This window comes from Lates calcarifer, linkage group LG2, assembly GCF_001640805.2.
Source record: "Lates calcarifer isolate ASB-BC8 linkage group LG2, TLL_Latcal_v3, whole genome shotgun sequence".
Lineage (NCBI taxonomy): Eukaryota > Metazoa > Chordata > Actinopteri > Centropomidae > Lates > Lates calcarifer.
Genome location: NC_066834.1, coordinates 1239579 through 1383722, shown reverse-complemented (window position 1 = coordinate 1383722; position 144144 = coordinate 1239579). Strand labels below are relative to the sequence as shown.

Sequence of the window (144144 nt, the reverse complement as noted above, 5' to 3'; positions counted from 1 at the left end):
ATTTAAGTGTGTCTATTTTTTCTTTGATGGTTTAAGATGAATATCTCAACAGCTATTCTTTGGACTGCAGTGAGATCGGTGCATTACGATGCTGTGAAGACAGTGGAGATGGTTACAGACTGCAGGAGGAACACAGCCCCACCCACACCTATCATCCTGTGGGAACCATCATCAGCCAGGACCTCAAGTGGAAGCTGAACATCAGCTCCCTCCCCATGAAGGCCCAGCAGAGGATGGACTTCCAGTGATGGTGCATTTCTACACCTCCATCACCATCTGGTTCACTGCTGCCACTGCCAAGGACAAAGGCAGACTGCAGCATGTTTTTTACTCTTATCTTTAGTTTAGTTTATTATCACTGTTACTGAGACAAACTCCTGGTATGTGTGCTCTGATTTCCCAGAGAGCCGGTGTCAGAGCTCCTGAGAGTCCAGGTCGTGCTGAGTAGGATGGACACCAGCTGTCATGTGCACTCTCCCTGTGACCTTGTTTGGGACCGTGTCCTCACCCATCGAGACATCTTGCAGCCAGAAGGTGGCCGAGTGCTCGTTCCCAAAATAACCTAGCCGACTAATCCAGGTGACAATGCACTGTATAAAAGCCCAGAGGCATCATTGTGAGACAGACAATTTCCTAGAAAAATAGAGGAGGTGCTTCTTCTCCTGTATGGACCCAGTCAGTGTAATGTACTGTCTGCCTTGGGTGAAGTCTGCTGGCATCATTCTGTAAGGACAAAGAGCTAATGCACTGGGCAGCAGAAAAACATCTTCCCTCAACATCCAAACAAGTAATAAAGTCATTTATCAACATCAGTCTGTGGCAGCAGCACTGGAGCTCAATGCTGTGGTCTGAGTGGAGAGAAAAGGCAGCCAATAGAGGTTTATTAGCTTCTCAATGAGAGCTTATTGCTGCTTTCATATCAGAGGAATGACACAGCTATTAACAGTCTTAAAATACAATATGTTTTTATGGCACTATTTAATGTGGCCAGCTGCTTTTAGTCACAAGTAATTACACAGGACAAAATGTTGTTTAATAGAAATGTGATTGTAGTCAGCCTTCGGGTCTGCACAAACATATTTAGCAGCTGGATGACTTATTGTGGCACATAACATCCTAAATATCAGGTATCATGTCTCAAAGTTTAACACTCAAAAAGAGACAGAGGCTTTCTCATGTCATGTCTGTTGCTGCTCTGTGCGCCGCATGTCAGGAATCATTACTGTTTTTAAATGAACTGGTTCCATAGGAGTCCAGTGAATAACATATTGTGCATTCAGAGCATGAAATAGTAATAAGAGTGAATAAATTTTACAATATCACGGAATAACATGCAGAAAAAAATTCACACGTCTGAAAATTTTCTATGAACTCTTAATGAAAAAAAAAAATAGCTCGGAGCTGAGTCATTTCATCACTTACATCCTTGAAAAGCCCGAGCTTAACTCTGCTGAATAAATAAATGAATGAATGAATCAAAATACTTACAGCGTTTTATTCAGATGTTACCTTGAGGGGAGTAAATATGGAGAACATGTAGAAGCATATAGACTTTGGTGATTCATATTTCTGCCCTCTGTGACTTTCTGTTGAGTTTCTGTTCATCAGCAGATTTTAAAATGCTGGAAATAAGCAGCTAAACTCAGAGTATGAGCAGGAACTGTTCCCACTTTTATCCTCTGGGTGGAGACGTGGTGCACAACAGGTGACGCAGCTGGATACAATAGCTGCTTTAATCATATAAATATTGATTAGATGCATTGGCATTCCTTCTGTCTTGCTTGGACCGACCACTCAGCATTAACTAATAAACTGGAACCAGGCAGAAGTTTCAGAGAAAGCGCTGAGACCATCACTCAATCACCCCCTCCCCCTTTCCTCCGCTGGACGGCGTTTTCACCAAATTGCTGAATATTCATTGTCCATACAGTGTGTACACTGGAGTCATCAATATTGCTGAAGTCCTGGATTTTGACTACATTTCGCACCATTTCTCTTTCAGACCACGTACTGTTAAAACTGTACCAGTAGCTGCTTCATAATGCTGCTAATTGTACATCACGTCAACATGTATTTATGTTAATCTGCATCAAATTATGGAAATTATGTTCATCCTCTAAGAACTATAGGCACATATAATCATATAATGTATTAAATATCTCAAAGGATTTTCACTGAGATTCTGATTATGGGATTTATTATAGTTTAAAGGAGTTTTTCCTGTGAATTAAAGGAGGACTAGATTAGTTAAAGAACTTCTCTTTCCTCCCATCACCCATCCAGCTTCTCTGTGCAGGTTGAGGTGTATTGGCACTGATAGCTAACTCCCACATGGTACAGGCTTTAGTTTTGTTCCTGGAGCGCGTTACACGTGTTGACAGATGTCTCCCAGCATAGGCTCAGTCAGGGATAGATCCCAGCAGAGTGGAGTGACAAGGTGAGGACTCAGCTGAGCAGCTGGGAGACAAACTCCATTCAGGCTGAGGTAATATGACCAGGCCTGAGACCGTCTGCTCAGCACGGGGAGAGCTGAGCCGTGCTCCTGTCTGCCTGCCTATCTCTTTATCTGTCTGTCTGTCAGTCTGTCCGTCCTGGTACTCACATCTGCTCTGGGAGGCACCAGAGTCCTGTCTGCAGTTTCAGTCTGTCAGCATGGATCAGAGTCATTGGAGCCCAGGCCTGAAATCTACCTGCAGCCTCAGTGATTTACGCAGCCCACCTTCAGAGTCAGAAACATAGGAGAGCCCTGCCTCCCAGTCTGCCATACTGCCACAGCCCTGGAGCAAGTAATACCCCTTCACTGACGGCAACCATCAGGTCCCACATACGTTCTGTGAATTGAAAACCAAATATTCTTTAATCGCGATGCACAGACACATCATCGACTGTAGTTGATTTTCTGGCCTCGGCTGGACAGTAAAGTTCAACATGAGCTCCTGTTAGCGACCATAGATGTTAGCGATAACATGTGATCTCTGAACTTTGGTCACGGCGGAGTCTTACAGAACAATAATGGTTCATTACATTAGGACTTTCAGATCGTGATCGAATCAAATCGTGAGCACAGCACTAGTAACAATATACCTACTGCAGCTGTCAGTGTTTATCCATTACTTTTATTTAACTAGTATTTCAACTTTTATCGATTTCAGAAGTTATTTATATTATCCTATATATATATATATATATGTTGTCTCCATGCTTTTAGCTAATGGTTTAGTTTATTACTTTTAGCCAGATGTTTCAGCAGCTCATTCACCAACTACAGCTAAATATTCCTATTTACCTTTACTTTTAGTTAACGACAACTATTTATTCGTTATGTTACGTTGTTATTTCATCCATCACCTTTACTGTTAGTTAGCTAAATTAGCTAAGTGTTGAGTGGCCCTTTGGAGCGAACAACACTCCACCATTGACCCAAATCAGCCACAGAAAACACCTTAAAACCAGCCAAACCCATGGCATTTATTAACAAAAACATATCAAAACAACCAAGACTAAATCAAGACGAGAAAAGACAAAGTCAGAGGAACAAACAAGCTGAGAGGCAGCATGTCCAGCAGTCCCACAGCAGAAGCATCTGCCCTCTGAAGGACTTCACTGACGCCAGGTGCAGCTCATTGACAGCTCATCAGGAACCAAAGGTGGGAGCACCATGAAACATGCAGCCGTAACACCTGCAGAGGTCAAGGGTAAAAGTATATGTAGGAAACATATCAAAACATACATAAAACATGTAGGACCTTCCAGCTTCATATGAAATGATTTTCTGTCATCACTAAGTGCACAATCAAGGCCCGGCTCGTTAGGTTGGCACATAGGCAATAATCAATATCAGAGATTCAAGGAGACTCCGGCAATCAATTCCTTCTGAAGCTCAGAAGATCAGGGGCTCCTTTAGTCTCCTCATGCTCAGTCAGTATCATGCAAAGAGGCTGAAACTTAATCATGCAGAGTGTAGAGTCGACATGAGTCAACATCAAACGCTATTTAGATTCAAGAAACAGACGTCAGGGAGACAAGTGAGTTTAGGATTTATGTTGGACTGGACAGTTTTGATTGATCACAGTTAATTTCAGCAGCTATTGTACATCTGAGGAGAATTACACTCATTGTAATCTCAGAACCTGAAGGTAATGGATGGCCATTATTACCTGGAAGAAATTGCATTTTAGACAATCTGCCTGTGTCTAACAGGAGTCAGTGATGGAATTATGAGTGAAAGAAATAAAGAAATAAAGCTCTGTGTTGCCAGTGAATGACTATGACTATAAAAACACTGTGGAATATTTTGCACAAAATATTTACTGTTAAACTTATTTTTCTCTCCAGATATGATGTGATCTTCTGCTCTCTGACATCTCACATCATTAAATCTCACTGTTAATGTATTTAATAATTCAAGGGATGAGCCGTTACATTAAAAACATCTCATTTAGTGAGATATAATCTAAGAGCACCTGATAAAACAGCTGCAGTTATAGTGAGTAAGAAATGAATGCAGGAAGACGGATGCCATGATGGTGTCACACAACACGCAGCATCCTTTAGATCACTGCCATTACTGCACATTGTCCTCACAATGACACTATTGTGTCGGCAAGATTCTGTGTCACTTTCAATAGCTATCAAGTAAATGCTGTGGACTCTGCCTTACTCATCCCTTTGAGTTCAGTTAGCACAACACACAGTTTGACAGCATGTGAAGCTGTTCCCGGGCGCTGTGTTACGCTGTCGGTGTGGTATGGCACTGACTTGTCATATCACTTGTGGTCTGATTTTGTGGATGTTCTATGCCTGCAGATATCCAAGCAAATGTGGCAGGGAGAAAAAGAAAGGCTGCTGTCTGTACTTTTATTTATTAATTTATTTATTTATTTTTGGAAGGAAGCCCTGTAATGTAACAGCAAGTTGTGAGCAATAAAAACTAAATGTTACGTGACGAGTACAGACCATTGCCTGTAGCTCTTGATAAATACCCAAAGTACATGAGTGCCATAACCAGAACTCCATGGGCCTCCGTCATGCTGCTGTGGTGAAAGAGAAAAGGACAAAATGCTCCTCTGGCTTTGACACCACACTGAAACAAGACAAAATGTACTTGAATTTCATCTGAACTTTTTTAAAAATCCCATGAAAAGACTAAAACCGACAATAAACAGAGCCAGAACCTGATGCAGCTCTGTGCCTTAAACCATCAGACTCATCAGTGATCCTCACCAAACTACATACATTATGTATTCAGTTGTTCCCAATAGTCTGTTCTCTTCATCTCATAGCTTTCCTCTTGGTTCCACTGCTTCCTGTTTATATTAGAGCTTTTATCCAATCAGATTTCAGCCCTGTGTTGCCATGGTAACAGAAATCTGCCTCGAGGCCTTCAGAATCAACAGTTCAGGCTCCGGTGATTTAAAATAAACAGCGATGAAACTGCTTGGATTCTTTAACCAATCAGATTTGGAGTCGGTGAGACCATCTAACAGGCCTACCATGACGTCGATATTTTCATGTCATCTGATTGGACGGTCAGAGATCGTAGTTGTCAGAGCTAGCTAACCGCAGCTATAGCTGCTAGCGCAAGCTAAAAGACGTTAGTATAGATTTAATAGCTGTTTTTTCAACCCACACTGACTAAAGGAGGAGGAAGAGTTCAGAGACTCTGTTGTAGAAGTTTATCTGTGAGTCTCAGCTCAACAATAAATCCTTTTCTATCGCTGTGGAAGCTAACGCTGAAAGTCGAGTCTGTTTGAATTCACTTTAGAGCTGAGAATGGCCGCTCCACAGAAGCAGGTTTTTTGTCTTCAAATAATCAACAGTTCCGGTGAGTAAAATGCATTTTACCTTTATTTTATTGCTTAAGTTTTTGTCATTTAATGACAAAATAATATATAATAATATATACTATTGAATTGTGTTCATTGGGCATTTATTCTGGCTACATGACCTGTCTGTGATGCAGAGTTCAGTTATACTGTGTTTCTGTATATTGTTGATGGTTTCTATAGCTGTGACTTCATAATGACGGTTTGAGGAGGTGGGTTCATTCAGGTAGAACACCTGTGAACTGGCCAGGAGCTGGGTGCTGTAGACCAGAAAGGAAAGACTTGTCCTTTACTAACTTGGTCACAATGGGGACAAAGTGAAATGTAGGTTATGTTTAAACTGGACAGGGTAATGGATAAATGGGAATCTATACAGTGGCTTCATTGTTCATCATATTTATTCCCTCAAGCACCACCTACCCTGACTTATAACTTCATTTTGTAACCTGTCTTGCTTTTCAATATTGGTGCAGCTTCTAAAGCTTCTTTTGAATCTAAGAATAGATAAATTACCGTAGAATGTACAATAAAAGGATTTGTGACATGCAGGCAGCAAATCATGTTGCCGCTGCCGAGAGACTAAATGCATCCTTTTAGGAAAATCTTGTTCCTGGTGATATTAAAAATAAACTCACATCACACTAATCCCTCTGCCCTCTGTTGGTGCTGAAGCTTGTTTATCAGGAGGGGGTAAATCTACTGGGACATTTTGGCGCATGGATAATCAAAACGGTTTTTTACAGCGCTGTGAAACTAATGTAACTGAAACAATGGAATGCAAACATTTTGGTACAGAAAAGTGGCTCACATTTGCACACTACACCCACCTCTGTTAGTGAGGAATTGTGTGAATAAATGTCTTCTTTGTTCTTGTTCATTTCCTTCCCCTGTTTTACTAAACATAACTGCGAGGCATGATGATAACACTCCTGTCAGTTTTATTTCTTCTTAACACCCTCTGTGATTTTCTGTTCTTGTTGTGATGTGATATCTTCTCCTGAGCTCTCAGGTCGTTTAAACACCGGCAGGCGCTTCAATCAGCCAGTTTTCAACAAAACAGGGGTCCAGGTGTGGACATTTTGTTGATGACAGTTTGTACAATGTACCTGACAAGAAAGATAGTTGAGTGGTATGTTATTATCTGGATGTTTCATTCATTTTAAATCGTCCTAAAATTTGATCTCTGCAGCTTCATCAGGCCAGGCAGAAATGTCCTCTGAAAAGTGCTGTTTCTAATTATAATCGAACAGCTATTCCATATTTTGTTTGTGGACACAGCTTCATTATGACAACATAATACGTTCCAGAAAAAAAATGAAACAAAATATAGAGCATAAAATAGCTGGCCTGAGGACATATTCCATCATTTCCATTTATTTTGCAGCAAACTACTGAACACAGTGCAGTTTTTGGAGTTGCCAAAAAACAAAAAGCTGTCTGATCAGAGTAATTAAAGTGGTAACTTGTGCTAATTGCTCACCTCCCTGTAACCTTTTAGCTGAACTCCATGTTTACTCTATCCTGTCCCATAAGAAATCCTAATTACTCGCTCAATTTACTTATGAATATTCAGTGAAATGTCAATGCCAAACATTTTCAGAAGAAAAGGTCCACAAGTGTTTTCATCATTGTAACAAAAGCATAATTACAAGGGAAGCTATAAATTTCTAGCATACAGCCAGAAGCATTTAAAAACACAACATAAACATGGTTTTGTCCTTCTGGAGAGATTTAGAGTTCATATGAGCTCGAACCTCGAGGCTCCAGTGGCAGCAGAGAGTAAACAATCTTGGAACATGACAGACCGGTTTGAAGGCAACCTTGGCAAAGTGAGGAACATTACTGCCCCTTCAAAACTTAATGATACCTTGCTTTTTTCTTTTAAACTGCTGAAAGTTGTACTCTCCTCCTCCACAGGCCTAATGTGCGATTTGTGTGGTGTTAGGTCAGGAGCTGCGACATAATCTCAAACTGGTTCAGCACCTCCCACTCATTTTACTGTTGTGACTGAATCAGCCTCCTTCGATTTGGAGCTCATGAGCCTCCTCGAGTCCGCCGTGCTCCATTAAATCTCTAATGATCCTCTGCAGCTTGAATTAAGAATCCAATATAACTGTCAAAAACAGATGTTTATCAGGATACAAAATCTAATAATGTCATATATAATAATAATAATATAGCAGAATGAGCACTTTTATATTGAGCTGAAAAAACGTCTGTGTAGGACTTTAAGTAATAAGGGAGTTAGTGTAACATGCTAATTATTGTGCTGTGGACAGGTTTATCTTCTTCTGCACTCAGAAAAAAAAAAACCTTTAACTCACATGATCCTCAGGGACAGATTACAGATCACACAAACTGTGACTTTGCACCATGAACACTGACTACAGGATCATTTCACCACCTTCTCTTGTGCGTTACATGTATTTACTACTAATTTTCTATTTTTTTCAGATACGTCCTGAGGAAGTCCCACAGCACAGGACTGAAGTTCCTCCCAGCAGCCAGTGGAGCTGTAGGCAGTGGAGATGTAAGTAGAGGAATTAGCATTTTAGTGTTGTAGATGGTTGAGGTGGAGCAAATATTTGGAGCTACTTAACATAGTTCATTCAAAACCCAGAAAACAGTCAAGAAGTGCTACTGTCTTCAAATGTCTTGTTTTTGTCCCAAACCGGACATATTCAGCTGATCTTAATGTTAAAACAAAGGTGGAAAATTCTCTTGTGATATCATCAGATGTTTGATCATATTTTTGCCTGAAAAGCAGTCAGTTAATTTGCTGTCATGCAACCAGTTGACGAATCTACTAATCACTGCAGCTCTGCTAGTTTGACCTGTTGTATGTACTGTTAGATAGCATCATATTTTATAAACTCTTAATATGTCTTGAGTGGAAAATTTTAATCTGGTAAAAATGAGTAACTAAAGCTGTCAGATTAATGTACTGGAGTAGAAAAATATTGCCTTCTCAACAGTAATAAGATCAGATAATCCTTTATTAGTCCCACAATGGGGAAATTTACATTGTTGCAGCAGCATAAGTGATTGAAAAAGTTAGAAAGACATAAATACAAGTAAGGGCAAAAGTAAAAACAAGATAAGGCTATAAAAAATATACACAACAGTATAAACATGACAATGTAATAAAAAATATTAATAGAAGAGCAATATACAACTTTATACATAGACAAAAAATGAACTAAATACAGATATTGCACATTTTGAAATGGAATTTCACACAGTGAGTAACTGGTAGCAGCTGTTTGGGTTAATTAAAGTGCAGAAAAAAAACCTAGTGAAAATGGTCCATTGAGTATGTGGTGAAACTAGGAGCAGTGCTGGTTGTAGAGTCTAACAGCAGCAGGAAGGAAGGACCTGCGATACCTCTCCTTCACACACTTTGGGTAAAGCAGCCTATCACTGGCTGTCAGACTGTCCTGCATGGGGTGGAGCTCATTGTCCATCAGGGATGATAGTTTTGCTATCATCCTCCTCTCACACACCACCTCCACAGGGTCAAGAGGGCACCCCAGGACAGAGCTGGTTTTCTTGATCAGCTTGTCCAGTCTCTTCCTGTCTGCTGTGGAGATGCTGCTGCCCCAGCAGACCGCTCCATAGAAGATGGCTGCATCCCTGCACTCCAAAGGACCTGAGTCTCCTCAGCAGATAGAGTCTGCTCTGAGCCTTCTTGTAAAGTGCAGATTAATTTTAATTTAATGAAGTAAAAGCATGAAATGGAAATACTCCATTCTCCAGATTTGTACTTACCTACAGTGAAGCCTCAGTAATACTGGATGTTGTTGGGCCTTTCCTGCAGAAGATTCTTCCCAGAGGTGAATCTGTCTGTTTTCCAGTCGTGTTTCCAGGTCAGGGCGACAGCAAACTGTCAGATTCTGTCCCCTCAGCATGTCCTGACTGATTCTGCCCCGTTGTTTCCCTCCACCATTTTATTTTGGAGCTCAAACCACTTCAGCTGGCTTATCTCAGTGTGGAGCAGCACTGGCTGGATGCCAAGGTCTCCTGAAATGGCAAATTCCTCATCCTGTCGCTCAGAGTATGACCAGCTCCCTCTCTCTCGGCCGTTTCATTTCAGGTGCTTTTATAGGTGATGGTCATAACGAGGAGCGCTCAGTAAATCAACAGCTTTGATTTGTAGTTTCGCTCTTTCTCCACGACCAAGGTCTGATACTGCGGTGCGTGGTGCTTGAGTTGCAAAGCAGTCATAAAGCACGGCTATCAATCACACAACTCCTCTTTCCACTCGTCTGTGACCCTGAGTGACCCCTGTAGCTGTGCAGATACAGCCCAAATCTGCCTGTGTAAGTCAGAGACTACAGGGCTCAGCTGCAGTGTTTATGGTGCAGGAGACGGTAGCACATCTCTGCTCTCTGGAGTCACACCATCATGTGACAGATCCCACACCTGTCTGCGAGTTAGCATCCATACTGTACGTACGCTCGTGTGTGTTCCCTCCTCGCGGTTATTTTTATTACTGACCGAGTTCATTAGCATTTCAAACAGTTTCTGCATCTAAAAATCTGTCACATCTCTTCTTTTGGGAAAACAAGATCAGAGTTGTTCACCCCTGTGTCTCACGCCACTCAGGTCATTTGTTTTGATTGAGGATGGCAGAGTGAGAGGCATATTAAAGAGGCGGTTGTTAACCGACTGTTCTGCCTTCTCCCAAATGACTCTCTGCCCCGATTTATAAATGGGACCACAGAGTCATCTGGAGTGTCCAGATTTGTTTTCTGGGTAATGATCAATCTGTGCACACCTCTCACTACTGCACCTACTATTCTCTGCATTTTGCATTCCTGCTTTGTAATTAGATTTTGTTTCCTCCATTCTATGTGCAATCACCCAGATTGATAACTGGACTGGCTGAATTAAGGAATACTACTTATATTTCTCTTTTTAATGTAACAATACACCAACACGTTCAATACAGTGTAAATAACCAGCCTGTAGAAGAAGGAAAGATTCTCAGTACTTTGGACTTTTAATGAGAATTCAGAGAACCATGTAAAGCAGTAATACTAATGTTATTCAGTCACACCACAGAAAAATGTTCTTTTAACCACTCAGCTAATATATAAAATTAGGTCTCAATATCATGATAGAATGAGCTCTCTGCTCTGAGACGCTGGGGGTGTGTCCACTGAAGGCACTGAAACCACACCCACTCTAACACTGCAGCACAGTGTCAGTTAGCATCCTGTTAGCTCCCTGTTAGCATCCTATTCCATTCATATTTGAGGCACCAGAAACTTGCAGTCAAGTGGGAGAAGCACTGATGCTAACGCAGCGCTAATATTTATAACAGCTGTAGTTTAAGGGGCGGGGCTACGTTGAGTGGTAGGCGGGGCTATGCTGGATGATGGGCGGGGTCATTTTGAGTAGTGGGTGGAGTTATGTGAAGTGGTGGGCGGGGTTATTCTGAGTGTAGCTCCAGTGTGTCATCAAGCCACCGTTTCAGACCTGCCTATAAAATCCTGAGAATGAAACTGATGGAAAACTGAGAGACGGTCTGACTCCACAGTGATACAGAGTTTACAGACTTGTGTTCAGGAACTATTTTCTAACATGAATAATGTGTTTAGAGACAAAGCTCTGAATTTGCTGTACACTGATTTTAAGAGAGTTTAACTAGTGATTGTTTTAATGTGAAATCTGAGGAGCTTTGGTGAAACCCTGAAACCTGTCATTTAACATAACAGCTTGGTGCGTCAACTTGAGTTTAAAGAGCAAAAACATTAACATTGCAGAGACGGTGATTGGCAAGTGGAAAAAACAACTTTGCAATATATTTGACAGTGCTGACCGCAGGAAGGCAAGACACATCATTTCAGATCCCTCACACCCACCACACTGAGCCCGAGCTGCTCCCGTCTGGATGTTGATTCAGGGCCCAAAGGACCAGATGGAAAACTGAGTGACTGTATCAGGGAAACGTGTTATAAGATTTATTTATATAATCTGTCTGCTGCTACCTGCTCATTTGCACTGTTGTATGTTTTTAACGGTGTGTTGTGTTACGTGTAGTGTATTTTAACTGTTTGGGAGAAGCTAATCGATCGATTGATCAGTCAAATCTGATGATACTTGAAGCATTTTGTGACTTTAAAGCTACAGTACCACAGCAGCTCCCTGCTACCTCCTCTTATCTCATGAAAGCTACTGTAGATGTGTGTGTTTCTACATTAGAAATACAATTTATTTTCAGTTTGGTCGGCAAAAATGAAAACTAAAGGCCGGATTTGGAGACATGAAAGCCTCCTGTTCAGTTTCTGGCTGCTGTTTGCAATTGTGTAGCGTCCGCTTCATGAAGCAGCAGCTATAATTACACAATTAGTGCCTGGTACTATTCTCTGCAGATGAAGAAGAGCTCAAAGGCGTATTTCACTGGTGGATTTGTGTGAGTTCAGCAACTTCAGAGAAGAAATTAAAACGTAGGCGACCGATTATGGAACAGAAATAAGTATCAACATTCAGAAACATTTACTAAGGCAACAATTAATTAATTTGAGCATCTTTTCCTTATAAAATTCTAACAATAACCTGCAGTTGAAAAACTTAACGCAGTGCTTACCAGAGTTCAGCAGGGATGAAAATCTGATTAGTAACAATTAAAGGGCAGATTTCTTCACACATTTGGTGGAAAGAGCTGATCCCTCTCTGAACCCTGAGGCTGTACATGCTACACTGTCGTCTCTCAGAAACGTGTCCCATCACAGTGATGTGCTGACAAACGTGTTCTTGACATATCTCCATTCACTTTCCAATTAGCACAAACCTTAGCTCAGCTGTATGAAAACATCGACCGACCTGAACTGACTGCCCTCACTGGGAAACCTGTCACACTCTCACCTCCTCTGAGCTCTGCTGACTTTAACTAATGATCCTAACTTCTTCTTGCTGTTACAGTCACATTTCTGTTCATAAATTAGCTGCTTGCTGATCCTAATTCTGGGAAATGCACTCATTTGCTTTAGAGAGTAAGATAAGACGACTGATTCCACTCTCACATCTATCAGTAAAATATGAAGCTACAGCCAGCAGAGCTAACATAAAGACAGGCGAGGGGGAAACAGCTGCAGCCAAAGGTAAACTAACTGCCTCTAAAGCTCACTAATTAACAAAATACGCAGCCTGTGATTTACAGGGTAGTTTCATTGTATGAATAAGGTATTAATAAAATACTGACTGGTTCCAGCTGATACTTATAAGTAGGTACGGTGAGAGAAAACATGAATTTTATTATTTCTGTAAATACAAGGCAACAGAACTGAAGGTTTGTCTGTTGTTAACAACCTTCTTCTTGTGCAGTTAAAGAGGAAAAGGGGAGAACAGCCACAGCCAGCCAGTCTTACTCTGATTATTCCCAAGTTTTAATGTATTCCCTCTATCCTCTAAAATGCTCAGCTGCTACTCTATTGTTCCCTGTAGTCTTGTTTTCTTCCACTGTATCTACACTTAAGTATAATTTTGATACTTGACTCTGGTCAGTGTTTTATCTTACCACTTGATTCACAAAACAAAATTACAGGCTCACACCACATCTCCAATAAATATGTTCTCTGTGGCTTTGCATGATTTTACCTGGAGTGACTGCATCTGTAGCATAAGAGCATTCTTACTTTTTCCATCTCTCAAAACAAACGCGACCTCTGTTTTGTGAGACAGGAAATGGATTTTTAAAAGTCTGTTCAATCCATACGACAGCTGGTCGGGGGGTTGTTGTTTCGTGATTGCATCGTGGAATGAAGTGAGAAGAGGTTCAAAAGTAAATATCACTAAATTGTTAGAATTCTATTTCTGAGTTTCAATATGGCAAGCAATCTGTTTTTCTGCGGCTCATCTAATTGAGTTCTGTAAGGACATTCAGGAATAGACTATTGATGGATTCTCCCCTGCAATATATGGAGGATTATAGCTTATTGTGTTGTGTGTGCCCTTCATAAGTTCAGAGTCAGGTGACCATAGAAATGAATTGCTCTTCGTCTAAAGCACATACCATTAGATCACCGCTCTCCATCTGCCTGACAGATGCCGTTTGCCAGAAATGATTAATTTTGGATCTAGGTCAGCGCGTTTGTTCAGAGCTTCAAACATCAAACAAACGATGACATGAAAATGACATTCAAAAGGGATTCGAATGAAAGATAGGAATGCTTTATTCCGCTTTCATTGGGCTAATGTTTCACATCAAATGTATTGCTCTTTATCACAAGCCACAAGACCAATGTATTTATGTGTTATAATGAACCCATCAGGCATAGCACACACAACATGTTGCACTTCCACTTCAACATTAATGCACCAGATACCTAATACACAGGTGAGAAGACTCTTAGCTGCAACTCCTGATTATTTTCATCATCTCTTCAGTTCATCGGTTCAGTCTTTGGCCCATAACATGTCAGAAAATACTAAAATAAAAATAAAAGCATCTTCAGTCTAACACCCAAACATGTTTAATTAATGATGATATAAAGCAGAGAGAAGCAGCAAATCCTGATATTTAGAAACTGGAATCAGATAATTGGCATTTATGATTAAGACTTGATACATGTCTGTATTATGTATTATATTCTGAGGTATAAGCAGCATTTTACTGCAGTGATTCATGGGAGAGGAAAAAAGAAAAAACTAAGTTATGTTCCACAAATTTGTGTTTTCTCTCAAATTTTCTTTTGCTTTTTTGTGAAATATATAATTTCACAACCACATCCATTATCCACTGACAATCTCAACCATTCATTCAAATGACAACCAGTGTTCCCTTTGAAATGTAGCAGAATAGAAGTATAAAGTAGTAAAAAGTACCTGAGTAAATATAGTTACACACACAGTGAACAAGGTCGACCAGGACAAACAGATTGACAGATTGTGGGAGACTGGTGCAGAGATGTTTTCTGTCTTATCAGTACAGTTTCAGAACTGCTTCAAGCAGACGGTAGTCACATGTCTCTGGGATTCATGTGAATCCAAAAACCAGATGACACAGCAACTGTGATGTCTATAATCTGCATTAAACCACAGATCTTTGATGCATATGCTATGCAGAGCTCTTTGTGTTTACTTAGACAAAATGAAATCTCTCAGAGAAATCTAAATCCAGCGGAAGGGAAGAACAGAACCGGGATAATTTGTAGCTGTGGAAGCCTTCATGATCAATTCGTCTGTTCTGGAGGATCTGGTATCAAATGCAGCTCTGGAGGACGAGAATAGAAACAAGAGTTTTGCTCCAATGCACACAAGATATCTTACTCAAGACAAGAGCAGTGGGTAAGAGTCTAAATTCAGGCTGCAGTGATTAGACATTGCAGGAGTGTATGTCATGTGAGTTCATGGTCTTCAGCCTTTTCTTCTTTTTTAGATTAAAGTGTTCTGAAATTTATCAGGTCAGCGGTGTCAAGGGTGGGTACTGTCAGTGAGCAGTGAGAAAGCAGAGGATTGTTGTCAGAGTCAAGTGAACCATAAATATGTGTCTGGTCTAACCTAATGTGCCATATGTACCATATGTGTGACACAGATGGAATCAGAGGTGTGATTAAATTTTGATTAACACATGCTGCCCCAGACTGTGCCATGTGACTTCACTGGGCCTGACAATGTTTCCATAACTTCTGTTTTCAGAGCCGGTTTACAGACGTCATAAAAAGGGGACAAGAACGGTCCAAACAGAAGAGATCCAGCTAATTAATCCTTTATGTAGATATAAATATATTTCATGCACACTGGTTGAATGTGTTTTATTTCCTGGTTCTTCAACCAGCTACATGAGAGCAGTGAAAACTCACAAATCCCTCATTAACAGTGAAGCTTCACGAGCCTGTGATTGAACTCTAATTACATCAGAGCTGGCAGTTACATTGCTTCTATTTATGAGTTAATTCATTTAAATGTCCAGCTCATGTAAGCACAACTACTATTACAGGTGTGAAACTATGGTCCATCTCAGGCGTCGCACAGCCGTTGATGAACATACTTCTTTGTAAAGTGACTTAAATCCAGTTATCAAACAGGTGACACAGCCAAAGTGAAACTGCATTATAACAGACAAATGTTCATTTAGATCAGAAGTGTAACCCTATTTTGACTTTTTGTTTCTCTTTTACTCTTTATCTTTATGCAGTGTCAATGTGACAGAAAGCAAAACAAAGGTGACAAATAATGATAATAACTTTATTATATTAAAATTTACAATCTTATTATTCATATATCTTATGACAGTTGTGTTTGTGTGTGCTTCTTCCAATATCTGCCAAAAACAAAGTGCAGGGCACCCACATCCAAAAAACTTTAACGAGCGCTGGATCAAAAAACTGAACTAAAATCAGACAAAAGATCTACACACTGTGCTGATAGTTCCCAGGTGATTGTAATCTACATGATTGGGAGTCAATCCACCATCAGGCAGGACCAATCAGGGCGGGGCTGAACAACACCACCTGATTTGTAAGCCAAGCATTCTCTAATACTCCCACATAGGTTGACAAGGCCTGATTTTTGTCTCTTCCTCCAATATGTGCCATGCAACTTTTGTCTCATCCCTTCCAAATTCACCATTAATACTGTTTCAACATCTGCTGTTTGCACAATATATGTATTTATTTATGTATTTATTTATTAGTAGGACAAGAAGTTCAAGAGAAATCAGAGAAACTGGAGGTAAAAGCAATAAAAATAGTAAAAGTACAGGTTCAAAAATCTTACAACCCTGGTATGGTCAAAGACGCATGTTCTGCACTACCTTCAGTCTATTAGCAAGTAGTTTTCACATGAAAAAACAATGTAAAAAGAAACACCTCTTATTGTAATGAGCAAAACAGAAACAACAGAATTATTTTTTGTTTTTATTTTTTTGTTTTTTTTGTTTTTGTTTGTTTTTTTGTGTGTGTGTGTGTGTGTGTGTGTGTGTGTGTGTATTTTTTATTTTTTTTTAATGTGGGGAAACCGGAGCACCCGGAGTAAACCCTTGCCTCTAAAGCAGATAACACTCATGGACATGAAGGTTCAGGACCCAGAATGGAACCTTGGCCTTCTAGCTGTGAGGTTATACCACGGAGGTGGCTCTGAGAGCTTGAGTCCTGCATTAAGTCTGGGTAGCCTCCTGGATGTTGAGGAGGTAACCTGGATGTCAGGCAGGACTGGAGCTCTTTATTATGTGTCAGCTAAATGACACTGACCCAGCTTCTACGTCTGAAGGATTTGCTTATGGAGAAGAAAAATCTGGAGATGGCGCTTCTTGGTGTCAGGTAATCTCTGAAAGAGCGGGCAATGAATTTGTCAAGAAAGAGTACCCCTAAATTTAAGGAAATCAGCAACTCTTCTGCACAGCCCCACATTTTACACAGGTCCTTGAAGATGGCCTTGTCAAGGTTTTTAAAGGTTTTTGAGGTGATATCAAAATCAATGTCTTTAACTTCGGCCCATGTTTTCTCCACCAGGCGTTGAATGATGTCCTCTGGGTTTCCAATGGTCCAGTTGACTTTGGCCTTTCTGAATATTCGTGAGACGAGCTTCTCCACGAGCACCCTCACAGTCATTTCCTGTCTTGCTGTCGGTGATTCTTCCTGCACAGGTTCAGAGGATGCTGTGTGTACTGAGGTGGACACTGCACCGGTTGTCAGAGGTGCTGTCTCCACCGTGCCCACGACCTCTTGGAGCTGTGCTGTTGCCAGTGGCTCAGTGTCCATCAAAGCCAGTGTGACCCTTTCACTGTGGCTGCTGACCTGGGTGTTCAGCCACCAGCACATCAGTGCCAGGAAACTCTGCACTTTGTTTTGAATGTCAGCATACATGGAAGCATGTGACGTAGGAAGACACACTGCCTTGCAACTTTTCTTCTTTCTAACTGGTTCTGGAACAGTCTCCGGTGTTCTTCCATTGGTGATGTGACTGTAAAGCAGTGCACTAAGTTGTTGTGAGAACACCAGGAGTTCAGCAGGTGAAATGTTTCTGAACCTCTGAAACACGCAGACCTCATTTCCCTCACTTTGTTTTTTACTGTCCTCTGTCTCAAGCAGAGTCTCGACACTAGCCATGAATGACTGGATCGACTCTGTGCTTTTAACTTTGGACACCTTGGGGAATTTGGTCTTTAGCTGTGCCACTATGCGCTGTATTGACGCCTTAGCAAAGCCCTTTGCAAAAAAGTTATTTATCTTTTGCCCCACTCCCCTCAAGGACAGTTTGTACTTCTGTTGGGGTTTGGGGCTTGGACCTGCCATTTCTGCCTCTTTCAGACTCTTGATTTCTTCAATGATTGACTGAGAAATTTCATCTGACACAATTTTAATCTCCAGAGAAGATTCCGACTGCATCAGATCATACTCAGAGTCTGAAAGATCGTCTAAAAGAGGTTGGATGATTGCGTTGACCTCCTTGCTAATTATTTTTTGGACGGCCTTACTTGTCTCAATCACAGCGCTTTTCTTTGACGAGACCTTCTCTGAGGTTTCTGGTTCCACAGCTCTGACCGGTGACTCATCATCCTCCGTGTCTGTGGACTCATGTTCCTGCTCGAGTTGGTCCTTGTTGTCAAATGTCTGCATGGGGGTAGTGGAGTGTGATGTCTGTATGGGGGTAGTCTTGCCTCTTCTTTGTCTTGGCCTTGGTTTGCACACAATTTTTATCTTGGCCATGAATGCTTTTAACATTTTGCAAGCGTGACTAACCATTGCGTTGAGTGTGCGGGCACGAGTGACATGATTTAGCACTGGCTCCGCAGAAGGCTCATTAGTTGAGAGGGCAGAGTTGATACTTTCTGCGACCTCTGTTGCGATAAACTCAGAGAGAATTTGGGAGCTGACGCATTGGACTTTGTCCTCAATGTCCAGCACCTCAGCAAAAGTCTGGGAGACTGTGTCGCCCAAACTGTGCTGAACGTTCTCCTGAGACACTAATATATTTTGGCTTGTTATAGCCGTTAGCATAGATCTTGCAACGGCAGATAGAATGTCCAAAATCAGGTCTGCCAACATAACTTTTGTGGCCTCATCAGGCGTGCCGATTTGTAACAGGCCACACTGTTCTGGACTCAACCTTGTAAAAAAGGATTCGATGAGTGGACGAACAGTGTCGATTCTGATCTCGGGTATCTCCATTGTTTGTGATTTCTTCATGGTGATTGTTGGTAAATGTAAAATGTGTTGTGTTCTGCAAGGTCAGAAGTTTAATCCTCACGTACGCGTCTCTTGGTTACACTGGTGAAAATGAAGACAAGTTGAACCTGTATGCAGGCTAGATTAAACTGTATTGGTGACATCATCGATGACATCATACGATACATTAAAGAAATTTAGAATGTGATGTCACATATAAAGGCAATGTAGTGGCTGTAACTTAGCAACCGTTGCTAGGCGCCCTGCAGCTCATTTCAGCTGTAAACTCTATTGAATATGAAATGCCTGTGTTTGGCTTGTGTCTGAATAAACAGTCACAAAAACTTGTTTTTTTGTCTGATATAATTAATGACTTCATCCTATGTAGCTCATGCAAGCACTAGCACTAGTTGTGAGTAGATATCATTGTTCATTAATGTATTTATCAACAAGCCACAAGTGGAGGCTGTCGTATAAACAGCTAACAAATGACAATTTAATAAAACACAGTTGTAGTCATATAAAATATGCTGTCTAGAACTTAATTATCAATAAACCCTTAAAATGCCCTTATAGCTGCTTACAACTAAATTATAGTGTTAAGTATTAACAAATCACTTATACAAAAATATATTTTCCAGAATGTCTTCCTTGTAAACAACCCTGAAAATGTAATTATAGATGTTAAATATGTCTCCACAGTTTACACCAGAACATAAAGTTCCAGGAAAAATCCTTTAAGTGGCTAAAACTGATATCAAATGACAATGAGGAAACAATATGACAGTGTAAGTGGAGTCAGTTGTATTTATGGAGCTTTATAGCTCATTGTTTAACTGTCTGAAATACAACTTCACTGTTTCAGTTCACTCTCACTGCTCTTACAGTGTTGTTTTCAGCTACATTAGCCAGCTGTTTTCCTTTTTTTCCATCAGATCCCAGAAAATAAAAGAAGGAAATATCCTGTGTAACATAACCAAAACTGCTCCGACTTTGGCAGAAAAAATTGTCTTCATGTAGCATCTTTAACCCATAATATAAAGCTTATTCAAAACATTAAAGTCAGTATGGGAGTGATTGTATAATGAGGCAAACATTCAGATTAGCTGAATTCATTTTCAACATCCAAAACAGGTGCTTAAATTAGGAGGAATGATTATGAGAACGAGTGTAAGGGGAACATCAAGTCATGAATTACAGTCTTCCTCTGAGGACTGAGTAACATGAGTTGTTGCAGAGGTTTCCATTCAGGATAATTTATTCAGCATGTTCATTTAAACTAAGTAAATCAAGATTACGACCAGTGACTGATTCAGTGGCAGCTGATAATACTCACACTTCCAACAGAGGAAGACAGATTTAACTTCAGTAAGAAGTTACTAAAAGCTAAAAGCAAACAGACTCCAGATAATACAGTCAATACCCATTTTCACAGTTTAATCTGATTTATAGGCTTCCTCATGGAGCCTCATCCATCACTGTCAAAAGGCAGTTAAATTGTAATGGATAAAATGCCACAATATCTACAGCGGCTCTCTTGTTAACACTTACTGAACATAACAGGAGTAACACAAGTGTAGTGGGATCCCAGCTGCTCAGGCAATGAGCCTCATATTCAGACTCATTGTTGTATCTGTTGAAAGCAAAATGACGACCTGAAGTATTAAACTGGCTAATAGAAGAAAACAGCATGTCTAACAAATTTGTGCAAGTAAAGATGTTAGAGCTGCACTAATCAACGTTTTAGTTCAGTCTCCTGCAGCTGGTAAACATGGTGGAGCATTTAGCAGCTTAGAGCCAGATATTTCCCTGAGGAGGTGGAGGAGACCAAAAACAGAGCGAAAAGAGAGCAAATACTGGACTTCACAACTCTAAATGAAGGCTAATGTTGCTCCATAACTACTGTCTGCGATCAGAAAGTGTTAATCTAGTCTGCCGATGATATGTTTAAAACTTCTTGTGCCCCCAAATGGTAATAAATGCAGCTGTATAAGTTAAAGTAGTAACTGATTTATTGTTGATCTTATTGATTAATGGAGCAACGTGACAAACTGCAAGATGTCATTTTTCATTATGAATCACCTTATGATTATTTAGCACTTTTGTTTTTATGCAGGATTTGGGAACATCTGGGAATGTTTATCAGAAATACCAGGACCCTGTTTAAAAGTAAAAAATGTCCTGTACTGAAACGTGTGCCTGACTGATTATTATTGATCGTCCTCTTGCTTTCAGCCTTTTCATCATGACCTCAGGCCTCCACTTCATTTTTCTGCTTGTCGAGAATTTTATTTCCGCTGTAACAAATCCCTTATTCGCTCTTTTACTTCACGCACACACCGCGCAGACAGATATGCACAAAAACAAATAGATTTGTCAGCTGCTTCATTTGCATAGGTCAAAGCATTCAAGCGTGACATGAAAAGGGCAAAGATTAAAGTTACATCTGCATCTGCGGGCAATTACATCCTGTCAGGTCTTCTCAGTTAATATGCCCACCTATGGTCCGATGCTTGGGAATATATGCGAATATGCGGCGTAGGACTTGTAGCCATAGCAACACAGCTACAGCTGAGATTCACTCTCACAGAAAACAATTAACAGTGACATTTATCCACATGTGAAGCGTTTCGGCTGCGCGGCGAACACAGATTTCACTCCCACATTGCATTGTTCTGGTAAATCTCTTTTTCTGCTTAAACACTGTTGACTGGCTTTACGTGGTAAGTGAAGTCATTACACCTTTAGCAGGGTTTCTGTTTATCTTTACCTGCTCAGGCTTTTACCTGCTTCACTGTGCGTCGTCCCGCACGCCATGCAGCGCTCACAGCTTCCCCTCAGCTACCTGAGGCAGGAGAGAGAACAGAGGAAGAGGCCTCTCTGGATCCTGGAGGGGGGCGTTCAGATACTCCCACTTCTGACAAGCTGCTTCCTTTTGCCATATGGTTTTCAAAACTCAGCTGATTCCCCTGATCACACTGCGACTTCTGCCAGGAATATATTCCACAGTGTTTTATGTCTCGGGATCGGGGGCAGAAAATAATGACAATACATGATAGGTTGCCTCTCAGAGCCTTCTCCAGCAAGATGAAGTACAGAGGTAGAGAGAGATACAGAGGAAGACAGAGAGAGGGAGTGGTGGGGGTGACATTTTTTACATTTTGAGAAATAAACTTATTTGCTTTTTTCGTCAAGAGTTAGATGAGAATATTATACCTTTAATTGTACAGTAAATATGAATCTACCGACACACACTGGTCACACTCCTGGAGTATTCACAGAAAAAAAAACAAAACACAAATGTATGTACGTTTGACACAAAACCCAATGTAAACCCACATGTTGTCATGTTTACGCTGTGGGTTTTGTACAGAATAAACAAAAAGAATAAAACACATTCATGGTGATAGATGAATTTTGTTACCTTTGCCAGAGCCAGGCTAACAGTTTGTATCTGTTTCCAGTCTTTATGCTAAGCTAAGCTAACTGACAGCTGCTCATCAGGAAGAAGAAGGAAAAAAGTTTATTTCCCAAAATGTTGAACTATTATTTAAAATCCTCACAAACTGGACATTAACACAAACAACACAAATAACACAAATAACAGTTACAGGGTACACACCAAAAGAATCCAAAAAGCATCTTCCTTTTGTCCTTTTACAAAACCTAAAATCACAGGTAGCACCAGGTTCAGTTGTGATTGTCAGCTGGATCTTAAAATTGCTCCCAAAACTCCCAAATCATTTTTCCAAAACTGGCACATACAGCCAAATGTTTTTGAAGCAAAGCACAAAGAATTAAAACAATTTAACAAGGACAGCCACAACAACACAACTGCTGAGAATCAAGGAGTGTTATTTTTTCATGGTCACATTTTCAATCAGAGGGATTGCAGTAAACACAGCACACAGCGGCCTTTTGGTCCACGTAGTTATTACACATCTCTGTCATATACACGGCTAAACCAGATCGGCAAGTTTAAATAGAAGCACTAAAGCCTCCTGTGAGGAACTGCTCATATGAACACACTCTTCATAGCAGTTGGTCCAGGAGGAGATGTACCTGTTAAAAGTCAGCATTTAATTCTCAGAGCAAGAAAATGATTGTAATTTAACAAATGCCAGATCTCAATGGGAAGACAGAACAGACATATTATCAGCCTCGGCTTCATGGAAATCAGCACAGCTCTTTTCTGAGATATTGCATGTGACTCATGCTCAGGCAGAGACAGCTTCACAGCTCCATCACTGTGGGATACAGTTGGATGTATCTTTTACTCCAGATTTACAGGGAATTGAAGCCTCTGCAGTGTACTCTGTGCCAACCCACAAAGACATAAAAACCTTTCTCGAGTCATTTTGTGGCTGCTAAAATCAACAAGGGTGATAAATGTATGTATGATAATACAATATTAAGCAAATGTACATACACAGATTCCCTCTGCAGTCATTTTAAAGCTGAGAGTGCTGTTTGGAGAGTGCAGCAGCAGGCAGTCAGGACGAGGGGTCAACTAGAAGAGGATGTAAGTAATCTGCATGGGAATACTGCTTTGTTGAATTCCTTTCATTCAAAAGTTTGAGCATGCAGCGGCGCTCTTATTGCATATATTAAGACGTGTTAGCGAGGGAGGTCCTTTTGATGAAAGTGGGTTTCCATGTATATTTAATGCCATGGTTTGCCGAGCTCTGCTTGAATGTGGATGGTAATGAGGACTGGCATGTTGAAAACAGGCTGCGCCACTCGTCTCCTCCCCAGGTGCACACAACAGTCAGAGCGCAGAGCCACGCTGTTTCTCAGCTTCTGCCCCTGCGTTTGTCATTTTAAACCGACGACACCACTTCCATGACTCGTTGGAAACGGCGTCTAAATGATGTGCACATGCATGTACATTAGTGTGTGTACAGTATTCAATAAAAGGCTGAGAACACATGCAGATAAACAGCAAATGAAGAAAACAGCAAAACAAAATGCACTGCAGAAATCAGTGTGTATGTATGTGTGTGTGTGTGTGTGTGTGTTGTACAAGCTAACGTAACGACACAAACCTGCATGTGTTCATCAGTTTTCTGTTTTTATAAATCAGTTGTGTTTTGTTCTGTGTATCCTGCAGCATTTCTATATCTGCTTCTGGTTTGTGTATTTGTTAGCGCTGTCTGAATTCGAGATGCATTTTATTTTGGTGCATATAGACTGTCAGGATGGTGAAGAGGTTCTCCTTATTTGTTTGTATTTTCCTATTGTGCGGTGTATTGAACTCTCGGTGCGAAAAAGTCAGAGAGTGTTGACAATGAAGAATCTATTTGGGATCCAGTCCCTGACAGGACGGCCGTTATGTTGAGATTTAAATAACAATGAAAGGAAAAAGTCACTTGCACTCAGTCGTTTACATCAGGTATTTTACTGTTATATATTACAAATATTTGAAATATTTACATTTAGAAAATTACGCATTGTTTTCAGATTTATTCCAACATTTTCCCACAACTTTACAGCTGAGTCGCATAATAAACCTACAAACCTGAGACACTAAAATAAAATACTTACAGCAGGGACAGGTTCAGAAAGCTTGCTACACGGTAGCAAATATGAATAAAGTACAAAACCATATTGGACCCATAACATCTTTAAAGTCAACGAAAATCTGACTGAACTGTATTTACCACAAAATATACTAAAGAACTACCTTGTCAAATCTGCAAAATATCCGCCAACTATGGCTGATCCTGTAGGCAAAATAAAATGTTTAACATTTATGAAGTGATGTCGACCGCTCATCAGAATGAAGTGCCATCTTCTTACCCTTTCACACACGCAGACACGCGTGCACACAAAAGAAAACAGCTCGGTCCAGTCCGGTGTTCGCTCAGGTCTTCTTTCAGCCGTCCATCATAACGAGCTGCTAAACAGCACGTTTGTGATGAACCACTTCTGCCCGGTGCATTTCTGCAGAGCCAGTTGGTAGCCGAACTCATTGTCACTGCTCGCTACAAGCTCTAGGCATCTCTTTGATTTCCTGTTCTGAATGGATCCTCCCTGAAAAGATAAAAGCAGGCTGGTTAAAACTGTGCCGAGCTCCAGAAGAACAATTTGTGCTCACGATATAATGTGCCTCTCTTTAAACCCACACTGCTGTGAATGGATGTGAGTGAGAGCCCTGAGCTCTGTGCGTTTTGGCTGATTCACTCCACCATCCTCATCGGGCCTCGCCAGATAGCATCAACATGGTTTCGAGGCAAAAACAACAAACAAGCAATTGCCAGCATAGTCATTAGCTTACTTCTGGGCAAGGCCAAGATTGTGAGAGAACACACTGGATGAACAGACAGAAGCACAAGATGAAGAAAACACAAAAGAGACACAAAAACATCTGGTGCTGAGGTGAAGAAAACTGAAACAAAGCACGGCTCGTATCATGTTTCCAAACCGTAACTGTATTGTGTAAATTCAATTATTCAAGAAACAGGAAGTCTTTGATTTATGGGAACATGAGAAATACAGTCCAGGCTGTGATTCTTTGTTCTTCAGGCTCCATGCTTCAGCACATTCAGGTTGAAATAAAATGACGGATTCTGCCTTTTCCACCCTTTTCTTTAAGTAACACAAAAAGACCTGTGTGCGAGAAACAGCCCTTTTTCATCAAAGTGCCCAAAGTTTATGGCTTCAGAGGAAATCGGACAGATGCACATGAAGTCAATTTAAATCATATTTGACTTTTTGTGAAGTCTGAAACCCACAGACATCAGACGCTTTGTACTTTCCCTGGTTATGTTTTCTCAGGTCTGTGCTGCAGCTTTTCAATCCAGCTGTATATGTTATCATGATCCCGTTAGCGCCCCTTTAGCTCCCTGGTACCACCCCGTTAGCATTCCGTTAGCACCTCGTTAGCATCCTGTTACCACCCCATTAGCATACCGTTAGCACCTCGTTAGCATCCTGTTACCGCCCCATTAGCATTCAGTTAGCACCTCGTTAGCATCCTGTTACCACGCCATTAGCATTCCGTTAGCACCTCGTTAGCATCCTGTTACCACCCCATTAGCATTCAGCTAGCACCTCGTTAGCTCCCTGTTAGCATCCCGTTAGTACCCTGATACCACCCCGTTAGATCTCTGTTAGCACCTCGTTAGCTCCCTGTTAGCACCCCGTTAGTACTCTGTTAGCACCCTCTTAGCTCCCTGTTAGCACCTCGTTAGCTCCCTGTTAGCATCCCGTTAGTACCCCATTATCTCCCTGTTAGAATCCCATTAGCATCCCGTTACCACCCCGTTAGCTCCCTGTGAGGCACCAGAGCCAGAGTCAAGTTTGGAGCCTGAGGACAATTTCTTATTGATATGAATGTGTAGAAATTACAGTTTTGGCGCTTCTGTCCTCAACTACTCATGAAACAAGTCCTGATGATTATTACTGATGTTTATTAATATAGAAAAACAAAATATAATGTGAGCAGTGTTGGTGTGACAGGAGGGAGACACCGATTATCGGTGAATTCCCGTTGTCTCTGATTAAAGTTTATAAAACCAACCGGAGTGAAACAGTCTCTGCAGAGACGGTGTTGGTGGAGTTCCTCAGCTCTCCATCAGTGTGGCTCTTCACTAAATTAATCCTGTGAAACTGAGCTGTTCTGTAAACTCTGGAATCCAGAGAAGATGCATTTGTGGGAGGACGGCATAGCTAGCTAGCAAAACTTCTTAGAAGTTGCAGTCGAGCAGGAGAAGCACTGATGCTAACACGGTGCTAATATTGAGAACAGCTGTAGTTTTATGGATGGGGTTATGCTGAGTGGATGATAAGAGACGGTCTGACTCCACAGTGACTTAACATGTGTTCAGGAACTATTTTCTAACATGAATAATGTGTTTAGAGACAAAGCTCTGAATTTGCTGTACACTGACTTTAAAAGACTTTCCAGAGTGAGGCAGAGACCTTATGTGGCACAGAGCAGCTGAATACACAGTTGTATGTAAGCACTGACAAACCGGTTGTTAGAATGAGAATAGTAAGTATACCCAGAGGTGTGATGGCCTTGGCCTTGTTGTGGGGTCTCTGCCTTTAGTCTGATCAATTCACCTCTTCACCCTGAGCAGCTCTTTGGCTGAATGATGAGCTGCAGTCCACCTGCTGACTTTATGTTTTTCTGTAAAATTACTTCTGACCCTCCTAAACCCTGTGTGTTAGAAATACTTGAATGTAGTATCCACTGTTTTATTTCAGACTGAATGCGTAACTATCTGGGGTTCTTTGGCTCTGGACTGTATGGAGTCTGGAGGAAGAGGAAAAACCTTTAGCTCCAACAATTTACAAACTTTAATATGACAGCTGTTTCCACAGTGTGAACAGAGCGAGCACATCAGCAAAAATATTCCAGCATGTCTTGATGAAACGAGGCAGGATTTTCTCATTACAGTGCCGAGGCTGACAAAGGGCAAGTGGCTGAAGAGGAGACCATCACCATTCAATACAGAGTGGAGAGAGTTGTGAGGAAAAGGCTCTTTGCAGTTCTGCTCGAGGAATGTAGAGAGACGTGGGAGAAAAAAAAAGACCTAAGGATTGGACAGGTTGTACAGACTGTGAGTTAAATTATTCTTTCTGTATCTCCACAAGAGTTTGGCCTGTCTCTGAGGTCCAAGAGACATTTTTTATAGTAATAACTGCTGGAAGTAGGCGTTTATGGACCAATATGTAGAGATGCTCTGAGGCAGCACAGGAGTGCAATCAAGACGTTAAACTAAAGCGTATCATCTGTACAACTCCTGTCCTTTGTGTACTGAATCTCCATTCTGGGCACAGCGGTTCTCGGCTGAGCTGTGCATGAGTGAGGCGATATTAGATTATAATGTTTTATGATGTGATACACCGTCTCCACTGACAACTCAGCATCTTTGAAGACCACACGACGTGGTCGAAAGCTTCACAATCAACCAGTCAGATATTCTTTTCTGAAGCTGCTGTTTGTGAAGCCAACAGAGAAGCTTCGAGTTAAGTTAAGGAGCTGGTGTTTGACGTAGACGTGGGTCTCCAGAGGACTTGTTTCCAAACACTGGATCAGTGAAGTGCAGAGTCTACCTGCATGTTAAACCACCTGTTTAAACCCTGTTCAGACATGGCCTCATGGTCTGAGTTTCAGGCAACACACCTGTGTAAAAAACACAGTAGTCCGTGTATTGTTTGCTAATAAAGTACCAGACAACATCTCGTAGATGCTGCAGTACATTTTAAATACAGGACAGTCAGTGTTGACTGCATCTGTTAAAGCACACAGTGAGTCTTCATCCTGTGAACACTTTCTCTCCCAAAACCTCATCTTTGTGTCTCTTAGTCAAGTAGATGTTTCTCTGCCTCATCGTGGTGTGGTTGTAGTGGATGTTATTTATCCCCCAACAACAAGAGGTGACAATGAGCTCATTCAACACTTGAAAACAAACTTTGACAGGCGACACAAAGGTGAGATGTGTTCTTTACCGGAGCCTTTTCAATAAATATTTCTGGGTTTTTACGAGAGAACAGACTCAAAGGACGAGGATAAAGCTGTACTATGCTCTGTGAGCTCAGCCTCACTCCACAGATAGAACTATTTTTCTGGCTCCCACTCAGAGAGACGACATCCTTATTCCTAATCCTGCCCACAAAGCTCTGATTGGCCGACTGTTTCTCAAACCTGAACATGTGTTTGTTTTTCTAATCAGCACCTACAAACTCATGACTAATCTGCAAGCACACAATTCATCCCTTTCACAAACCAAGGCTGATCAAAACCACTTAGAGGCTTTTACAGTGGATGAAAGAAGTGAAGCATTTTGCACATTTTATTTTTGTTACTGCTCAGAGATTAAGAAGATCTCCAGCTAATCAGGTTTTGTGCAGAATGGTGCAACATTTAAATTAACGGGGAAGAAACTTTCTCTAATTTGTCGACGGCTCTGTTCAATAATTGATGCCGTATTCCAGAGACATGATGTGCTGCAGCCTTGCTAATACATCCCACTTACTGAATTACACAAAGTCAACTTAAATAACCACTTAAAGTTCAGCGTGAGGAGATGTGACACATGACTTCAAGCATATAAAACCTTTTCACACCTGTAGCGGCGGCACAGAGGAGTCAAAAGAACATTGTACTCAATATAACAAGCTTCTAATATGAAGCACATTTGGGATTTTATAGACATTTGGCTAAAAAAGAACAAAAATCTATAATTAACTGCACTGACAGCTTAGCAGACAACAATATGAGGTCTTTTGAGCCCAAATCAAAGCATGCTGCAAATCCAATTCACTCTGTGTCACGGGCATTTTGTGAGGTGGCTGCTTGTTCTGTTAAAACAGTTTGCGAGCACAGAGCCGCTAATGAAGACAGACAGTCATTAAGTTTCGATGACTCTTCATGTCTAAATGAGTTGCAGAATTGGGGGGAACTCCGGTCAAACAGTAAATTAAACCACTTGCATGATTAAACGCCGCCTCCACAGTTGGTTCTGCTGTCGCACTCAGCCTCAGTTAAATTACCTTGATTATTAACAGGAAACTGAGCGTTCACCTTGTGTTTTCTGACCATGTGTCGTGTGTTGTCACCTGAGTGAAGAGCCAGTGGAGCTTCATGCGTTTGGCTGCAGCGTAGCTGCATTCGATGAGCCGAGGTCTGCTGTTCACATCCACCAGGCACTTGTTGTCGTCGTCATCAACGGTGGGACTGAGGAGCCCGATGTGCAGCTGCTGAGCACTGGTGTAGTACACGTTCTGCAGGAAACACCACATCCTGCTATGAACAAACTGCACGCAGCTATACAAGCACACAGACGGCTGAGGCTGACATTTAGATAATGGCCCTTCCAGAGCTGTATATGACCATTCAGGTAATAAATTATGCAGCAAATGAGGCTTGCTCTCGGGTTGTCTTGACTATGAAAAAGACATCTATGAGGTTGATTTACATACACTAAATATGCGTATTTATACAGCCATTCTGACTGAATGGAGGATAAGGAAAGACAAGGCAAGGCACACAAAAGAAGCTCATGATTAATTCAGGAACAGGCAGAAAACCTGAATAATTGTCCTCTCTCTGATGGAGTCCTTCCCAACTTTTCATTTTTTATTTTTGAAGGGCAGTTGTTTGCTCACATTAAGCTGAAAGAAACTGAAACTCATTTGCTGGAATGAAGCAGGAGAAGCATGTTGTGTATTCAAAAAGAGAGGGAGGGAGAGACTGTGTTGATTATATTTACAGATAGGATGGCTCAGTTTATTGGTGTAACACTGACTTTAGTTTGGTTAGGGTTGCACAGAGGAATAAGCAGGAGATTGTTGACAAAACAAGGACGTTCTGTACATGATTAAATCACTAAATGGTGCATCTTACAGACAGGGCCTGATGTTTATCATGATATAAATCCAATCACTGTTTCTGTCATTTCCTCTTGTGTCTCGCTCCCTCTCCTGATGTTCGGCTGTTCACGGCTGCAGGAGCCCAAGCATCAGCTCGTACGCTCTGTGCTGTGAGAGTCAACCTAACCTGCTGAACTCTGGTCCAGCCACGTGATTGGTTCAGGTGAAATCGACGTTGTATCACCTTACATTTCTATCGAGGAAAAGTTATTTTGCGATAATTATCGTCATTGTTTTATCACCCCGCTCTGCTCACAGAGGTGGAAAAGATTTGTTTACAGATTTTACATAAAAATATATGAAGAGGAGTTCTGAGTGAGTTACTTTGTTTTACTGATACACAGTTTGAACAGTTCGATCCATATCAGAGTAAAACTTGAGTAGAAAGCAGAAAGTTAAACACAGTCCCTGTCTGAAAACATTTCATGAGTGGGACCAGGTTTCTCTCTGAATCAGAACCCTGATATATTTTCTCTTACTAAAAATAAAAACATCAGAGCCATGTTCACCACCTCTGCTGCCTGTCTCACTTTTATGCTGATCCTTCTTTTACTCTAATCTTATTTGTCTGATAACGCCCAGGCAGCCTCCTGCCTCCTTCACACCAGACGTTTAACAGTCTGACGAGTGTGATTCTTTTGTTTGCGCTGCTCTCTTTTGGAGCGGTGCAGGCTGCCAGGCCGTATGTGTCTGAGGTTTTTCCATTGTTGCTGCTCTTAAGTCGGTATGTTTTATTACTGCTCGAGCTGAAGTACGTTTGCTGACAACACGCTCTTGTAAAAGTCGGCCACGTGCCGGATTGTAAGCTTTGTAATACTCTTCCTTTCCCGTGTGCTTGTGCAGTTTTCTTTCAGCACGTCGATGTACAAAGTCTGGCTCTCCCAAAGCACCGTGGATGAAAAGTAGCCGGCACTGACAATGACACATTTTGACTGACTACAGCAAACATGTGCAGCAGCTTATGTATCTGTATCACTACAGAGGCAATCCAGGAGCTAATTCCTCTCCGTGATGTAACACTGAAACATAAAAATAGAGCAGACTAGATTTGTCTTGCAGAGGAGATCCCTAATCTCATTAGGAATGCTGGTCCTCCTCCAATCCTTTGTTTGATATGCCTGGATTTATGAGAGATTTATAGCACATAACATATTTATAATCTGCAAGTTTTAAAGTTATCGAGGCTCAGAAGGGCTGCAGAAGTTGACTTATGAGTGTTTTAAGGACAAAGTCTTAATAAGATTCCATGAGATTATACGGATTTCTCACTAAAGATTTCTCCTGAATCACTTTTAATTTGCGCTGCGGTGTAAATGTCAATATGGGCGTAACGCGTCCGAAACGGCCGATAGATTAATTTGAATTGAGAGGAATAATGTGAGATCAAGCCTCGCTCTATAAGACGAGTTTACAACTGTCACAGCAAGGTTAAACAATCTGTGAAAACAATCTGCTCAGACATAATGGATGGAGGGATCGATAGGAGCTGGAGAAGGCTGGAGAAAGTAAATGATAATCAGCTGTGCTAACATTTGAAAACACTTAAACTCCCTGTTGTTTGGGCTGACATGTATCCTGGACAAGAAGTCCAGGGATTCACTTTTGAAGACGCTAATGAAAGACACATAATAACCAGGCAGCGGAAATAAGAGACAAATGTTGGGGTTCGATCGAACTTCTAAAACTGTCTAAAACAGGATTTCACATTGTGTTTTCTCAGTAAGATGGTATTTTCTTCTGAGCTGGATTCAGTTAGAACATGTCACCTCTAAATGTAGGTGTATGAAAAATGGGAAGGAGTTTAATATGTATTTGAAAACATCGAGGAGTGTTTCTGTGAGGGGCAAAGTAGAAAAGTTGATCCTGTTTTATGAGGTAAAGCTACTGAGTTTGATCCAATCTAAAAGCAGAGGAGAGACGAGCCATTTTTCTTCGGGACGGGACAGGTTTTATTGAGGAAGAAAAACCCGAGATGGAAATAAAATCTGGAGGTGATATATTAAATCTGGCTATATGCTACACGCTGCATGAAACCGTGGTGCAGAGAGAGGGAGGGAGGTTTCTAACCTGAGGTGTCATCCCGTGACAGAGATACAGGATGGGGACGTTGTCGTTGTCGGGCCCCTGGTCCAGACACAGGTCGTTCTTCAGAGAGTTTTTCAGCTGACAGAGAAGACGACACAAGAAACAAAGGTGTGATCTGTCAGGAGGTAGAATCAGAAATATCTCAGTGTTTAAGTGTAACTCAGATATTAACCATCAAGCTGCTGTTCCAGCTCACCCTGCCCTGATGTTTTCCTGACTTCATCTAATTCCTGACTAAACACAGAGCGAGAACGAAACATCGACCACCTGCTCGCTTTAACTCTGCTCTGCATTATTTCTACTGCCGGGGAAAGAAATGATTATCCAGGCGTTAGGAGCTGCTCACTGCAGTGTTTACTGTGAGAGTTACAAGAGAGATGTTTACATCCAACAGTAACAATCTAATGCCAGCATCAGACATCTTCACCAGGATTCACATAAACAGAATATAAATATAAAAGGATACAGAAAACACAGAAGGAGCTGTAGCAAACTGAATCATGCTCTGAATCCTCTTCAATGCGTTTTTGCTTTATAAAAATGTAAATCAGAAGCGTTCTGCTTGATGAACGTGGGGCAGACGCTGAGGCCCTCAGGGTTATTCATGCGTGTCGTGACAAAGGTCCGCCTGATTGTGAGATACAAACTGCACCGTAGGGAGTTCCAGGGACGGTGGTTTGTGTGAGGAGTGAATTAGGTAAAGACGTGGGATCAAAAGAACTCAGCCGGCGATGATTCAGCTCCCCGTTGGTTCGGGAGACTTCTACTTGTATCTGATAATCATTAAATCCGCAGGCAGCACATGGTCCCATGCAGCAGCTCAGGTGTAAACATTTCTGCTGCGTGAGTGAGAAAACAGTGAATATTCAACACTAAGTGACACCTGTGGGGACGGCATTAGCTTAAAGTCACAGGGAAACAGCAGGTGGAGGTTCTTTAGCCTCCACCCAGAACTTCCTCACCCACATTTTTAGATCAGGAGGAGGAGAGAGAAATGAACATCACAAACACAGTGTGTGGAAATGTGAACAACGTTTTAGCCAATGAAAACACTGTAGCTCTGGGATCGTCGGTGTCGGTGGATCCACCATTTTAATCCAGACTGAATCTCAACAGCCACTGGATGGATTTGTCCAGTACTTTGGTTTATGACCATTCAGCCTCAGTTGTATTGTCTTTAATGCTGATTAGCACTGTTGTCTTATTGAGTCTGTTCTTCACTAAAGTGCAGTAAGATCGCAGAGACAAATCTTAATGACCTTCCTCGCCTTTTTAAGGTCCGGGCTCTGAATAAGGCCCAGGAAATTCTGGCAGATTCGAGCCGCCTTCTGTTCAGGGAGCTTGTTCTGCTTCTGTCTGCTCGCAGGTTCAATCTGCCGAGATGCAGAACAAACAGATTTAAGAACTCCTTCGTTCCTGCTGCTGTCAGATTTTTAAATGACTCACTGTGGGTTTATACTAATGCGTTGTTTTTACCAGTTTATGTTCATTTAAGTATTTGTAGCAGCCTGTTTATTGGATGTCTATTTATTTATTGTTAGACTTTTTGGTGCAGTGTGATTTATCGTTCTACAGAGGTCGAATGATTTATTCTGCAGGCTGCACAACAGTTTGCCCTTTGGGGGTAATAAAGATAAAACCTAATGGGAATGTTAGCACCTTAGCATGCTAAACTGGGATGGTGAACATGGTAAACATTACAGTATAACCTGCTGAACACACACTTCCTGCCATGACACTGCACTCACAGCTAATTATGCTTTACAGGACGAGAAAAGAGATTTTAATAAAAACACACATAAAAAGATTTTTGTCATATTTAGCACATATCAAAAGATAACTGAACAATTAGAGCTCACTGTCTTTAAATGATTTAGTTATAAGGCGCCTTTTTTTTTAATCACTGTGTTGAACGAGGATGACGCTCTGCTCTCATGCAGTGACTCCTCAAACTACCACGACTGGCTAACCCATCAAATGCATGTCACAGATGTAGAATAATGAGGTCAGCTAACTTGGAGAAATGAATGTAATGAGGCCGGCCTATTTCCTCGCCATTTGTCAGTTAGTCCAAGAAAGAAGAAAAGAAATCACCCATATAAGAGAAAGCAGAGCCGTAACACTGCGGTGTGTGTGTCAGTGTGTGTTAGGCTGCATCACAGTGATGTGAGGTGGGAGGACCGTGGAAATAAAACCCTGCTGGCTGTCGATGTTTCTGGCTTCCCTGACTAATAACATTCTGCTGGCGACATCTATATTTAAAATAAGCTTTAATTAATTGTTGTATCTGTGAATCTACTTCCATGACAACAAACCAAGAGGAAATTCTTCCTCAGAAAGAAAGAAAGAGTCAAAGTTGCTGCAGAAAACCTTGTCTTTGTGAAGTGTTTGTGTTCCTGACTGCAGCCATCCGGATCCCAACACAAGGGATTAGAATGATTTGCCCAGGCGCGGTTTAGCCTTGTTTTGGCTTTTGCAAGCACTGAATTGAATCTGGGATGAAGAGCGAGGCGGCGGCGGCGGCGGCACTGGCTTACCACTCCATATGCGATGGTGTCGCTGTACATCCTCATCTCGGGGTAGATGTTGACCAGGTACCATCGGAAAGTTTTACACTGCAGCCTCTTCCTCAGAGCCTTCCTCTCAGAGATATCACCGATATCAATCCCTGAGTCCTGGATTCATTCAGCAGCCACACACACACACACACAGATGCACACCAAGCATAAAATTGATTAGCCGTGGTTTGTGAAGGAGTGAATCAGATAATGGGCCATTGAGGAGCATTGTGGAGCCATTTGTTATGTATCTGAATAGCCTCTATAGGGTTTAGATTTTTTTTTTGGAAACCGTCGACTGTATAAGTCCAGCTGCTCCTTCACACAGCCAGGACTCAGGGTTCTTCTTTGTTCTTGGACCTATTCTATGTTGTCATTGGGCGTTGGTGCACTGTCACCTAACAGCAGGTTCTGGGTTCGAACCCTGCTTCAGCCTTCGTGGGTTTCCTGCAGGGAGTCATAAGTGCATGTCAGCATGTCTCCACAAGACGAGCAGATTGGGTTAATTGGTGACTCCACCTGTCTCGACCTGTTCAGGGTGTTTTAATTCACCATTTTAATTTATCTCATTGTTTTTATGCAGATGACACTCAGCTCTACTCGTCAGTAATTTAACCAACCTCAGATGACTGCCTAAAAGCCACGAGTTACTGGATGTCTCAAAGTTTTTGAAAACTTAATGAGGATAAAGCTGATAAAGCTCAAACAACAGACAAAATTAGGCCGAACGTTTCCCTGCATTTGAAAAATCGTGCTTTTTGCAGTTAATATCTCTAAGATCAGACATATTCTATCTTTTCAATGAGCTGAAAAACTAACATAAGCTTTCATGTCCTCCTTGAAGACTGTAATTCTGAAGTCTATCAGTGGAATTTACAATTAAATATAAAATCTTAGTTATTCCTCATCACTCTGAGAACATCACTGAATTTCTGTCAGATGTTTCTCTGCTCACGAGGTTTCAGTTCCTATCTGAGGCACAAAGAGGGAAAATTATTCGACATTTCAAAACCAAATATTAAAAAAAAAGTAGCACAGATCATTGAATCAGTGATTTCTTTTCTCATTAATCATCTAACGACCGCTCAGGCTGGAAACCACTGAACTAAACAACCTGTTTCTTGCACCTCGAGCAGCTAAAACAGTAAAATGTTAATGGTGTGTAATGATATACACCGTCGGTCAGAATGAGTACTTTTACTGTTGATACTTGATTACATTCTGCACTTTTACTAAATGCAGTATTTACTGCTGTTTTATTGGTGCTTTCACTTTGACTTCCACCATCACTGTCACCATCTTCCCCGTGTTGTTCACTGTATCTAATCCAATGTCACTGATTCCTCTCTTTAATAACTCAGACGCTGCAGTGGGTGCACATTTTGCTGACGTGGCTCTCTGGTGCTCAAAAACATCACAAAGTGAAGTCAGATGGGCGCGAACTCTGGCACCGTGTTGATTTTTACACTCTCAGAGGTAAATTAACACTGACAATTCTGCTGTGTAGTTAATTCATGGGGCTAAAGCTGGGGCTAAATTTCATGCTTCTTGAGTACAGACTCTGTTAAACGCCTCATTATTGACTGAATGAATTGCCTGCAGATGTTCATCTATTCATAACGTGGATTTACATATTCAAACAGATTATGCAGGAGAAGAGAGGAAAAAAAAAAAAGCTTCCGTGAACAAACATTTGACTTAGCCTTTGAGGGATGCTACATTTAACAGAAGACGACATGGCACGATTATTTATTTTAATTTACCGAATCCAGTTCAAGATCAAATAAAAATCTGTATCTTCTGAAGACCCTGAAAATAAAACACTAATCAACTGTGAAAAACACAAGACAGCGTGAAGCACATGTATTTTATATCAGATAGATTCATGCTGACTTTTCAAACTATGAGATATTTTGTTCTATACAAGCTGTTGACACTGCAGATGTCTTTATTCAGCATCTCAAATAATACAATAAAGCCTCAGATTAAGACAGAAAAGAATAAATTGACTGCATTTCTGCTGAAAAATACATAACATCTTCTTCTCTCTGTGTTTCATTTCTTCTTTCTGGATTATTCATTATTTTGCTCCCAAGTCACAGCTGTAATCCACTTAGTGTCTTTAATTAATCTTTTAAAACTTTATTGTCGTTCTTTGCATTGAATTTTCTGCCTGTTAATGTCTCAGTTTAAACTGTTTTATTGAATCATATCAAGTATTTATTTATTCTGTGGCACGTATTTAATTCAGGCCTCTCTCTAAGTGACAAGAAATCATTTCATTCCAGCCTTGTGGAGGTGTCAGGGGCATGAGTCAAACTAAACATCTGCGATGGGAGGAGTGCAGCTGATAACAGATGACATTCAACCCGCTAACATTTAGATTAGGTGGCTGGAGAATGGAGCTGCCTGTAGATTTATGATGGTATCAGTTTATATCATCTGTATTCATATTTGTGGGTTTGTGCATCATTTTTTCACATCTGAATTGGACCTCTGCTCCCCTCAGACCACGACACAAAAAAACAACAGGAAGAAGCTGAAAAAAGAGAAAACTCTTGATAAAGCTTTGGCACGCTGACTGAAGGCTGAGGCTCCTTGTGTTCTCATGCTCTCTCCATTAGAAATGGACAAACATCCTGATGTGATGGCAGCTACAGCAGACGGTGATACTGACGCTGTCTTCCTGCTCTGCTCATACGAAGTCTCAGCGGCTCTGCCATCTGTCAGTTAAGCCTGTGGCAGGTTCAGAGCTGACATCTGACATTTGAAAAATAGGACACATGTATATACTGACGAGGTTTAGAAGCCGTGCAGTATGGCACACACTGTTTCATCTTAGGTGTGTGTGAAGCTGATAATGAAGCTTCTGCTTTAAGAGAAACTATTTTCCGGTGCTCTCTCACCTCCAGGGGAATATTCCAGGCCATGTAGACGTGGCTTTTAAACTCGTCCATCCAAACCTCTGCGACTCTGAGGGCGTTTCGCCGCACGTGGGACGTCAGGTCCTCGGTGTAGGGTTTATGAGCGCGCTCGATGTGCGCGATGCGAGCGCAAGGCAGGACCTCGACGCTGCCGCCACACTGCCACACCTGGAGTTAAGCATCACAAACACAAAGAAAACACAAAACTGAACAAAGTTCAGCTGAAAGTGTTCAGCTGTGGCCTCACACACATTAAAAGTCACAGTACACACACAGAACCTCTGGGACTTGAAACCACAGCTGGCTGCACAGATGTTGCTGTGACCCTGATGTTCGTGCTAGCTAGGTTTCTGTGGAGCAGTGTAGAAATGTCTGAAGTTTACTTTAGGAAGTGAAAAGTTTGAGTAAAGTTCAATCCCTCATGCAGCCGAGGAAAACAGACAACACATTTTTACTCCTGAGTTGTTTCATTAACGTGATGGAAAAACGCTGTGAACTCTCGTTCTCCTCCACTGTTCTGTTCTTCAGCAGTGAGTGTTCTGAATATCTGTTTTAATGCTAACAACAGACTCAGGCTGGAGGATCTCCACAGTCGGTGCAGCGCTCCATGATGGCAGCACTTCCAGGCTCCTCAGAGCGCTGGCCGACGGGCAGAGGCCCCTCATCATCATATCCTTATCTGTGACAAAGGAGTCCCAGGTGGTGGGAGACGTTAACGTCCCGGCCTCCAGGAGGAGAAGCCCGAGTCCTTGATGACTAAAAGCCAGTGGCACTAACTCCTCACATAATGAAGACCTCTGGGAGGCTCAGGACCCGGTGCAACTGTGACTCAGCAAACGATGATTCCTTCATGAAGACTAGAAGGAAATGTATGTTGGACAGTATCATCACCATCAGCTCTCAGACTACTCAAATCTTTGCTGCAGGAAAGAACAAAGCACATTACAGCATAATTACTCTTCCATATTACCCTCCATGCATTTCTAATTAAGATCAGTTTCTTTATGTTAACCCTCTTGATTCCTGTTTCTATTTCCATTCTTCCCTGTGTTCATTTACAGCCATAATCTCTGTGTGAGTTATTAATGTTTCAATTTATTCTGTCAGTTTTCTGATCAACATTAACACATCAACGAGGATTCTGAGTTTAAAAAGAGCTAAATGAGAATTAAAGCTTGGAGGGAAATGAATTAGTCCACACAAGGCTGCTGATTAGTATCTGAAGAATCTGAATGGTATCTCAGAGCGATTCAAAGACTCTGCAGAGGGAACGAGGATGTGCTCTGCTGCTATTTACTGTCTCGTGTGTGGTGTCACCAAAGGAGTCTGTGGAGGACGCTCAGAAATCACTTCAATCTGCTGAGCTCGACGTTTAGTCCAGGACAGTTTGTGTCTGCTCCCTCTGCTGCAGCTCCCTGTTTAACCTTTTATCTGGACGTACAGACGTTTAGGTCAGGTTTCACGTGAAGGACGTAACGTTCGGCAGGTCGCCGGTGTTTAGAGATCCTGCCAGAGAGCAATCCAGCCAATCACAGGCAGCGGACATGACAGACAGGCTTCACTAACACAACGTATAACATCACAGTCTGTCACGATATAATCATTTGCACATCTCAGCTCAAAGCTCAGTTCATCAGCCTGTGGCTTTTTACAGTGAACAGGATTTATCTGTTTTTATTAAAAGATTGTTCTTTATTTAAATGTCTGGAATAAAAAGGTCAGATGATATTTTAGATGTTTTATGTGATCTGATATAAATGGAGGTGACTGTGTTAAATCAGCAGATGATATCGTCTCATATCGATCGCTGGCTCCTGAATCGAATCGTCGTCCATCGTATCGTGATGAAACCGTATCGTGGTTCTGGAGTCTGCTGGACTGCTGCATCACTCACAGATTAATTATCATCTCTACACATGACATCCTCTGCTAACTGATAAACAAAATAATCCATCGCAGTCGTTTTCCAAACTCGACTAAACACACAACAACTCTTTAGGTTTGTTCAGGCTGAAAACTCTGCAGTCAAACATTCAGTGAGTGTTCTCCCTCCATTCTTCAGCGTCAACTTTCTCCTCTGATAATGAAACAAATGCTGCAGAGTTTCTGCCCGTGCGACGCCCCTGCACTTAACCACTAATTGTCTGCTGCCTTTTCCAAATTAATTACAAGAAATGGGTCATTACTGTCAAGATAGAAGTCTTCCATTACTGTGAAGAACATTCAGAACACAGCAGATTTCTACAGATGGATATTTCTAACAGCACACTCCTCTTCAATGATCAAACCCACACTCTAATTTGCGTTTGCAGCTACACCACACTTTGGTCCAAGATGGTGGCGAGATGTTGGATCGGTGGCTAACTCCGCCTCCACGCTGCCAGGAAGTTGTAACACAGCAGTTAGATTCACAAAACGTCCGACGCTCGGTCCTTGTCGTTTAGAGCGGCTGCTTTCATACTTCATCCAAACAAATCACCGCTCCACACTCGATCTACTCTGCGTTATTAAAAGTCAGGTCCTCACCCCACAGCAGTGGAACAATCTCAGTCAGGACAGCACGACCACTCCTCGCCCTTGTAAACTTAAAACTCATCTCCTCAAGAAATAGCTCACGTCCGCCCGCTCTCCCTCTTGTATCACATCCCTCTCTGCCACATCCTCCTGCAAATACGCTCCTGTCTAAATCCGATCTTCCTCCGCTCTCTGGCCTCTTAATTTCTTTTTGTAGAACTCACATTACAGCACTATTTGCTGAGATCTATCATCAGGGCTCCATCAGCCTGAGCCTCAGCTAATTTTACTGCTGCCCTCATAATAATTTGCTTTGGATAAGAGCAAGAGCTAAATACTTTTAATGTAAATGTAATGTGAGTGGAAGTGTTTTATTCATTTCTCTTTCTGCCAAGCTGAGCGTCTCGTGGCTTTAAGTGGATTTTGATGGGGGGTGTTCACGAGGTTATTTCACAAAATCTTCGCAGGGACGAGGTGTGATAATGATGCAGCGACACATCAAATCAAATTACAGAAAACACGAGCTTCAGCTTAACGTCTGGCTCGTCAATCTACGTAATGATTTCATGAACCTTCTGCAACCTCTGGTTTGTGTTTGGTTCGCTGACTGAACGTCCTCCACCCAAAATCTATCTTTGGAGTGTGGAGCGCTCACCCCCTGCAGGCTTGAAAGGCAGCTCTACCATGTTTGTGTTTTTCTTCTTCACTGAAGAACAGCAGCAGCTTCAAGTCACATCAGTAACAACGGATTCCAAAAACTTCCACAGCCGAAAAGAAAAAAAAAGGATCAAGACGTACAAAAAATGTCTCAAACCGCCTCAAACAGCATGAAACATTTCTCTGCTGCTCATTGTTCTGCTGGATAAATACAACTCCTCAGAGCTCAAAAGACAGTTTTCAATAGAATATTAATCCTCCTTTATCCCTGTTTTTAATTGGTCATTGAACACATTTGACTTGACTGTTTAACAAAGGGCACAAACTGCATGTGTGCAGCATCGTGTGCCTTTTTAAAGCAGCAGAAAACTTCAAAAAAAAAGTAGAAGCAACCCACAGAGATGGTGTTAATTAGCTGATTAATATAAACGATGAAATCTACATCTGACAAGTTGTGATTTCAGGTGACAAATCTGTCGGCAGCAGCTTCTGTGTAAAATCAAAGACTTTCATCACTGTAGACCACGTTAAACCTGACAGGTGCAGCAGGTTTCACACATTTATTAATTAACTTCATTCAGTCATGAAATAAAAACATATTTTACAGCCTCTGCACTCGATGAACTGTAACAGAGGAATACATCCAGTCCTTCAGTGACAGAGCAGCAAAGATGGCGAACGTAAGAACTAAAAAAAAGATGATGGTCTCGTTTCAGGCCCGGTGGTCTGAGATCTTCCTGCATCAGTCGTGCCGTGAGGATACGATGAGGTGGAATCCATTTTCATCACAAACATTATAGCCCTTAATAAAAGCTGACAGATGTTTGAACACCGCTGGATGTTAAGGACAGAGGAAGGTTTAAAAATCTTCTCTGTCACCACCTTGTGATGTCTGCAGGTTGTTTCCATTTGTGCTCAAAACAAAACAGAAACCGGATAAAAATGGCTTGAAACCCTCCTTGGTTGAACCATGTGCAGCAGCGGCGTTACATGGATCCTGATAGTTTCTGATGTGCGAACGCGGTGACACCTCTTCGATGATAACTGTCAAACTTGGAAAGAAATGCAGCAGCAAAAGAAACATATGCTTCTACAGGCTCCTGACAAGACGAGCAGAACCTCAGGAACTTTTAGCTCCATATCTTCCTGTGATTTACTATGCTGCTTCTTTTTTTCTGTCTGTGTATCTGAAGCTATCTGCTTTCATCACCCTGCACCTCCTCTCCTGTCCCCCACAGAAACCCTAACTGGCTTTAAAAAACAGCCTAATATTTCCTGCTGCATTCATTTCCCATTTCCTTTGTATTTTGTGGTAATAAAGCCCTTCACATCAAAGCACAGACTTACTTCTAAGGTGAAGCTTAGCCTCGTCTTTCTGCTGCCCAGAGCGCAGAGTTGAGGCAGTGTAGACAATAGTTTCCAGTGTGTGTGCAGCAGCTCGCTCTGTCTGCTGTCTGAAAACTGCAGAAAAGAAAAGCTGAACCATTTCCAGACCATCCTTCATCAGCTCTCCATCACTGTCCGCCAGCCTCCACAAACTCACAGCAGAGTTACACAACTGATGTATTTCCAGTGTGAAGGTTGTGTTTGTCAGACTCCTGTTGATCTGAACAACTCCTGATGATGTGTTTGTACATTTCACAACGTGAAACTGGTTTTATGACTTAATTACATAAATGTTCTGGCAAATAAAATCTCAGCTTCGTGTCTGAATAAAGGTCAGAGCAGAAAACAGTTGAAGACAGAAACCCACAGGAATCATCAGAGCGTTTCTCTGCCTAAATGCCACAAACTCAACAGGTTCTGACACAGATCTGGATCCAAGAACAATTTAAGGGTCAAAGCGACTTGACTCAGATCAGTAACACGAGACGCATCTCTATCACACACGGTTGGCAGGAAGGTTATCAGAGTTGGAAGAACCAGAACCATGAACCAGAACCGAGTGTGATGCACGAAGCTCCTGACCCCAGCGCTCATCCCTGTGGGTGGTGGACCCACGAGCGTCTGGAGGCTCAGAGTAGAGCTGCTGCTCCACGTTGCCACTTGAGGTGGTTTGGGAATCTGGATCCTCTGGGAAGTGATGCTGTGGAGACGGACGTCTGGAATATTCTGCTCAGTCTGCTGCCGCCGCGACCCGACCCCGGATGAGTGGAAGAAAATGGATGGACGGATGAATGAACCAATACACGAAGCAACAAAAATCTGGCTCGACTACCTCTGCCATTATATTCAACTTTCACCCATAAAAACCGTCTACAGTGTGAATAACGTGAGCTAATAGGAATTAATAATAAATATTCTGCGATAAAATCAGCAGCAGAACTCTGTATCTTATTGATGAGAACATTATTCAGAGCTCTTCACACTTGATTAGAGTGAGAGGACGTCCCTCACGCTCTCAGCAGTCATCAGTGAAACCAGTGAGAAACTCCAGTCCTGACCCTGTCATGTCCGCAACAAACATGCTGTTGTTTTCAGGTTGAGTGGAAAGATCAGCTGCTTTTCTTTGTGTCTGTGATGATGAAAGTTTTAAACTGATGTTTGACCTTTCATCTGAAGCTGCCACAGACAAACTAATCCTCATGAAGACTGTGGACAGTGAAGGTCTGTGGACATCGTGTCTCTCTGCAGTGAGAAATCCCAGTCACCTCCCTCTCTGCTGTTGATGTGACGGAGCAGAAATCATTGAGCCAAAACTATTTGCGTACCACTGAGAAGAAAAACTGTGTGTATATATATTTTGATAATTTGGGAGAAGTAAGGGTTTAAACAGTGAAAATCCCTGCAGTGGTTTTTATTAGAAATGAAAACAGGCTGTCGGTGCTGCGGGTTAATGTTTTACACGTCCATCCTCTTTTTGTTTTCGCTGACCCTCACTCGGTTATGAACGTTGCTCTTGAACATAAATCTCTAATGAAGAATAAATGCATGTAAATGTAATTTGTAGGAGACCGGGCTGCATCCAGACAGCCCAGTGAAGATTCATAGCTCTGAATTATTAATGCACCACTTACCATCACATCCTGTCTGACTGAAAACATGGAGTTTTCTAGAAGGGTGGAGATGTTGGTGAGTTTCTTGACTGGTTGTTTGTGTTCGTCTAACTCGCCCTCTTCTTCTTCTTCTTACCACGTCTTTGGAAATCTAATCCTTACTACCACTGCTTCACACAGGAGCCATTGGCCATGTTCATTTGTGTTGTGTTATTTACAGAGACTGTATTTCAGTCTTATAAAGCCTCTGGAATCCAAATAAAAACAAGAAACGCTGATAGCTGTGATGCTGCGGACTGATTCTACCTCCAGAAGCAGCAGCAGGAAGAATTTAATTCAGCAGTCTTAATGACAAGAATCTCTTGGCACGTCTGTACATGGGAAATCCCACCAGTTGCAGCCACTTGAGAGGTGCTTATTACCAAATAAAAGCCTGCAGCCTGAACAGAGACGAGCGGAGTTTTGCTGCGTGGATGTGAAACTGAACCCACCGAGAACTAAACTCTCTGTGACGAGGGACTCTGCTCGTTTTCAACAGTTTCCTTCCTCCTCAGAATTTTATCATCAGCACAAAAAAAAGTGTGAATCTGAGAGGAGATCAACACTCAGACATGTTGGCGCGTTACACACACAACAACACCTTCTGGGGTGAAACATTTCACACAGTGATCAAGTTTTCTATCTGCACAGTCGTCTTTATTCAGACTTTCTACTCGAAGCTCAGAATTTACTGAAATATGTTGTGTGTAGCTTCACCTGTGTGCATGTGTGTCCTTGTGAGATAAACAAAATGGCGACCCACTCATGGAAAAAGAGCTGTGGTTCAAAAACTCCACTGTTACATTTCAAAAAGCCTCAAACTCAGATTTTAGAATCTTTCAGCTCCAGGTTGAAGTTGGAGCTTCGCGAGTGTTTGAGGTGATGAACATGTAAATCGAGGCATATCCACATTCATCTCACAGTACACACTACAGCAAATATAACTTTCAGCTGAGTAGAATGAAACCATGAATAATAAGTTATTGGTGGGAGAGGACGTGAGACAGGTCGTCCACTGATAAATGGTCTCATGGATTCAGAAATACAGGACAGACACTCAGGAGGAATGTGTGAAAAATGAAAGAAGGATTAGTGATACACAAAGCCAGACTCAACCAGGACCGGTGCTGGTCTCAGAGCGTTCGCCCTCCCCTCGTCCTCCTGCCGTACGTCACCCTCCCTCCCTGGATGACGCTTGTTGTTGCTCCAGACACTCGTCATCTTTCTCTGTGAAATGATTTCCTGAAACATCTCCTGCTTTGACTTCAGGGTCATTTGGTTTTAAACATTTGGTTAAAGAAGAAAAAGCAGATTTGTTGGACAGCACTAAAAGAAGATAGTTTCCATTTGACGATTTATTTTTATGTCACTTTTTCAGACACCAGAGGTTAACGACAGGTTTAAAGATGATTTAAACTAATTAAAGCTGAACGGCTCAAAGTTCAGAGTTGGACATTTTCTGTGAGAATTAACAGGAATAAACTTGACTGTCACTGGGAATATGTTGATTTTATTGTTTTCTATGTTTTGTTTATTCAGTCTGATTAAATTTCTACTGACAAATAAATTAAAGTCATTTTTACATTTCTATTCATTTTGCAGCATGTGTTTACATTTATGTTTGTCCATGATTTTCTTTAAATTTTCTGTACTACTACTACACTACATTACTTTTCACATTACCTCTGTCAGACAAAAGACTTTCCCATTGATTGTCCTGTTGGTTGGAGATTACTCAGTGGGGTTCAATAGATTTTCGGCAGCACCGGGGGTCATGAAACTCAATCAGTGCTGTTCTACAATTACAGACTGAGTCATTACGGTGCGACGTTTTGTTATTCATCCCACATGATTACACAGAACTCGAAATCTTTTGTGCCTTTCAAACGATGGAGACAGAACGAGGAGGAGGAGGAGGAGGAGGAGGAGGAGAGTGAAAAGCTGACACACATTTTAAAAACAGCTTTATGGTTTTTTCCTGATGCTCGTGCAGCACCCATCAGATCAATAACAAACAGCTGAGTCATGTTTATGGTTAATGCTGAGTGAAATGTGCTTCAGGAGGAAACAGAGAAGTTGAGTGAACCTGTTTTAAAATGGATTTTGTTTGCATGCTGTGCTGCTGCTGTGATATGTTGAATCATAAATATACAGTATATATTTTATATTCATGCCTTCACTCCTGCTTATCTGCCTGTTTCATACATGTAAATAACACTTTCTATAAGAAGTGTTGTATTTAACTACACAAGCTGCCAGGCTCTGATCAATGACCGTACGCTGTCTCTTTAAATATCACAGTAGAATCTCATGTTGCTGTTTAAAATGCTCATACAGATGATGCTACACGCTGCTGAATATCTAACGTGTAAATCATTATTTTGACAGTAATGGTGTTTTATCGCCACTTCCATAAATACTGTGCACAAAGCCCGTCTCATAATTGTTTTTCATGGCCCTCAATGATCCTCATTCCTCAGCACAACCTTCCTGGCATCAGCTGAGAGTGATGATGCCTGCTCTGCTCCTGTAGTGATGCATTGTTGCAGGCTGGCTTCTCTGGCACATTACCCACCGTTCACAGGTGTTTTAGGAAATTATTTGTATTATGCTTCAGTTTCAGGACCGGGTCCAGTCTGCACTGTGTTCTGCTGCAGTCTGACTCGTAAAAGAACGATATCTCAGGTTTGTTCAGAAACAAATCAACACACAGAGCTGCGACAGGCCAAAGGTTGTTCGGTGGCTCTAACGCTGTCACACTTTCTATGAATATCTTTGAGCAGTTTACTGCAAGACGCCACAGATGGTATCGCCATAACTTCCCCCGCACCGACAGGATCTCTTCTGTATCAATGCTCAAGATTAAAAACAAGAATTAAAACTAGTGGGAGCACAGTTTGTAACTCAGACCTTCTCCTCTACAGAGACACGATCAAACAAGCTCTGAGCTGATCAGTTTCCCTCGTCCACAGATGTACAACCTCCTTCAGTCTCAAATGGATATACTGTATATGTGGTGACTGTAATCATTTCATAAACATCTGACATTGTTAAAGTGGCTTTTCAGACAAGAGACGCAGCTGGTGAGAGATCACTGGAACCTCGACCACAGACCGCCTGGTCTTCAATCGGCCTTTTGTTGTTGTTTGTTGTTTTTTTTAGAGCTGTTTAAATGACTGCATGTGACTGTTAATTACTCCTGTAAACATATATATCAACAACTCTTCATGAGGCCTGAAGGAAAAATAGAAAAAGCAAGTGCTAACCTGTACCCTTCAAAATAAAAGTCTTCTACATAATGCAAACACACACACGCCCACAGCTGCACCGAGAGATGAAACTCAGATGAACTAAAGGTTCATTAACGTCACTGCGCCATGATAGAAAAATCCAGCTTCCACAGCAGAGAGCGGCGCCCCCCCCCCACCGCCCAGGACAGCCCTTTCAAGCCTCAGCCAAAGCCTGTAGCTGCTGGCCTGGTTTGAGTGTTTGTCTCTGAGGATCCGTCAGCAGCCAGTCTGAGCTGGCAGGTGGTCTGGAGGCATGACCAATGCGCTGCACACAGACAGACAGACAGACAGACATAGGCGGACCCTGCTGGGGCTCTCCAGCGCTGCTAATCTGGGGCCAAGCCAGGGTCCTCCCCCCCCCCCCCAATCCCTCTGCTTCAAAAGCATTACTGAACTCTAAACTCCATCGACCTCCAGGCAAGGGCGAGTTCCTTCAGTCCAACAGAGCCTGAGCAAGTAAACAACATGGAGGGCGACTCGATACTGAGAAACAGAGCAATGAACCGACGTGATTCATCAAACTGTTTATACGGGGGGGGGGGGGGCAGGACCAGGCTTTATAATATATGAGATAAAATCATCAATGTGTCCAGCAATAAAGCAGCCAGAGAGGCTATTATCAGGCCCAGGAATTCTAAAAGCATGTCATTTCTGGAGGAAAATGACTTAGGGGACTAATCTCTCTTCTTTACTGATGATTGCATCTCTGTCATTAGTGAGGATGGATATTTCCACATTCGGCGTCCTGACGTCAGCTCGTCTCCATTTCCTCCTCACAGTGCAATCTAGTGAGAGTGCAGCTGAGGAGGAGTTGTCCCTCGCTCCTCGCTGCTATTGAACAGGCTGATAGCTGCATTAATGATCTTTGTACAGTAGATATGAGCTATCATTAGCTATCCCTGCGGAGCGCTGTTCTTTCTCTGGCCCATCTGCTTCGTTGTTCTGCTGAATGTGAACGCACACCGAGCGTGTGTTCGGGGGACTCTTCCTAAAGGATCATTTGCATTAGTTTTAAAGCGTTCTGTGTCTGTGTCTCAGTCTGTGTCATTTCAGGTCCTTTAATTATTGGAGAAGGTTCTGAGAACATATCATTCAAATATGAGTTAAAGAAATGAATGATGAAAAATCAGAATAATTAAAATAAATAAATAGGTGGGTGAAACTTGGACTCATAAATTCCTGGCTGTGGTTACTGTGGTTTCCTCTCAGTCAATCCCAAATACACCATCCTCCTGCTTTATATATATATATATATATATATATATACTCACTAACTACGACTTCACACAGAGCTGAAAACAGTCGGCAAACAGCTGCACTTTGACTCCTGCTTCAGAAACATTTGGCAAAAAAGTCACAGTCCCAGTTATCTTAAGAAATAATTCATTAAAATAAATATATATATATTTATGAGGTTACATCACATGATTGAAAGCTCCAGATTAAACTACGACTGTAAATATATATAAGTTGGAGACTGAGGTGAATGACCTTTGACCCCTCAATGTTCAAACCAACATGGACGAGACGTCCTTCGAGCTTTTAGAAGAAACTGGACATTTTAATTTTGGGAGATTAAACAGAGGGAGGTCAGATTATTTTGCACAGTTACACATCTGTGACTGGTTTTTAATGATTTGTCTTCATTAGGAACGAATCAGTTTCTGTGCCACTGTTTAATTCTTTAATGCAAATCGTCAGAATGACGACGACTCAGCTTCATTTACTGCCACTCCATCTCTACACAGTCTTTAAAAGCACAGAGCACACTGCTTAAAGCCAAATGACCTTAGTGTTTTACATACATGGCAGAGAGCGGGGGCCGCCGTGACCTTGCTTCTAACACCCATTAAGTGTCATTATCATGGTTAATTTTCCAGACGTCACCTGGATGAACAATGGCAATATCACTCACCCTGATGCCCAGCTCCACGTTCTCTCCCCCGTACACCTCCATCCCCTCGTCCAGCAGACCGATCTCCTCAAAGTACAGCCTGTCCACCACGAAGCAGCCAATCAGGGCCGGGCTCCTGGGGGGGGGGGGGGTTTAAGATGATGGAGACCAGTTTTATTTGTCTGCTGCTGCTCTCTGTGCAGGTGATGTTAGCTTGGCACAGTTGCTATGGCGACAGCAGCAAGAGAAACGTGACCTTGCACGACATGTAATTTCTGCATTAATGCTGCACAACTTAGCCTCTTACTGAATTCTACATTTTAGAACATCACGTCACATGAGGTCCAGGCTGTGTAGATAAAGCTGTGTTCACTCACTGGATCGGAGCGCTCTTGTTGCCCTTGTGCCACCAGGACTTGGGCGGGTTGAGGTAGCGACACCACAGCTCCCAGTCGAAAGCCCTGGGCAGACAGCGGATACTCCTCGATCTCAAACGTGTCGTACTTGATGTTGTCAAATGACGGAGAGATTATCCGAGTTCTGTCTTCTTGGATTCTCTGCAGGATGGGTTCAGCCCTTCAAATACAGAGAGAGGAGATTTACTGAGAGTTTGTTTTGAAAGATTTCTTCCATTACCTTGGTGATCACAGCTGTCAACTACAGGAACCTTTTCTCAATTCAATTTATTAGTCTGACAAGAATATTTATTCAAAAGAATGTTCTGTGAAGATTTGCAACAATAATTTTAGATTTTGGGAAATAAGGTTATTTTCTTTCTTCTTCAGAGTGAGATGAAAGAATGAGAATAACCGTACTGAAACAAATCTGCAGCTTATTTACTAAAGCTTACTGATATCTTGTTTTGTTAAGCTGTAAAAAACAAAGTGGAAGCAGATTTTGTTCCCTTCAGACTGGGGCTGGGTGCTGCAGAAAAAAATTTATTACAATGATTTTCAGTTGATTTATGTCATCAAATAAATCAAACCAGTGTTTGTGTCGAGCTCTACACTTCTGTCTGTCGGGGCGTCTTCTTCAGGAACTCGAGTTTTCTTTAACATTTTCTGAAGTCATTTTCTCCTCTACCTCGCTCCCTCTCCTGACGTTCGGCTGCAGCTCTAGCCTCTTTGCTAAGCTACGCTAACTGGCTGCTGTAGCTGTATATTTCACAGTGAGTCTTTAAGTAGTAAAATGTAGATCTTCTGCTTTAATAGGTGCCTGTCTGGATCTTTGAAGTATCTCACACACACAGTAAAGATTTAAAAGCACATTAGCTTGATGATGGTAAAATGTTGTTCAGATTCTAATGACAGATTTGGGGCAGTGTGCAGTTACCTGGTGTGAGTGCCATGGCAGATTAGTGGGATCTGTCAGTCTCCAGAAAAAGAGCCAGTCTTTGTTTTTAAATCATTTTCAGAAATCCCACACACAGCGATATGACTCAAGAACCAGCGCGCTTGTGCTGAGCTGTTCTAACCTCATGCTGCACACGTTGCCAGTGACTCACCAGCCGACGTTGAACTCGACGTGGGCATCAAACAGGGCAACGACTGGAGCGGTGGCAGCCCTCCACCCGCTCACTCTGGACCGGATCAAACCCTCCTGCTTGGCGTGCCGCACCATCTTAATGAATCCTGGACGCTGGCTGTTGGTCTCAGACACGAAATCCTGCAGCTTCTCCTTCAGCTCATCTACAAAGCACACGGACGCACATGAATTTTACATTCATATCTGAGGAGTCTTTGAAGATCTCATTTGAGATAGGTGAGTAAGAGCGGAGAGTTGCTTATGAACAAACTTCCACCCACAAGACGTTGTCATGTCCTCCTTCACTGGGCAGTATTTTATTGGGCCAAAAGTCCTCATGCTTCACTGCTTTGATCACTGGACCAAAGAGGCAGCAGCCTGAGCCAGCGCTGCAGACCTCCATGGGGCTTACCAGTCATAACGGGATATTGCAATATTGAGGACTCAGCCTGCAATGCTTTTCAAAACATGGAGGGAGGAGATGAAGGAAGTCCGTCTGGTTTAATGTTGGGCTTCAAAGTTTACCTGCATTATTACCTGAGCTGTATGATGAGATGCCCTGCAGGATAAAAGAGTCGCTGCTACCTATATGAAAAAAAAAAAAATCAAAGTTCTCCCAACAGGTTATAAGTGGGAGCAATATTTCTGAAACATTTCTCAAAAATACAATAAATTACAGCAGCGCATTAGAGGTTCCCTGTGTGGTTCAGCTAGAAAAATTCCAAGGCAAGTGAAATATTTTCCACTTTTTTCTTTAAAAATAGACCATGCTTTCAGCAGCAGCCAGTGAGTAAGCAAAAGCAACCATTATATCATAACTCCATACTGTACAACAGAGTGAAGCTGGTGAGAAAAATAAAGCTTTCATCAGCGCCGCGTTTCATCAGTCCCTGTTTAAATTACCTGAGGCTGTGTTCTCACCATTTCACTTTTAACCATCGGTGCCTTTAGAGTTTAAAGGGAATGTGGAGCAGTTGCAGGCAGACAGAAAGCGGCTGCCATGAAATCATGCTGCGCCTGGCTTCTTTAGAGGCAGGTTGAGATGTTTTATCAAGTCAAAAAAAAAAAAAAAAAAAACTCAAAAAAGTTGATTTTCCAACCCAACAACGCTGGAGAAAGTAGTTAATCTGATGGTTTCTGTTATTCAAAAACAACTGTCATCACAAGACCCAGCCTTCATCCAGTCTACAGAATATGATTAAAGCAGGATGTTTTCCCCAAACATAAAGATTCTGTACAGTCCCATGATGCACAGAAACACAGGACCCTGCTTCAGAACTCATTCATTTAGATGGAAATTATAATTTATACAGTGAATATTTTTATTTTCTCCTGCTGTTCCAAAGATAAATATAGACTCTTTGGCATGATCGCTGATGTTGGCACCTGTTCGTGAACACATCTCACAGCATATGAATCAGAGCCTCCACAACAGCAACTTATCTAGAATAAGAAATATTAGACCTCTCATCCTTTCATCAGCAGTCCCTTCAGAGGTTAACTATCCTGGAATTTTAGCTTGTTGGTGTCCACACTTTTTACGGACAGTGTGTGGTGTTTTATGGAATAAGAGAAGGTAATAATGAACCAGTGTAATTAAAAATCTCTATATATATTTGATGAATGAGTCATGAGTCAACACATTATTGAATGATGGAGGTTATGACCTGTGTCCTGTGGATCCTGGACGCCTAACAAAGGCCTTTGTTGGTGCATTGCTGCCACCTACATGTGTGTTCAGTGTGACAGTGTCCTGCTCAGGTGAGGCAGCGGTGATCGGTTTTCTATTCTCCCTGGTTAATTGCAATTGGCTAAAATCCCAGGTGTAAATCTGCCCTTGATCAGAATCAGAAGCTAAAGCAGAGGGAATCACAGAGCTGAGAAACACTCTGTTGTTAAAAAGTATTTGTTTACTCATGCGAGCAGCTGCTGATGACGTTCCACCAGATTACTGTATCTGTAATGATTCCTAATCCATTGATAATTGAGCGAATTGAAAACAGGAGAGATGACGTGTTATGCCTCATAACAAATCATAATAAAGCTCAGTTCATTACACCAGGAATGGCTGATGGCCAGCAGCCATCAATCTCTCAGGACTGACATCCTGCTGAAGCTCAGCTGGAGAGCGATGGGCTCTTGGATGGAGTCGGACTGGAACAACAGGTTTCCAACGGCGCTGTGCAGTCAGGCAGCAAATCCAGTAACATACTCTAAATGTAACGAGACGACGCCCAGAGGTTTGTCTCAGATGATGAAGAGGAAAGCTAATGGTGAGCGGTAACAGCCTGTGTCCCACCCTCAGTGTGACATGACAAAACAACACTGAGTGAAACTGCTCCTCCGACTCCACAACAACACACAAAACCTTTCAAAACAAAACCCTCAGCGACTTTAAATCCTGATCTGCGTTCCTCTGAGCGTGCAGAGGATTTAATTGTGACAGTGTCATCAATCTGTAGTTCTGTGTGTAACCTGATATCAGATTGATGAATGGGATTTTAGAAACCGTGTCCTTTCATCTGTGACCTGTTGCTGCTTCACCACCGTGCGTCTGAACTGAACTTGTTTGTGTCTTCTCCTCGTGCATGTTCAAACTAAACACCATTCATCACCACACAGGCGTTATTGCTGGCACAGCAGATGGCAAATCGGCATGGATACAGGTCTCACAGCTGCTGTGTGGTTTGCACTACACAACTTGGCAATATCTCACTACACAACTCTGCGGTTGTGAAAATCTGTGTTTAAAATATCCAACTGACACTCGCTCTTCCTCCACCATTCCACCAGTCTCTCTACCAAATACTCTGAGTCCACTTTGTTAAAAACATTTCAAACACATGTTGCTGAAGTTCCAGTGCAAATGTGCACTGCTTGTATTTTATAGTTGTGAGCCGTAAACACAGATTTGCTGTTTTTTTGCAGATATGGTCCCAGCCTGTGTGTGCCCTTCAGCTTTCATTAGCTGGACCTGCAGAGAGCGCTCGATGGATATCCAGCTGCTTTGCTGGAAGTTATCTGCTCACCTGAGGTGCTGAATGAATCCACATTATGAAATGCAGAGTGGAGACAAACCTCAGGGTCTGATCAGCAACAAACTGTCACCTGCAGTGAATATTAAACCTGGATATACATAAGTTGATTCATTGATTATTTGATTGATATTTGCTGTTTTTCACGGCGCTGTGTGAAAAACAGGCACATGGAGGAGACTAATACGACAAGAAGAGATGATTCTTTAAAGGACAAAACACATTTTGCACAAAATCACTCACCTTCCACCTGCACAGGACTCCTTGGTATTAGTATTTAAGTTAAAGTATAGAATCAGAAGTCCTCCGACAGTCTGTCTAATAGATGAGCCCTCCTCAGAACCTGGCTCTTACACAGACGAGCCTTTCTCGGGCCACAGTTTGGGACATTATCCAATTAAGGCAGAATCAGCTAGGTCAATTTGCCCTTCTCTCCCTTGATGGCTACACGTTCCCCTGCATGCTAATGCCTCTCGGAGGTGAGCTGTGACAGTGGTGGATGACTAATGTAAAGCTGCGGATGCCTGGGAGGTTAGCGGTGGACGATGACCCCCCTTCAACAATCTCAGCAGCATCACGGGTCAACAGGCTAATGACATTTAACACAGATAAGATTCACAGTCATGGCGATAATGATAACACCAGGCCTATCAGACACAGTGTGACAGAGTGCTCAAGCAAACAGGGTGAAATGCCATCAGCAAAATGTCAGGGCATGATTTGGGTGTCTGAAGGAGCTAAAGGCGTCTGCTCCCAGCTCTCAATTACGTGATGAAATATGAATGTTTATGGGATGTGATGTGATAATCCTCCTGTGCACGGAGGAGTGGGCAGGTGCTGTCACGTTTACATCTCTTAATGAACAGATAACTTTGGATATTCAACCTCCTGGTTAATAACAGCCTGACGAACAGAGATCATTCTTTTTCCACAGCGTTGAGATAAGTTACGAGGACGCACCACAGTGATCTATATTCTGTTCCAGCAAAGCTACAGGCCATGCTACATGCTTTGCATTATTGACTCTGGTAAACATATTCTTCCCAGTGCCAGTATTTCCCATGTTGATCGGCCCTAATGGCTGTCTCAGTCCTTGTTACAAGCGCACAGCCCATTTGAAAGTGTATTGCCTATAAATGACCTTGGCACAGTATCATTAGCTTTTTATAGCCTGCTCTCTGCCTTTGGAATGTATTTGAGTCTTAACTGTAAATTACCAGGTCCACTTTTCACAGGTGACTTCAAACCTAATTCATGGCAGACTAAAGTCACCGATCAGTATTCTAACACATCCGTCATCTCAGTAATAACGAGTGATCAGAGCTCAGCAGTCGCACATTATCAGCATGTACTGGATATCTTTTCGACCTGATACTGTTACTTTACATCCAGTGCATGCAGATGTAAAGAATTAGCTGCAAATGCAGACAAGATATTTACAAACACTTCCTCACCTTGCTGGATTGTTTTCTGCCTCAGGCAAATATCCAGGCTTTGCAGCTAATTAGTGTTATTAATCTATCGGTTAAATCCAGTGAACTCAGCCACTAATTAAAAACAGTAAAGGAGTCTGGAAGCCGTCAGCGGAGCAGTAAATATCACGGGTATAGATTTCTCCACATGAGGCAATGGTATGTAAACTATAGGGCACAAAGCTGCTGGAAACTACTTTATAAAATGGCTGTCAGAGTCCCAACAGTTTCATTAACAAGTGTGGGCGGGGTGGTCTCCACAGGCAGTTTTTATAAGGACTATTTTCACTGTAGGAAGTAGCTCCACCGTGTCGTGTGGATGTGGACTGTCCACAGTAACAATGGCACCGTTTCTGGAGAGAGACGTTAATGCAGCACCAGCTAAATTCCATTCACCTCCATTGTACTGGTGAAATTTTAGAGACAGATATCTCAAATTAAATCTAACTGTGTAAGTGTCCAGACGCCACGAGAGAAAACAACATTTTCATTTCTGTTTTATCGTATTTGTTTATTTATTTATTGGTAATTTGGATGAAGCAACCTGACTGTTGTGTGTGTATCCAGATACACTATAGTACAATAACTTTTTCATTATTAGGCCTATTATCTGTTGCATTATTTTGTTTTATTTAGTTCCATGTTTGCAGGAATGCCACTACACACTGCAGCACCTGTAACCCACCTGACGCCAGACAAAGGTCATTCTGATTCTCTAGAGGAAAAATATTTGGACTTTTGCTGAAAATAAAAAATTTGTGAGCAACAGCTCACCTGTTTTTTCAGGAGGAGCTGATATTCTACATTTGTTTGTCAGTGTGAGTGTCTGAAAGCTAAAAGTGTGAGAGGTGTCAGTGCTGTGTTACTGGACATGGACTCTGGTTCGATTTAACAATGTCTTGTAAAATGGGTCTTAATCATCCTAACAGACTGAGGTTATAGTTCATGTATTAGGTTACATTCAGATCACGGCAGTGACCCTCAGATTCTCTATCAAATGTTTAACTCTAATCATCTGGATAAAAAATATTCAGTCTGCTGCACCATAAAAACAGTTTTCAATCCATTTCCCATGTTGCACCGGAGCCCCTCAGGGTTCAGTGCAGAAAAACAAAGAGCCGTGTGTAATCTGTGTGCTCACATTAGAAACCGTGTTCCTGGATTCCTGATCCGAAAGCAAAGTTGTGGACACGGATTAAGAATCCATGTGCATAGATTACAAATCATGTACATGGATTTACTGGTGTCATTTTTCTGCAGCTGTCTCCTGGGGGCGCTCTGTACGCTTCTGTTTCCAGATGAAAACAAAGATGGCAGCCCACAGGCCACCAGGACAGGAAACAGTCACAGCGTGGCAAACAGATAATCACACTGTTTAATCTATTCTTATACTTTACCCCCCAAACTCTTTCCATGCAGAGTGTCTTCAGGTTGCTACACCTGGACACCGTTTAGGGGATTTAAGCTGCTGCTTACTGTTATTGCTGTTGTCGTCGACCAGGATTATCTCCTTGAGGAGGTGGGACGGCGTCCTGTTGATGGCAGAGTGAATGGACCGCAGGATGACGGACAAGGCTTCGTTCACAAAAATGAACACGATGCTCACTTGAGGAAGGTTTAAAGGATAAGTGATGTTTCTGCACCTGTGGAAGACAAATAACAAATCCTTTGTGAGGCAATGTTTGTATCTTGTCTAAAGGATTAACAGATAAATTTGACATTGATTCCTAAAGAGCTACTTGGCAGACGATATCAGGTATGAATGTAGGCACTGGCACCAGATCATGGCCAGCTATTTTCTTTTTTTCCTTCTTTTTTAAAAATGGAAATATAATGATCAGCGGGTTGCTGCAATAGTGGTGCACCTGCAATGCAGTTTTAAAAAGGATTGGGAGGAATAAATGAATGGTTGTGTGTGAGGGTCTAACATCAGTCAAGCTCCTCTTTCCCTTTTTAAAACATTGTTTCCTGCCACCACATGCTGACATTTTCATTGTGAATGAGCAGCCCAGCCTCTTCTCCCAGGAGAGAATCTGATGCCAGTTTCCAAGAAATGCAGAGAGAGGAAGCTGTAAAAATATGACCATAAAGCTGCAGGTAATGTTTGAATTAAGGTTTTTGAAATTGAAATCTTGGATGATGATAATCTTTTTTGCGTGCAATGACACAAATCTGTTGGAAGACAATTATTTCCTCAGTAACAGTTTGTGGATTGTGGAAGCAAAATCTGCTGCAGACTCCTCATAATAATCTTCTTGACATGACCATTTAATTTAAGAGTGAGTTGTTCTGGGGTTGTGATATTACCTGCCTGCCAAATATAACCAAACCACACAACTGTTACCAAATCACACGGTTCATTACTGACCAGGGCATGTTGTATTTACAGAAAAGCACAGTTAAGGCACCACGAGGGGATGTGTTGGAAAAACACGGATGCAAAATGTGTGTGATTAATGTATCCCCTGGAACAGTTTTGCATGAGTGTACAGAGCCAGTATTGGTGGGGATGGATGGTCTGAAGGGAGTTTAGTGACGTACAGTGGAGAAAATGCCCCGAAGATCTGTGAGCTGTGTAAACTTTCACACCGGGATGTCACTCTGTGTTCTGCCGCTGTAACCTTGGTGATGTGAACATGAAAGCTGGGTTTGAAAATGTGAGTCACAGACGACCAACATGGTGTGAACAATCTCCAGTAAAAGGACTCAGGACTATGACTTAATCAAAGTGCCCACAGTGCATGAATAACAGCATAAGGCTTCATAAACGGCACATGCCCGTTAATTTATAGGCTGAGGACAGGAAGCATGTGCTGTGTCCTGCCGACTTCAGATAGCCATGGGGATGTGTGACATATTGGTACAATTAGAATGACCCCTTAATCAAGCCTACTATCTAAAAGAGTTTTCATCTGTTTGGATAATATGATTAACTCTACAGCAGGTAGCTGCGCTCAGTGCTGTAGGCAGAAATAAAGTCTTTAGTGGTTTTCAATTAGAAGCACTCAGTGTTTGAGAGAGTGTTTTGTACAGTAGCTGCCTCATGAGTTCATTTGTTATTACAGAAAAGTGAAAAAACAAAGTGAATTGATTCTGTTTATTTTCATTAAGTGATTAATGGGGTTAATGCTTAAAGAAAAATCGGATTAATTAATGTCATCGATGTCAATCAGTCCAATGAGTACGAGGATCTTCAAAACAGTGACGCTGATCAGGTGAGCTACTGCGCATGCTCCAATTCCAGCGTATCCGGAAATACTTCGTAGTTGGGTAGAGGCGGGAGCGGACGTTAATGTCGGCGTTGCTCGTTCACCGCATCTTTTAGGTAAGTAATTAAAATATATCTACATGAGTGTGTTTAGTTCTACATGAAACGTGATAAATAGCAGCTGTTAGACGTTTCTGAGACATTTTCAGTCCGATAGTTTTCTCTGGAACATGAACTTTGTTAGGCACGTTTGTCTCAGTTAAGTTAATGCTAGCTAAACGTTGCTACAGCTAGCTGTTATTTACCTACACCCTGGATACGTCTCTTAAAATAGCCACTCCACCGCGGCCCAGAACAGTAATCCTGCAAGCAGCACTGACAGTGTAGTGCTCATATCAGTGAGAGTAACAGCCCTTTAACAGACTGGCTGGGGGTGGAGTCTGCACCTGTGTTGTAGTTAAGCTAGCGGCTCTGTTTCCCTCAACAACCTTCAATCGCTGTAATCTAACGTCAAACTGGAGGAGACGAACGACACAGAGAGCTACAGAGTGTTTTAAATAAAAGCTGGAAACAGAAGCAGTTGTGTTGAAGAGCAGTCTTGGTCATTTGAGCTAATGTTTAGCTAATGTTTTAGCTGCAGTGTGCAGGCTAACAGCTAATTAAGCTAGCGGAGTGAGGGAGCGTCACGTCGGGACAAACAGCTGATCAGTGCAGAGCGAGGGGAGAAGTATTCTATACACGCAGCAGTGTTGGTCCTTACTAATGTACTGCAGACTGATGTGCACTGTATAACAAAGAAGCAAGATAAAACTGCAGCAAGTACTCTTCCCTGACTCTGTTAGCACATTAGCACCTTTGTAGTATTTCAGTATTTGGCCTCAATCGGTCAGTGACTGAAATCATATTTGGCTCTTTAATTTTGAAACCACAATCACTCATTAAGTGTAATATTGTGTTTTATATATATATATTATATTGTGTTGTGTTTCTGCTCTTGGATTCTCTACATTAGAGTTGAGCAACAGTCATGTAATTTGTGAACATAATAATAGGTCCTGTACTTATTAACAAGATAAATATTACTTTCACTGGACCGTTCTAAAACATTTTTCCTTCTTGCCATAGTTCTTAATGAATCACAAAATAAAGGAATGTCCCTGAGCTGAAATAATTTGCCAATTGTTTGACATGAAAGTAAAACTAACATTTGGACGGCAGATGAACGGTTAGTTGCAGCACAGACTCTAGGCTGTTTGATAACTGATAATTTTCCAGGTTGTTTACATCAGTGAGCAGAGCTGATTCGTGTCAATATTGGATTTTTAGGGACGGTAGAAATCTGTCAGTCAGCTGCTTGGTCCACCATGTTGGTCCAGACTGTTACCAGTGTTAAAGGATGAATTCTAATGACTTGGTGACTTTCATCTAGTGCCAGGTCAAAGATTTTCACTTCATCTAAACATCTACTTGAGGGATTGGTACAGACAGTCGTGGTTCCCAGGTGTTGAATCCTAAAGACTTTGGTGATACTCTCACTTTTCTTGTAGCACTGCCATGAATTACAACTGTTGTATGGATTGTCATTAAATTTGTGACATATATTCAGTCTCCCTATGGATGAAATGTAATAATGTAGGCGATTCCCTGACTTTTTATCTAGTGGCACCAACAGGTCAAATACATTAGTTAATGACCAAATACTTAAAATAATAATTACATTCCCACAGGCCTCCACTGCCCTTTGATTTTATTGCTCATTATCACTGGATTATCTTCATCAAATCATAATATAATATTGCATGTACCTTCAGAAAACAGCAGTGAAATAATGAATTTACTCAAACATAGGTTACTGTACCAACAGCTAACATCTAGCATAGGGTGCTAGCATGTAAAGGTGACAGTGTTTGAGCACCATTCTTCCTGCGCTCTTACCCATCAGGCCTCAGGTCTGGTATTGGCCTGTCTAAAGAGAGACGATCACTGAGGTAGCCGTTATAGCCGTAGTACTGGAACATCTTCAGCGCCACCCGCCGGTTGTCCGGGCTGAGCTCCTGGCCCCAGTGAGTGAACAGCGACGAATCAGAGAATGACGTGTCCGTCTGACCATCCTCTCCCCTCCCTGGAGTCTCTAGGAGGCACAGGAAGACAAATAGTGTGAGTGTTTGTCTAGGTCACAGCTTCTCAACCTACCTGTGAGGTTGTGCGTAAGGTGACATTTGAGGAATGTGGACAAATGATAGTGCTAATATAATCACTGTGATAAATGCTGTTTTCCTTGTGCTGTAATGTATGTTAGCAGGTGAAGGGTGGCCTGTTATTTAAAGAGACTGACTGGCTGTCCTTCAGCAGAAGCACCGGCAGTTCATATGCATTACGAGAAGCTATAGTGCCCTTGAACAAAAGATTCAATCTGTACAAGCAGCTGGTGGGCTGCTTGGTAGCTGACTTTGCTCTTTGACCCAACAGATAGGGGAAAGTGAAGCTAATTTCCCTAAAGGTATCACTAGAGTAAGCCACACAGACTTCCTTTAATAATTAATCAAGTGGTAATGTGTGATAATTTTTAGAGAAAGTGTAGCTTCCTCTGTGTGTGCTCTCGCACCACATACAAACTCCTTTTATATTAAAAAAGGCTCAGTGAGCGTAGTCCTGCTTTGTTTTACAGCTGAGCAGCGCTGACAGCACTGAGAGCAGAAAGACATTTAACAAACACACCCTCAGAGTGACAAACAGTACGTTACTGCTTGTGGTCCTTATTGATAGACTCAGCTCATGTCCAGACTCCATAAAAAACCGGTGGCATCTGTTAAAAATTCTGTCCTGCTTCCAGGAGGTTTTAATGCACTTTAGAGGCAAACTTCTGAGTGTGCTTAACAGTCAGGGAGCTTTACCCACAGGCTTGTGGTTTAAATGCCAAAAAAGCAGTAGATGGAGTAGATAAAAATGAAGTGATATCATCTTGAAGAGTGTTTATAAAAGTTTTCCAACTGCACTTTCATGATTACAGTGTCTAGCTCTGAAATTTAAGTGCAGCCATATTTTTTTGCAACATAAATGGAAAAACATGCAAACAGCACAAATGCTTTCCAAGGTTTTTCATTTCATACAGCAGTTTTGTTGAGTCATAATACCTGTTGGGACATTATGCAATGTGCCACAGTCAGATGTGAATATTGCAGAGCTTTTCTGTTATTGGACAGCACGGTTTTATTTATGTCTGTGGAGACACGGGGGTGAGGAGGAAACGTTGCTGAAAACTGGGAACAGAGAATGTCATTTCATGTGCTCTGACATTAGTGACTGCAGGGTGTGCAATGATTTGCCTCAGTATACGATACAGAGACAAGTTTAACTTTATTAAACTTCTACTACTGAAAGAAGAAATGGTCAGGAAATAATTAATTTCATCATAATTTACCTCATTGAGAAGGTCTGTGAAAAGTGAATTTCATGTCCTGGATAATAATGGCACACCATTAATTAAAAAATACTAATCAGCAGGAAATGAAATCAAATGGAAACTGGATTCTGGTATCATGTTTTAATAATTTTATTAAAAGCAAAGGCATCAGTCCCCTGCAGCATATTGAGGCTATACAACAACAACAGAAGAGACCAGATTCATTATAAAGCTTCAGGATTTCAGGTTGCTGCTAACAGACGGAGGTTATCAGGAATAATTCACAACCAACCAGACGTAATAAACACTTTGTTGTTCAGAGTGAAATTAAATGCAAACTAGAAGAAGGGTGATAAGAATAATTTCCTCTTTAATTAATATTATTTGTCATCTAGTGTTGTTTTCTGCTGTGTTTGTTGAGGATGATTTAAATCATTATGTGTTTTTAATGTGTTTAAAGTTTAAGAACAAGAGCGAGATAAAGATGAATGAACACTTTTGGGTAATAAATGAAGACTAAATCTTTTCAGACATAAAATTAAATAGTGAGAAATTAACATGAACCCAGAACATTCAAACACCCACGACATTATTGTGAGGAGAGGAGGAAAAAAGCTCTGAGCCCTTGGTGAAACTGTGCAGAGGACAAGGTTAAATGTGTGTTTGTGTTTGTGTGAGAGTGAGTGTGTTTTAAGCAGATTGGGAAAGGTTAATATTCATGAGCAGATTGTTTTAACATACGAGTGACAAACCGTGTCAGCCAAGTAAGAACTAAGACAACAGTATGGAGGCAGGTGTGAAGGGATTACATTATGAACCAGAACAAAAAAGAACTGCTTCTGAAAAGGAAGGAGCTTACAGGAAATTTCTTCAGAAGGTGAACAAAACTACAGTTCTAGTACCAGAGTTTGTCTCCTGTTAAAACATGCAACACTTTTCTTTACACGTCTGGTTAAAGAGGGGGTGTTTATATTTACTTCAGCTCTGACTCTGACCTTTACATAGGCATAGGAAGAAGCTCTCAGCATGCCTGTAGACACCTGGTGATACCAGCTTTCATTAAATATTTAAAAACCAACTCAACACTAACACTATCTGTTCAACAACAAAGCAGGTGGAGACCAAAGACAGAGTGAATATTTACCAGGCGTCTAGAAATATGACTCTAAATGAAATTTTATTTTAGCTGTAATAAAAGCTAATCACTGTGGCTCATCAAGAAATACCTGCACTCCACGATACATAGCTGTAATTTATTGAAATATTTAGTGAAACATTAACAAATCAAAAAGTCCACCAACATCCAAGTCGAGAGAGGAGTGCAGAGTGAACGTTACGAGCCCGAGGCAGAATAACTCCGCTCCTCACATTCAACACTCGGCTGTGAAAACTCTCAGAGCTGTGAAGCAGAGGGGAAGTGTCTCAGCTCTTGATAACACAACAGTGTGATTAGACTAAGGACAGGATAAAAGTTCTCAAAGTCTTTCAGTCCTGGCAAATACGCCTGAGGGCCCATTCGTCTAACTGCCCGTGGTGGTGATTAATTAAGCCAACAGAGACAGGTTCCTCAGCAGTGAGTCCCTGAAGCAGTGGTTAGGTCAGGTTAGTGTTGTTTGGACAGGGTAACCTTGGCAGCTTGCTCTGTTTAGCATGTTGTTTGAGTGGCGTTCATAATAGATGTCAGTCAAATGTGTTAGCAGAGCCATGGTAGTGGTTCAGATAAATCAGATAACACAACATAATCTCATAGTGTGCCACGTGCCTTGTTTTTCCTCAAGCAGGTCATGTGACTTACTGTAACCTTGTTGTTTAGAGAACGGTTTCCTCCTGAGTGCACAGTCAGGCAACTAACCTTGGTGCTAACTCAAGTAAAGCACAGCCAAATACCTGAGGCAAAAGCTAATGTGTATGTGTGCGTATATGTGTGTGTGTAGACGGGGGAAGTATTCCCCGAGCTTCCCAGCAGCACTCCAGGCGTGTGTGGATTGCAGCACTAAGAACGTGCACAGCAAGGAAACGTAGTTATAGCTGTCTGCTCCACATGTGCACGTGCAACAAATGTACACTCATTGTCATCAACATAAGCAAAAACAAAAATAGCTGGAGATGAAACTTTAAGACACTTAACAAGGAAGTCACTGAAAAGGAACAATAAACCTCCAGGCCTTACATGAACTTACTTTTTAGATGCACAGCAGCTGATGTTAAATTATTAAATTGGATCTCATAAAAGATAGTTCACAGTGATGAAACTGCCCCAGAATGCACAAAGATTCTATCAAATTATATTTATTCATCCTCTCCTGCCAGTGGAGAGGAAAATGTTTTGAATTTCAAAAGCAAATCATTATCATTTTTGACACCTCTGAGATAACTCTCCCATGTGCTACGCTAACTCACGGTGGTACAGATGTAGACTTTTGATAGAACTGCTGTAGGGCTGAATTTTTTACCTGCCTCTTCAAACCCTGAGCTCTATTCAGCGAGAAAAGAGGAAAGCATTTGGCTGTTGCAACAAATTTGAGTGAAAATCAATGAAAGGGTAAAATCTCAGTCAGGAGATCTTTACTGTAAGCCAGATGCTGCAGATGCTGGAGGTAGAACATCCTCATTGACCCTTAAACACACACCTCAGGTCTCTTTAGAGATTCACAGTATGTGTTCATTTTATTCAGTTATGGAGCTCAATATCTTTTATTCCTGTTCTGGTTTTAACAATCCTCTGGTGTCAAAATGCCAAAATTGTTCTGTGCTCTTCATTTATTTTTTATGGCGTTTTAGAGACCTGACATTCAGCATGTAAGAGTGCTGTTTTTTCCTACAGTGTGCAGGTAAAAGGCACTAACAGGTAATGTTGTGTGTCTTTATGATCGCCTACAGTCATGGTATCGTAGAGGTTCAGTGCTGATGTGTCGGGTATTTTGCAGACCAGCACTTTACATGCTATTAGACGGGTTTGATTTTGAAAATCAGCTGATGAAGAAGATTACATTTTTCATGCCTAGTGATCAGACAGATAATTTTGAACTGGAGCATAAGTGTAGATCTGGGCTGTGTGCAGTGCACAATCAGGTTGAGATGATCACAAGACAATGATGTGATTCACTTTACTTTGATGATGAGCCCCGCTCCCCTGAAGCATCTTAATGCAAAGATGATCAGAAAACGTGAACTTAACGTGAGACTGTAGAAATGATCATAACAACCAAAAACTATAGTTTCTATTGTTTCGATCCATCTGCAAGTCTACAATTTTAACCTGAACACAGATGTTCCTGTGAAGTTACATTTAATGTAAAGTGACTAATAAAATGTTGAAATTTGAAACTACATTAAATTAACAACAAATTAATGCAAGAAGTATTTTTGTGCCGTCAATCTGTCAGTTTGTGATTTTCACTTTAAAGTTTAACATGTGTTTAAGAGTATTTAGCGTCATCAGGACGACTGAAACCTCATTTATTTGTAGTCAAAAATAACAATGTGTTTTTTAAAAAAATGTTAAAAGTTTTTTTTTATTATCAAAAGGAAGAAAAAGGGCCTTTAGGGAAATATCAGAAATGTGTGTCTGTGTTTGATTGACAGCAGCTGGCAGGCAGCCAGAGCATCATATTCACCACAGGGAAGGAGAAACAAGGCAAACAAACTTGTTCTGTAGCTACAAGTCATGAGAAGGCAGCATGTTGTTAGTGAAACTGAAGAGTAAAGAAAACAGCAGCATCTAAATGGACCGAAGTGACATTTTCAGGTGCGTTTCTGTGCTGTTTAATGTGCTGCAGCTGAGCGACTAATTAGCTATCTAGCCTGCAAATTGATGTTAGCAGTGCACTTTTCCTCGGTTAATGTTTATTTGGTTCAACAAGCTAAAAGCAGGACAAGACGGGCGATAAGAAGACGACTTCAGAGACTGGGGGTCTTGTGTAGCTTCTGCTGTCTGGCTCAGTGTGGCCGTCTGCTCTGTCTGTGATAGAGCTCAGACTTTCTGATGGTGTTGCATGCAGCCATACTACTGAGTAAACGAAATTAGTAAAGTTCACTTGTGTTTCATAAATGTCAGCAGCTTCTGTAAGTCACAGATCTGTAACTACAAACTGAAACTGACAAGTGAACATTGTTTAAGTCAGAGGAGAGTCTCAGTTTGACCTTGACAATGGACAAATTTAAAAATGAGTCTGTGCCTCTACTGATTCTTTTGTCTGTAAACACTCTTCAATTAAAGCAGACAGTTTGCAATTCATGCTCAGTCACTGTGTCATTTTACATCCAACGCAACGAGAGCAGAGTATAAAGGCGAAACATCAAACACTGTGGTGCCGTCAAAATATTCATTGTATATTCATACTGACACGACTGAGAGGGAGGAGAAGACCTTGACGTAGACCGCACTCTGTGGGAAAACAGATCTCACCATCTACATGAAAATTTCAGGGCACCCAGGTGTTTCTACAATTTGCTATCAAAGAAGCTGTCTGCTAAATCAGATCATTTTAATAACTTTTCACAGTGAAGGCAGTTTTGACAGTAGTGCAGAAAATCCCCGGTGAGCCGTCACAGTCACCATTTTTACAAATGCAGTTCCTACAGAGCAGCTGCAGAACACACATCACATGTTAGAAGGTTTTATTTAAATACTGCTGTGATTAGTGTTAATAAATATACGAGGTGTTCCAGTACAATTATCCTCTAACCACACAGATGTTTTGTGGTAAAGATCACACTTTGTTGTTTATCTACTTTGATGTGATGATATGAACATTTTGTGTTTGTCTAAAGTGAAAAGTCTGAGTAAAGTCCTTGTTATAAAAAATGTTTAAAAACGTTTTACATGTGAGGACCAGCTCACTGTATTCAGATGTATATTGATATAGATAAAAATCATCTTTTTAACTCTGTGATATTGATTTCAACCAGGGCTGCAACCAATGAGCATTTTAATTATTGATTAATCTGCCAATAATTTTTTGGTTTAGTCTGCAAAATGTCCCAAAATTTCCCTCAATCATAAGGTGATGTCTTCAGACCCAAAGATTTTCAGCTTACTGTTGTATATGACAAAGAAAAGCAGCAGAAGTCAGAACATGTTCAGTATTATTTCTCATCTGTAGCAGTAAATTAAAGACAACAGGACTTTCTGCGAAGTCTTAAGATGTTTTTCCTCTTATCCCACCAGCGTTACTGAACAGAGGAAAAACAACGTCCTAGGCATCGGGGTGGAACGACTCTGAACAGAGGTATCTGCCATCGAGACCAAACCACGCCTGTACAACACTGAACACAGAGGAACAGGATCTTCATTTGACTCGTTAAACACTTAAACCTCAAGTGACTGCAGGAAACAACCCAGGTAAATATAATCATTAAAGTCAGTTTCCATCCAGATGTTTCCATGCATATTTTGAATATTAAATATGAGTGTGGACGGCTGTGGATCATGTAATCATGGCTGCACTCTCTGTATTTTTTGACTAAATGATTGCAACAGTAGACAGTAGAAATACAGTGTCCACATCTCATTAATTCAACATGTTTGTATAAATGTCTGTTGATGGTGACACTGCATTATGTGTGAATACAGGGAGCTCAAAAAAAGTAGAGGCAGGTTTGACTTTTTTCCTGGCCCCTGTGCCAGCAGAGGGCTGAAAACAGACTCTTTAAATAAATGATGTCTCCGCTTTCTTCCTCATTTTCAACAGCAACTCACAGTTGCACTGTTCCACTTCATATTGTGATCTCTTCAGAGTACTCACATAAGAATAGTTAGTAGAAAAATACAACAATTTGCGTTCAGTAAAGGCTTGACACAGCCTCCTTCACACCTCTTTCAAACACTCGTCTAAATGTGTGGCTTTTGTTCACAGTGGGTCTCTTGTTTTTTTTCTGTTCTAACCTGATGTGTGAGGAGGTAAAGAGACAGGTTCAACTGTGTTTCATTTCAGAAATACTGTTAAAATGAAACTGCTCTTGCCTTACAGCGTCATAAAGAAGGTCAGTCATGCTCTCATGTCTTTACGACTGCGCTTGTTCCGTTCCTGCCGTCACTGTTTCAGCTGCATGTAATGGGAAATATTGCTGGTAGGCTCCTAACAGAGGCTAAATGACACAATTATATTACTCCCATTGTATCATCTCTGCAGTGGCTGCCTCTGAGGGGCAGAATCAATTCAGAGATTCAACTGATCACAGCATCGCCTTGTTCTAAATCAAATCTCAGGTCTCCCAAGAGCTAGGCTGCGAGCGTCTTAGATCTTCGAGAAACAGCCTGGTCCACAGTCCAGGACTGAGGGGAACTAGGCCCTCACTGAAAGCTCAGATAGTTATATATATAAACAGTAGGGTATTAATAATGATAAACTTCAGACGATCAATGTTCTCATATTAAAAGTAGGTAAAAAAAAATAAATACGTGTACTGTGTCGCTTATATTAACAAACCTGCAGAGTATCATCACCTGACTCCACAGTTGTTCTGAGTTTTATAGAGTGTAGTGTCCTTCAGTGTTTCTTCAGCCATAGTATCCAACTCCAGCCTGCAAGACTACAAGACACGCCCACTTGATAAATCCACTTTCCCAGTCACTATTTAGTAGCTATACATTCCTGCAGGGATGATGTGTTTCTGTAGTCCAGTCCTGAAGTTAGCATCAGCCTGGTTCCTCCACAAAAAGACAAAGGGCTATAAACCAACTACACCACGGTCACATGACGTCAACGTCTCCACCACTAAGCTTCCAACTGGTCATTTCATTTAGCTCTGAGCTCTTCTACAAAAGCCTTTCTTCTTAGAAAGTTAGTGAGAGTTTGTCTTATTTAGACACTCGTTAGCAACCGCCTTTTTTAAGACACGGAAAAGCTTCAAACATCAGGAGTGGGGGATTTACTGACCCATTTTATGTCGGAGAATAAAACCTGAAAATGTCTTGAGCTTGTGTTAAAACCACAGACCTTATTTCAGACATTTAACCAGAAACACACTGACTCTGGGACGAGGGAACAGGAAGCGCTAACATGCTAACATGCTAACTTACTTCTGGGTTTTAGGATAATTCTTGTACCAGTCTGTTACCTGGTTAGGGTGTGATTTAGACATTACGTGACACAAGTTACACCCTGCTATAAGATCTACCACACGTTCCATCCCTGTCTTGCAGGGATTCTACTTCTGAGCATAAAAGCTTTGATAAACCCATTTGTATGCTACCTATCAGCACACAAAGTAGCTAGCTAGTGAGTACTGCTTTATCTGCTAAAGAGACTGTGATGGTTGAGAACAAACAAACAACGATAGCATGTCATTAACATCTTCAATCAAGTTTAATAAACTGATAACCAAGTCAAAAACTTTTTTGAGGAGCAGAAAAACAGATCGCGACATCCCGAGCCCTAACGTTCTACCTACACACTCCTGTAAAGTGTGTTATGAAGGAGATACTTGTGTTTGCAGAACACAGCTGCTCTCACACTGACCGTGACCAGCTGTGCGTATACTCCACAATTACAGTTTATAGTGTGTTATTAACTCCTCGCTCACTGGAAGTCCTCTCTTTTCTGACAGTAAATACAGCTAATAACCAATTAGTCTGTTTACTGGGTGGGAGGCAGTGTCCACCATCATACAGATGCTGTATGGGAATCTGTGACTGGCTCTGGAGGAGGGGGAAATTCTCTCATTAGGACGCATCAGTGGCTGGCACGTCACACTGACATTTTCCTCTTGAAAGCAGAGAGGGGTGTGTAGCTTTGTCTTTCTCTTTGTTTATTCCCAAGAGGGGATGTGCAGTGGCAGAATTTAGGAGGAGGGTCATGTTTACTTGCAGCGGCCTTTGTCATCTCTACCCCTTTTGTTCATTTCTCCTCATTAAAGTGCTGAAATCACTCGTGCCCTTCAGAAGGGTACAAAGGCTTTCTTTGTGCTTTTTTCTTCATCCTTTAGGAGAAACATCCTCCTCTAGAAATTCAATGTCATTAAACCCAACAGATTTTGAGCAACTAGCTGCAATATTTTCCTTCTTTTGAACAGCAGCAGATATTATGAGACAGTGGAGACGTTATTAGATATCAAGCTCTGGACATTTTGCTCCCGCACCACATTTCTCATTCCAACTGTTCAACTTGAAAAGCTGGATTTGTCATTCCATTAAATCCAGTCATCTGAGATGCCTTTTCTATAACCTCCTATCAGATCTGACTTCCTCAACACACAGCCTGAGTAAAAAATGTTCCTTGGCTGTATCTTTTCACTTTATCTCGCACGTTTTATCCGTGCCCTGCGTTTAACACCATTTGTCCTTTACGCTGGGCTGTTTTCTTTATAAACTGGTGTCTGGGATGCAGCCTCAGAAAAGCACTCATCAGCGCTGGATATAAATCAAAAATATTTCAGAGCGTTCACCTGAGAGCAGAAAAATAAACTGAGAAGGCATGGAAAAGCATGGGGTGACAAATACCATTAATCTATCATATAGGACATCCATCTCTCTGAGCCAATTCCAATTATTCACTGGTGATGATGGTTTAAAGTATAACTCCCTGAATTTTTCGTCCAAGACCTATTTTTCCTTCAGTTTTTCCATCAAACCCAGTTGCTGCTTTAGGGGCAGAGTTCTGAGTGTGTGTAATAACACAACAGGACTATATGTGAGCCAAACAGATGAATTAAGGAGAAACATGGATAGACATATAGAAACTAGCCAAACAAGCCAGAAAACAAAAAGCATGTGTTGAAAAATGCAGGAGAGGAGTGAGAACAGGGGTCTTAAAATATTTCAGCATCCCCTCTGACCTAAAGAGAAAAACCAAGTCAGGTCTTTGTTCAGACTCAGAGTGCAGAAAAAATAGATCAGTGCTTTTATTAAACCAAAAGCCAAAAAACCTACAAAATCAAACCCTAACTTTGAAATAATGTGTATTAAGGAAGATGCACGGTGTAGTGTTGCATTTACTGTGATGTTTCTAGTTTGTCTCAGGACCATTGAATTCTGCTGACTACCATTTATCCAGGTGGTTAGGATGTTAGCGCCTCACATACAAATGTATTAGTGTATAAATATCAGTATATTAACATTTACCAAAGTCCTAAGGATAAATGTGGATCTCTGTTGAGATATTTGTCGAGATATAAGTGTAGGAGCTGGACAAAAGATGATTAATCGACTCAACTCGAGGCTACTTTAGCCGCTACTAGCATAACATGAGCCTCCAATCAAGCTTTGTTGCATTATGGGTAATGTAGGCATCAGATTTTGACAAGGAAGAAGAATTTGTGGAATAAAAAGAGACAGATTTTTCTGTCTGACTGTTTTTTTAATCCTCTGAGGATCTCGAATGTTTGTGCAAAATTTCCTGGCAATCCATCCAGTAGTTGTTGAAATATTTCAGTCTTGACCAAAGTAGTGGACCAACCGACTGACTGGCAGATGTTGCTGGACTGTATTGCTGTAAATGTGGCTAAAAGCCAAAGGTTTGTGTTGTGTTTGTGTGAAGCAGAGAAAATCACCCGACACTGTTTGGTCGAATTTAAATTCAGGAGGAAATCGTTCCCTACCAAGAAAAAATTGGCTGAGAAACAGTGTATGAATCAAAATCAGAGCAGTGCATTCATTTAATTAGAGTATATATTTTCTTAAAAGACCATGACATGAACAGCAACTTCCAAGAGCAACAAGTCAAGATCTGTCAGTGATTTTCTTCAGTGTTTCATTATTTGATGCCTTGTGAGTCATGAAAATAATTCCAGCTCAACTCACCTACAATCTCTCCACTCCATGAAAAGATTTTTAATGAACAGGAAAAGCTCTTAAGATGTGTGACTCTTTCTGACATACTGTGTTTAATATTTCACTGACAAGTAGTAACAGAATCTTTAAAACACAGCCGGGGTTTTTCTTTTTCTTACTCATGGCATTTAGACACAGAAGTCTCTGTGCTGTACTAATGAAGCCTACATGGATTTGGATGGCAGACATAGACATCCAGGATTTTATTTTATGTTTTGTTTTTGATCATGGCCTCTGTTCATGGCTGGCACGGGGCACAAATCAATTATTCAGGTGGAGAGCTCCTTGATTTTTCACTTGGGGAGTTTTGAGGAAAATACAGCACAGGTCACTTAACAATCAGAGCAATTGTGAAAGCCTCTGTTCAAAAAGCAGCTCATCTGTGGAGGTCTGTGCTGAGGTCCTGATTGTGACTCTCTCCAGCTGATAATGTTACAGAAATGTACAGTTCGCGCTCCTCACACCAGCGTGAATAGAAACGGAACGAGAAAACATCTGATTGAGTTCTCTGCTGTAACATGCTTGGTACATTAGTCTGAGCTGCTCTAACTCCTTGTGTTTACACGTTCTGAAACATCATATATATGAGAAAGCCTCAGGTTAGGGGATTAAAAAGAAACCCCATTTCCCCAGATACGTTTCTTTTAGCCACGTGTACTTAAGCGCTTAACTAGGTTTTGTGTTGGCTTTTTTAACCGTACACATGCATGACAAAGACAGGGAAAGTAAAGGTTTGACAGCAGTGCAACAGGATGCAGCTCAAACTGAAAGTATCCTCCAGATGTCCAAATTATTTTCCACCAATGAACAGTTTGTTATTCAGACACATTCATGCCCGATCTCTAAACATACACACCAACTCTGTCTCCTCAGAAATTAGATTTCCGTATCAGTAATTTGCAACAACAAATATGTTTTGAAAGAAATGTAATGCCACCTGGATTACATTTGTTATCAAAATGTAATTGAGAAAACAAATAAGCCGAATGTGAAGGCATTTTCTAAGAGACAGGGTTTCACACCCACACAGCTCAGGAGGCAGCACTTTGTATCATCATATGAATTAGTCTAAAATGAGTAAGCCCAGGACAAAGTGCATTTCTGGGGGAAGTAAAAGCTGGAGAAAGACATCTCTCTAACAAAAACAAGTGTGAGGCATGTGAGTCAGTGTTGTGGGTTAGAATCAGCAGAGGTAATAGTAACATTATTGCGGCTGGAAACGCTGACAAGAAAGTGAAGTGAGACAAATGCTGGGCAGTAGAAACAGACTCATGGGGTAGATAGGCCGAGACGAATAATGGTAAAGCTTTTAAGGTTTGATAACTGACTATCCATTCTCAGAATCAGCAACTTAGCTGAAGGCCTGGACACTGATATCAATCAAGATTTCTCCATTTCTGTCCAGAGGAGGAGAAATGACCTGCGGGTCGACCTGCAGAGCCGCCTGTGGAGGAGGGATAAAACCAGCCTGAAGTGTGATAAAGTTGTCAATCTCAGGAGCCACAAAATTCAAGCAAAGGAATTCAGAATTTTCCCTGGATTTATTTTGGTCATGTACTTTCCAAACGTGAAGTAGTTCTATCTTTGTTAGAGATGAAAACCTGCAGACTCCTGCATGAACCATGATGCTCTGAGTGATGTTTATCTTATCGAAAGTCTTTGACTTCATTTCCAGCAACACTGATCAGTTCGCTAATGAGAGAGGAATCACTTTAAATGCAGCTCTGAGATCAGCTCTACATTTTGTTTATTTACCGTAGCTCACATTATAATTAAATCTTGTTATTTTACAGCTTATGGAGGCAAAACACAAACATATTTCTCCTTGTTGACATCTGCCACACTTGGTTTTCAGATCAGTCAGTGTCCTTATTTGTTGTTTGCCCTTGTGTTTTTTGAGATATTTTAATGAGCCCTTTGAGGTTTCTTTTTTTTATCTCATCCGTGCTTTTTTCATTTTCTCTCCTTCCCTCTGTTTTATTGCTTTCATGTCGACGTAAACATGGCATCCTGCAAGTTAAGACTTGTGGAAATCAAAGACAGAATCATGGACTGGAGAGAAACAGAATCTAGACCTTCTGTGGAAATTATACATATAGCTCTGAAAAAGGTTTTTAATGATGGTTTTATGTTTTAAAGGTGACATTATTGATATTCTATCAGAGCACAACATTGCACAGGTTTTCATTTCAACCAGATACGCTCAGCTCTTTGATTTGTTCTGTTTTAGTGACTGAGGGAGCACACATCAGCGGAGAAATGATCGGCTGTTTGGCCTTGATGACGCTTGATTGAGGATGTTACAACAATGCTCCACTGTTGCTGGGTATGTCAATGTCTCTGTAACTACACAATGTGAGGAAAGGCTAGAAATGTTACTACAAAAATACAAGATGTACAACGGAGGACAAAGTTGTTTTGAGTCTAAAATCCACCTGAGGGATACAGTCAATAAAGAGCTTTATAAAAAAAAGAGAAAAATAAATGAAATGTAAAGAAACTGAGAAATTAAAATCGACACTGACACAAAATAAAATCATTACCACAGGTGTCATTAACCTCAGTCACAGAAAACCTCACAGCCCAGATGCAAGTATGAACCGGCGTGTTCATTCATGAGGAAATGGAGAAAAATAGCCTCAGGCTGTCTCCATTTGCAAGACCAGCTGGCTAAATGTGTTGCCCTTTTCACATAACCCGTTAAGGCTGAAGAAACAAGCTGAAGGCCAGTAATGAGACTTATCATGCCTCTAGTATCAGTGATAAACAAACAAGTCAAACATCAGATACAACAGTTGTGGATCTGTGAAAGAGTTTATCTGGTTCAGGACAGGAGCTGTGTTAATGCTGAAGTGAAATCTGAATTCTTTCCACTTTTTGTGAGTATAATGATACTACAAACAAGAACAAGACATTTTCTCCCCTTTTTCATCAAGTCCGCCTCTCCCCGGACATGTACCCTTTATATCATTCAACATCTGGGAGGCCTCATGCAGCTGTTCAGGCTAGGCTAACTAGCCTCCTACACTTAAAGTTGTAGCTGCAGACAAGTGACAAAGACAAACCCAACATAAATGTTCTTGGTAAGGAGTCGGGCCACCACCAGCCACCTGAACAGCTTCTATTCTCCTAGCCTAGCTTGCTAAAGTTCCCACTACAGGTTACTTTTTGTTGATGTGATTTTAATGCCTGCTCATCTGTCTGCAGCTTTCACAAACTCAGTGCCGTGTTCATCCCACATTATACAAAGTAGATGTTTAGCTTGTTTGGCACTCTGTGTGCTGCTCAGTTACTCAGATTCAGAGCTCAAACCACAGATAGAAGCAGTGACTAACACTGCTGGTCCCCTGCTGGTTAACTGCCTGTGTGGCTGAAGTGATAGATGAAGAACTATTTTTATTACCCGTTATTGCACCAATCAAATTACCATTTTTGGGCTGTACCAAGTTAGAACAAAGACCAGGGATGAATATACTGATTTTCTTTGTTACAACATCAGAGAGAACATGATGCCTCCTTTGTCTTCACAACACAGAAACAGTAACAAAATGTTTTGACTGTTTGCAGCTTCAGGCGAGACATGGACGAGCTGCTTCAGCACCCCACACGAAACGAACCCACCACCCAACAGTAAATGTTCTTTCCAGGAGGCACCGAGCAGCATTTCAGCCGGTAGAGCTGAGAAGTCCAGCAAGTCCATGTGTTGAACCTGAGGCTGCTGATTCAGAGGTACTGGCAAAGGACACTCTCAGTACAGAAATATGAAGCTTTAGTTTCTCTGTGTTTCAGTTCTGTAATCAGAGTGGAGCAGATGTGCTCCTGCATTTCACACATCGCTTTAAAAAACGCCTTGTTTTACATCTTGCTCTGCACTTTCACCATCACGAGTCACGACTCTGCTACAGAACGGAGGCTATAGGTTGAGAGAGAATTTTATCTAACGTTAATTCCTACAACAATACAGTGAGGTAAATAATTAGCTCAAAAACTCGGTGCTGTGTTGCAAAAAGTGAAACAGCCCGGTCCTTATCACCGCACGGCAGATGCCCCACAAAAGCACATGACAGGGGAGTTTTTGCACAGTGTTGATTTGCACCTCAGGCCAGGCCCTGACTGGCTGCTGGCCTCTGTACCAGGCTGACAAAGCACTGCCTGACGGCTGGATCCCCCCATCATGTTTTGTTACAAGATCCAAAAGCTTTCAGAGTGCAATCATGTGAAAAAGGAGGACGGAGGAGCATAGTTTCAGTTTCAATATCAACATTAAAGCAATATTAACATGTGATTGTAGAAGATCAAGTTTTTTTTTTTCATTAAAAACTTAGACCATCATGTGATTAACGCACAAGAGGCATGTTAACGTGTGACCACATGTTGCAGTGTGAGCACACACTGTACACACCTTACACTCAACATTTCTGACAGCAACAAACGCTCCTCCGTCAGAGGAGTACAGATGGTAACTGAAAGTGTTGTAAAGAAATAATTCTGGAGCCGTGATGCACCAACTGTTGTTCTCCTCTGTGTGTAATTCAGCTGAGACATCCCCATACAAATACAAACCAACTTCTGAGCATTATCTTTTGGGAGAATGTGTAATGACTTCATTTCTGCGCCGAATCACCTCCTTAAAATGGATTGGATCTATTTTTATGCTAAGCATTTGCATTCTAGAGGCATTTGTGAATATCTGATGGCTTGCACTTGCACCAGGAAGAGGCACAGACAGGCGGGGATGCTGGTGCAGAGCTTTAGGCATCATCTGTTCCATAATACAACCAAAACCAGTCCTATCCTCATGGTATTGTTAATTTAAAGCGACAGGGGGATCAGAAACAGTACAAATAGTAGTGTCTTTCAACTGGTAATTCTCTTCCTCTTTAAATCTTTTTTCTTAATATTGTAGTCCCTCTATCCCTCATCATTTTTAATTAATATAATTCTGTTTATCTTGTCTTTGTATGAGCTTTAAGCTTCCTACCTCTTCTAATCTAGTTTTTATTTCATTTAAATCTGTGTGTGTGTGAGTGAATTTAACTAATATAGTGTGTGTGTGTGTATGGGAATATCTATCTGCACATATCTAATCTTTTAGAACATTTTCATCTTTTAATTTGCAAGATTTTGGTTAGAACTAAATTTAGACTGTTTATTTAAAAAGACATTGTTTTTACATAGTTACACTGAAGCTGCAGCTCAATATTATTTTTTATCATCAATTAATCTGATAAACATAATCACTATCAATTAATAAAGTCAACTGCTGAATCTATAAAATATCCAGAAATTTGTTAAAATGTTAAGTCGTAAGTTCCAGAGCAAAATGACTCAACAGTCAAAAATCCAAAAATATTCATTTTAATATTGTTTACCACAAAGCACAAATGAGAAACTTCATATTTGAAAGCAGGAACATTTAATTTGTTGCAGATTAATTTTCTGTTTACTGACTAATGAACTAAACTACACACGTCAGAAACAGCAGAGGACGACTGTAGAAACTTGTCATGTAGAAACTTGTTCTCACATTTACCAGATATGAAGATAATCTCGACAGTCGCCATATGGAGCCTTAAATTATATCCAGAGTGACGGGTGGAAAAGGTTGAATGGTTTGAGAACTAGGGAATAAAACACTTTTACAACCTCTTCATTTCATGAACATGATGTAAATTTTTTCTCAGTGATTTAAACCATAACAAAGCCATTAAAACCTCAGGAGTACAGGAGCTTCACTGTGGATGCTTATGTAAGGACTTTGAGACAGGATGCAAGACAAAGAGCAAAACAGGCAAAATCACAGGTGGCAGAAACATCACAGCAGAAGAATTCTCCTCTCTACTTTCCCCACGATTTTACTTTCCAAAAGTGCCATCTTTATCTTTTCTTTATGTGATCATACGCACAGACAGCTCTACAGCTGTAAAACTTTGATCCATGTGATAAAAGACACCTTCAGAAAGTGAGTTTGATGTACTGAGGTTATTTTCCATCTAAGTTTGTCTGCATGAAAAAATCCTCATGTAAATATGTCTTAATCTTCTAATCTTTCTTATTTAATCTTTCCTTTTCCATTAACTTTTGCTTTCTATGAACTGTGTCCATGAAACCAGTCTGATAATTCAGTTTACAGAGAGAAACACTGACCTGTTGAAAAGTAAACTGTTCAGTTAAACTGGTCCTTTAGTATTTCACTGTGGGATGGAGACAAATGATCAAGCTGAGGTCTTAACTTCAACCTTTACAGAGTGGATTATATTAATGTCAGAGGAGCTCTGTGACAGTGGAACAGTTTTGTGTCGTATCTAGTTTGTGATTTAAAGACGGACACAAAAGGAGAACGATATGAAGATATTTCACAGTTTGTATATGATATATTATTGCATATGGTGCTGATGTTAAGTCCTGTGTGTAATATATAGTAACATATGAAATGGTTTTTCTATGACAACAATTTTAGAACAGATGTGACTTAACTCTATGAATGTTAAGCTGCTACGTATTGTAAATGGAAATCAGAAATGCTAATTTTAGTAATGAAGAAAGCACAGCGTATCCGCCTAAAGCCCAGTTCAAACTAGAATAAGATTAGCTGGGAAGCTCATGTAATTTAAGATTAAGATTTACTGAGCTTTATGGCTCTAGTTCACAACACATTTTTTTGCAGCTGCATTTTGATGGTTTCTGGAAATAATGGCAGGAGATATAAGTGTGACTGGATTTATGAAGGTTCAATGTGCAAATGTTCCCCACCGACACTGTTGTGCAGGGCTCTGTCACTGCATCTTGGACCAAGATGACTGTGAACAGTTTAAAGAAAAACAAACAAGCCAAAGCGTTTTTTCTCCCTGTAGCAGAAAGATAATGTGCACAGTCAGACCACCAGCTGACGGTGCTGTGGAGATGGGTCTGAATATGTAAGAATATATGACGACCAACCAGTTCACTGTAAAAATAATAATAATAATAATAATAATTCTGTAATTATTAGCGGGATAGAGTGAGAAATATCAAGCATATATGACTGCATGGGTTAAAATCACTGCCTAAGAGATGAGATTAAAATCACCTAACCTTCCCATGAGAAATAAATCCTGTGCAAACAGAGCTCCATGTTTTATTTTACAGATTACAAACCCAGCAGATTTGCACAGGATGAAGAACACAGACAGCCTCTGCAATTATTACAAATCACAGGAGGACCCTAAGTAATTCTAGTCCTGAGTGAACAGAGCTTAGCTGTGATAAGCTGTAGAGATGAAAATTACATTGGCGATGCGTTCAAGGATGCTCAGACATTTGCAGTGTGAGTTTTTAATGGGAGAAACCTCCATGCCTACTTATTTTTTTCCTGGATTTTCTGGTCTGTGGCTCATCAGTGCAATACTTTGTGGCAGATAACGACCGCTCCAGTTTCGTCTATATCAGCGATGGATTAATGATGAGTGAAGGGTGGGAAAATGTATTTTGATAGAAGATCTCAATTATAGTTAGCTTTGATGAATCTCGTTTCTAGGTCCCAGTAATTCACTTCTGTCTCGTCCTGTGATCCGTCTCCACCCTCCCCCAATCATAACCTCCCATCAGTAACAGCTGACTCGATAGAGATGAATCAAACACTGACTGCTGAAGTCTACTGTCTCATGATGGATCTGCTGAGAGGAAAAAATACAACTGAATGTGTGAAAAACGTTTGTTTCTGCCAACATAACTCACGTCATCAGGTCAAAGAGGTCAGTTAATAACTTAATTGACTGAAGAGACACTGAAGGCACCAGACGATCGCACAGACCAGTTTTCTTCAAAGTTTATTTCAGTTTTCTGTGTAAAGATTTCACAATTAGTTCACAGAAAATTATCAGCTAAGTTAGTAATCAGTTTATTGTTTATATAATTTTTTAAACCAGCGTCTCTGTCTCACATTAACACTGAACTTTTGAGGGTTTGACTGTCGGTCGTCACCTGGAGCTTTTAGGAGCATTTTTACAGTTTGATGAAAGCTGAGCTGATTAACCCAAAAAATAATCTGCAGCTTAGTAGAAAAAGTGTTGGCTGCTGATAATACAACATGTGATGATTCTCTGTCACCACTTAAAGACTCTCATGGGAGTTTAACTGTGAGGTGTTCTGCAGTAAGGTGACCTTGGTTTGCATTCATTTTATATTGTAATCAATTTGCTAAATTATCAGTGTTCTATAATGACTTTTTATTGCTAATAAGATATCAGCTGGTGAGCTCACTCATACATTATACTGCATGATAAATATGACTCAGCAAGTCTACATGTTTATTACAACAATGATCAATATGGGAAAACCATTAACCATAATTAATTCTACTTCAATACTGTGATTAAATCCCACCAAACACACACACACACACACACACACACACACACATATATATATATATATATATATATATATATATATATATCACTAATTTAGTTTCTGTGTTTATGTGCTAGTGTCATTCAGCCTCTTTAAAAAGTTCTTTGATTAAATTCTCCTTCACTGTAACCGTCTCAAATCTCTGAAGGAAATATCTGATACTATTTATTGTTTGTTCCTTTGTTTTTTGGCATAAAAGTGATCACATTTACATATTTGAAATGTCCAAAGAAAAGTATCTGCAGCCAAAAACAGGAAAAGCTTTTCTTACTAGAAACAGTTTGATGAGGTTGAAGCTGGAGATGATACAAATCAGAGGAGAGAAACTCTGTGTTCTACTGCATGAGATGAGACAGTCTACACTTGTTAATCAGCACATAAAAACATTTAGTACATAATGGCATGGGTGTGTTTGAACCAGACCACACTTCCCCACTTAGTGCCATTAATTATGAAAAAGAGAGCAGAGGAAGAGAGAGAGTGAAAAAAAAGAAAACAAAAAACAAGTGCTGACAAATCTTAAAAGCACGAGGCAACACTTCAATTTGTCCTCACTGCTGTTTCCTTTACTGAGGATTTTACAGCGCGGAGATGAGGTTTCTCAGAGGTGTGAAGAGGTTACAGCTGAGTATGAGAAACTAATGATGAGGAATTTATATCCTCAAGCTATAAAAACTGCAGCCTGGATAATGAATCACCAGGACCAAAACTTTCTGATGATTTTCAGTCTCAGAATTATGAGGAAGGTCTGTTTTTATTACAAGAAAATAAACTAGGATTAACTTTGGGATCGTTTACCAGCAGCATACAGGGAATCAGTATCCCTTACATAATAAATCCACACAGGTGGCTATCGCTCTCTAACGTCTACCTGCTTTATGTGTTTTTGATAAAACACTGAAACAATAGTTTGAACCCTCTCATCAGACACCATCTACACCTCTGTCTGCCTCAACATTAAGTGCACATCATTAGAATCAGTTGAACTCGGTGACAGCTGACAGACAAACTCAGCTCTTCAACATTAAAAATGCAGGATTTATGTGGCGGCGTTACCGTGTGTTTGTGTTCAGAACAAAGTATAACGGGACCAGCGGAGATGACGGGTGCTGTGGCAGCTATTTCAGGAATCACACACTCATAGATTTTGTAAGGAGGAAGAAATAATAGATGTGCTTTTAGAATTTCTCTGCTCATTTATTGAACCGTCTTCCTTCTTCTGCTCTTAGTTAAATATTGAAACAGTGAAGTGCTTTGATTTTTGTGAAGTCAGCGTTGATTTTTCTTTACACTATTATTCAGAACACCTTGATCTTTCTCTCCCCAAGTGGTTTAAGTTGCCTAAACATAATCACACAACATTAATCATTTAGCTGCCAGGAGCAGGTTATTGTGAGAAAAATCAAATATGTTGCCGGTGAATGTTTTGCATTGCAGATTTTGCGTTGGCAGTGAACACGCTTCTTTATTTAAAAAAAAAAAACATGATCAGGGCAGCGACAAAACATACTGCATTTAAAGGTGTGAAATAAAGGGCTAATACTGCATTTAATATTGCTCTTTAGTCGTATTTGACTACAGTTTTTATGGGACAAGGTTGGAAAGTTCATCATGATAATGATCCAGATATTATTCTCAGGGGTTGGCAGCACAAACCTCCTGAAACCGTATTCTCTAAGAAGTCAGTCAATAATATCTGATGAGCTGATAATGCATAAGCAGCGTGTGTCTTTGTGTTTTAGAGACTGGTCCAGAGTGCAGCTGTGAGTCTATCCTGAGAATATTTACAGCGTTTCTTTAACCCACTCCAAACAACAAAGTGCTTATCAGTACATCATGATATATCAGTGTCGACAGATAAATGGCCTGCTGTCAGCTCGAGCTGTAATGTAAATCTCATAGGAGTCACAGCTAAATCAGATTTCCATCTGACTTACAAGGCTTGTTTTCATATTTCTGTTGTGGTTGCAGGAAACCAGCAGGAAAAAAAACTACAGAAGGAACATTTGCCATAGTGAACTGATGTATTTAGTAGAAATTGTCAAGGGACAACCTTTGAATCGACACTCTTGTAAGAGGCTTTTACACGTCTAATTTATTCTCTTCATGATGATTTTGCCCTCTGGAGTCAGAAGAATTAATTGTTTTCATTACCAAACATTCTCCAGTGCATTCATATCCCTGTATTTCAATAACTTCTCGATTTATTGGAATTACTGCCCAGAATATCCCAGCGTTTTTTATCCCCTCTCCTCACCCCAGACTCCCTCCCTCCCTCCCTCTCTCTCTGGCTGCAGTCGTGCCTGCAGGCTGCAAACACCCGGTGCTGGGAGATGAATCAGACTTGTAATAAATCTACAGCAGAATGTTTATAGAAACCACAGTTACATTCATCTTACACGTAACAAGTATGAAGTAATGTCTCTTCTCTTCGCCCTGTTTCATTAGATGCCAGTTCTTGTTGGTTACATTCACTAACCTGAGAAACACAGTGATCAATTCATAAACTTCTATAAGAAGTTGTGTTTATTAAAAACACACATACAGCTTCTCATCCCAGTGTCCTACCTGCTGCAGACTGAAAACATGAGTCATGAGTTTCTGGCACCAGGGCAAGATACTGTTTGTCCAGTACAGTGAGATGGATAACTCAGCCTGCCAATATTACTGACTGATATTAGGGAATGAGAACGTGGTCTCAGACCCACTGTCTACGTGTCAAAGATATGTTTACACTAAGTTCTAATCTGTGTGCAGCACGTGGTTTATCCATCAGAGAACTCTTTAATAAACTAATTTAAAAATGTTTTCTCATTCTTATGTGATTATGGAGAAAACTGATGTGCTGACTGTCACCGTCTGCCTGTCAGTCGATCCACACTTCAATATCTCACCAGCTATTTTAGTGTTAAATTTACTGTTCATGTTCCCCTCAGGATAAATGACTAAAACGACACATTAAACTAAGGTGGCGACTGTGGTTAACATTCAGTCAGTCTGCAGTTTTTTTATTCCTGCTATGAGGTTAATTAGGAGGCACAAAGTTACCAGGTAGTTTTATTCTTCTAAAGAGATCAGATCCATCGCCTGTGGAGATTTCTCTGACGAGACAAAGACACATTAAACGATATAGAAAACACTGATTTTGTGGCCACTCACTCAGGTGCACCTGTAGAATCTAATGCAGCCCAGTGCTGCAGCTGTGCTCCATGTCCTGTTTTTAAAGCTTGAAAGATCTTAATTTTACTGTATGTTTATTACTGAGGTCGCAGTTGATGGTGGAGTCACACTGGACTGAATAACTCGTTAAATTATAATCGGTGCCAATTAAAACTGAATGTTATTATGTAAAGGGAGGTTCACGGCTGAGCTCTTACTTTGGATTACATTACATTTTGCAGGTGTATCTGGTTAAATATATATTTCCTGGGAATATCTTTGATTTTTTTGGCTGTTCATGACTAAAGACATCAGATACAATCTTCACCTCTGTTTACTTTAACTCCTCTCTCCACCCAGCAGCAGGCTCCTCAGCTGTTTCTGCCTCATCATCACCTGTCAGCACACCTGCCCCACGTTCACCTTAATTAGACGCTGGTTTATGCCCACTACACTTCTGCCTGATTAGATTGTGACACTACAGGAGTAAGAGCCAATTAACTGACTTATTTTCTTTTTCAGTTGTGATAAATGTCCCCTGTAAACACCACACACAAACAGACTTACATCTATTACAAATTAATCACTATCACCCTCTGTAAATACATCTACCATCATGCTGCATTTCACCTGTTCACCATGGCAGCAGCACTCTGTGGTTTGTTGCACCAATCACCTGCTGAGGTAATGAGCTCTGAGTTGCCAAATGATATTTTTTTTTGCAGCAGAACTTACAGATTGAAACAGCCCAATCAGCAGTGGAAGTGAGCAGGTCTCTGTAAATGAAGGCCATCTGAGGAGAGATTTTCACCAATTCCCTCAGCAGTGGAGAAATTTGGGTTAATATAATCTTATGCCTTTTACTGCATTTAATACTTTTTAAAACATCCATCCAGGCATATTATGTGTAATAGTGTGTGTGTTATACTATCATTCAAAACTTTAGTAAACAGAATAAATAGAATCTGAGAGGAACAAGGCTGCCTTCCATTAAAACTGTATGAAAACAGTATTTTGTCAGTTTTTCCTCCCAGAGGACGCAGCACTGAGAAACTTAAAGTATGTATGAGTCTGTCTCCTGCTTTCCTGAGCTGCATACCATAACCTGCATGCACAAGCATGCACACACACACACACACACACACACCTCTCTTATTCCTCTCCCTCACCACTGTTCTCATTGTCAGTCTGGAAAATCACATCAGATAAATACCCAAATATAACTGTCCTCTGAGCATCAGCGGAAACACTGATTTACTGAGCTTCTCAATTGACTTGACGGGTGGATTTGCTCGAAGCCATCTTGGGAACTGTCACTATCATTTGCAGCTAAATCAGCAGTGTGCTAATGACTAGTTCTCGCAGGCCTTTCAATCAGATGACGTGCTGGTAATGCACATCTTCAGAGGTCAAAGCAAGACATCAGACGAGCTGTCATCATCCTCATAAACATCATCCTGATAAAACAGGCCATTGTTGAAACGCCACACGGTCACATACAGACTGACACTGCTCAGACTGCAGGCTCTGTTTTCTAACAACACAAGTATTGTTATCAGAGCTCCACATAAAGTTCTGACTTTTAGTTTTGTCGACATAAATCACTTTAAAACACAAACCAGACAAACGGAGGCATCGACTGTATTCAGTTTAATCTGAATAGACAGCTGCACTGATTAGTTGATTCATCGATTGGAAAGAAAATAGATCAACTGTTTTGATCACTGATGATCAGCAAACTGACAATCTTCAGGTTTCGTGAGGTTTAATTAAGACAGACATTAGTTACTTCTGAGACTAAATCAATGAAAATAACAATTAATTTCAGCCTTACTCACTTTAATTCAACACTGCTTGTACTTATCCATCCATGCAAGGTAAACTGTATGCAGCAGCTCCTTGACCAGATCAACAAATACCCACACAGTAAACAGGAGGAGAAAGAGAAGCTGATAACAAAGTAAAAATAATGAGGATTATCTGCTGTATACCCTGATAAAGAGATATAAATATCCAAGAGTATGTAAATGTATGCAGTTACCTCGCTGTACAAAAGCACAGAAATGACCTACTGTGTATTAGAGTACTTAATTTACTGTGCGTGCAACATAAGGTGCTGTAATAATTATTTTCCTGTCACATCTTAAATACACTTTAGTATAACCCAACCCATAACTCCACTGTCTCTGGTGCAGTAACATGTAGCTGCAAAATTTCACCTGGATTTTTTTTTTTTTTTCGTAGCGTACTGTAAAGCAGAGAGTGCAGCAAACATCCCTCACTGTGGGCATGTGTGAACCTGCTCTGTCCAACTACCCAATAAATTCTCCTCGGCTGACTCTCAACACAAGAAAGAGCTCAGGCAGTTTAAACGTGCTGTTGCCACGTTGCTTTGTCCTGGTAACAGGCCACTTGATTTCATCACATAGTTACAGTAGTGGAACATTTCTGCCTCCTCCACGAGTGTGAAGATGACACCAGAGACATCTCTCTCGACTGTCCACGGTGGGCCGGCTGCAGTAAATCTTTCATTCTCACATGCAGTATTGCTCTGTGGTGTGGGAGCTCACGTCGGCCTCCAGAGCACTAAAACTAAGTGCATCACGCACAGTGTGTGACTGTGGGACCAGGACCCTCTTAAGTGTGCAAACCACGGCACTGAATGCAAGAGTCAGAATATACAATTCCTGCACTTGTCTCGCAACGTGATATAGGAAGAAAATGTATTTTTAGAGATGTCAAAAGTGCACTAATGACTCTCTGGCTGTGCCTGAAGCTCGCTGACTGTTGACGCCGTCAGCCACTCTCACTCTCAGATTACGGGTCTTTATTTGCAGCGGATGCATTCAGAGCAATTATCAGGGAAATCCAGACAATATGGCTCGTCCTTAAAGTGACAGGTCATTTTGTTGGAACGGTTTTTTATTGTTGCAAATGTGCACGGATACGACATTAACCGCCTCCTCCGGCAGTCAACGCCGGCGCCGCGCTCTAAAAATGACGAGCAGGGAGACGTAGTGTTGGTATTAATGTGATCTCTGTCAGTTGATGTCAGGGCATGGAAACAGGTTCATAATGAAATGAGTACAAACACCCAAAGCAGCTGCTAATGATGGCTGGCTGGCTGTGCTTGAGCCCATGACAGAATGAGTGCGGTTGAAGTGAAAATGTTTGATGTGGATGAGTTTTTAAAAAACTAATTACAGGATGAACGTCCTAGTTTCAAAAGTGACATAAAAAGACAATGAGCCACAGCTAGTTTTTACAGGAAGAGTGTGACATTTACAGAAATACACAAACGTGTGCTCTTTCCATGAGAACACTGATGCCACCTTCATGTTTTTATGGTAGACATGGTTAGCTAGTTAGCTTAGCATAAGGGAAATCCACCCTGCAGCACTGCTGTAGCCTTTGAGTAAACACAATACTTTGTGGTTTTAGGGATGCTACGTGTGGAACTATTTCTAGGCCGGACTGTAGGAGCTAGGCTAACGTCTTTTAAGCTGAGCTAAGTGGCCAGTTGCTTTAATGTCCCCTGAAACCCCGACATAAGAAATCAAGATGGCTGCTGCTCGCATCAATAGTAGTGAACACTCAGCTCAGTCTTATTTGCTCAGTCAGTCATACACATAGTGCTGTTCAGTGTACTCAAGAGGAACCAGAGGGGTTTCAATCTTCTCATCTAACTAACAGAAAGAAAGTGAAAGTATTTCCCATAATGTTAAACTGCTCCTTAAAACCAACAAAAGGTTCAGCAGCTGAGATGTAGATTGTGCCGTCTGTCAAAAAATATGCTTTGTAACATAAAGCTGCAGAGGCTTTAGAAGTTCTAAGAATCTCTTTCATCATTTAATTTTAGATGAAACCTTGCTCAAGTGTTTCCAGACCATGCAAATCTTGCATGAGATGCTAAAGTCTGTCAGTGTTACAGAAATAGCAGAAACATGCACTTGGGGAGGAAAGTCACGGGGGGCACCTGAACAAAGCTCCATCCCACAGATGCACATGGGTGCCAAGGTGAAATGGAGACCTGCCTCCAGGAGGAATGTTTACCCAAGCTTAGCATGGAGCCTTATTGCTCAAAGAAGCATGTGTAGATTTCTGTCTGCATTTCATTTCTGCACCAGCTCTGTGCCATTTCTGATTGGGACCTGCCCAAACTGAGCCCCCCTGTGATGACAAGAATAGCTCCTTTAAAGACACAGAGCAGAGAGAAATTAACTGTGTGTGATCAAGCGTATAAAGAAACTGTACACCGGGAGAGGAAGAAAGGCTGGAAGGAATCTGAGAGAAAGGATTCCAGACATTCCTAAAAGCACAAGGACAAGTTCAAGTCAAAGGATGTAGAAGGTGCAGGGAATTATTTAACGTCTTCATTTAGAAACGCAGCTCATTCACAGATGAGGTATGAAGTTACTGAAGGAGGCATGAAACACTTACTGCTGCACAGAGCCTAAAACATACTCTGGATTTAAATGCAGAATTTTCCTGCACTTACCACTTTATTGGATTATGGCTCCCAATAAGGATGCATAATGCTGCTTCACGCAACATTTTCAGGTGGAGTGTAGTACAAGATATGTGAGGAGCAGTTTTCTTAAGAATATGCAGCTGGTTTCTGCACAACCACCATTCAGATTACCCTCGATTAAAACACAGGCTGGTATTTAACAGTATTTATGAATGAGAGACGGAGTCAGGAGGTAAATGTTCTCAACTCAAGTTTACATCAGACTTCATTACATTTTTAATCTGTTACTGCAGAAATATAAAGACATATTCTGCTGACTACTAATTCTCCAGCTGTTATACAGGCAGTGTCATTGTACTAATCCTTTACACTGGGACGTGCAGCTTTTCTTTGTCTTCTCTCCCACCCTCTGAATAACCTGATCTTTAACAGATAACTAAGTTCCTGCTCCATTCCCGATGCAAACACATCACGGCAGCTCGTAAACGCACCATGTGAATTCACACATTAAAGTGAAATGTATGAAAGTTCCTGGTGATGGAGCGTGCTCAGTGCAGGCTGTGTGAAGTAACGCACAGTGCAGGAAGTTAAAGAATAATGGAGGCTTTACCTTGAATGTGCTGGTTGACCACATTCTCCAGCCGGTCGAGCCTCTCCATGATCCGGAGAGTGTCGCCTCTCTTGTCTCCCTCTAACTTTCTCTCCGCTAAAGGCATCGGCACTTTGATGTAAATGTTGGCGATGTAATTAGTGACCCATCCGACATAGAGCAGGCAAACAATGTTGGTCATGCCGCTCAGGATCACGCATGTGGACACCAAAGTTTTGGTTCTCCTGGTGCAAGCCATGCCGACATCCCTCCATACAGCCTGCAGTATCCCGTTATACCGGAGCACGGGGCGACAGCCGCCCGCAAAAGAACGAAAGAAAGAAAAACCCGGAATAATGAAGTTATTTCCAGCGGCTGTGCAGCGACGCGATATCCGAGGAGCCGAGTGTTTACTTCAGGAGCGCCTGGTGGTTTTTTGGCGGTGGGGAAACACCGGTTAATGTCAAATATCTACAGGTGAAGGCTCCCTCTCCCGCTCCATTGCGAACCTGCGTCGGCTTCAGCTGCATGTGAGGATCAAGGAAACAGGAGAGACACGGAGCATCCTGCTGCAGCCAATGGGAGGGATGGAGAGGACTGACAGCCTCTGTGCTGCACGCGTCCCTGCTGCGCACTGACTCACGGTGAAAGTGGATCTGACCGGACCCTCTCCACAGACCGGGGACAGTAACTATCATCACCTATTTCTGTCCAGACGAGCAGACGGTTTGCGCCACGCCAGTCTCCATTCTGCACATCTGATGACTGATGTCTCTCCCCTGAGCAGTGAGACAGGTCCGGCTGAAACGCAGGATCTCTGGGAGTTGTTGGTTATTTTATTTTCCTCACAGTCTCTCAGATTAGAAATCACTTGAGTTGGAACATGAAAGAGTGAAGCTACCTGCTGCAGTACTGGATCGAACCACGAGATAGAGACAGCGAGACCTCCGGAGAAACCAAGGTGCGGCGGGGTCATGTTATAGGTCTGGCTCTGGTCCAGCTCCCTGTGAGACTCAGGATGCAGAGAAGGAGGCTGAGCTCATCTCATATGCTTCTGTAATTAGACCAGAGCAGGAAAAGATACCAGGCAGACTAATTACAGCAGACCTGCTCCAAGGGAAAATACTGCAGACAAACTCAGCTGGAACAACCTGCAGCAGTTTGAGCAAACTGGTCATTTTCTACCAAACTGTACATTTCTCTGAGCCGTTCTTCCTGAGTGGCTCTGGCCTCACTTCTTGTTATTTCTGCAGCCCAGGAGAAGAATAGAGGCTCATTAAATGGCCCAGCTAAAACAAAAAGGTTTAACATGCAGCCATTGTGTTGGAGGGTTTTGATGGTGTTCACTCTCAAAATACCACGCACTAATTCCTCTGCAGTGGATTCTGCTTATTTCTGTCTCTGTGTATGTGAAGCTGGTTGACTTGTCATTTTCTTGCAAGTCATCCTCCTCCTCTTTAAGAGCATCAAATCATTAGATTGTTAAGAACATCTGAATGAATCTCAGGCCTTTTCTGTGTTTTTCACTAAAGTTGTGTTTTGACATTATTTTCCTGTATCATCTCTGCCAGATGATTATTTGCTAATAACAGCCTTTGTCATCTAATCTGGCAGACAGCTACAACACAGCAGGCTGCCAGAGGGAGAGTGTTACAGTCAGTGATGAAAAAAAGGAATGTTACATTAATATAATGCATGGATTATTTTCATTATGACTCTTTATTTCCTACATTTTACCTGCGACATGTTTGTGAAGTGTGACAGGGAGAGAAAACACTCCTTTGTTTGCAGTAATATCCACTGGTTTTTCAGAGCAAAATGCAATTGAATGGTGTTTCCTTGTGGCCGGCTGCTATCATTCACCTCCATTATTGAGGACGGCAGAGAGCAAAATCAGTAAATTGAATTGACAGCTGGAAATATGCTGCCTTTTGAAAAGGAAGAGCTTTAAACCCAGATTCTTTTCAACTCCAGTGAATTTCTCGTCACATTAAAAACACGTGAGAGTCTCAATAATTGTCTGTAATTTATTTTGTCGGTCAGAGAGCGTCAGTGTTACCTGGTTTCCTCCCTCGCTCCCTCAGCCGAGATCTCATGACAGACCACCTCCTCTGTCCCGTCGGCTCAGCAGCAGCCGGTTATGGCTGTGAGATGATCAATGCAGGAGCATGCTGCCCATTGATCTCAGCTAACAGATCTGCCAGAGTGGAAAAAAGGGAGTTTTTTGGTTTGTAATATGTGAAGGGGTTTTTCTGTTTGCTAGTTACATGGACGTGATGAAAAAGTGTTTTCTCGCTTTTTCTGCTCGTTTAATCATCTTAACCCGAGAGAATCTGCTGAAAGTCAATAAACTATTTGTTGGATTTTATGACCCCAAGTTGGTTCAAACTGTCTCCACCTTAAAGTCCAGTGTAGTTTCAGATGTTGACTATGTCCAGTTTAATTTGCAGTTCTGTGCCTCACAGAGCTGAAACGAGGAATTAACTGATTAGTTCATCGATAGAATATGAATCGTTTGACAACCAGTTAATGTATAAAGAGATGAAAAGTCATTTTTCCCTCATCATCTCTGTCAATTGAAAATCTTTACTTGGACAAGGCAAAACACTTAAAGATTTGAGCTTTAGAATAATGAACAATTATTTTCATCATTGATTATTCTGCCACTTATTTTCACTAATAACTCTGTTTGTTTGTTTTATAAAAAGTCAGAAAATGTCAAAGTCCTCTCTCCAACCAGCGCTCCAAAACCCAAATACATTCAGTTTCCAATGATTTAAAACAAAGTAATGATTCACTGATTATCAAAGTCATTGCTGATTTATTTTCTGTCAATCAGCTAATTGATTAATTGACCATCTGTTTCAGCTCTAGACGATAATCTGCCATCAATCAGAAATAAAAAACAGTTGCATCTCTGAAGTCTGGTTCATTAAGTCGATATTTGACCTCAGGTGATCCATCGTTCAACTCTGACATCACCTAAAATATATTTTGGATGAGAGAAATGATTCTGATCAAATCTTGGAATAATTTCTTCCACTGAGTTCACATGGCCTGTGTGATGCTCCTCAGACTGCGAAATGTGCACAGTGTCGAGATGAATACAATTAAAGTGGATTGAAATTATAATGAGAGCAATTATAAGTGGGTGAAGTCAGCAGACAGTGGCAGTGAAGGGCAGATAGGAAGATGAGCTTGTTTTCTAACTAACAGATGATGTATGAGTATCATTGGTGAGTAGTTCCACTTCATATTTCTGACCTCTCCTCTGTAAAGGACACGACTGGAAAACAAACCTGTCCTCGTGAGTACGACCCGCTCGATGTTCTGGTATCACAAGACGTTGTCATGAAGACGACCTCGAAGCCGCGCGCACATTTAACTGACGGCCCGTAAACACCTGCAGGTGTTGGACCCACAACTTGTATTGATTTGTTTTGAATTGGAGCCAGCCTCAGGGACACTTTGAGGTTGGTATTAGGGACCTATGATCCTCCCACAGTGATCCAGCCAAGCAGCTGTCACATTTAGTCTGAGCGAACGGGCTTCTCCTGGACTGATTAATTACTGTGTGCAAGAGGTTATCCTATAATCATCACTGTGAGGTCCCAGAGACAAAGACACTAGCACAGAAGTTCCTCAGCTGTGGAGACAGCGACCATTAATCAACAAACCACACACTTGACATGGAAGTATTAGGCCCTGACAGCACACAGGAGATAAGTGAATAATTGTGATCAGTTTTACATCAGATTTAAACCTTCTTCTGAAATGATGGTTTTAACGATAGAGAGACTTTGTTGATTAAAACTTTGTCTGCAGTCGGCTTCAGAAGGTGCTGCTCTGAGGCTGACCCCCCTGATTGCCTCACAATCCGCCCATTAAACGGCAGAAACGGCTGACACAAATCCACCCTTCATATAGAACGAGAGAGGCTGACCCTTCGCTCTGAACTCTCTGTGGGTGGGGGGGCCGACAAGAAAAGGGAAATTTCCCCCGAGACACAGATCACTCTCAGTTAATTCATGTTTAACTGAAGCTGACTGTTGTACAGGAGCCTGGAAAAATCTGTTAATTAGATTTTTTTAAAAACCCTTTACAACAGTGACATAGTGTGAAGCTGCTGTCTAAACTCACAGGTAGATAAAACTTCACTTGAACATACCACAGCCACTGCACAAACACCCTCACAATCACTGAATTAATTTTTAATTTTTAATTAGATGTTTTTATTTTCATTAATACATTATGTATTCAGTTGTTCCCAATAGTCTGTTCTCTTCATCTCATAGCTTTCCTCTTGGTTCCACTGCTTCCTGTTTATATTAGAGCTTTTATCCAATCAGATTTCAGCCCTGTGTTGCCATGGTAACAGAAATCTGCCTCGAGGCCTTCAGAATCAACAGTTCAGGCTCCAGTGATTTAAAATAAACAGCGATGAAACTGCTTGGATTCTTTAACCAATCAGATTTGGAGTCGGTGAGACCATCTAACAGGCCTACCATGACGTCGATATTTTCATGTCATCTGATTGGACGGTCAGAGATCGTAGTTGTCAGAGCTAGCTAACCGCAGCTATAGCTGCTAGCGCAAGCTAAAAGACGTTAGTATAGATTTAATAGCTGTTTTTTCAACCCACACTGACTAAAGGAGGAGGAAGAGTTCAGAGACTCTGTTGTAGAAGTTTATCTGTGAGTCTCAGCTCAACAATAAATTCTTTTCTATCGCTGTGGAAGCTAACGCTGAAAGTCGAGTCTGTTTGAATTCACTTTAGAGCTGAGAATGGCCGCTCCACAGAAGCAGGTTTTTTGTCTTCAAATAATCAACAGTTCCGGTGAGTAAAATGCATTTTACCTTTATTTTATTGCTTAAGTTTTTGTCATTTAATGACAAAATAATATATAATAATATATACTATTGAATTGTGTTCATTGGGCATTTATTCTGGCTACATGACCTGTCTGTGATGCAGAGTTCAGTTATACTGTGTTTCTGTATATTGTTGATGGTTTCTATAGCTGTGACTTCATAATGACGGTTTGAGGAGGTGGGTTCATTCAGGTAGAACACCTGTGAAGGTTCCTGCTGTAAACACAACCAGTCACAGACTTCTCTACACACAGATGAACCTTAATGCATCCAAACATACATGCTCCATATTAATCTGTATATGTACATGCAGACATGTCACAATATAAAATATAAAATACACCCCAAGGTAATCCTTTAGTACGCTGCATGAGTTCCAGTGTTAGACATGTTTTAATCAGGAGCAAAATATTTCAACAACCTCTCTGACATTCAACTAAAAGAATGAAATCTATTTTTATAATGTCACATAGAAACTGGTCCTTTTTGATCAGCGTGCGTACTCATACATGAGGAACTGCAAAGTTTATGCTGCTATTTTTATAATTTATTATCACACATGTAACATTTACACAAGACTGAGATGGATGAAGTTCTGTGTGTAGAGTGCTCTCTGTCTCCATCTGCACCTTGTTAAAAAACATGCGTGGATTCGAGTGATATTACGAGTCTTGGCTTTCAACAGCTGAAGGGCAAAAATTCAGATGAGATTTTTTTTTTCACTGTAAACTGAAGTGTTTTGAATATTTGTGCTTTTAAATAAGCCCACATATTAAGGTAAGTAGCTGCGATGTGGACACAGAGATCGTGAGATGAGAATCACATTAAGTTCAAGCTCATTTATTTATAGAGCCCTTCATCACAAGTGAGTCTCAGCGGACTCCACAGAGAGAGCGCAAACCTATCTAGATCTCCCTCATCATGATCACTCACATGGCAAAACGAAGCGCTGTAATACATGATGAAACAAGTGAAATACAAGGCAGCAAATAAAGCAGACTCAAGTAGCCTCACATGTCTAATTAATCAACAAGAGGTAGACACGATAACGCAGGTACAGTCTAATGCAATCCAACTCCACAGTCCTGCAGTGAATAATTTCCTCTTGAAGCTTACAGCATGATGTTATTCTTTTGCTGGAATTCTGCTTTGTGGTGTTTAGAAGGGAGCTGGTGGGGACAAAATACAATGAACACCTTACAATTTCAAGCAATTTGCAAGTCGTTTTTGCAGCACTATTGGAGAAGATTTCATTAGGCTGCACAGATTATTCATGCTAATGTGTCCACGTACTGTCACCGAGCCTTGAAAAGAAAAACCTCCGGTCGCAGTCGAAGCCGCGTCCACCTGGTGAAATCTCATTTGAAGTGCAGCTCCCTTTCACTAAGAATAATTTTAATAATCTCATCTCTCTGTGCATTTTGAGGTCAGTGCTCTGAGTGTTAATAACATGTTGTGCTCTGCAGGCTGCCTGTGAAGTGCAGCAACTCGTCTTTTCAAATAAAACCACCGAAAATAAGAAGCCGCAGGTTCCAGGTGGGCACACGGCCGTAATGGACCAAGAGATCAAGACGTGTGTGTCTTTAATTTCAGCAAGTATTTGCAGAGTAAATGAGCTCAGGAAATGGTTGAAAGTGAAAAACCAGACCCAGAGGGTAACCAATAAGGGGACTGGTTCCAACTTTCCCTGCTGGGGAGAAACAAGTATGCGTAATGGAAGCACTCAAGAGGTTTTTTTTTCTTCTTCTTCTTCTTTTTGGATGTAGAAAAATTAAGTGATGTATCAGGAAGTGATGGCAGACGGTTTGAAGGGAAGCAGCAGTCGAGTTTGGCAGAATATTGAAGGAGATAGTAGGTGAACTCGCCTGGGGTTTGAGAGGAAATGGAGTTTACGAGCTCAGTTTGGTGTCCTGAAAATGACGTCTGGGGGCTTTGTTCATGCGAGCAGGAGGGAGTCAATTAAGAAAAGTAAGCAAAGGCATAACTTCTGTTTTCTGGTTGAACACTCTGGAATTAAAAAAGTTAAAAATAAGGTGGGAGGAAGCAGAGAAATGAGAGATGGAGGATGTTTGATAGAAGCACTGACATGATGACAGGCCAGTGTTGACAAGGATTAGCTTCTAAATACTCTGTCTCTGCAGCTCCTCTGTAAATACCCTTTTTTTCTGGAAGAAAACTGAAAAATAGTTTTGACTCAGACACATTGTTCTGAAGTTCTGCTGTGACGATTCAACCTCATCCTGAACTATAAAAAACATCAAAATATACCCAGTGACAGGTTGAACAGGGTACAAGTTACAAACTTCCACTGTGAAGACATTTATCTTTTAACTTTTCTGACACATTCAACAGAAAGAAATGACACAAACCTCTGCTCAAACGAAAATAAACTCAGCTCTGGTCTTTTATATTATAGAAATAAAACAATGCTGCACATACTAACAGTGTTTCTTCAGCCAGTTAGAAAACATCTTGCACAAATAAAATAAAATTAGATAAATTATTGACTGTCCTTTAAACCCAGCTGACCTTGGTTACTGTTGCTATGCCTGTTTTCACTCATCAGATCCATTTATAATGATACCTGAGGCAGAGTTAACACTTTAAAGTCTCAATACAGAAGTTTACAAAGAAACACAGGTTCATACATGTTCACAATATACTGTAAAAGACTGAGGCTAATGCTAATGTGTCCATGATCCCAAACGGACTGTTATTTACAGTATGTTCACATGTAAAACAAATGACAGATGTATCATCAGTATCACAGCAGCAGTGCACAGACAGAGGAGTGACTGATGAATTAAAAAGATTTAACCTCACCCAGGGTAACGTTGGCGGGGTTACTCGAGGATAAACCTCCCTGAAGCGAACAGAGAGCAGGACAGAGCTGTTCCTCTAAACTCTGAGGACAACTCAGCACTGCTTCTTTTTTTCTTACATAATCCGTAACTGCATAAACTAATGTAACCCAAGAATCAGCCAATGATGCACTCAGATGTGTTGTTAGCTTGAGATGCTAACAACACATCTGAGCCAACAAACACAGTTGAATCCGCTCCTGTTCACTGCTGCTGGTGTGTGTTAGTTTGGATATAAACCGATCGAACCCTCCAAACTGTGGATGTGCCGAGTACAGCTCAGGAACAACACATCAACACGAGGAGGAGTCTGAACCCTGACAGCTTCCTTCCTCTGCCCAGTTACATCTCAGCTGCAGTGAGGGGGGGCAACATGGCACAGGGTCCTCACAGAGCCTGTGATTTTGAACCTATAACTCTTTATAATAAAATAATATCACAGCCTGTTACTGAGGATCTCGTCAGACAAACTGAGCTCATAAAGAAAGTCATTTCCTGCAGTGTTTTCATCACCAAAATGAACTTTTATTTGCATAACTAGTATTTAATATGATACAGTGTAAGATGGTTGTAATGTGCAGTAATATCTTTGAGGTGTGATACTTCTACCTTCAGAGGAGTTTAATAAGTGAGACTGAGTTATATTACACTGGCTGCAGTAGAGCTACTTCAGGTCTGTACCAGACTTCATCCTGACAAATGGTTCATTGTTTGGAAGCTCGCTCTGACTCTCCTGAATCTGTGCAGAGTGTTTCAGGATTTCACATCACTGCAACAGAACAGGTCCAAACCAAAGGATACAGGTCTTAGTGTCTCTCACTCAGTCGTTACTTTTCCATGGAGATCATTTGGTTAGAATCAAAATGGTTAAAGAACAAAGTTTTTATTTTGGGTGTGTTATGTTCAGGTGTTTGTCTGGCAGCAGGTTCATACCAGCGCTGCCTTTTTGTGTTTATATGTGGACTGCAGCTTCAGGTTTCTAATGTTTTATTTATTATGCTCTTTCTGTGTTGCTGCAGGCTGCCAGTTACTAAATCACCTTAATTAAGCAAATAAAACAGTGATACGGTGAGTAATACAGAGGTGATGCAGGTTTAGGAGCAGAGTAAGAGGAAGTGTTCAGGTATTGGCAGCGTGTTGGAGCAGAAACATGTTTCTTACAGTAAATGATAAACATTTCGACCGTGTTTTCAGGTCAGATTTTTAAAGTCTGGTGGAGGCCACAGAGCAGAAATGAACTCATCATCACTGAAGACTAATGCCCGGTGTAAAGTCTCTTTTCTTTGCCCTACTTTCTCCATTTCAGCCCCGGATTCTTTTCATGCAGGATTGAAGTGAAGTGTGAAGCAGTATCCAGTATTTGACATCATGCATATTGATATGTCACAAAAAATGAGAATCACAAAAGCCTGTACAGCGCGTTCTCTCTGAATCCTCTTGGATCATTTTGAAGTCAATTAAGATCATTTTCTGCTCAAATCCACTCACCCCTGAATATTCTTTCTATATTTGTTCCTAAGAATGATTTCCTTTGTCATAGTAACGTTTTTCTACATTGTTTTCACCCTCGGGTGCTTTAAGTTTAATCCTGATAATATGAGCTTTGTAGAAAAAAATAAATCTGTCTTAAATCCCTTTGTTTATAAGCCTTTAAGCCAGGGCATGATTCACTATTCCTAACAAGCCTAAACATTTCATGCTTAACCTCAGTTTGTCTAAAAATAACTAATATAAGGTGTAAGAGGCAGAAAATAATGCAGCAAATCCACTTAAACAATTCTGACTGCTAGTGAAGATGACATCTGCTCGCTGTGGGTGACTGACTTAGTAATGAGTTCAGAAAAAGTCTTTTAGCGTTTGTGACCCAACATGTTCATGGTCGTGTGTGTGTGTGTGTGTGTGTGTGTGTGTGTGTGTGTGTGTGTGAGAGAGAGGAAAAATGAGAACTTCAGTGTCTCAGGATTTAATCATGTAAAATCTTTGTGTCTGTGTTGAATGTTCTCTGGAATCTTCCAGCTGAACTTCAGAGTACCGCCTGACATTTACACTGAGACTGATGAGTCTTTGAAAAATGATCAAACGCTGTTTTTTCTGGCGTTCACACTGTAAAAACATGTTGTCTGATGCTGAGACGAGGCCGAACGCAGGTGAAGCTGCACAGTAAACAATAGCCCACACTTTAAATACATGACAGCAGTCTAATGAGGTGAGTGTAACGATCAATTAAAACATTTACAGTTGGTTATTGTGCAAAGAAAACAGCCTCAGTAGCAGACGTTAGTGGCCACATAATGTTGAATGTTGTATATATTTATCTGAGGATATGTACGTTTTTATTGTGTATCATTGTTTTAATGACGTGTTTAATCAAAGATCCAGTTAAAGTGAAGACAGAATATCCTCCACAGAGCTGGAGGAGACGCAGTAAGAGACAGAAACTGTTCACAGCTGTGTACGAGACAAAGGTACGTTTGTTTTCTACACCAGCATAAACGTTCTGAGACAAACATGGCTGACAGGAAAAACTGTTTCTTACTCTCCCGTGTCCTATAATCTACCTGCGTTACCTCCCACTAAGAACCAACCCCTTTGTTATTGGTTCCTGATTGAATCAGTGAAGTTGCACTGTAAAACAAAGTGAACTGACTGCAGCTCAGTGTTAAATGTTGGGTGCAGAGTTTGGTAGTGGAAAAGACAGGGACCTAGACGATTGGATGTGACTGTATAAAACACTAATGAGGTAAATCCAGGTGAAAGTTCTTATCATTTATCTTAATGATCTTTTTCTTAATAAATCTCTGAATGACGGGGGAGGAGAAGGATTAAACTCAACATCAGAAAGACTCTTCTAATATCTTGTAGATCAGATCTTAGTTATAATAGAATCAGTTTCTTTTCACTCGGCTGTCAGATCTATTTATTTAAAATCCCCCAGGGAGAAACAATACTGACTGATTGTGGAGACAGAGGAAAGAATAAGCAGAAAACTCGAGATAAAAGCTCAGTGAAAGGAGCAGCTGACAAAAGAAGTTAACACCTAAGAGTTACTGTGTCTCTGCTCACTTCATCTGATGCAGACAAACAGCAGGTAAATGCATGAAGGTCTGTAAACTCTGCTCTCATGTCTATGTGGCCTCATAAATGTTAATCTGCAGGTCTTTTGGTGAGAGCCTTCGCAGACACTCATGGTTTCATGAGGAATTATTGACCTATACCGTCGGTGAAAGAGATACACTTACATCTGGTTCCACCCTGCGTGCCCTCAGTGCTGTAAAATGGTCTCTGGTGTACAGTCTGCACTTTACTTTCATACATCAGTAGAATCTGATTTACACTTCAAAGCCACGCAGAGAGAGACAGGAGGAGGGGAAGAAAAGCCGGAGAGGGAGGAAGAGGAAGAGAGAGGCCGAGCGCCCCTGGTTTAGTTTTGATTTGATTTTCATTAAGCAAGAAAACATAAAAGTAAAATCAATTAGAGTGTGGGTCTTTGTTCCCTCTGGTCACTGCAGGTTATTGTGTGTCTGCCGTCAGGACGAGCAGGGACGAGCCCTCCTCGCTCAGATCCAGGCGCAGCTTTGATGAGCGTCTCCATCTCCAGCCTCCAATCACGCGTCTCCTCCTGGGGGTGAGGTTACGAGCAACTAACCTTTACTTCTGCTCGAGTTTCCTTTTTGTGAGACACGGCTGTGCAGTGAGAGCTGTGAACCGCCTGTTGTTGTTGATATAAGACACAACTCAGACTAAACTGAGAGATGATAAGGTGCTGCTGAGCGCACGTAAAATAGCTCTGACCTTATTCTAATAGCTGAAAATAGCAGGCATCATTTACTTTATATTAAACTGGTTCATGAGCAGCCTCCAACACACACAACATCTCCGTCTCCAGAGATCCTGATTTTGCATGGCTGCAGGACAAAATCCACATGAATAATGTAACTACGCATTGTTTTTTACTGTTCAACAATACACCGACGACCAAACTGATGAAGACACTAATCATGATTTCTGAGCTTCCTTCCTTTCTTATGCAGTTGACCAAAACGTTTCCTCGTAAACAGCAGAGAGTAGAGAGCAGCATTAATCCATAAATCACAGCAGACTCAGACACTCTGGAGGAAGATGTTTTATCACCACGCACAGACTTTGTTCTTTTATTCGCTAATTCAGCACCAGCCTCTAATATACAGTAAACCATTCATGCCTGATAAACAATTTGGGACCATATGTTGCTTGAGTCCTGAGCGTACATCCACGCACAGATGTTCAGTCTGCAGGAATGAGATGGAGACAGAACAGTGTAATTTGGAGATAAACTTTACTGAGTGTAGTCGTTGTTTGGACAATCAGAGGACACAGAGAGACAACAGGGAATAACAAGCAGGTTATCTTCTTTACATGTTAGCAGAACTCCACTAATTGCAATTAGCGCTCAGTTTTGAATTTACGATCAGAGCGAGGGCGTTAAACAACAAGCCCAGCTCTTCATTTGTCTTAATTATGAGGTGAAGAAGATGAATCTTCAAACAGAGGTCTGACATGTTCAGGCATTCATTTAAATGAATCCTGGTGTTAAACACTCGTGTCCTGTTTCACACACGCTGGTCTCACTGTCAGTAAAATTACTACAACCACGACAGAGTCAGGAACCTATTAAAAGAGACAGAATCAGTCGTTCAACGTAAACTATGTTTATCATCAAGTCCTGCTGAAACAGTTGTGATATAAATATGATCAGAGCTCGTCTCTAAATGTTTGACTGCAGCCCTGGTGTTGATGCTGCCTCAGGAGAACCACTTCACTGGGACACCTGATGGAGCTGAGTCATTGTTAAGGAAATGTGTTTCACCTGCTGTGACAAGGTAAAATGGCTGTGGAGAAAAAGGTCCATTAACTGCCGGTACAGCCTGCACTGTGCGCCGCGTCCAAACAAAATGAAAGATTTCAGTGTAATTGGGTGTTTGTGGTGGAGTTTCAGTCCCGACAGAGGAACAAACTTTACTGTGAGTCTGAGGTCAGACGTGTTGTTGTAGTGTCCTCGCTCAGAGTCACTGTTTTACTTTACCCATAAATAAGATGCTTTATTTCTTCAGCTGTGGTAGGAAGAAGGAAATGAAGTCTGGTATCACCACACGGCCTGGACATGACGAGTGAACTGTCCTCAGTCACGTGATGTGACTATGTAAGATCCTTGTGGATTCTTCCATAGTGTGAGGACGTGACAGACAAAGCTGCTGCGAGCTTGAAAACCAGATTTCCAGGGACATCTAAAAGTCCCAGCCTGAACCTATGACTCACAGCTTTATGCTGCGCAGGTACAACAGTGTCAAAACAGGCTTCTCTTCTATCTCAGCCACAAAGTACAGAAGAAAGAAAAACACATTTCCTGCTGTAAACAGTCTGCTGCTCTGGTGTTTTCTGTCTGCTGTTAATGTGAGCAGAGATCTGTAAACTACAAACACCTGTTCACCTGTAGAAGCTGGTCACACGGTCCGAAGGTGAAATACTCCAGAGTAATTCTCCACCCTGTCTCCTGGAGATTCTGTTTATCTGCAGCTAATCCCTTTAGTTCTGATTTAAGCTCAGACAGGACTGTTGATGAAGTCAGCTGTTAACAGTATGAAGGAGCTGTGTACAGTAACACGTAGCACAGGTCATGTTTCACACCTGTCAGTGTGTGCACGTTGTGTTTTCAGTAATGAATGTGTTTTGTACCTGAGCTGTGAGTGTGGGAGCAGTTTAGTATCAGATCTGTCTTTTATATCTTTGGAACATATATCGAGATCGACTTTCATCATGGGGATTATTAAAGTTTCATCTTACGATGCCTGGAATGATTCAGAGGTTATGAAGGAGTGTGTGTAAAGAAGCTGGCTTTCAAACTGCTGACATGCCTGCATGCTGCAATATCAGATTACCACTTTGCAGAATTAGACCTTTTCTCTCAGAGCCTCGGAGCATTTGCTGGAAATATTGTTGGCTCATTATGGCTAAAAAAAAAATCAGATAAAGGAGAAAATAACACGTCTGACATTACAGAAACAGAGATGTGGGAGCACCACAAGGCATTTGTGCAGACAAACTAACTGATATTGTCCTTGAGCCATACTGAGCAGTAAAATTAAATTGGCTCACTCAAACAACAGCATCAAATCCCACTGCCTGTGTTTGCAAATGGGCTGTAATGGCGGCTTCTCGGTGTATACGCTGAGCTGGCTAAATAGTTTCTCCCCCTGAGCTCCCCGCTGGGTCACGATGGGTGTCTCACGCAGCTCGAGCACGTTCAGCAGCAGCATCAATGAAAGCTGCAACCCACAGCCCGGCTCTGTTTAACAGCCTCAGCCTTGGTAAAGCCTGCCCGTCTTTACTCCGTCTGATCACAGAGCTAATGGCCTCCACAGGAAGGAGTCTGAAGCGTTTTGCTGAGCAAAGTGGAAGTTCTTAGTTTCCTGTGACCAATCAATGGAATCTCTGCAGTCGCTGGTCCCTCTGTTAAACTGGAGAAATTGCCCGTGACTACAGGTGACGGATTCATTTCGAGACTAAATTAAATTCGGTCCCCTGGTGCACAAAGTAGGAGAAGTAAAGGGGGATAGTTGGTTCGTCGGTGGAATTCACAAATTGAAGGGAAAGTTGTGTGAACACAGGGTGAGAGGGAGAAACCATCACTGTCCCTGTTGTCGACGGTCTCTGACGACAAAGGACACGCTGATTAATCCACAGACTGTTTTTCACTGATGAACAGATTGAGTGTTTTCCAGAACGTAAGCGTCGTGCTTCGCTCTCTCTGCTCTCACAGTGTTGTTTTCAGTGTCAGCAGCAGGCAGGCGTTTTCTAAAAAGCCAGAGTTTCCTGCCTGTTTATACCCAAACAGCAGACACACAGTGAGAGAGTGTCTCAGGAGGTGGAGGAGACCAAACACAGAGCTAAAACAGAGGGAACACTGACCTTCATCAGGCTCCAGGATGAATGCAACGTGTTTTATCACGTTCAAATTTCATGTAGTTGTTGTTATGTGCTGTGTGTGTTTTTCCACAAACTGTTAAATGGGTTGAAGACAATTCTACACATTCTATTCTACTCGACTAGAAAATCTGTTTCTCGTTTGCGTTTTAGAAACATTCAGACAAACGTGTGATGTGCAGCTGCTTCTTCTGCAGGGCCCACATTATTCAGCTGTGTTCACCGAATAGGAAACAAGATAAGACACAAACATTCTGTGCACCAGTTGTGATTAAGACGGCATAATAATTAGAAAACTAGAATTTAATCTGACACTACAATCTTTCAGCCCAGGCCTCCTCTTCTCTGATTAGTTATTTTTAAAATCGTGTTTCTAATCACAGTTGTTCTCCGTCAGAGCTGCAGAACTCTCAATGAAAACGTATGAAAACTGAAGTGAATCGATCAGTTTAATGACGTTTAAATGAGCGGAAACTGCTCTGCTCTGTTTTAAAGACTATAAATAAAGCTAATGTAAGGGTGACACAGGATGAAGATGACGGCGCTTGTCAGGTCTTTGTACGGTCATTTGCTGATGTGTTCGTTCTCATTCTGCATGTATTAATCAGATTTACAGTCAGGGAGTGGATGTATATGAATCAGTGGACAGTGACCTTGAGGAGCGCATCTTATCAACCTAATTGATTCATTACTGTTCCTCCTAAGTCCCATAAATCAACTTGTCACTCTCCAACTGGCAACAGATGTAGAGGGCAGTCGACAGTCTATTATGTTCTTGTATAACTGCTGATACAAAACACCATTATGTTGTTGTGGATGGAAGGACACAAATCCTTAATAAGCAGAAGGATTTTTAGCCACTTTCAGCAACATAATGTGCTGAGAGGTGATTGTCCATTGATTTCCGCTGTTGTCTAAAATCCAATGTAACATACATCAAGTGATAAAATCTAACCCTTAAATTATTTGCAGCAACTATTTTTCACCTTGTTATAAAAGAAGATCAATTCCTCCACAAGAAAAGAGAAAAAATTCAGTGTCGAGCACCAGGAGAATTATTTCTCAGCTGGTGATAGAGACATTTAAGTTCTCAGTCTTTTCAAGCAGTGGAGAGTCTCTTCACTGAAATGACAATATATAACAGTATATTCCAAAAGCACAGTCATATTATATATACTGTACTGTCTGTGTACACAGCCTGAGTATACTTCATGTTGAGCAGACACTTATATTTAATAGGCAGCACTGGAGCTTCACTTTGATCAGAGGTTAATTATCTGGTAAAAAACGACATGCTCGCTCTGTATATTCAATTTATTCTCAGTTACATGGCCTACATTTCTGTCTCATCATCCTGACATTTATAAAAGCACAACATATATTCCATCTCATCAACTATCCCAAGTGAAACATGCTGTACTAACAGTAATGAAACACTGACTGTTATTTTTCTCAGAGCAGATTTCATGTCGCCCTCTTTGTCGCTGCAGCTCACACTGTGCACGCAGCATCGGTCTGATAAAAACTGCAAAGGCGTCCTTGAAATTTAGTGTATTTAAACTCTGAATATTAAGGTCTCGGCTCAAAAATCAGTCAGAAACATGTGAACACAGAAGTTTCTTTTAGCTGCATCTGTGGCCGACTTCACTATCAAACAGCATCTGAGTGGATCTAATGTCCCCGGTGTTTCAGTGAGCACTGATACTCCTCCAGGGCTGTTGGTGCAGAATGTTACCGCCCAGTACCCTGTGTCTGACCGACCAGTGTTTTGTTCGGGTGCGGACCTCTCTGAACCCCGCAGTCTCACTTACCTGCCTGCACCCCCCCACCCACGCAGCCCCTCTAATCCTCTAAGTGTAGGGTATTAAAAAAGCTCAGCACCTTAACAAAGGATGTCCTTTAGGCTTTGTGCTCAAAGACTGTGCTCAGGATGGGATTTTCAAAAAGTAAAGGTTACTGGAAAAGTCAGCAACAAACAATAACATTCAGCTGCTGTATATGCACAGATGACAGAGGGGTCCATGTTAGATTCTCGTCTCTGGCTGATGAAAATGATGAGAGAGGCAGAGAGGCTCTTTATACCATTTTCAGATATTAAGACTCATTATTTCCACATGTTGCTGGATCCTGATATTTTCACTCCACCTCATGACCTGGAACATACAGCCCTTTATTCCTCTGAGCTGAAGGAATGAAATGAATCAAACTGTTGGTCGGATTTTGGATAAAGAAAGCAGAGCAGAGAGAACAGAGATCTGATGGTAGAGCGAGCACAGTTGTTGCCTGCCTACGCTGGTAATGACTGCAGAGCCGGCTGGCTACTCTGTAATAGACCCAGTCGACCAGAAACGCAACAAACACACATTTGCAAACTTTCTTCTTCCTTCATTCTCTGTTGTTTCACACGAGAGCAGCAGAGAGAGAAATAACGTCAGTACTTCATCGCACACGTGCCGTACCCTGACGTGGACTCACTGAGTTTTCAGTGACTCTGTTGCAAAGTTGATGTAGCAACAACCTCGATGTGGGATTTAAAATCTGGTTCCTGGTACCATCACATGTTTCCTCCCTATCAGCTGAATCACTGTGGATGAAGCTGCAGGACCACAGCTCAAACACTCCTCTTCCTGGCACATGTTTATTGTATGTAACCCTCCTGACCTGCAGTCCTGTTTCATCCCTCCTCCTCCTCTTTCCTCCCTCATCTCTCAGAGGGTCCCCTGAGGGCTCTGACAGCCTCAAAGCCCTGCTCCACCACCCTAACACCTCACATTCAATGAACAATCCTATCTTTATCTTTGTCGCTCTTCAGTAATCACTGGTCAGTGTCACAGACAGTACGTTTACGCTGGATTAAAACACAGACTCGAAGCCGTCAGGGCTTCTAATAAGCTTTCAGAAATGCTGCATGCTGCGGTGAGCCACGCTGCTGCTGCTGCTGCTGCTGCTGCTAAAATCATGTAAAAGAGCAGACAAAGCAATAAAATGAACAGTGAATGATACGTGTATGTTCCAGTATATAGGACTACACCTCCAGTCTCTAAGTGCAGAGGCCACATGCTGCTCAGATACAGCTGGTTATTTATTAATGAGTTAAAGGAAAAATTAGATTTTTTTTGTTTTGTGATTCATTTTGTTTTTGATTTTACTGAATGTGTCTTTAAAATAAGGTTCATGTGTTTTAATTAAATGTAAATCAAACAACAATCTCTACCTCAATCACTATTCATGGTTAAAAAGCCTAAACGTCGTGGGTGTGGTCATAATGTTCCTCTCTTTCCTCTGCATTAAGCTTCACTGTGCTACCACAATAAAAAGATTTAAAGGTGTTTTTCACATCAAACAGAGCAGCTCTGTTTCTAAACTACAAACAGGAAGAGAAGCAAAAAGAGATCATTTAGAAGTCAAACCATCCTCTGTTTCCTGACAACATCTGTCTTATGCCAACTGACTAACTATGCAAAACGGTGTGATATAATGTTCCACGCATGGCACGCTTCTGTTCTACAAATCACATCAATCAGCTCGTACATCTGCCTCTCTGCTTGAAATGTGTCATCTGCTAAGTGAGAGAGAGTAAAATGAATTAATGATGATGTAGAACTGTGACAACCGGAGATGAAAATCTGACGAGTCCGGCCTCTCATTGTGAATTTGTAAAGACGGCCTTGAAAGTTGTGCGTCAACTTTTTCTGGATGTTTTCTTTTGAGTAGAATTTGCAGATAAACGTCCCTGAACCCGAACGACGTTTCTCTTGTGTCACTTTGACAGTTCCTGAAAAAAAGGATCATGTCGTACATCAGAACTTAATAAGTCACAGGCTTATTTTAATTATTTCTCTTTTTCTCAGTGAATGAGTATTGGCAGCAGTAAACTGTAGCAGCAGAGCTTCAGTCCTCGTCTTATTTACTGTAATTTCCTCCCGCAGGCTGTGTGCTTTTTTTTTTCTGTTCTGTATTTGGAAACCAAATAATCTCAAGCTGTTTCCCCCCAAACACCTCATCTGTACCCTGCAGCCCACACAGCATTATACAGTCATCCTGCCACAGTGTTGTGATCACATGTTGTTTACATCGGCCACAAAATAAATTACAAACACACACAGGTTTCTGGATCATTCCCTCAGAAAGGAACACTTACTATATCATACATAATATTGGCTTCACTCAGACAAACAGCACAAACACAGCGTCAGTGAGCAGCCTCTGTTTTTTAAACCCAAAGTCTGTTTTCATTTCGTTTGTCCAGCTCACCTGGGAGACTGACGTGACCCTCGATGTGAGCGTGGACCATGTCAGAGTAAAACATGATGTGAAAACTGTGTTTATTTCCGTTGAATGTTTGTTTAGCCTCTGGATCTCATCCTGTGGGAGAAGAGAGATGCTTTTTAATATTTTGATGACCATGACCTTCTCTTATTTACCTTTCTGCCATGGCAGATCATTGATGAATCCCATTTTAAGGACAGTTTGTGGTAAATACTGAGCATAGATTTCTCCTGGTGCACGTCACTGATGCTGCGGCTGCCTGGTGACAATGGAGGAACATGTTTACGTTTCCTCTGATCTTAACATCATCACTAATTAGCCACATCCCAACATGACGGCTGTTTGATGTGTAAATCTGATAATACTCTGTTCCTGAGGGGTTACATTTACCAGAAAGAGTTTAATAAACATGCAGGTGATTTAAACTTAACACCAGGAGCTTCACAATCGACCTGAGCGTCTGGAGATGGAGGTGGAGACCCACATTTAGCAGAAACATGAAAAGCACAGGGGTCAGGATTTGCCGGCGTTCATGTGGAACATCTTGTAAAATCCATTTTTTTTCAAAGGGCACCTGCTGTTTTGAGAGGAAAATATAGAACCACAGAGTGAAGAAGGTGTTCTTAATATCATGCACACTGACTTCACAGCTCCAGCATGAAAATGAAGTATGAAATTCTCCTCAATTCTTGGACACCAGGAGCTCCCGGCACAGAGGAATGAAAGGCTTTACTTTATCAGTACACCAAAGTTCTTTTTCCCTGCGTGAGCGAGAGGATCTACTGAGGCAGGACATTTCTTTTTCACTGCAGAGACTTCTAATTCTTTTGCTTAATTGCATTCAGGGATTCTATTGTTCGGTTTTTATCTGGCAGCTTTTTCCTTCCAAACCATTTCCCATTCATCCATGGCTCCCTGACAGACACCACACAGCGTCTGAGGCTGGGCAATTTACCTCTATAAAGCTAATTAATTTGGGGAAACAAATGGCTGGGTAAGAAATAGTGCGAAAATTAGCAGCATTTGCAGTCATCTGGAAAAAACCATTTGACTTTAACACCAGCCTGTGTTGTATGAAGGTTTGAGTGATGCAGCTACAGTCACATAAAAAGCAAAGTGTATTCTAGGTACTTTTAACTTAAAGCTGACATCTGTGAATGTTTTTGAATAATATCTCTCCTTCCTTATGTGGAGCGTTAAAATACATAAAGAGATCCTCAGAGCAGCTGCAGGAAACTGCAGGTGATATATGTTCCTCTAACAGCAAGTTCTGCAGTTTAAGGAAGCAGAACACAACCACACTGAAGAGCTCAGAGACATGAACATCATTTTAACATTATTTCAACTGACTGAAAATTGATCCTGATCGTTTCTACGTTGATAATATGTCGGGATTGTGTTTACAGCTCAGATGCAGGTTTAATCAGCTCAGACCAAAGACTCTCTGGCCAAACATCTGTGGACAATGTGGGAACATTAATAATTTCACCTGCTTTGGCCAGCAAAGTTTGTCAAATCCTGGCTCATGCTTTACCTGCGATAAGAGAAAAAAAGTTGGATTTTCTGTGCATGGTTTTAATATTTCCAAACCCATTCCACCTCTTCTGACCTGCTGTGTTCATCTTCCAGGAAGACGAGTTGGTGTTTACTTCTTCATCTGAGCGGAGCAGCCCACTGTGGAGGAAGATACTCACATGGATAGTCAAGTAAGAACTCTAGAGAATCACTTGAATCACTCTTCACACGGTGGCTGACACCGAGCTGTTTTTATCAAAATCTGCAAGTGGGTCATACTGGGTTAGATCTCATTTGACCAGAGGTTTGATGCTTCACGGTCTCTCTGTGTTTGGACGGTCACAGCAGCAGAGTGTTTTTGAATTAAGGTTTGACTCAGGAAATTTAATAAGTGTGAAAACTGATAAGACTCACGAACAGACTGAGCCAGTAAATACACAGATTTAATAGAAAAGTAGAACCATGATGGCTGGATGATTGGGTGGCTGAGAACGTAGGAACAACTTAACTTGGCCACAGCGACGTTCTTCTTTGATTTATTGCCTGAAAAGTTCAACACATTTTCCCAAAGCAGTGAGACTGCAGCACTTAGGACATGTGAGTGTTTCAAACACGGGTTTAATAAACATCACCACGCTCCACAGCAGATGTCTTCTTTTTCAGATATAACGGAGCACAGTGCTTAAAATACTGTGGCAATAAAAAGAACAGGGCGCAGTCTAAAATCCTGCTGTTATTGTTCATCGTTACGACCCCACACAGCTAAAAATGAACATTTTGTAAAGGCCATAGCATCATAAAATCAGAAAACCCTCTTTATTCCCTCTGGGAGCATGAATGTGCTCCACAGATGTAGTTTCTCTGACCTGTGGATGGTGCCAGAGGAAAGCTCATTCTCCAAACTGGAAAGACTTCATCTTCCCAGAAGTGTAAATGTGCTCAGCAAATTTCAGGCCAGTCCAACCTTTAGCTTCTGATATTTGTGTGAATATTTTGTGAAGTGCAGAGTAAAGGTCATGGGACCATGAATATCTGCAACAAATGTCATGAAAAAACCAGCTGGTAGTTTCTGAAACGACGAGTCGAGTGTTGGTTAAAGAGGTTGGTTGTCCAGTGATTGTTGAGACCTGAATTTACTGATCATTTATTTGTACACGTCAGCTAAATACAGCTAACTCTTTGAACTGAATTCCATTTTACTGACGACGTCTCTCGAACTGAGCGTCAACCTCGCAGCAATGGAAACCAATATCATGTCTGTATGTGTATGTGTGGTGGAGCTGAAGGGCTGTGAGAATAATATCAGACCCTCAGGGTTCATCACATGTTCATGCACTACAGAGCGAATCATCCTGCACCGCAGATAACAAGCAACAGACGCCTGAGGTGGATTACACGTTGCCTCTGTCATGATTATTGATGTCGTTATTAGTAATCTGAGTGTTTTTTTCTTATACATTATGAGGACGTTGCAGATAACAACAGAAACTAATCCTCAACGGCTCATACTCGTGATACTCGTGATTTTCTGGGCGAGGACACAGAAACTTCCTCACCACCTGCAGAATGAGACAAGTTCATAATCAGGAAAAGGAACAGGCAATCGAAAAGCAAACAGTCTTATCAGATGTTCAGTAAGAGGCTGAATCCTGAGAGACCGTGTGACTCCCAGGTCAGAAACTCAGTGATATCAGGAGTCCAGGTACTGACGCTGAAACGTATCCTGTCTCTTAAAGCGGAGCTGAACGTCCAGGGTGAAGAGTGCAACACGTCATGTTTCTGTTCATATCAAACCAGTCTGAGCTTCACTTTAAACATAAAGAGAGCAGGGAAATATTCACACAGCTCAAGTGGCATGAGCCTGTTTTTTCAGTGTTGGAGTGGTTTTAGTTCCCAGGTGGTTTTTTTGTATCACAGCTCCAGGTTTTCCCTGTGTTCCCTGGTGCCTCCTCCCCCTGTGTGTGTGTGTGTGTTGAGGGTGTGGCCAGCTCATAAGTCACCTGACTCATCTCCACACCTGCGGCTCATCTACCAATCAGCCTCAGCACAAAGACCCCCGGCTCTCCTTTCCCTCTCCTCCAGGTTGTTCCTCCTCAGATGGGCTGTACAGACTCTGCTGTGTTTTTCATCTCAGTTGGTGAATCTCTCGTGCTTGAATCGTGCTCCTGCGGCTCAGAAACCCTCCTCCCTCGTGCCGCTGCCCTTCCACCTCTACGCTCAGCCTGACCTCCATTTCCCCCACAACCTCCAGCCAGTCTCTGCCTCGTCTCTGCCCCCTCATCATTCCCTCACTCCTCAATTTCATCCATCAAAACCTTTTACCTTTTCACAACCCTGCCTCTGAGTGAACTAAAACTGAGCCTTAACACTTTGTTTCATTAGTTTACAGGAGAAGATGTTGCTCAGTGAGCAGACTAAGTTTTTTTAAAAAGAGTTTTTAGATGTTTTTTTTAGATTAAATTTGTCTTCGCTGATCTCAGCCTTCACTCCGTTATTAGTTCTCCGTTTTTTGCGAATTCTTTATCGTTTTTGACGCTGGTAAATTAAGCATTTTGAGCAGTTCCCAGTGTGTTTTGCAGAATGCTAATCTCTCTCATATTTCAGCGAGTCATTATCTGGTGGATGCAGTGTAATCTGCATGCAACCTTGTAGATGTAATGTCAGTTCAGAACGACAGGTTCCGTCTCCCCTAATTAATTAGTTGACTCTGAGACTGAGAGGAGCAGTATCCATATTACCGTACCTCCACAGTAATTGAGGAGCTTATGAGCTGCAGAAATTAGCCACCGATGCTGTGGAGGTTTCCATATGGCACACCTTGCTCTCAAATGATCTGTTTACTTACCTACATCCAGTAAGCAGGTTATTACCAGCTTCATCCTTTGCACGTTAATGACGCCCATTTCCTTCCCGGCTTAATGTGTTATTAAGCCCCTGCTGGCACGTTAACGTCCCCAGGAAAACAGATTCCTCTGCCGGTGACCACAGCAGAGAGCCTCCATGCTGTGCAAACACTACACCTAATCTGGACTGCTGCGACACTGCAGGATGACGGAGGAGGTGGTCTCACTCTCTGTCCTCCTGCAAAATATGTCGCTGCAATATGGACGAGGATCAAAAAAAAAAAATCTTCAGTTTCACTACAGGGCATCTGAGGCATAAGCTTGGCAAGCACCAAGCTGTCAGAGCAGTCAAGGCTGTCCATGCTCATAACCGCCACGATGCCATGCACCAATATGTTATGACAAACTTAAGCTTAAGAGACACAATTAGGAGACGGAGAGAGCAGCCAGTTATCGGTTGGAGGGAGAGCAGATTGACAGCTAAGGAGAGGCAAAGCGGCATTAGAGATCAGCTCTGTCAGGAAGACGGGGACACAGCTCTGTCATCGCTCCACAGCCCTCACTCCGAGCTTTTCATTTCCAGGTCAGCATAGGATACAGGCAAGGAGCCAAACTGCCTAAAGAGGGCCAAGTTAAAACAGCAAGTCCTGTCCTGTCTTATCCTGGGCTCAGGGTGGAGATAAGAGGAGAAAGGCTTTGAGCACAAGCCCTCACAGATGCAGCACTTGAAATGAAAAAACTGCAAATCCCACGGTAAGACGAGGATCTCACTTTGAAGTGTTAGAATATCGATGTAAAGATTGTACATTTCTAACTCCTCTCTTGGTGAAATGTGTGTGTACGTCTCTCCCTCTTAAAGGCCCCTCTGTATTTATGTACTTTATTATGTACTATGTGAAAACAGTAATACTACGAGTTCATGGCGTCACATACTGTGAGATGTAAACAGGAAACAGCCTGCAGCCGTTAGCAGCTGTGTGAGACTGTAGGTGCTGCTAATGTGACAAAGCTAGCTGCTGATATTTAGCAGGTCATGTTGCGTGATAGCTTGCTAACATTAGCTCATTTGCATAAAGACGGTTTCTCTTTACTCATCTCTGTTCAGCATTAATGTCATCATTTTTTACTGCACCATTAGCTTCAAGCTAACACTGAGATTTTGACTCGCTGGAGGAAAAGTCCGAGGATCCCTTTAAGGATCAGGATTTCTCTGATGGAGACTTTGAATATCTGCACCAGGTCTCAGGTTGTTAAGCCGAGTTAACCTCAGGAAAAGTCTGGTGATCAAGTTGTCGGGATTTTTCATCCACAAAAATCTGTCCGACATTTCACAGTGATGCATTCAGTCGTTTGATATTTCAGTCTGGACTAAAGCGACCATCTGACGTGTGTCATCATCGTGTTTTATCTTATCACCATTTAATTTGAGCGTCTGAGTAAAGAGACAACTGGCCAGCGAGTCCTCTGTCATCTCATGATGTACGGTGATCGATGGTAGAATTATTTCACCTCCACGGTCGATGAAGCGCTGATTATTCTAAATGACACCTGTGTGAGGCAGGAACACACACGGCACAGAGAGGAGACTAATCTGATCTGTTACAACACCTGCACTGAGCGAGATGAGAGGAGAGAGCAGGTGTGTATCACGTGTCTCCAGCATGTTGGTATGTTAATGAGGACAGTGATGGAGAAACAGAGGAGACTTTGTGAGCAGAAGAAGTTGAGTTTAAGGTCAGTGGTGCTTCGACTGGGAGCTATTGTTTATTGTGACAGCTGGAGAGGTGATTTCTCCGTCACTGGAGGAGGAGATAATTGAATGTGACACACAACAGCCTGACCTCAAAATGAAACGTGACAATATTTCTGTTTAAAATGACACTGAGTGGGAAGAGAATAAATCAGATATCAGAGTTGTCCTCTTCTTATCCTGAACTGATTTGGAAGCTGGATAATGTTGTGTTTAATGCAGCTGTGCAGTTTTGCTCTTATTTCAGTGTTTACTGTCTCTGTCCTTTTGTCTTTTGACTTATATACAGTAAACACTGTAAACTAGAAGCTATTAAATATTAATTTGCAGCCACAGTGTTTGGAAACATTCACAGAAAGCATACATAAGTAAAAGTGAAGGCTATGAGAGATGAAAGGAGCTTATTTCCCATTCACAACTTCAACCTTGCACTGCATGTGGGTACATGAAGAAGCTTAGCTGAAAGAAGTTTGGGGGACGGAGGTTTTTAGGATTAGATGTGACATTAAGATTTTGTTTTCAAGGGCCTTTCTCACGGAGCAGGATTAGTGGGTTACCAAGCTAAAGTTGGGCTTAGCCCTGGCTTTTCTGTCTCACGACAATGACTCAGTTTGGAGCTAAGCTAACCTGCTCAGGCTGGGAGGGGATGCTGGAGGAAACATGATGATTCACCTTCACAAACACGAGTGTTTCTTCAGAGTGAGGCCAGCTGAGTCTGTTCACTGAGTGAAATGTTCTGCTGCATATTAACTCAGCGCAGCCTTTAGGAGACACAGCAAAACAAACTTTGTGGATTGAAGAACCTTCCACCACCTCGTACTGTATTAATGAAAGAATCCCCACAGTGCTGTAATGACCTGGCAGTGATCAGCCTGTTTACCTACACACTTTCCCTGAGCTCGGCAGCAGCTGCAGTTCACTGTTGCTCATATTTATTCACTCTGATCGTTATTTGTTCTTTACAGACAAACACTGTTACTGATCCACTTCTTTCCCATGTGTCCCACTTTTAGTGGCTGTTTAACAGCATCACAGAAATTCCCGGCTTTGTTGAACTTGTTTGGTGTGTTTGCCTGTTCCCCTTCATAAAGCATCTGTGTATCGCTTCAACAGATGTATATCTTCGTGTTATAGCTTCGGCTCGTTCTCGCCTCAGTACAACTTTCTCCTTCAGTGCAGGACAGAGGAGAATTTGCTGAATCCATTTTAGAGTAGATCGTCTCGTATGGCATATCTATTCACCCTCTGCTGCTGCATCCACTGGGCTGCGAACACTAAAGTCCATACATTCATCTCATCAAACCACAGCTCTCCTGCAAGTTTCCATTCTGCTGCAGCTGGCGTTTTATCTCTCTGTTATTTGTACAGATATAAATACTGTCTTCATAAAGATTAAGGTTGACTTTGTGACTGTGATGTCTCAGACGTTTTTCTTCCTGGTCCTCTGCAGAAGATTTGCTAGATGTCACGTTACAGTTCAGTTATCCTCAGATGATCCCCGACAGCGTTTGTTTATTGTTGAGCGACATCTTACACAGACGACAACGTCTCTGGTTCTGCTGCATCGATTTCTGGTTCTTTTTAAAGCTGTCCATCATGATGACAAAGTTAAAGTGCAGTGCTGCATCAGTGGAGCACTTCTCCCTCTGCCACTGTCTACACTGTAAAGACGACGGCAGGGAGAGGGAGGGCTGCTGCTGCTGCTGCTGAAACGATGGTTCAACTTTATCAAACTGCCATCGCACAGACCACAGAAACCACACAGAGGAAAACGATGCAGGAAGTCATTATATCACCATGTCCCTGAATCATACACCTCCAGATTGAGTGAGAGAAACATCATCAGCCTTTAGTCTGATGATGTTTGTAAATCCAGGCTTATTCAAACACTGTTTATCAGGTTAATTGCTCAGCAATCTGCAGGTTCAGTCACCTGTGAGTGGAGCCAAAAGCCAAAAGCCCCTGATTTATTCAGTGAATAATGATTCAGTGTGGTCTGTTCAGCATGAGGATTCGTCCGTGTTAAAATGAATGATGAGAATCACCATGCTGGATTTCACTTTAAGCTGCTTCAGTAACGTGTAAATCACTGCGAGTGTTCGTCCCACCTCTCCGTCCCCTCGTGTCCTCGGAGGATCACATTTTTCTCCCTGTCTCAAGAAGTTAGAAGAAAAATAAGCAGCAGAGCGTCTTCCTGCCAAACTCCGACTTCCTCCAGCTAATTCTTCAAAACTGAAAATTCAAACCTCCATCTATCCTCACTGTCGTATAACCAACTCTGTTCCTGTCTGGTCCTGGGGCTGACAGACTCTTCCCTCACCTGCTCCTTCACACAGCATTAATATGCCCAGTGACTGCTGGGAAGCCGGTGTGTGGCTGCATCGTTACAGCGGCTGCCTGCCTGCTGTCTGTGTGACAGTGTGTGTTGCTTACATAAGCCTCCACTGAGAGTGTGGATCTTGCTCGGTGTGCTCAGCTGTCTGCTTGTCTTTCCTCCCTCTGAGACACCTGCTGCATTTCACTGATTGAATGTGGTGGCAGAAACCTAAAGAGTCACCTTCCACCCCGTCATGTTTCCCGCTGCCTCATCTATTTCCTGTGTATCGCTGTCAGTATCCACTTTATTTGTCGCAGACGCAGCTGTGGGTCAAGTATGTTGAGGTGAAGCTTCTAAATCACTGGACCACAGTGAGGGAAAGATCACCATCAGAGTTAAATAACCAAAATATCACAACAGTTTCCAGGATGAGACAGGCTGTGAATCCTTGACACTGAGGGCTCCTGGGTTATCTTCCTGCTACGCTGGAGTTTGTGACTGTCGGGGAAATGAAGCTGATTTTACTCTGACATCAGAGTTGATTCTTTGAACAGCAGTTAAACTTCCTCCCCTCTCTTATCTACCTGCTTCCATTGGAGTCATTATTTTGCTTCAGTTAAATGTGGTGCATCTGCTTACCTTGCTTCCTTCACTGTTTCTCATCTTCAAAATGTCTTTAAGCACAAAACAGATTATACGAGAGACCTGACGTTAAAAAGCAGTTCTGTGTCTGAATACAGTGTCAGGAGAAACAGGTCTGCACTGTCACTGGACTTGTGCCCTTTTAGGCTGATCAAAGATGCACTGCTGTGTTCTGGACCACCTGTGAGGGGAGACCTGCCAGAGGGCTGTGCAGTAGCTGAGGAGAGAGATGACCACTAAAGGAGCATGTTGAGATCCAATCACAGATAATGAGAAGACATTTTAATACCAGGTACAAATGCAAAGGTCATTATAACACAGATCACCTGTTAATAGTTATGGAGTCTGATTTCCTGTGTGTTCTCATCTGACTGTTTTAAGGAGACATCCACTCTGGAGTCAGGGTTTAGAGCACTGAGCCAACAAATGCAAAATGTCAGACTAGTTTTTTTTTTTTTTCCAGTGCAGTTGTCTGCCATCTGTTTAATCTGTAGCTACAGCCAAAAGCATGGTTACATGTGACTGAGTGTGCTGTCGATGGAGACGATTCTCATTATTCCAGATAGCCAGAGTCTTTATCTTTTTAAAGAGCGAGTTGTGCCGATAATGTAACTGCTGTTTATTTACATGGAAACCAGAAAATGCAGATTCACACCACTGTCGTTTATGGGAGGTGATGCAGGGTCCAAACACGTGGTGCGTTCACTGCCTCGGGTCACCGTCTCCAACCCCGTCTGCCAACAAAGCATGTGGCGCTCTACGGTGCACGTTAGCACAAGAACCCTGAGAGCAGAGCTGGAAATAGCTTCACAATATTAATGAGCATTTTGATAGGCATTATATATGAGTGTGTGGCGTACCTGCACACACAGCACTTTCAGTCCAGTGACGGCAGTCTTCTTCCTGCAGCAGGATAAATGGCTGTCTCTGATTAGGTTTTATACTGTGGGGGGTGATGTAAGAGAGGATGATCTGGACTGAGAATGAGTGATGAGGCCAACTGAATGTGCACAGGGCACGCATAAGTTATGTGAAATTATTAGCGTGAGAGTCAGTGGCATTTACACAGGAGCTCAGTCGTAGCTCAGCGGGTCAGTGTCCTGAGGACGGCGGCACTTCAGGTTACTCATCAGACAGCGGAGTGTGAACCAGATTATCAGGAGATTATCAGGCCTCAGGTCAAAAGAAAACAAAGATCAACCTCAAATTTCTTTTACCTGAATCAGAGTCATAATGTTGCTCACACATACCAACGTACTGATGAGTAAAACTGGCAGGAGGTGATGCTTCATGTTGCTTCTTAGGTTCGCTGAGGTAAAACGAATGAAGGAATGATCCATAAATGATGCAGTACCTGATCTTTAACTCACCTGGGGAACATGGAAACAATCTGAAGACAACACGGACATTTTCACCTTTAAAGCTCCAGTGTTCACAGTTCATAGTCTCTGCTCCTGAGGGCAACATCTGGTTCTTTAGCTGCTGAACTCAACCGTCGACTAACTTCCTGTGTAGTGTGCTGTTGGACACAGTCGGCTGGAAACAGAGCCTCTGAGCTAAAAGATGCTGTGAGGCTGTTTAACTGCAGAGTCAGGTGATAATTCTCTGTGAGTTTATCACCTGACTGACCTCTCTCACATACACTTAGTCCTCCAATCCATTATTAGTATTATAACCAGCACATATTGATCACAGCTGCTTGACCTTTTTCTTCAACCCTCTACAGAAAATGCACTAAAGTAACTAATCACCTGTTTTTCATATTTTTAGAAACTCCATTATACTCTGGTCTAATTGCAGGTTTGCATATAAGCAGCAAAATGATTCATCTTTATTGCCTTGAAATAAAAACAGGTTCAAGAAAAGCTTTGGTGCAAAACAAACAAACAAAAAAAACCCTTTAATGTCCGACTGCAGTAAACGTCTCACTGAAGAACAGAGAGGAGGGTTGTTTTAAAAAGAAATGCTTTGTCTCTGACTTTTTGATTGGCTCTCTGTCGCCTTCCCTCTGACCTCTGACTACAGTGACACCCTTGAATAATTCCAATTAACGGCGACGCTCTCAGGGGGAGGTCTAATTACTTATCCACTGCCACAGCTCTGATGATGGGTCTGCTGTGTTCCCCTGAGCTTCACCTCCAGTAAATAAGAACATCAACCATTGTCTTAACTTCCTCTCTCAGTCATCTAGATAATTTTGCTCCAGCGTATTCGGTGGTGTTCGTCTCCCCAGCGAATACCACTTGTTTGCAGGCGCCTCCACCCCGAGGCATTACTTATCTGTTTCCCGTACAAGAGCTCTGCTGCGGCACAATAACACTGTTCATCTGGAGTTATGCTTATTATCTCTTTCCTGTATTCACCAGAGTGTTTTGATGGTCTGTGCTGCATCCTTGTTGTTATATCCACATCCTCAGGCGCACTGCTCAACACAAGGGGCTGAATCTGCACCAATCTGCTTTATGATGAGCATCTGCACAAAGCCTCGTTCACTATGTGCTGCTTACCTTTTCAAATCAGTTCTGCTGCGTTCAGAGTGTCACTCCCTCTTCCTCTCTCTTCCATTCATTATCCAAAAGAGGAAAAACAACAAGGCAAACCAATTGTGACCTGCCTGGTTAAAGATATGTAGAATCTGTGTATCAGCCTGGATAAGAGTCAGCGTGCTGCAGTGTCCTCATAGTTCGTCACAGCTCGATCCTGCCAGGAAGCTGCGAGGTTTATTATGGATAAGATACTTTATCAGCTCCCTTGTGGTTTTTCCATTAAAATGCTGCTTTAGCTTAATCCTAATTTAGAGTGTACAGTAGGAGAAAGGTAATAACTTCCCTCCAGCCCTTTGAACCGGCGCCTGATCCCCTCGGGTGATTCCTAAAATACGACTGCTTTCTGTTGTGCTGGGGAGTTCTTGACCAAAGCCGACTCCGTCTCCTAGAAATTACGTTTCTATACAAACCAAACCGCAGCAGCTGATACATTCTGAAGGAAACGTAATTGCTGGTTGGATTATATTCAGAGGCAATATGTTTTTTGAATGAATGAAGCGCTTCATTTATAACCAGCAGCAGAGCTGCCAGGAGGGTGAATGCTGGGTATACAAAGCAGCAGAGACGGGGGTCCAGAGTCCAGTCTGTGGTCAGGTTCAGGGAACAAAAGACTGTGTGGAAAAACAAACATTTTAGCTGATATGTTCGAGATCAGCTGCCTGAAGATAAAATCATCTTTCAGCCTCATCTCACAGCAGATGGAGGTGGTTCAGTTCTCAGTCATCAAAGCTCGACAAAAGTTTCAGCCCCCGACCAGACATCTCTGACCACCCACACTGAAGAGATGACATCTGAATGAAACCACTGACTCATGAGAAGATGTTAGAAGTTAATAAGTAAGTACTGAGGAGTTCCTCCTGTATCTGTGTTGTGGATCAGTGTGAATGTCTCTGGTCAGAAAACTGCTGCTACACACCGACGTTTGATACTGAAGGAATTCGATGCGTCGCATTTAAGATCAGCCTAAATGTCAGAGACACTGTCGGGACAGTTGTTTGTAGTTGAACTGAATTTAACATTTGAAGAGGATAACACAGCAGGGTACGGTATATTTTGATGGTTAAGGTTTTAGTCTCCAGGAGGAGTCTGACCTCCCGTCCGAAGGTTTCCATTTGATCCAAAGATCCGGTTCTTCTTCTCCAGCTGAAGGGGACAGATGAAAACCTGCAGCCCCCTCCCTGTCATGTCTGCGAGGCACACGGAGAGGTGAAAGCAAAATGTGTGTGTCTCTCGTGTGTGTTCGTCTTTGTGCCTGAGGCTCAGTGTTTCGCAGAGAGCAGCTCCGGGTTCAGAGGTCGTTATCTGAGAGTTAGCAGTGGTTATCCTCCATTAAACTGCACTGTGGCAGCATCTCCATGTTTTCACTCAGGTATCACATGAGGGGGCGGACACAATACAATAAACAGCTGTGGAACATCATGCAGTCCAACACAACAGCACACAGCTACAACCTGGAACATTCATCAGCAGCCACTGACAGCCTCGACAAAAAGCTGCTGTTTACTCCATCTCAGAGCCATTGTACTGTGTGTGGTGCATGTGTTTATGCTATTGTGTCCGTCCTTTATAGACGTGACCATCAGATGAACAGAATCAGAGAAGAGGAGCTCAGTCTCTGCCTTTGTCTGCAGTGATTTAAGCTTGTGTGTAATTTGACTCTGTGTTGTACAGCTGTCATCTTTAGCTCCCTTCATACGGAGTCAAGCAGCGTTTACCTGAGAACACGTCTGTGACTGACAGCCAGTAAGAATGACTCCTTCATGCTGCCTCAGGTTTTCACTTGTCTTTGAGGTTTTCTGGTCTTAAGCTCAGACGCAGCATCTCCACTGACTGTGTGCATGGAGCTCTAATATATGAAGAGTGAGGAGGGCGGCGTCTTTTTGTAGCCTTGAAAAACAAACGTGTAAAGAAGGGAGTGTGTTAGTCTGCATGGCTGCTGCTTACAACAGCATGTTACCGAAGGCAGGGGGCTGTGACGTTAGCAGCAAGTTCACGTTAGACAGGATTCCATTACAGCTCACTGGTTAGTTTCTCCTGTCAAAATGACAAACATGATGAATAGAAAGTGTAACTGTTGATAACCTTTAAACCACATTTTTATTGATAGTTCATCTCTTTAATACTCTCCACCCTGGAACACACAGCCAGTGTTGTTTCTGTCGTCTCCACCGTGGACCATCCTTTTCCTCTGGTTTCCTTCCTTTGTGTTTCTTGTGTGTGTGTGTGTGTGTGTGTGCGCTCCTCATCACCTCATCAGTCCTGCAGTATTTAAACCCTGGTCGTCTCTCTGCTCATCGTCGGATTGTTCTGGTAAACTGTTGATGTACCATGACGGTAACCAACGTCCAGAGCATCTTTCTTATTTAATGCTGTGTGACTTAAAAAGATGCGGCTGGATGGTAATGTCACTGAGAGTCTGTTCATGTTCATTCAACACGACTCACATCATGAGAAAGTTTGGAGGAGCAGCCTCTTTACTTTTCCTGCAGCAGTGAGTGTCCTCTGCTCCCTGCACACCCACTGCTGTCAGGCAGAGACCTCTCATAACCTGTGGAAGCAGGTCTTCATGTACAAAGCTGTTTCTGTGTGTGAGACTGATCTCTGCCTATATTCACTGTTAAAATGTGATTTCTATCAGAGGTGACGTTTAGCTTCAGTCTGATGCAAAGAGGTCTTAAACATTTTCACTAATCTTTGCTGTTATCATTTCAGTGATTTTTCTTTTAGGAACAGCCGTGGGCAAAAAACAGCACAGAGCACGAGGAGCAGTAAAAACGAAATGACTGTACATTCAGAGATGTTCAGGAGGTGTTAACGAGCTTCTCTTTAACCTGCTCAGCAGAAAACTCAATTATTCAGCAGGTGACGAGTTTCACTTCCTAAAGATTCCTGTTGAATGAACTTTAAACCGTTTTTGTAAGTTAAACATGAAATATTGATGGAACAGTGGATCTTATTCTAGCTCATAATGACGATATAAATAAATAAGACAGCACTGAGCAGCCTGCACACTGCAGCTGTACTGTCAGCACATGTTTAGTTATTTGGCCTATAACTGATACAACATCAGTGACCAGTATGAATGAAGCCGTGTGCTTCTTTGTTTCATTTTTATAAATGATAAACATTATGGCTGATGCCTTCATGTTTTTCATTGCATCATAGTCAGTGCTACAATGAACAAGATCAGGTTACAGAGCATACAGGACTAATCCAGCTGGATCTTCCATTTATACCTATTCAACATCATGCTTCAAGTCATGCTTAGCCAGTGTTGCTGAGGATTATAGGTTTACTGACTCCTGGAGCGATGTGGAGCTGTGAGAATCAGACCAATTAAATCAAAGAAAGAAAAGTCGCCTGTCCTGCATTTTTACTGCGCTGAAGACCTGTGGCTGTGTTTTCTCTCAGATGCAGTTAAATACAGAACACAAACCTAATGGCTCTGATGCTGTTTGCAATGATAACTGATAATAAAAAGGTGTCAGCAGCCGGAGGTCGGAAACAGGAGGCGGACATTTTTAATCCCCGTCAACATGTCTTTGTATCGTGTGTTGTTTAATGACGTTTGGCTGCAGCCAATTAACAGAAGCTGACATCTGGAGAAACTTCATACTTTATGAAGGTGCAATTTCTTCATGAACAAAAAATGGCAGTTGAAATATTGTGTCAGAGCAACACAGCTTTGAAAAGTGTCAAAGAGAAGCAGCAGCACATATTTTATTTTTTTGGGCGCACACACACACACACACACACACACACACACACACACACACCAGTGTAAGAAGCTGTTGGTTTAATATTCAGGACGAATGAGTGGGAAATCACTCAGCATGTTTGTGTTAGCACCTCTTAAAAAATTCCACTTTTCTAATGCTAATGTTTAATTATAACTCTCAGAGAAGGTTAATAATGACTTTGCATAATTAGAAATCTGCTCTCATTTGAATAGAGCTGTGTACTTATATTCAAAAGAAATCAAAGTCAGACTTCCACTGTGATGGACACTGAAGTCAGTCTGTTGAATTGAAATGCTCTAACACTCCTCTTAGTCTTCTGAACACCGTTCCACAGCTGCAGATCAATATTGTTGCTATGCATTATTTTTCTGCTCTAAAGTAGAAATAATGATTTTCATGAGGCGACGCTGAGGAGAGCGTCAGCGATTCCCAACCTGCAGGCGGCCTCTTTTCAGAGATGTAAGAAATGGTTTTGAATGGAAATCATGTTGTTTTACATTTAATTATGCATATGCATCACCAGAAATCTGCATGGTGATGTGTAAGCACTGCACACACTGCAGGTATGGTATTTATTTTCTGTTTCCTAAGCAAACCACCTCTGCAAACATCCTCTTGGAACAAAACTGTAAACCCTGTGTGTGTTGACTTCAGGCCTGGTGGAGAGCTGTGGTTTAAGCTCAGATATCTGTGAGAACAAAGGTGTGTGTGGGAGACTGCAGTCACTTCGTGGATGCAACTTGCTCCAATTTAAATTCCTCTGGAGCTGTAGGGAGCCTAATCTCAAAAGCCAGGGTTCCCTCCAAAGAGCATTATTCACTTACAGCTTTTAGAGATTAAAAAACTGTAAAGACGTGCATAATGACTTTTATTTCATAGTCAAAGTGTGTGGTTGTTAAACCATAGGCTGTGACCAATCAGTGAGTCTCAGCAGGTATATAACTGGTTCAAGCCGTGATACTGTATCTACTGCTTCATGAGCTCAGTCAATGACATGTCCTGCTAATATTCCTCATGTGGACGTTATAACCTGCACACAGTGTCCTGAGCATCACTGCTCTGATGAGTGTGTGTGGCCTTCAAACACTTTGACTCAGTCTAACTCTCGTTATGTGGAGTCAAGCAGCGATTAGCTGAAGCTGTTGGTGCAACAACCCACTGAACCGAAAGTGAACCCAGGGAGAGGAAGTGCACTCCCCCGAGGATCTGACCTCTGACCTCTGACCTCTGTACCTGCACATTTATATTTTATTTTTTTAGAAACTGAAGCATTTAAATTTGTATATTACGTATGTATCATGTATTAGCATTTCTTTTCTCTTTAATTATTTTCTAATGTTTACTCTGATTTCTAATCATCATTCTCTGCAGTATGAACAGGTGACACATCCCTCCTTTGAATCTTGAACTGATGTAACGTCCTGTCTGTGGCCCTCTGTCCAGTTCATTCTTAAAATGACATTTTTAAAGGTTATATTAAAGATTGTGATAAACAGTGCTGCTGTGTCCTCTGAGCTGTGAAATGTTGTGATCAGTATGAAGAGAGACTCACGGTGACTCTGCCAGAACTCTGATTCTCTGAGGTAAAGCTCTGTTCTTTTCTCTCTCTGTTTATCCTTTGGCCGTTGTTTCGCCCTCTAACACTTCAGACTGTTATCTATCACAACAATTTGACACAAACAAGTTTTATTCTTACAGTCCCCCAACAGAATGAAGCACTTTCAGACTTCAGTGCGGAGCCATTTGATGGTCATTTACAGAGAGATTATTCTAAAGTGCTGAATGTTATTTTCTTCCTTTAAAGGCTGTTGCCACAATTTTGCATGTTCCACTGTCTGGTTAGAAGATTATACTTTCTCTAAATAACTTAACCACTGGGTTTTTATTTTGGTGTTGAACCAGTCTAAAATTTCTCTGAAATCATAAAGCACTTGGTTTATAGGAAAAATAGACTGAAGCATATTCCTGAGAAACAGTTCTGCATCAGACAGAACTATCTCGGGAAGATTTCAGGAAAGACGTTTTATATTTTCATCCGTGGTGATGTAATTCTCATGCACAGAGCAGCTTCTGTGCTCAGACTGTTGGGGACAGTTTGCCAGTAAGCTCTGTGGTTTATTCTAGTTGACAGCTCTGCAATTTATTTCAGCCTCAGCACTCATCTCTGTCACCTGCTCAAGTCTGCAGGTTGGGAATCACTACTTGTTAGAGCAGTACAGCGCTGCCAGCTTACTCCTTTTTTTCCTTCTTCTGCAAGGCTCTCCAACATAAACTGCAAATAACCTCATATCAGTCCTGATTTCAGCTTCACCTGTAAAACAGACCAAAGTGAAACCCGCCTGCAGCTGCACTGACCTGCGCAGAGAGGCCGCAGAGCGCTGGATAAACAGGGCAGTTTCCTCCACCGCAAAAAAAACAAAATGCTCTTTTAGTGGTTTTTAATAAAGCGCATTGTGTCGGCTTCATACAAGAAATAGAACTGGGTAAAGGTGAGTTTCACTCTTGCTCACAATTCAGATAATTACAAACCATGGTTACAGAGCTCTTATGGTAACCATGGAAACAGTAAGCAGTTTAAAAAAAAAAATCATGTTCCCTGTTTTAGTCTCAGATATGTGCACAGCTATGAAGAGGGACGGTCTGACAGTAACCCAGCGTTATCAATCACTGTCAGTTACCATGGTAACGCCTTCATTTACCCCCCCCCACACACACACACACACTCACACTCTACAATAGCATTTAAAAGCAGAACGTGCATATTGTAATGAAGGGTTTATAACACACTGTAATGCAGCTGTAAGCAGATACAAGTGTTGTCTGTGAGCAGCTTCTCATTTGAGAGTTTAGTTCTGGAGCTGGACGACCTCAAAAACCACGAGGGCAAACTCTGGATTTTATATGTTTTCATCATAATACGTCTTATTATTTCTCTAGTGAACATACAACTGACTGACATTTCTCTCCTCCCACACAGCTACAGGGGTTTGTTTGTTTGTTTGTTTGTTGTTGTTGTTCTCTTTAGCTGAAATGTGAGTGAAGACTCCAATAACATCATTTTAAATACTTTGATTTAATAAGCTGAGGTTCAGAGAAACACTTCATCATTTTGTGAAATGTGTGTGACCTTGGTGTGAATCAGATGAGAAGACTGATTGTGTGGAAAATGAGATGGAAGGTTTTTGTTCCTGGACATTTATAAAGACGTCACTTTTTAATTGAACTTTGTTCATTGTATCAGACATCAGTCACTGAACTCAAGCACTCAAGTTTCTTCTGGTCTGAATAGAAGAAAAATCCACAAAAACCTCTAGAAAAAAGACTGAGAGAGATGAAATGGAACATTCCTGACGTGTTTCTGCAGCAACCTTCCATGTTGAAGTCGTTTAGAGGAGACGTGTGTGACCGTTACTGTAGAGAAGTTATTTAGTCTTTAAAAAGAAGGGAATCTCTACTGTAAGGAATAATTAGACCGACTTGTTCTGTTTTGTACAATAGTGAGGATGACTATAAAGTAATTATACAAATTCAAGCATACAATAGGAGAATAAACAATATCTGAAGAAGAACAAGTAATACATAAATCTGCATAATCACCTTCGCCACATTTATTTTCCTGCTCTTGTTTTCTTCATTGTTGTGTTTTCGTGTGCAGGCTGGATGACAGTCACCGTAACAAATGACTTTGCACACGAAAACTTGTAGACTGTGTTTTGCTTTGTTAGTTAATAATTTAAAAAGGAATGAAACAAGATCTCTAATCAGTGGTTTTCACCACCACAGTGATCCACATGTTCACAGACAGAAAATAGACTTTCACTGAAGTCAAGCTTGCAGCTTCAAGCTTTTCTTTTTTTCATCATGTGTTTCCAACTTATTTTCAAAGGCCGCAGTCAGAGTTTCCCTGCTGCACAGAGTCTCAGTGAGTTGGAGCGTGGGGCTCCTGTCTATCCTCCACAGACCTTGAGAAGGTTATCCATTCATGCATCTCATCTCGTCTAGACTATTCTGACTCTCTCTGCTCTGTCCAAAGCTGCAGCTGCAGGGCTTCCAGCAAACTCCAAAATAAATGAGACAGTAATTGCAGCCTGTTTTCTGCGGCTGCATGTTAGTTTCAGAGTTTGATTTAACAGCCTTTTGTATTACGTCCTGTTTTATTTTTGTCATTTTCCAGAGCTTTTATTTTCAGCCGTTTATCCTTGATCCTAAGTTGCTCTCTCCCTCTCCTCCTATTGTTGTCTAAAATTTTATTCAGACAGTAATTAATTGCTTGATTCCTGCTTTAACTGCCTTTTGTTTGTGTGTTTTAAGCTTTTCCTGTCATTTTCTCCTCCTGTTATTGACCCTGCAGATACTCACTGACTCTGACACACCTTCTGTAAAAGCCACAGAGAGAAAACTTTTCATTTTCTGTCTGTAGAAATCTGTTTGGACGCGTCAGCCATTAGTGTCACACCACTCAGAGAAGGACAGTTAGTAGTAGAGTCATTGATTTTTCATTGTTAACCCAAAATGTGATGTTTCTATCACCATTACTGCATCAGGGCCTTGAAACTAATTCAAGATCACTGATTAGATGTGAGGTGGGAAATTAAATCTGTGCTGTTCACACATGTTCAGTAAAGCAGAAAACATCTCTTTTCATTAAATGACCTCCTCACGTGGCGAATCTTCTTATTTAGTCCACTCCTATTCAGAAACATCTGACCCATCTATATAATCTAATCTGAGTATTTGTTGAAGAACCATTTTACCTCCTTTTTACTGTTGCGTTAATGTGAGGCCATGTTATTCCCCACCTGTCCACCAGGTGCCCTCAGAGATTCACACACGCTTCACCAAACACCTGATCCTGCTCCACGCAACCTCAGGAAGCGTCTGGATTATTCCAGACAGATACGAGCCACAGCCTCGTCCTGTTAGTGAAAGAACTTGTCGTGTGAAATATCCAGTTTCAAACAGTGCAGGCGTCAGAGGTGGGAGGCTGATGTGAAGCGTGTTTCCTACTGATGATGACTCTGTAACAGTATGAATGATGGGATGTTAATTCAGAACACAGTAAACCCCCTCCATCTCCCCTCCTCCCTCTGCCAGATCATCAGCTCAGTGTCATGGCGCTCCAGCTGTCCGCCTGTTCGCCTGCCAACCTGCTCCCTGCTCCTGAAAACCAGCCTGTTACCTTTTTACCTGCGTCTCGACCTCCTTCCTGTCTGTGACCTGCCTGACCGGCTGCTCACACAGAGGCTCTCTCCTCTCATGACTCTGAAGCCTGCAGCATGACGTTCACATATTCAGCTCCAGCCGTGTGGTTATTGTCTCCTACACTGATGTAAGACCAAACAGTTCATTTCCTGAGCAGTGTGGTTTTCATGCAATGTCTCTCTTATTCCAGACGTTTGACTTCGCCCTGAGTCACAGTGGGTAGTGCCAGGATGTTATCCGAGGCCCCATTCACAACGTGGCATCCTGTCGTACGTCCTCTGAGAGTTTCAGCCCGCCTGCCAAGCTGTGGCAGAGCTGGAAGTCTGTTACTGTCTCAGTAAAATGTCTTTAACTTTAACCACTCCTGCCTCTCTGTGTGTGTGTGTGTGCGCGCTCATGCCAGCTGACCCTGCCCTGAATCTTTTACATGCAGTGTGCTGTTGTGTAGTGAAGCTGCTGGTCACACTTTTAACCGCTCGTTGCTCACTTGTTTCACGACGGCTGAGTGAAGCGACAGCACAAAGTTGAGCCGTGTATTATATCAGGAAATAATAGGTGCTTATCTTACAGACGCAGCAGAGGCAGAATCTGAAAGTGCACAAAACAAAATCATCAGCTTTCAAAACTGATTGTAGGCTACTTCAAACTTCCCACATCAACATGTAGATGAATCTCTCCTCCCCTCTCTCTGTCTCTCTCTCGGCTTTGTTATTGTCCCTTTTAGTATTCACAGGCTGATACTTTCCTTTCACAGAAGCAACAGAAGCTCCCCCAAGACACTCCTGGTCCAACATGTCTTTGACTGGCCTGCACACTATTTTATTAAAGCAACCTTTCCCTGCATTAAATATTCATTGGTTAGAAAGGAGAAGTTTCCGTTCCCATTGAAAAGGATGTGTCAGACTTTCACTCGACAACTTCAAACCCAAGAATTAATACGAGAAAAATTTACTCAGAAGAAATTTAGATACATTTTTCTTTTGAGGGGATGATACAAATATTTCTGAGTGAGGTGTGCTCTGTGTGTCTGTTTGTGTGGAAGCTGTGCTTATTCAATCTGTAAACACAGTGAGAGTATGAAATGTGTGCACTTTAAAATTCATAAATGTTCAAATGATCAAAAGCTCAAGGCTTCAAATGATGAATCACACACTCGCTGCATCTGCTCTCAGCTTTGTTCAGTTTCAGTGTGTAAACAGAGGAGAGTGCCAGACAAACAACTGGAACATACAGGGCAAATATTTTTACATGGTAGTGAATTATCAGAATATAAACATGTATACCAGACGGTGCAGCAGATGTGTTGTTAGTTGTGTTTATGTAGAGATGTCAGGGTTTGTGTCTGAGCTTTGTTTCTTTTGCACGTGAACCATCAAGATTATTAAAAAAAAGAAAACCGAGTGTAACAGAGCATGAGACGATAGAAAATCAATCACACACTGAATCGTTTTCTAACGTTAAACATACTGATCACGACTAATTACAGCCTGGAACTGCCAGTATTTTCCCATGAATTTCATTTGGACTCCCATGAATTTCATTTCGGGCTGTGAGCAATGCACCAATCTCTGTAAATAAATTTGAGAGAAAATCAATATGTGATGCAGAACATCGGAGAGAATGGTCCTGAGGGCTTTTATTTCAAACCGTGCCTTACTAATCTGCTTTTGTTGTTGTTGTGTGTTTTATAGTTACACCATGATGCTGCGATTTTGATACAGGCTTAATAACAACACTTCAAACAAGGCTGGAGGATGGATCTGAGAATGTGTGTGTGCATCTGGCCTATGACTTGTATTGTAACTGTGTTGACTGTTACTACACATTGTGCAAAAACCCTCTAACAAACAAGGTTTAACTTTAAAAGCAAAAAACATAAAAACAATATTCATATCAGAGGACTCAGACTGAGTTTGGCTTCAAGAGTTAGATGAGAGGATGAACCACTCACATGTTTGTTTATGAAGCTACAGTCCAGAGACAGTTAGCTTAGCTTAGCATAAAGACTGGTAGCAAAGTGGTTCTTACACTTTGTATTGAACTGATGAAATATAATGTGTAAGTCAAATTAATGTCATCAGATTTTCACTGTTGACTGTTTCAAGTCTTTATGCTAAGTTAAGCTAACTAGTTAGCTTAGCTTAGCTTAGAGTCTGTGGAGGTCGGAGGTCATCGGTCAGGTGGGTGATGGACTGTAACACCACAGACTGTTGTTTGTTTCCTGTTTCCTACCAAAAGTCAAGATCGGTTTCTTTTAACCAAGACTGTAACCATGACAACAAAGGTCCTCTAAGCTTAGTCAGGTGATGTTTTTAACCCAAACCACCACGTTTCCTCAACATCAAGTTGTTTTTGTGCCGAAACGTAACCAAACCAGAACCAAACATTTTACTGAAGTCCTCCTGACGAGCCTGGAATCAGATCAGGAAAGACATGTTGTTGTGGAGCTTCACATTTACAGCACAGTGCAGTGGTGTCAGTCTTCTCATCTCATCTTTAAACAGACATAACCAGTATCAGCAGCACTAGTCAGGTGCACTCTACCTTTACCAGACTGTAACACAGTGTAAAGCCCTGAGTAATGAGATGACAGAAGCAGCAGGGAGGAGTAACACCCTTTGCTCACAGTTGTAGCTTGGTGTTCCTGTTTAATGTGGTTAAAGGGTGAGTATTGATTATTTGATGGGACAGTAAAGTGTGATAGAGATAAGACGTTATATTTTAGAGTAGGTTTATTGATGCAGTAAAAACTGGGCGCTGGTGAGTCTGAGAGGAAGAAGACTGAAGATGATTCAAGTAAATGTTGCATCAGTTTATCACACACACATCATCTGTTCTTTTCCTCCCAGTACTGTAACTGGAATCCCCAGAGCTTCAGAGTATTTGACCAATGAGTGTACGAGGCGTTGCCTCTCTCTGCAGGTAGCTGCAGCCTCCACAGGTAGTTTGTCCAACAGTGAGCTCTATAGGCGCCGCCTCACACAGCAGGGAAACTGGGTCAATGAGCCAGCTCTGAAATTTAGCGTGCACAGCAGCAGATCAGTTTGAGTCAGTATAAATTATCATTATCAAGGTAACATTCAGGTGGCTCAGGTCCAAACAAAAATATGAAAAGCCAATCAGCTTTCAGGAGAAGTGGCAGCTGTCAGACCCCCTGTGCACCCAGTGAATATTTATTAAGTCTCCATCCACAGTGAACTACCTGCGATGTCACACAGCAGGCACTTTAAAAACATGGGGTATACTATTAATAATATTCTATTCACTGATTTACACCCATACTCACATTCCTGCAGGACTGTAGCCCACAATGTAAAAAGCATGAGTCCAAGAAAGTGCAGAACAAAGATATGAAGAGGAAAACACAGTGAGACCAGCTTCACCATTATAAAATAAATGAGTTGGCAGTGATAGCTAAAACGCCCGTGGCTCATAGAAATCAGTCACATATTTATGCAACTGGGTAAACCTCCTCTACTTTATATTCCATTTGCTGTGAAGCCTTCTCACTACCTTCGTGTTTCATTCATATCAAACCTCATGGGACCTGAGTGTCAACTTTCCACTGAGTACCTGGGACGGCTGGAGAAGCCCCAGCAGGAGGTGTTTTTCTCTTCATCTAAAAATGGAAGCCTGTAAAGTATTATTTTGTGCATTCTGTTTTTTCCCCAGACAATGCTGCTCTTTTATTTTTCATTGAATACCACATCATATATAAAAGAGCTGCTGGGTAATTTCAGGAAGAAGAGATGTCGTCTGGTTGATTAGCTCTTTATACTGTAAACTGTTTATTGGGTAAATACGAAGCAATCTGACATGTTCTCCTGCAGAGGCTAATCACTAAATACAGTGTCAGTGTAAATCATATGTAAATCTGCACGTTTGTATAGCCTGCATATCCCCATCACAATCTGCAAACCTAAACTGTATAAACTGAACTAATGGTTGCCCCCGGCTACTGGAGCGTTTTCTGGTTTGATTAGAGATTACAGGACAGAAAACTCTGTTTGCTTATGAAGCTTTTCTGAATGACTGCACGTGTAAATGTCTCTGTGTCTACATGCATGACACTCGTTTGGATCAGTTGTGGTGTTTCTGGTGTTGATGCAGTGTGTTGTCTGAACTAAACTGAAAAAACAAACCTCCTAATAGACTGTGATCAGTTTTAAAGATCAGACACGGTTCTCTTGGGCCAGGAAGTGGGAAAAATCTCAGGTCTTAACTTACAGGTTTATACTGTGACTCTGTGTTTTTGCCCTTGGTTTTATTGTTATTTTACTGTCAGACCACAGAGCCTCTGTTTTTCATTGTTTTATCATTTCTCTTTGTGTTTTCATATCATATTTTTGTTTTATCATGTTTTTATGATCACATATTAAAGTGCAGACTGTGAACTCAGAGCTGCTCCAGACACCGATTCTCAAAGTTTTTCCAACAAATATTTGAATAACAACTTGTTCTAAAGGGAATTTCAGAGGATTTGGTTCTTGCTGAACTGAACTGTTGGATCACAGTGACCTCTTGTGGATAAAACCTAAAGTTGTAATGTGCAGGTGTAAGAGAGCTTCTAACATTATATCAGTAAATACAACAGTGATGCTGAACAAACCAAACCTATGATCCAAGACACAGACACTCTGGTTAAGAGATGTTGAATTGTACCTGTAACACCAACAGTTACCAAAGTACTGCCATTATTAACCAGGCCGCTCCTGTGAAGCTGTTTCATGTACAGCAGCAGATGAAGCAGAGTCCAGCTGGAGAGCCCCCAGGTGTAAAAGTATAACTGTGACTGTCCAGCAGAGCATGAGCAGAAAAGAGCATGTGTACACGCTTAACTTCCCCTGGAAAAACAAACATGTTAGAAAAACTATGTGAACAGAGCAGAAACAGAAACCGTCTGACTGCTGCTCCACTCACCTCCTGTACTCTGTTATATCTGTGTCTGTTCATTTGCTATATGAATGAATTTGTTTTGCTTCTTTCTTGGCAGAATTAGCGTTTACCTCGTTAACCTCATTAACAAAACCAAACCAGACCTGCAGAACTTTATCCAAAGTTCCAACTTTCCAAATTGAAACTGTGTCGAGCTGAATTTTTTTGGGGAAAAAATGGCACTAGACAGCTAGAATATTTCCATTTGATGGAACAGTGCAGCCTTAAAAATATTCCATAAAAAATGGAATATTTCATGCAGCATGAACATCATTCAATGACGAGTTGGAACACGCTGAAAGGGAATATAAATCACAGCTCTGTGCAAAGGTTTTAGGTACTTCAAGCAAAGTGAGGATGCTTTCAAAAATAATGTCATGAATGATTTTTATTTATCAGTTAACCTCATTCAAAGTCCAGTAAACAGAAGAAAACCCTAAACCAAATCAATATCTGGTGTGAACACTCCCAGCACCAGTTCTCCAGGTGCAGTTTTCCCAGGTGTTCGACAGGTAGGTTGTTCCTCAGTGTCTTCTGTCTGTTGATGAAGTCCCAGACGGACCTGATGATGCTGAGATCATAGTTCTTTGGGGACCGTAGCATCTGCTGCAGGACTCCTTGTTCCTCTTGTGACTGAAGACATTTCTTTATGACTCTATGCTGAGTGTTTGGAGTCGTCACGCTGCAGGATGAATGTGGGACTGATGAAAACCAGAGATATTGTCTTTTTCATTCCATGCATTGTTTTTCTTTTCACTATCTGTGACGCCTACATTACCCACAATGCAGCTGTCAACTAATCAGTCAGGTGTGTCATGCTAGTAGCAGCTAATGTCGCGTCAAGCTGCTAGCCTCAAGCACAGATGAGGAGGCCACAGAGGTAAGATCGCTGCTCTCTAACTCAAGTGACGTCAGTGGACGTTAATCAGACGTTAATCAGACGTTAATCAGACGTCAGGCAGCTCCTTCTCTCACTGCGTCTATAATAAATACCACTCTGTAAACAGACTCATGGAAAACTGGTGGAAACCTTCACCTTTAAAGAAGAAAGGGGGGTGGATGTTGTGGAGATAATCAGAGATTATTAAACTGATAATCAACATGTTGTTTTTCAGAGATTGATTAAGGTGATTATGATGTTTATGAAGACCAGTGAGCATTTCTGCTCCGGCCCTCTCCTGCTCTGTCTTTGTGGTCTGTGGACTCAACAGTGAAGAGATACTGACTACTAACTTGACACCACCACCACCTGTGCCTGGTAGTCAGATGGGCATTACAAAAGTATGTGATAGATTGATGTGAGTGTGGGTATCCCTCTAAAATGACGCTGACAACACCGACATATCCCTGCAAACCTGCTTCATGCCAGAATAAAACATTTGGTTTGGCAGAGAAACTGTTGAGTAGCTCCAAGAAGACTTGGATGCACAGACGTCTGAATGATTTATTGCTGCACCAGAGTCTATCCTCTTCACAAGCAATAAATTCATCCATCCAAATGGTATGATTTAGATATGTATTCTATGTTTGTTTGGTTTCACAGGCGAAGATGGGATGATGTCGACAATCTAAATATACTCTCTTTCGTTACATGATATCTTCAAGAGAGGTGACCTCATTTCATGACAAAAGTAACTCCATTTATAGATTTCAGGGAAAGCATTACATGGACTTGGTGTCCTTTCATACCTTTAAACATACAATACAGAGGCCAGAGAAATGAATCTGTCACTTGCTGAACACATCAAAACACAAGTTTACATTTTAAAAAACATATCTCACACGTTAGCTTAAACTGAATTAAGATGGATTATATTTACTTTCCAAATTTCCTCATCTGCAGACACGTCAAAGCATTAGATAGAAAGAGTTTGGTGAATGTAACCATCTGTATATGTATAGAGGCAGCCTATTTACAGCCAATACACTTATATATAGTTCAAAGAGATGAGTCATTTTTATGTGCATTACTTTCTTTGTGACATGGGGGTGACCCAAGATTTGCGTGCAATTCTTCCCATCAATCCCTGTCAAGTCCTCCATGCACACCAGCAGCATACCATAACTGAGATGGTTCACATTGTGACCGCATGAGGTAATGAGAGCAACCAGGTTGAATATACTACACGTGTACTAAAAATCCAGCTCAGTTGAAACCACGGGTGGCGCTGAGTGCTCTTTACGTGCGTGATGGAGAGGGCTGAGAGAGTCACCGGGCAGCATCAGCGATATGGACGACCTGTTTCTCCCAGAGGAGGATCAGCTTCAGCCGGGTTCACTTTAACCTCGTGCTCCTACGTGGATTTTTGTGGAAGATGTTTCCAATACACAGAACAAGCTCACGTTCTGAAGTCTGACAGTGGACTGAGCTTCTGACATGTTCGATAATCATGTGTTTTGATGAATATGGAACCACTTTGTCCTTCAGCCAGCCCAACACATGACCTTTGAATATGAGATAATATGATGTAAAATAAGAATGACTGGGAGATAAAACATGAGTTAAAATGTAGAAGATAAGCCGCACACTGCAGAGAAACATAATTGCCAGAGGACACTGTAAATACTTATTGCATATTGTGCAGGGAACCGTAATGACAGAAAGATATAGGTCCTTCTGTGGCACCTATTCCTTCAGTCATGGCATAGCCATTCCTTTGCCACATTTAGAAAATGTCTTTCATGGTTACCTAATGCACCTTGTGACACTGTGACAAGGTTATCCACTACCCATACATCACACAACCGCAGTGCTACACACAAAGAGTAAGTTAACTGTATGTTTGTCAACCCATTCTTACTGATTTCATGTGTGAAACTACAGACTGGTGCGCTGTGGAAATCCACACACAGCTGATTTACATTCAAATACAGCTTCATTTGTAGTTATCAAAGGCAATGGAAATAGTGGTAGTGTTGGTTTAATTAACGTGAATTAGTTCTTCCTTGTATTTCATAAAGACCAGATGCCTGTGACAGCTCCACAGCTGATGCAAGACTCAGTAATCGACAGGTTCTACAGTGGGACTTTGTTGACGACAGCAAATATGGAAAGTGTAAGAGGAGTCTTAGACTCTGTGAACATCCTGCATTAAGTAGTAGTGGCGATCTCTTCTGAGATCTTCTCTGGGTGAGAGTAACTATTAATCAGCACTGGATCGGTCTCTCTGCTTCACTCCCTCAGGGCTGGCCCACTTGCACCTCTTCACGACCTTTAGATGCTTGCATGAGGTGAACCGTAAAATAAATTACATTGCTAATAAATTAAGCGTGACAGTCATTGCCATTTCAAAGAGTATATGTTTTCACTGCGGTCCTAATGCATGAGACATATCCAATTAGAGATATTCTGACCAATAAAGAGATTTGTTTCACACAGAGTTTCATAAGAGACACACAAGTGTCACAACAAAACTCTCATTATTTGGTCTGAGGGGTGAAAATGGAACGAGTTCAAAAACAGTGTGACGAACAGGGCGCTTTGCAGAGGTGTTGAAAGATGAGTTAGTAGTGAGTGGTGGCAGAGGTGGTGTCATGCAGATGCCTGTCCCCATCGATGCATTGGCAAAGTGACATCAACATCAACAGTGAAAATGGCTCATTGATGACCAGGGGAGGGCTACGCTGTATATAAAAGGGAGAGCCTTCCCCGCACGAAAAGACTGATCAACAAGTTTGACCTGTTTGCTGATTACAGTGCGATCTCAGCACAACCTGCCGTACTTTATCCTGGATATAAGGACAGAGAATCTGGTAAGAATGGCATGACAGTGGATCAGTATCTGAATTTATCTTTGTGCACTGAATAAGATTTTTAAAAAAAAAAACACCACTCATGACACTGGGAGGCGATGAAAGAAGTTTTCTAACCACTGCTGATGTCATTTGTTTCAGTTACTCAACATGTTTTCATTGAGGTTCTTGGAAACGTTGGTTCTGATTATCTTCCTCTCCAGTTTACACATAGAAGCTAAACCACTGAGGTAAATCCTGTTTATAGTTTGACATCATGATGTATCATCTTTAGAGAGAAAATACATAATAATTATAATAAACAAGTCCCTGAGGATGGAGTTCTTCTTTAAGTTCACAGTGGTTATTTTCTGTTTTCTACAGAAAGAGAACCATCAGTGAGGTACAGCTAATGCACAATGTTCGCGAACACAAACAAGTGGGAGAGAGACAGGACTGGCTTCAGGAAAAGTTAAAGGACATCATTGTTACCAGCGCTAAACCACAACATGGACAGTCAGGGATTATTAAAAATCTTTTTCCAAATGATTCTCTTGGATCAAACATGAGGAAAAGCTGAATACAACTTCTTTGATACCGAACAGAATCTCCACACAAAATTCACAGTCAAACATTTTTTTCTAGCTGTTATTATTTTGTAAGTTTTTATTTTATTTATTGCTTACTTATTTATTTTATTTATTTATTTATCTCAGTTTTAATTCATTTATTTTGTTCATGTTTTCTTGTTGTTATTTTATTTTTATTTATTTCTTGCTTTTATGTTAAATGTTTAAATTCTATTTAATTTCATTGATTTGTTTACATTCTTTTGCCATGTCTAGCAACAACTGCTAAAGTCAATATCTCAGGCTGTCATATCAAAGAAAGTAGACCCTCATATATACGATATTTTTAAAGTTAAATATTACCTCTTGTTGTAACTACAGGTCAAAACTCACTGTGTTGTTTACTGTATGTTGTAATGTGCAAATAAGGACCAAGTAAACAGCTAGTCTTACATGTCCTGTGTGTGTGTTTCACTTGATCATCACAGACATCATCTCATGTCATAGAAATTATTTGTTTGTATTCTAGTTTTCAGTGACATGATCTTTTTTTGCTTGTACTTTTCTGGAGCAGGAGTCAGACTGACACATTTTCTACCACAAACTTCAGCTCACTTCACTGTCTGCTGATTATTTTAGAAAATCCCAGCTGGAAACTTTAAAAACTCCACTGTACACTGTGTTCTCCCTTTTCTCCTGCAGCTCAGTTATCTGTAACATTTCTTCCTCTGACTGTTTTAGTGGCACTTGATAAAACAGATAAGATCTAATGATATAACATGAATACCAGCTTTTCAGTCCCATCTCATACCCTAATGATCAACTCTATCCCTTTCTTGTTTCCAGCCTGGTTGTAATAAATATTTTACTTGATGTCTAGAACTTCAGTACACGCAGTAAAAGACCTTTTCAAACCACTACATAACTTTGTTCTCAGATAGTAAAGCTGTCTCTTAGCACTCTGCCTCACTCAGCTCTATTCACTTTTCTAATTGTCTTGTGAGTGCACATAAACCTTTTTTGGTGGGTTATAAACAAAGTCTATGAACAAAGTTACACTAGATGGAATATCTTTTAATTTTAATGTGACAGAATCTCGTATATAGGATCATGTCAGCACCAGATGGAGCCCACCTCCATCCTCACTACGTCACTGCTGCTGTATGCCTTCCTGAAGACATTCGTTCCATTCTCCTAATAACTGAATAACTGATGTTGGACCCAATACTACCACAACAATTATTACTGCGTTTACATGGTCTATTCCCACACACACAATATATATATATATATATATATAAATAAAATAAAAAAATATATATATATATATATATATATAATTTCCTCCACGGCGGTCATTACTCTTATTTCCTCCTATGTTTATACTTTTACATACTTTTGTTTGTGCTTTTATTTTTAATAAAGGGAGCAACAACAAAAAAGATCTCGCGAGATCTGACAGAGGGCGTCAACTCTCGATTTCCTTATCAGGAAAAAGTAAGAATCGTCTCTCAGCCACTGAAAATAAATTACTCACCTTGGAAACATTTTCATTTTTAAATCCAGTTCACTTTTCAGACGAAGCTTATGTTAATTAGAAAGTTTAACAGCAGCTAAAATGGATATCTTTGTGTACGTCATCACGTCCGGCCGTTAACGGTCGTCACGTCGGACGTCAGATGGGTGAGTGTTTTGAAAGGAGATGGCTGGTTAGCTTCCGAGCAACCTGGGATTACACTTCAGCGGAAACTGTAGCCAGCTGGGTAGCTATTTCTTATGTTTTTTTGCCATATCTGACCAGAATATGACAACCTTTATGTCAGTACTGTGGGGACAACTCCACTAGCCACGTATTTGTCTCGGAATATCCTGTTAATGGTGTTGTTACGTGCCGCTAGCAGTGTAAGCTAATGTTAGCTAGCTAGGTATGCTAACACAGCGCACTAGCTAGCCTGATCGTTGGCTGACTCAGTGTGACAGCAACGATGTCAAGACTTTCTTCTGAGATGTGAGGCACTCATGCAGCCATTTATCACCAGCTATCGTCCAGCTGAGTTTATATTACAAGTCGGCAGGACATGTGAACTCACTTATAAACTATTTTGTTAGCAGCTAGTCCGGGGGCTGATCAGGGGAACGAGCTGACTTGTTGATTTCGCCATTAACTAGATTATGAACGGTGAAAGATCCAGACCGGACTCCCCCCTGTACGGGTGATGGCAGCACGTCTGCAGTCATATGACAGCAACTCCAGTGACACCGAAAACTGGGATCGAAAAGCGACAAGCCGACCTCGCAAACTGTGCAAGCATTCGAGGTGAGCCAGCTGAAGACCAGTCAGACAGTTCACAGCAGACAGGTAGTGTCAGTCTCTGTGATGCTGGGCTACAGATTAATCACATTACCTCAACATGAAATTATAATATGTCATAAAAGTAAAAACTTAATATGTATTGCTCAAAGCCATTTCAAATGTGTGAAAAAGAGTGGGGCAATATACTCTCAGGTTGTCAGTTTATTAGCTACATCAAGCCAAAACTAATGAAGAATAAATCCTACCCTCATGAAGGTTTTAATGTTCAGTTTGTACTGAAACTGTCTTAAAGAGATGCGTTATATGGATAGGTGTTTATATTAATTTGTCCACCCCTATTTACATCAGTGAGGGTAAGCTAAATATCAGGACCACCACATGCACCGTGGTGTGGTCCGAAGCATCAAGGTCTGTTTTGGTTCCTGTTAACTGAAATGTTGACACTGATCTAATGTATAGTGTAGGCTCCTAAGAGGTTCTTTTCATTTGTGTGTTGGTTGTTTCTTACTGAGGAAACGGCAGAAAGGCAGGTAAGATGGCAGAATAGAGAAGAAGGGAGGAGTTGTGTGTTTGGTCTCAGACCAAAGGGGGGTATACCTTAGCACCTGTGGTTTTGCCTGTGGTCTGTGTGTGGGTTTGTACTGACTACACATTATTACCCTGAAGGTGTGTGTATCACTTCCTCCTTTTCTTCCATTTATGAATTGAATAACTTTGTATACTGATGCTTTTCCTGTCAGTAAGTGGATTTGGTGCGTGCTTAAGTCTTCAAATGTGTTTGCAATCTGATTGTGATTGACTCTATGCACACTTCCCTCTATAACTGTGCTTGTAAGGTTATTTTCACACAAGAAGTGCGTCAGGCGTAACTGATTTTGTGTCAGATAAGACATCAAAGGTGACGGAAACATGACTTGGCTGCATAGTAAGTGTGTGTGTCATACTCTTACTGCAAGCTTACAGAATGTGGTAGGTCTGGTCTGGCTGTCTCTTGTGTAAGCTTATTGGAGTACTGTATATGTAGATGATGAAGATAAACAGTGTGACTTGATGTCTCTGTCTCATAATAACTCTAGTGATAAAATAAAAGGGAACGTTAACTGTGCTTTTGTTTTGAAAAGCAGCAGTCAGGCCCGAGCATCTCGAGTGGAGGCAGAACAGAGGAAGATGAGCCTGCATGGTGCCAGTGGGGGCTGTGACCGCTCACGTGACCGCCGCCGCTCCAGCGATCGCTCCAGGGACTCCTCACACGAGAGAGAAGGCCAGCTCACCCCCTGCATTCGCAACGTCACCTCACCCACCCGCCAACACAACAGTGGTGAGCATGCATGGAAAGAATAGAGGGCTTATATGGATGTCATGTTAGAGGTCTGCAGCTCTTGGCAGCCGCTGTTGAGAACAGCTGACTGCATTTATCACCTCACAGCTCAGACATGGTTTATATCTCTGCTGTTTTTGGCTGCAAATGGATCAAGTCAGCACTAATCCACCTGCTTGTGTTTAGACCAAGACAGCTTGTAGTTTAACAGTCTGGACACAAGACAAGTGATTTGAGTGGAGCCCTTTCCAGTCAGATATTACCAGCCATGGGCCATTACTCAAATGTCTGCCAAAGACGGTACCAGTGTTGCCCATAAATCACAAGAACCTTCAAATGAAGCTGAGAAATGAAATCGATGTCAGTAGTTACCTGTCTCTGACGGGATTTCCAAAGCTGAAGGGGAAAACTGTCCTTTGTGAGTCAGTGTTCTGCCTGTGTGTGTGCAGACCGTGAGCGAGATGGCGGCCCATCATCGAGGCCCAGCAGTCCACGGCCTCAGAGAGTCTCTCCCAGCGGCTCCAGCAGCAGCGGGGTGGTGAGCAGTCGTAACAGCAGCCTGTCGAGTACTGAGGGCACCTTCAAAAGCCTGGGAGTTGGAGAAATGGTTTTTGTCTACGAGAATCCCAAGGAGGGAGGAGCGAGTGCCTCTGTCGGGAACCGAAACATACGAACCTCAGAAAGAGTCACTCTGATTGTTGACAACACACGCTTTGTCGTAGATCCTTCCATCTTCACCTGCACAACCCAACACCATGTTGGGCAGGTACGCTCCACTTTTATCATCATCCTCTGTACTTCCTCATTATCGTCACAGTGACTGAAAAGATTTTACCAATCAGTAATGTAAAAATGAAATGTCTCTGTGATGCAGAGAATAAACCAAAGCTTCTTTATTTCAGAATGTTTGGATCTGGAAGAGAACATAATTTCACACGGCCCAATGAGAAGGGGGAGTACGAGGTGGCAGAGGGCATCAGTTCAACGGTTTTCCGAGCAATTCTGGTCAGTCTTTCTCTTTATTAACATTCATTACTGTTGAAACTACTGATACTGTTCAAATGTGAAACTCCTCAGTATTATGCAGGAGAAACTATAACTTCCAACATGGCCACAAAGTTACATCAACAGGAACAGCCATTCTGGTGATGGTGATGGTGTATGGATGTTGGCTAGCTGTATCTAATAAACTGGCAGCTGAGTGTATATTTTTGAAATGTTACTGCACTAGATTAGTTTATTTTGTGATGCAGTGAGTGGGCTAAAAAGGAAGGCTTTCTGTGACTGTTCTGGAGATGATGATTTAGATTTGGCTTCAGTTTGCTGCCAGATTCCTCTGACGTTTATCATCACACACCGACTCTGTTCTACAACCTGTGGAGCTCTAAATGTTCTATTAGATACAGAGTCGTATTTCTGGATTTATATTGAAAGCCTTTAGCCTTTGTTAAGAGCAGACACTTGATTTTTTTAATGTATATTTCAGCAGTGTTTGAAATGACTGCTTTTCTGTCTAATTGACAGGATTACTACAAATCTGGGATAATCCGTTGTCCTGATGGAATCTCCATCCCTGAGTTGCGGGAGGCGTGTGACTATCTATGCATCTCCTTCGACTACAGCACCATCAAATGCAGAGACCTCAGTGAGTGTTTCCTCTGTTACACATTAACAGTGACAGTTTGAGTGCGAGTGAACAACTTTACCCCTCTACAGCCTCACACAACAGAACATCTCGCAGCTGACGATGCACAAAATCACTGAACCGTAAAGCATTATTGCTAATTCGTGACTTTGTGTGGAAAGATGAAGGCCGAATGACGGACAGTTCTGAGCGCTGTTCGTAAACTCATTCACATCCTCTGTTATCAGGTGCCCTGATGCATGAGCTGTCCAACGACGGAGCTCGGCGGCAGTTTGAGTTTTACCTGGAGGAAATGGTTCTGCCTCTGATGGTGGCCAGTGCTCAGAGTGGAGAGAGGGAATGTCACATTGTTGTCCTTACTGATGATGATGTGGTGGACTGGGATGAAGAATATCCACCACAGATGGGAGAAGAGTATTCACAGAGTGAGTACACACTAATACAGTCACACAGGTCTGTGCATATACAACACAAACATGATAAACAGTGTTTTTGTTCTGTTCCTTGCAGTCATCTACAGCACAAAGCTCTACAGATTTTTCAAGTATATTGAGAACCGAGACGTTGCCAAGTCAGTTTTAAAGGAGAGAGGATTAAAGAAAATAAGACTGGGCATTGAAGGTAAGTGGAACTTTTCAAAGACAAATCAAAGCGTTAGCTTTTAGTGAAGTGCATATTTTTCAGACAAGCCACTGTTTGAGGTGCTGACAGCAAAACAAGGAAACGTTTGAGACCGTGATCTCTTCACCCACCAGCTGACGTGGTCTCCACCTCCGACTGGAGTGTTGTTTTATTCTCTGTCATTATAACTGAGCTAATGGTCCTGTCCTCTCTCTGTCTCCGACAGGTTACCCTACATATAAAGAGAAAGTCAAGAAACGACCCGGAGGTCGTCCAGAGGTCATTTACAACTACGTCCAGAGGCCCTTCATCCGCATGTCCTGGGAAAAGGAGGAGGGTAAAAGCCGTCACGTGGACTTCCAGTGCGTGAAGTCCAAGTCCATCACCAACCTGGCGGCGGCGGCAGCAGACATCCCCCAGGACCAGCTGGTGGTGATGCACCCCGGCCCCCAAGTGGATGAACTGGACATCCTGCCTAATCACCCACCCAGTGGGAATCACTACAGCAACAACTACAGCAACGAGCCTGACCCTGATGCACCTTCACCTGCTGTCTGAGGACACACTGCTCCTCTCTCAATGCCTCTGCTCCTCTCCTACTCCTCTAGTCCCACTCCCAGCATGCTGCAGCATGGAGCGCCAGGGGCACCATAACCATATTGCCTTGACACCTCCTTTGCAGCCTTAGAGCCTCAAGAACCTGGTTGACTGTAGAAGAAGAAACATGAGAGATAGACTGGTGAAAGGAAGAATTCACTTATTATGTTCATTTTGTTTTTTACTTGACCAAAGGAATTTATTTTTCTGTTTGGAAAAAAAAAACAGTAAAACACTTATTATTAACATTATTATTTACAAATGTTGTTGTATCTTAATTTGATGAGTTTGGCTGAGCACTCTGATGGTGTTTACTGTTTTCACACAGGTTTTATTTCACTGATAATGTTGATTTTGATCGTCATGGGTGGCCTAACTACTAAATGTGCTTTTGTGGGGGAGAACACAAAACTCGCTGATATGACTTTCTGGTCATGGAGGAAATCAGTAATCACCACATAGTGTCATGATCTGCAGTTGAACTCCTCTCAGATGTCTTTGAATCCTGTAATGGGATATGTAGTCATTGGCTGGATCTGATTTGTGATGTTATGCTCTTCCCGCAGCCAAGATATTAAGCAGAGCACAGGCTATTG

General features: G+C 41.6%; 2 protein-coding genes and 1 long non-coding RNA gene across 4 annotated transcripts in view; 2 read left to right on the top strand and 1 right to left on the bottom strand.

Annotated features, from left to right (window-relative positions):
• Positions 1 to 24319: 24319 nt before the first annotated feature.
• On the bottom strand, positions 24320 to 91182 carry galnt18b (UDP-N-acetyl-alpha-D-galactosamine:polypeptide N-acetylgalactosaminyltransferase 18b). The gene is given in 12 exon segments (XM_018663093.2): positions 24320 to 24970; positions 29507 to 29671; positions 32387 to 32482; positions 34942 to 35079; positions 37869 to 38054; positions 49298 to 49412; positions 49654 to 49733; positions 49735 to 49852; positions 50781 to 50964; positions 56784 to 56950; positions 60451 to 60646; positions 88322 to 91182. Coding segments are annotated over 12 exon segments (1830 nt in total). The 5' UTR covers positions 88560 to 91182; the 3' UTR covers positions 24320 to 24823.
• LOC108874581 (uncharacterized) lies at positions 58502 to 109041 on the top strand. Of its 2 annotated transcripts, XR_007814010.1 has the most exons (5): positions 58502 to 58632; positions 67089 to 67262; positions 73921 to 74016; positions 75258 to 75419; positions 108892 to 109041. It is a non-coding gene; the product is annotated as an uncharacterized LOC108874581 (long non-coding RNA). The 2 variants fall into 2 exon arrangements; XR_007814009.1 differs by lacking the exon at positions 108892 to 109041 and having other exon boundaries at positions 58505 to 58632; positions 75258 to 76603.
• A 29617-nt stretch (positions 109042 to 138658) lies between these two features.
• btbd10b (BTB (POZ) domain containing 10b) overlaps positions 138659 to 144144 on the top strand; it is a 5568-nt gene continuing 82 nt past the window's right edge. Inside the window, 10 exon segments of the mRNA XM_018663095.2 lie at positions 138659 to 138816; positions 139223 to 139370; positions 140489 to 140685; positions 141135 to 141424; positions 141426 to 141451; positions 141588 to 141690; positions 142210 to 142330; positions 142558 to 142755; positions 142841 to 142951; positions 143178 to 144144. The exon segment at positions 143178 to 144144 is cut by the window's right edge and continues 82 nt beyond it. Coding sequence (XP_018518611.1) covers positions 139270 to 139370; positions 140489 to 140685; positions 141135 to 141424; positions 141426 to 141451; positions 141588 to 141690; positions 142210 to 142330; positions 142558 to 142755; positions 142841 to 142951; positions 143178 to 143509 — 1479 coding nt within the window. The 5' untranslated portion in view covers positions 138659 to 138816; positions 139223 to 139269 and the 3' untranslated portion in view covers positions 143510 to 144144.